At 41.2% G+C, this 144,179-nt stretch overlaps 5 protein-coding genes across 14 annotated transcripts in view; 4 read left to right on the top strand and 1 right to left on the bottom strand.

Moving 5' to 3' along the window:
* Nucleotides 1–25,185, top strand: part of ubn1 (ubinuclein 1) — a 240,863-nt gene extending 215,678 nt beyond the window's left edge. For 7 of the 8 annotated variants that reach the window (XM_061880359.1, XM_061880360.1, XM_061880362.1 and 4 more), the window contains 12 exons: nucleotides 3,289–3,396; nucleotides 4,326–4,418; nucleotides 4,680–4,802; nucleotides 8,783–8,880; nucleotides 8,943–9,510; nucleotides 9,607–9,677; nucleotides 17,686–17,809; nucleotides 17,881–18,005; nucleotides 21,799–21,909; nucleotides 21,983–22,126; nucleotides 24,347–24,397; nucleotides 24,472–25,185. In XM_061880359.1, the coding sequence (XP_061736343.1) occupies nucleotides 3,289–3,396; nucleotides 4,326–4,418; nucleotides 4,680–4,802; nucleotides 8,783–8,880; nucleotides 8,943–9,510; nucleotides 9,607–9,677; nucleotides 17,686–17,809; nucleotides 17,881–18,005; nucleotides 21,799–21,909; nucleotides 21,983–22,126; nucleotides 24,347–24,397; nucleotides 24,472–25,018 (2,163 nt within the window). In that variant the 3' untranslated portion in view covers nucleotides 25,019–25,185. The remainder of the gene's footprint in view (nucleotides 1–3,288; nucleotides 3,397–4,325; nucleotides 4,419–4,679; nucleotides 4,803–8,782; nucleotides 8,881–8,942; nucleotides 9,511–9,606; nucleotides 9,678–17,685; nucleotides 17,810–17,880; nucleotides 18,006–21,798; nucleotides 21,910–21,982; nucleotides 22,127–24,346; nucleotides 24,398–24,471) is intronic. The other variant, XM_061880358.1, reaches the window with a different exon arrangement.
* A 7,072-nt stretch (nucleotides 25,186–32,257) lies between these two features.
* LOC133538669 (intercellular adhesion molecule 3-like) lies at nucleotides 32,258–47,992 on the bottom strand. Its single transcript, XM_061880354.1, has 7 exons — nucleotides 47,794–47,992; nucleotides 45,836–46,019; nucleotides 45,647–45,722; nucleotides 42,585–42,723; nucleotides 39,190–39,522; nucleotides 35,255–35,485; nucleotides 32,258–35,186 (listed from the first exon to the last, which is right to left on the bottom strand). Exons 1-7 carry the CDS (start codon nucleotides 47,849–47,851, stop codon nucleotides 35,119–35,121), a joined length of 1,089 nt encoding a protein of 362 aa, XP_061736338.1. The 5' UTR covers nucleotides 47,852–47,992; the 3' UTR covers nucleotides 32,258–35,118.
* A 2,141-nt stretch (nucleotides 47,993–50,133) lies between these two features.
* On the top strand, nucleotides 50,134–77,501 carry LOC133538667 (protein GPR108-like). The gene is made up of 18 exons (XM_061880353.1): nucleotides 50,134–50,530; nucleotides 58,318–58,437; nucleotides 62,011–62,061; nucleotides 63,786–63,874; nucleotides 63,943–64,022; nucleotides 66,782–66,975; nucleotides 67,051–67,113; nucleotides 67,187–67,288; nucleotides 67,359–67,492; nucleotides 70,585–70,660; nucleotides 71,764–71,837; nucleotides 71,915–72,032; nucleotides 72,104–72,234; nucleotides 72,750–72,793; nucleotides 72,855–72,904; nucleotides 75,085–75,168; nucleotides 75,246–75,367; nucleotides 76,506–77,501. Exons 1-18 carry the CDS (start codon nucleotides 50,435–50,437, stop codon nucleotides 76,591–76,593), a joined length of 1,716 nt encoding a protein of 571 aa, XP_061736337.1. The 5' UTR covers nucleotides 50,134–50,434; the 3' UTR covers nucleotides 76,594–77,501.
* A 2,459-nt stretch (nucleotides 77,502–79,960) lies between these two features.
* Nucleotides 79,961–103,300, top strand: psmd12 (proteasome 26S subunit, non-ATPase 12). The gene is made up of 11 exons (XM_061880352.1): nucleotides 79,961–80,160; nucleotides 80,475–80,534; nucleotides 85,224–85,352; nucleotides 87,658–87,765; nucleotides 88,021–88,125; nucleotides 88,196–88,345; nucleotides 88,436–88,570; nucleotides 88,685–88,797; nucleotides 90,983–91,157; nucleotides 98,340–98,417; nucleotides 102,906–103,300. Exons 1-11 carry the CDS (start codon nucleotides 80,053–80,055, stop codon nucleotides 103,113–103,115), a joined length of 1,371 nt encoding a protein of 456 aa, XP_061736336.1. The 5' UTR covers nucleotides 79,961–80,052; the 3' UTR covers nucleotides 103,116–103,300.
* A 3,627-nt stretch (nucleotides 103,301–106,927) lies between these two features.
* Nucleotides 106,928–144,179, top strand: part of helz (helicase with zinc finger) — a 143,022-nt gene continuing 105,770 nt past the window's right edge. For 2 of the 3 annotated variants that reach the window (XM_061880351.1, XM_061880349.1), the window contains exon 1: nucleotides 106,928–107,037. The gene's annotated coding sequence lies outside the window, so the exon portion shown is untranslated. The remainder of the gene's footprint in view (nucleotides 107,038–144,179) is intronic. The other variant, XM_061880350.1, reaches the window with a different exon arrangement.

The following is a 144,179-nucleotide window of genomic DNA, read 5'->3' as shown; positions in this document are numbered from 1 at the left end:
TGCATTTTAACCCGTCCGTCCTTTTTCTACCGCACCTGTTCAAGAAGTCGCATTAATGGTAAATATTTTATATATTATGGGTTAGCTTCAGAATAACAATGTTATTAACAAGAATAAGAGACTTATACTGTAAACATGTTGGTCTTACTTAAAAATGCACGCATTTAGTTAAAACAGAATGCTGGATGACAGCAAAGACTTAACAGCGGGTGGAGCAGATGGCGTCCACAAAGTACATCCGTACATGACGTGACCATAAATAATGTCCACACGAAGAAGGATAGCGTCCGCGCAACTTAAATAGTCTGGATTGCTAAAACAAAGCAGGTGTGGGGTAAAGCGTCCAAGGAAGACATTAAACTGCTTCAGGAAAATTCCAACAAAAGAGGAAGAGCCACCTAAATAGGAGCACAAGACAAGAACTAAAAGACTACACCCAGGAAAACACCAAAAAAGTCAAAATAAGTCATGGCGTGATGTGACAGGTGGTGACAGTACACCTACTTTGAGACAAGACCTATAGTGATGCATGCTTGGTTATGCTTTAAAGCAGGGGTCACCAACCTTTTTGAAACCAAGAGCTACTTCTTGGGTACTGATTAATGCGAAGGGCTACCAGTTTGATACACACTTGAATAAATTGCCAGAAATAGCCAATTTGCTCAATTTACCTTTAATAAATAAATGTGTATATATATTTTAAAAAAGGGGAATTTCTGTCTGTCATTCCGTCGTACATTTTTTTCCTTTTACGGAAGGTTTTTTGTAGGGAATAAATGATGGAAAAAACACAACTGAACTTTTTAAAAGAGGAGAAAACAAACAAAAAAAAAAGTATTTTTTTTAAAATTAAAATTAATTAAAATCTTCGATTTCAACTCTTTAAAATTCAAAGTTCAACCGAAAAAATTAAGAGGAAAACTAGCTAATTCGAATCTTTTAGAAAAAATTTAACAAAGAATTTATGGAACATCATTAGTAATTTTTCCTGATTAAGATTAATTTTAGAATTTTGATGACATGTTTTAAATAGGTAAAAATCCAATCTGCATTTTGTTAGAATATATAACAAATTGGGCCAAGCTATATTTCTAACAAAGACAAATCATTATTTCTTCTAGATTTTCCAGAACAAAAATTTTAAATGAAATTCAAAAGACTTTGAAATAATATTTAAATTTGATTCTACAGATTTTCTAGATTTGCCAGAATATTTTTTTTTCATTTTAATCATTGTAAGTTTGAAGAAATATTTCACAAATATTCTTCGTCGAAAAAGCAGAAGCTAAAATGAAGAATTATATTTAGCATTTTTTATTATTCTTTACAATAAAAAAATAAATTTGCTTGAACATTGATTTAAATTGTCAGGAAAGAAGAGGAAGGAATTTAAAAGGTAAAAAGGTATATGTGTTTAAAAATCCTAAAATCCTTTTTAAGGTTGTATTTTTTCTCTAAAATTGTCTTTCTGAAAGTCTTAAGAAGCAAAGTAAAAATATAAATTAATGTATTTAAACAAGTGAAGACCAAGTCTTTAAAATATTTTCTTGGATTTTCAAATTCTATTTGAGTTTTGTCTCTCTTAGAATTAAAATTGTCTAGCAAAGCAAGACCAGCTTGCTAGTAAATAAATACATTTAAAAAAATAGAGGCAGCTCACTGGTAAGTGCTGCTATTTGAGCTATTTTTAGAACAGGCCAGCGGGCGACTCATCTGGTCCTTACGGGCGACCTGGTGCCCGCGGGCACCGCGTTGGTGACCCCAGCTCTAAAGTCATATCCAACAAATGCGAGAATGACTTTTTATTGTCAATATCGGCTACTGAGTTTAATTTTTTTCTGTTTTCTGCTGGTGGTGTGCCTCAGAATTTTTTCAATAAAAAAATACGTGCCTTGGCTCAGAAGGTTGAAAACTCAAACATTTGACAACCAAACAATTAAACAAGGCGACTCGGTAGAGAATCTGGGTATTATCTTTGACCCAACTCTCTCCTTTGAGGCACACATTAAAAGCGTTACTAAAACTGCCTTCTTTCATCTCCGTAATATCGCTAAAATTCGCTCCATTCTGTCCACTAAAGACGCTGAGATCATTATCCATGCGTTTGTTACGTCTCGCCTCGACTACTGTAACGTATTATTTTCGGGTCTCCCCATGTCTAGCATTAAAAGATTACAGTTGGTACAAAATGCGGCTGCTAGACTTTTGACAAGAACAAGAAAGTTTGATCACATTACGCCTGTACTGTATATACCTTTATATACATATATACATACATATATACCTGTACTGTATATACCTTTATATACATATATACATACATATATACCTATACTGTATATACCTTTATATACATATATACATACATATACACCTGTACTGTATATACCTTTATATACATATATACATACATATATACCTGTACTGTATATACCTTTATATACATATATACATACATATATACCTGTACTGGCTTCCTGTGCACTTAAGATGTGACTTTAAGGTTTTACTACTTACGTATAAAATACTACACGGTCTAGCTCCATCCTATCTTGCCGATTGTATTGTACCATATGTCCCGGCAAGAAATCTGCGTTCAAAGGACTCCGGCTTATTAGTGATTCCCAAAGCCCAAAAAAAGTCTGCGGGCTATAGAGCTTTTCATTTCGTGCTCCAGTACTCTGGAATGCCCTCCCGGTAACAGTTCGAGATGCCACCTCAGTAGAAGCATTTAAGTCTCACCTTAAAACTCATTTGTATACTCTAGCCTTTAAATAGACTCCCTTTTTAGACCAGTTGATCTGCCGTTTCTTTTCTTTTTCTCCTATGTCCCACTCTCCCTTGTGGAGGGGGTCCGGTCCGATCCGGTGGCCATGTACTGCTTGCCTGTGTATCGGCTGGGGACATATCTGCGCTGCTGATCCGCCTCCGCTTGGGATGGTTTCCTGCTGGCTCCGCTGTGAACGGGACTCTCGCTGCTGTGTTTGATCTGCTTTGGACTGGACTCTCGCGACTGTGTTGGATCCATTATGGATTGAACTTTCACAGTATCATTTTAGACCCGCTCGACATCCATTGCTTTCCTCCTCTCCAAGGTTCTCATAGTCATCATTGTCACCGACGTCCCACTGGGTGTGAGTTTTTCCTTGCCCTTATGTGGGCCTACCGAGGATGTCGTAGTGGTTTGTGCAGCCCTTTGAGACACTAGTGATTTAGGGCTATATAAGTAAACATTGATTGATTGATGATTGAAAAACATTGCCTTAATGTACTGTAACATTTTTTTAGAAGAATCACAACAAAGATGAAGTCCAGTCAAGGTCCACGTTCGAAGAGGAGGAGCAGAGGGAGAAGGACCAGTTGGCTGACATTGCTAGAAAGATGGAAGAAAAATATGTGAGTTTATATTTTGTGTTATGAAATGAACCGTGGTTTGGTGGCCACGGGATTAGGTCTCTGCTTTTTGCAGATGATGTAGTTCTGATAGCTTCATCTGACCGGGATCTTCAGCTCTCACTGGATCGGTTCGCAGCCGAGTGTGAAGCGACCGGAATGAGAATCAGCACCTCCAAGTCCGAGTCCTTGGTTCTCGCCCGGAAAAGGGTGGAGTGCCATCTCCGGGTTGGGGAGGAGACCCTGCCCCAAGTGGAGGAGTTCAAGTACCTAGGAGTCTTGTTCACGAGTGGGGGAAGAGTGGATCGTGAGATCGACAGGCGGATCGGTGCGGCGTCTTCAGTAATGCGGACGTTGTACCGATCCGTTGTGGTGAAGAAGGAGCTGAGCCGGAAGGCAAAGCTCTCAATTTACCAGTCGATCTACGTTCCCATCCTCACCTATGGTCATGAGCTTTAGGTTATGACCGAAAGGATAAGATCACGGGTACAAGCGGCCCAAATGAGTTTCCAGGGCTCTCCCTTAGAGATAGGGTGAGAAGCTCTGCCATCCGGGAGGAACTCAAAGTAAAGCCGCTGCTCCTTCACATCGAGAGGAGCCAGATGAGGTGGTTCGGGCATCTGGTCAGGATGTCACCCGAACGCCTCCCTAGGGAGGTGTTTAGGGCACGTCCAGCTGGTAGGAGGCCACGGGGAAGACCCAGGACACGTTGGAAAGACTATGTCTCCCGGCTGGCCTGGGAACGCCTCGGGATCCCCCGGGAAGAGCTAGACAAAGTGGCTGGAGATAGGGAAGTCTGGGCTTCCCTGCTTAGGCTGCTGCCCCCGCGACCCGACCTCGGATAAGCGGAAGATGATGGATGGATGGAAATGAACAGTTTTTGGGCTAAATGAAACTTTGGTGTGAAATAACTCCTCGCTCTCTCTTTGCAGGCGGTCAAGAAAAAGCAGGATCGCGTTCAAGACTTGATTGATATCGGCTACGGTTATGATGATGAAGACTCCTTCATCGACAACTCTGAGGCTGTGAGTATACTTCCTGATGAGAATTCTCACCGACCACTATATCAGTTACATCTCTTTTCATCATAAGTTCTAAACCACTTGCAATGCATTCTAACACAATTTGTCGTTTCACTACAAAGGATGTACTGTTAGGTTCAAGGCAACCCTTTCAGCTTTTTGGCTTTCCAGTTAAAAAAACATGACATATTATGTCAAGTCTGGTAAATTAAATCAAAGCTAGTAATAATTAAATTAATTGCAACTTTTTTTTTTTTTATGTAGTATGATGAGTTTGTGCCAGCCTCTATCACCACCAAATTTGGGGGCTTCTACGTCAACTCCGGCGTGCTTCATTTCCGCGAAGCTTCTGACACGGACGAGGAGAAAGCCCCTGACACCTCCAAAGTAAGCAACTAAACAATCTTTTTATGACAAGTCATGCACCTTTTTTTCATTGAATTGCCACCGGGCATATAGTTAATTTTCCTGAAGGAACCAAAGTACTATCTTATCTATCTAGTATGCGCCTGCCTTGAATTACTGCCGAGTCAAACTCGCTTCGCAAAATAATTAGCGCTTGCTTAGTATTACCGCCGGGTCAAACTCATGACGTCACGAGTGACACTTCCCCTGTCATCATTTTCAAAATGGAGGAGGCTGATTTCAATACCGGTCATTTTAAATTGCATAAAAGGAAGAAGATTAAGAGCTATTCAGTAGGATTTAAGGTCCAAGCTTACATCACACTCAATTTTTTTTACTATTTTTTAACCTATTTAAAAGATCTCATCAAAATTCTAAAATTAATCTTAATCAGGAAAAATGACTAATGATGTTCCATAAATTATTTTTTAAATTTTTTCTAAAAAGAATCGAATTAGCTAGTTTTTCTCTTAATGTTTTCGATTGAACTTTGAATTTTAAAGAGTCGAAATTGAAAATAAACTGTTTCAAAATTCAATTTTTTGTTTGTTTGTTTTCTCCTCTTTTTAAAAAGTTCAGTTGTGTTTTTTTCATCATTTATTCCCTACAAAAAACCTTCCGTAAAAGGAAAAAAATGAACGACGGAATGACAGACAGAAATTCCCCTTTTTTTTATATATATACACATTTATTTATTAAAGGTAAATTGAGCAAATTGGCTGTTTTTGGCAATTTATTTAAGTGTGTATCAAACTGGTAGCCCTTCGCATTAATCAGTACCCAAGAAGTAGCTCTTGCTTTCAAAAAGGTTGGTGACCCCTGCTTTAAAGCATAACCAAGCATGCATCAATATAGCTCTTGTCTCAAAGTAGGTGTACTGTCACCACGTGTCACATCACGCCATGACTTATTTTGACTTTTTTGGTGTTTTCCTGTGTGTAGTCTTTTAGTTCTTGTCTTGTGCTCCTATTTAGGTGGCTCTTCCTCTTTTGTTGGAATTTTCCTGAAGCAGTTTAATGTCTTCCTTGGACGCTTTACCCCACACCTGCTTTGTTTTAGCAATCCAGACTATTTAAGTTGCGCGGACGCTATCCTTCTTCGTGTGGACATTGTTGATTTGTCACGTCATGTACGGATGTACTTTGTGGACGCCATCTGCTCCACCCGCTGTTAAGTCTTTGCTGTCATCCAGCATTCTGTTTTAACTAAATGCGTGCATTTTTAAGTAAGACCAACATGGGAAGAAGATTAAGAGCTATTCAGTAGGAGTTAAGGTCCAAGCTTACATTACACTCAATTTTTTTACTATTTTTTAACCTATTTAAAACATGTCATCAAAATTCTAAAATTAATCATAATCAGGAAAAATGACTAATGATGTTCCATAAATACTTTTTAAAAAATTTTCTAAAAAGATTCAAATTAGCTAGTTTTTCTCTTAATTTTTTCGGTTGAACTTTGAATTTTAAAGAGTCGAAATTGAAGATAAACTATGTTTCAAAATTCAGGGTTTTTTTTGTTTGTTTTCTCCTCTTTTAAAAAGTTCAGTTGTGTTGTTTTCATCATTTATTCCCTACAAAAACCTTCTGTAAAAGGAAAAAAATGTACGACGGAATGACAGACAGAAATTCCCATTTTTTTTATATATATATATAGATTTATTTATTAAAGGTAAATTGAGCAAATTGGCTATTTCTGGCAATTTATTTAAGTGTGTATCAAACTGGTAGCCCTTCGCATTAATCAGTACCCAAGAAGTAGCTCTTGGTATCTAAAAGGTTGGTGACCCCTGCTTTAAAGCATAACCAAGCATGCATCAATATAGCTCTACATATAAATGGGTTGTACTTGTATAGCGCTTTTCTACCTTCAAGGTACTCAAAGCGCTTTGACACTACTTCCACATTTACCCATTCACACACACATTCACACACTGATGGAGGGAGCTGCCATGCAAGGCGCCAACCAGCACCCATCAGGAGCAAGGGTGAAGTGTCTTGCTCAGGACACAACGGACGTGACGAGGTTGGTACTAGGTGGGAATTGAACCAGGGACCCTCGGGTTGCACACGGCCACTCTACCACTGCGCCACGCCGTCCCCTATGTAAAAAAAATTAAATAAACCACATGTTAGTGCACCAGTCGAGGAAAATAATCAAACTCCATAAAAACGACTTAAAAAAGTTAAAAAACTTATTGGGATGTTACCATTTAGGGGTCAATTGTATGGAATATGTACTTTACTGTGCAATCTACTAGTAAAAGTCTCAATCAAAAAAAGCACTTTATATGTAGAAAGGTTTTGTTAGGAAACCATTTTGAGCCTTATCTTAGTTTTTATTTTATATATGTTGACCACATTAACCCAAATTTGGTAAATTAATAACCAAAAAAATGTATATTTTGTTGTTTTATTAATGTACCAAAAATGAACCGAAACGTGACATCTAAACCGAGGTACGTACCGAACCAAAATTTTTGTGTACCGTTACACCCCTACTGTACATAATTAACCTAGTTTGATGCTGATATACACTGGCTTTTCTATTGACATGCTACTGATTAACATTCGCGATTTGACATTTATTTTCAACACCTTCAAATTCGCAGCGGGCATGTAATAAGTACAATACTTTAACACTTTGTAGAAAGACAGCAAATAATGAAATGACCAACACACTATAAACCAGGGGTGCCCATTACGTCGATCGCGAGCTACCAGTCGACCGCGGGGGGTGTGTCAGTCGATCTCCAGCCAGGCTTTTAAAAAAAATAGACCTAAAAATGAGTGATCATCAATCTTCACCAAGACGTCACTTAAATGACATTCACGGTACCGGAGGGTCTTGTGAGATGACGCTGGCTGCTGCAAGATCATTATTATGAAAATATGACCGAGAGGAAGGCGAGAAACACTTTTTATTTCAACAGACTCTCGCGCCGTACCTTCCGTCAAAACTCTAAAGGCCGACTGCACATTTCCTAGCATGAAGCAGGGCTTTTATTGTGAAGATAGGAAATGTGCAGTCGGCCTTTCGAGTTTTGACGGGAAGGGACGGCGCGAAAGTCTGTTGAAATAAAAAGTGTTTCTCGCCTTCCTCTCTGTCATTTTTTCATAATAATGAACTGGCAGCAGCCAGCGTCATCTCACAAGACCCTCGGGTGCCGTGAATGTCAATCAAGCAAGCTACGGAATTTGCCGCCAATGTTTTTCTTGTAAAGTGTATGGAAGCTGGATGAATTAGATGCCAAAAAGCAACCACTTTCATGTGGTATTGTACAGAAAGGACAACTTTTTTTCTCCTCCATTTGAAAATGTGGGCGTTATCATCATTACTGTCTGATTCCAATCAATGCAAGTCATCAGAATCAGGTAATACACCAACTTATATTCTTTGTGAAAGAAAGACATCTATGTGTGTTACACATGCTTGTATTATCATTAAACACATTTAACTTGTTTACAAAAATGTCTCTTTCATAAATAAATAAATATAAATGATATATATAAATGAAGTAGATCCCCTCGAGTTGGTCAATTGAAAAGTAGCTCGCCTGCAGAAAAATTGTGGGCACCCCTGCCATAAACTATACACTACTGCCATCTGATGTATTGGACTTGCAATTGCAAATGTGACTGCGAAATGTGATCAAAAAACAAGATAACTAGACAGCAGTTATCATAATTAGGTCATTTTAAAAGTTGCAAAAAAACATTTTGTTATGAAAAACAATGTTTATCACATTCAAAAATACAGAAAATTGGTGCTATTGGGTAATGGTATCCATTCCCAGGTACCTTATCGGTTCAAATGTGAACGGTACCCATCCCTTCAAGCAGCATCCTGCCTCTGACAGTGACAGGAAAAGCAGTGGTTAGAAAAGGACACATGGATCAAAATGTGCATGTTCATCCTTTTAAAAGCTATGCCATGTGACACCACTCCTTTTTGACATCCAGAAACGTAAACTTAAAGAGAGACAGGACTTCTCAAGCCCGAAGAAGAAACGCTGTATCAAGGTTTTGGAGAACAAAAAGGATCCAGGTGCAAAGTCCAGGTGAGAATTTATGGTGCTCTTCCTGATGCGAGGCATGTTTAACAATCCTGATGTTCTTTCAGTGTGGCATCTGAGACGGTGGGAGGCGGCGAGACGATGCTGATGGAGAAGAAGAAAAAGAAAAAGGCAGCCAGCACGCTGAGCGTCACCAGCATGCTAAAAAAGTTCCGGCGTGAAAAGGAGCAGGAAAGACAGAAAATGGAGAGAGCTCATCAGCAAATAGCTGCCCTCCCAGACACCTCGGTGATGCCTCTGTGCCCGGCGGACGCGGGTGGTGGTGGCAGAGGTGGCGGAGGTGGTGGCTTAGGCTTGACCGATCCGCTGCTCAGTTTGATCGGATCCACCAGCGAGCACGCCTTTCTCCAGGCCGCCAGCACGGTGGACTTTGACATCGATCTGGACTGTCTGTTGGATGTCGGCGAAGAGATGTCATCGCCAAAATCAACGACTCAGTCTTTGGCAGAAGCACAGCCTCCATCGCAGCCCAACATGGATGATCAAAACCAGCCTGCATGCTCTTTCGATGCGCCTCCGAGCAGGAAGATGAGCCAAACACTGCCTGTACTGTGCGCCCCACTGCCTGAAGGACTCCCGCCCCTCCTGAAGGAAAGCATCAAGAAACTGATGTTGGTAAAGTGCACCTGTGCTATCGACGGCCATGATGATGATGTCATAGCGTGCTCTGCCAACCGCTCCAATATGAATGCACGACATTTGTGTGTGCAGGTGGCCAAGACCTCGGAGGGAGAGTCCAAAGTCAAGTTCTTCACCCCAGAAGTTAACGCTGTCCTGCTGGAGTAAGTCCTACGCGCACACGGCAATGTTTATCAGAATGTTAAAGGTTAGTAATGGTAGTTATTTCGATTTAAAATCAAGCCAAGCTGCTGGATTGTAGTACTTTTTAGTAAGCCTTACTAGGAACACAACATGTGGTATCTCTGTATAGAGTTCATGCTAATGAACTGTTTTTCCACTCCTGTCTCCAACTTTAAAAAGGGCTACTCTTTTCATAATGCTGTAACTTGGCATTTGTAATCGATACATCAATGAGTGGCGCAGGATTGAAGTGTTGGCAATATTAGCATGGCTATGTGAACTATAGCGAACAACATTACAGTCCCATTGTAACAGCAACACTATGCTAGGTTAGTCTAGACCAGGGGTGCCCATTACATCGATCGCGAGCTACCAGTCGACCGCGGGGGGTGTGTCAGTCCATCTCCAGCCAGGCTTTTAAAAAAGATAGACCTAAAAATGAGTGATCATCAATCTTCACCAAGACGTCACTTAAATGACATTCATGGTACCGGAGGGTCTTGTGAGATGACGCTGGCTGCTGCAAGATCATCATTGTGCTGAAAATTGTAATTTTCCTGACGGAATAAATAAAGTACTATCTATCTATCTATCTATCTATCTATTATGAAAATATGACCAAGAGGAAGGCGAGAAACACTTTTTATTTAAACAGACTCTCGTGCCGTACCTTCCGTCAAAACTCTAAAGGCAGACTGCACATTTCCTATCTTCACAATAAAAGCCCTGCTTCATGCTGCCTGCGCTAACTAAATACAAAGCTTCGGAAAACTGGCGTGCACAAGCGATCCCTCAGAAAGCTGGCGTGCACATCACTTGTGCACGCCAGCTTACCGAGACTCTTATTTTGTCAGCGCAGGCAGCATGAAGCAGGGCTTTTATTGTGAAGATAGGAAATGTGCAGTCGGCCTTTAGAGTTTTGACGGAAGGGACGGCGCGAAAGTCTGTTGAAATAAAAAATGTTTCTCGCCTTCCTCTCTGTCATTTTTTCATAATAATGAACTGGCAGCAGCCAGCGTCATCTCACAAGACCCTCGGGTGCCGTGAATGTCAATCAAGCAAGCTACGGAATTTGCCGCCAATGTTTTTCTTGTAAAGTGTATGGAAGCTGGATGAATTAGATGCCAAAAACCAACCACTTTCATGTGGTATTGTACAGAAAGGACAACTTTTTTTTCTCCTCCATTTGAAAATGTGGGCGTTATCATCATTACTGTCTGATTCCAATCAATGCAAGTCATCAGAATCAGGTAATACACCAACTTATATTCTTGTCTTCGTGAAAGAAATACATCTATATGTGTTACACATGCTTGTATTATCATTAAACACATTTAACTTGTTTACAAAAATGTTTCTTTCATAAATAAATAAATATAAATGATATATATAAATGAGGTAGATCCCCTCGAGTTGATTAATTGAAAAGTAGCTCGCCTGCAGAAAAAGTGTGGGCACCCCTGGGTTAGAGTGTCCGCCCTGAGATTGGTAGGTCGTGATTCATACCAAAGACTATAAAATCGGGATCCATTACCTGCCTGCTTGGCACTCAGCATTAAGGGCTGGAATTGGGGGTCAAATCACCATAAATGATTCCCGGGCGCGGCACCGCTGCTGCCCACTGCTCCCCTCACCCCCCAGGGGGTGATCAAGGGTGATGGGTCAAAGGCAGAGAATAATTTCACCACATCTAGTATGTGTGTGACAATCATTGGTACTTTAACTTTAAATAGGGCTCCTTTTTTCATAATGCCTTAACTTGGCATTTGTAATCGATACATCAATGAGTGGTGCAAGTGTTGGCAACATGAGCATTGACTATGTGAACTACAGCGACCAACATTGCAGTCCCATTGTAACAGCAACACTATGTTAGGTTAGTCTGGAAAAAAACCAAGTCACATACATATCCCATGGCTTTAGTTGACTCAGTTGGTGTAGCTCCAGGCTTTATTTTAACATGCTTTTGTTTTTACAAAGCTGAAGAGGTGGGCGTATACGGGGGTGGCTTTTTCTTTCTTAGCTAGGGTCAGGTCAGAAGCGGTACTATTATGTTAGATCCACTATGGACTGGACTTTCACAATATTATGCTAGACCCACTCGACGTCCATTGCATCCGGTGGTGGTAACCCACATCTGCACATTTGCGGTCCTCTCCAAGGTTTCTCATAGTCATTCACATTGACATCACACCGGGTTGTGAGTTTTTCCTTGCCCTTATGTTGGATCTGAACCGAGGATGTCGTTGTGGTCTGTGCGGTTCTTTGAGACATTTGTGATTTAGGGCTATTTAAATAAACATTGATTGATATCCATGGGGAAGGAGGTGTTTCCTTCATTATGTTATAAAAACCCAGTACTTGAGTGTTAAGCAAAACATTTTCTTGCCTATTGGTACCTGCTGTTGTGATTTAGGGATCTTCATAAGTCCCAAAAATGTAAACTCAAACCGTGATGACGTTGCGTAGATATTTATAAAACAATCTTGCCTTACATCATACTTCGGCTAAGCTGTCTGTTTGGAAATTGCCCTGACTTGTGACGTTTTTTGACCTGTGACGTCAGTGGATTATCCATATATGGTAGAAACTTACCCCAACATCCTTGTTCTTGGCAGCCGATTTTAATTTCTGTAGAACCACATCATGTCGGCGATGTAACTCAATAAGTGCACTGTTGCTGGTTGCTTGAACCAGCACAAGTCACTACACAAACTTGCAGCTTCATTTGAAATAAAAAGTGCCTTACTTTTTTTTTTACTTTTATGATTCGTGGCAATGTGCCTTCTACCATGTAGAAGTCTCTTAAAGTGTGTGCAAAGACGAGTCCTGCTTCCCACAAATTTTGGATTTTCCGAAAAACTATTAATGGTGATCTCGGTGCCTACTAGTTATGGCAATGGAGGAGACAATGAAACTAAGTAGTAACATTAGGTTAGTAATGTCTGGATAGTTTAGTTTGCAACGTTAGCTGGATTTGATTGATACAACTCTAACATTTGACAACCAAACAATTAAACAAGGCGACACGGTAAAGAATCTGGGTATTATCTTTGACCCAACTCTCTCCTTTGAGTCACACATTAAAAGCGTTACTAAAACGCCCTTCTTTCATCTCCGTAATATCGCTAAAATTCGCTCCATTCTGTCCACTAAAGACGCTGAGATCATTATCCATGCGTTTGTTACGTCTCGTCTCGATTACTGTAACGTATTATTTTCGGGTCTCCCCATGTCTAGCATTAAAAGATTACAGTTGGTACAAAATGCGGCTGCTAGACTTTTGACAAGAACAAGAACGTTTGATCACATTACACCTGTACTGTATATACCTTTATATACATATATACATACATATATACCTGTACTGGCTCACCTGCACTGGCTTCCTGTGCACTTAAGATGTGACTTTAAGGTTTTACTACTTACGTATAAAATACTACACGGTCTAGCTCCATCCTATCTTGCCGATTGTATTGTACCATATGTCCCGGCAAGAAATCTGCCTTCAAAGGACTCCGGCTTATTAGTGATTCCCAAAGCCCAAAAAAAGTCTGCAGGCTATAGAGCGTTTTCATTTCGGGCTCCAGTACTCTGGAATGCCCTCCCGGTAAAAGTTTGAGATGCCACCTCAGTAGAAGCATTTAAGTCTCACCTTAAAACTCATTTGTATACTCTAGCCTTTAAATAGACTCCCTTTTTAGACCAGTTGATCTGCCGTTTGTTTTCTTTTTCTCCTATGTCCCACTCTCCCTTGTGGAGGGGGTCCGGTCCGATCCGGTGGCCATGTACTGCTCGCCTGTGTATCGGCTGGGGACATCTCTGCGCTGCTGATCCGCCTCCGCTTGGGATGGTTTCCTGCTGGCTCCGCTGTGAACAGGACTCTCGCTGCTGTGTTGGATCCGCTTTGGACTGGACTCTTGCGACTGCGTTGGATCCATTATGGATTGAACTTTCACAGTATCATGTTAGACCCGCTCGACATCCATTGCTTTCCTCCTCTCCAAGGTTCTCATAGTCATCATTGTCACCGACGTCCCACTGGGTGTGAGTTTTCCTTGCCCTTATGTGGGCCTACCGAGGATGTCGTAGTGGTTTGTGCAGCCCTTTGAGACGCTAGTGATTTGGGGCTATATAAGTAAACATTGATTGATTGATTGATTTGTTATGTAGCTACCTTAGCCTTCTACTGTAAGACAATAGTACCAGATTTGCAGCCTGGCTTCGTTCTATTATGGTTTCGCTATGTCATCCTGATAATGTGTTTTGGCTGCGATGAGGTGGCGACTTGTCCAGGGTCTCTTCTACCTGAATAGGCTCCAGCACCCCCCGCGGCCCCAAAAGCGGTAGGAAATGGATGGATAGATAATGTTTTGGTGAAAGTCAAATCAAATGGACTGTAGTGATCACCGGTGTCCATATTTCATACAGACATTTAAAAACCATTCCTTGTGGTCTACATAACATGTAATTGTGGTTGTTAGGTTAAAATGTTGCTTAGATTGTTTTTAAAGACAGTCTTCTAATCGCTTTCTGACTGTCTCTTCAGGACGTCGTTTTGTGGGCATTCTTATATATGTGCCTCTACATTAACTGCGTCTACTAACAGTCATCCATGTTGTAGTTTTTAGCGCTTCCATACAGAGGCTACAGACAGATCTAAATTTGAACTTTACGCTACTTTGTTTTCTAAAGGGCAACAGTGGAGGATGCATGTGCATGTACGAGCCAGTTTGCCCCACAACAAGAGGATGGAGAAAAATGGGAAACTTATTGACTAAAACGGCAGCTCTTTGGGATATGGGTGTAACGGTACACAAAAATCTCGGTTCGGTACGTACTTCGATTTAGAGGTCCCGGTTCGGTTCATTTTCGGTACAGTAAGAAAACAACAAAATATACATTTTCTGGTTATTTATTTACAAAATTTGAAAACAATTGCTTTTTAATTTTAACATTGGGAATTTGATAGGTTGATTGGCAACACTAAATTGGCCCTAGTGTGTGAATGTAGTCTTTCTATCTGTGTTGGCCCTGTGATGAGGTGGCGACCTGTCCAGGGTGTACACCGCCTTCCACCTGATTGTAGCTGAGATAGGCGCCAGCGCCCCCCGCGACCCCAAAAGGGAATAAGCGCTAGGAAATGGATGGATGGATGGAATTCTAAAATAATTCTGCCCAAAAATAGAAATAGCTCTGTGTGTGATGGATGTGAGCCACCACTAGGCTGATCAGTGCAACAGCAGGCAGTCATGAATGCTAAGCATAACAATAACACACACATACACACAGGGTTCATTGCCAGGGTTAAAGTGGTCAACATATATACAATAACAACTAAATAAGATAAAGCTCATAATTGGTTTCTTAACAACACCTTTTATAGATATAAAGTGCAACATTAAACTGTTTCAAGTTGTTGCTCGGATGAAATAAAATGACAAAACCTTTCTTCTACATATTAAAAAAAATGCAACATTAAACTGTTTCAAATCAAGTCAGCCTCAGATTAACTTTTCTTATTTTCCCCCAGCCTTTAACTCTGTAAAGTGTTTTGCCAGAAAAATCAGTTTATCCACATTGTCTGCAGAAAGAGCAGACCTGCTTGCAGTTACATTGTCTCCATCTGTGGAAAATACCCTTTCGCTGGGCACGGAGGTAGCAGGTATGTCGAGGTAGTGCTTGGTTATTTTGGCAGTAAGAGGATATGTGGGCTCATTGTTCTTCCACCATAGAAGTAGGTCAATATCTAGTTTTTAATGCAAAATGGTCTTAAATCTGCTGCTATAAAAACACCAACGGAATTTGTTATTGCTTTGGCCCTGTCTGACTCGCCGAGGAGAGGCTGCTTGAATGCAGTGGAGAGCTGTGTTTGCACCACACTCGTATTTCTCTTAGTTGAAGCGATATTCACTTGGGGGTGCTGCCGCTTCAAATGGGTTAGCATGTTTGACGTGTTGCCGGAAGCATACCCAACTGCTGCTGAACAATGTCGGCAAACCGCTTTCGCTTTGCCCGACTCTAGTCCTTCATTGTTGTATTGCACCGCGAAGCCGAAGTGTTCCCAAACGGGAGATCTTAACGAGGCAGGAGGGTCTTCCAGCTCTGGCTTTTGCATGTTGTCGTAGCCCGAGCGTTGTTAGTGTGCCATGTGTTGTGCCTCAGTGTGCATTGTTTACACAACGTGCGGTACGCTACTTACGTCCGTCCGTGCAGTGCGCTACTTAGTTCTCAACCGAACGCCCGATACCGAAATGGTTCAATACAAATACACGTACTGTTACACCCTTACTTTGGGTACATCAGGGGTGCCCATTACGTCGATCGCGAGCTACCAGTCGACCGCGGGGGGTGTGTCAGTCGATCTCCAGTCAGGCTTTTAAAAAAAATAGACCTAGAAATGAGTGATCATCAATCTTCACCAAGACGTCACTTAAATGACATTCACGGTACCGGAGAGTCTTGTGAGATGACGCTGGCTGCTGCAAGATTATTTCAACAGACTTTCGTCTGTCCCTTTTGTCAAAACTCTAAAGGCCGACTGCACATTTCCTATCTTCACAATAAAAGCCCTGCTTCATGCTGCCTGCGCTAACTAAATACAGAGCTTCGGAAAACTGGCGTGCACAAGCGATCCCTCAGAAAGCTGGCGTGCACATCACTTGTGCACGCCAGCTTTCCGAGACTCTTATTTTGTTAGCGCAGGCAGCATGAAGCAGGGCTTTTATTGTGAAGATAGGAAATGTGCAGTCGGCCTTTAGAGTTTTGACGGAAGGGACGGCGCGAAAGTCTGTTGAAATAAAAAGTGTTTCTCGCCTTCCTCTCTGTCATTTTTTCATAATAATGAACTGGCAGCAGCCAGCGTCATCTCACAAGACCCTCGGGTGCCGTGAATGTCAATCAAGCAAGCTACGGAATTTGCCGCCAATGTTTTTCTTGTAAAGTGTATGGAAGCTGGATGAATTAGATGCCAAAAACCAACCACTTTCATGTGGTATTGTACAGAAAGGACAACTTTTTTTCTCCTCCATTTGAAAATGTGGGCGTTATCATCATTACTGTCTGATTCCATTGATACTTTTATTAGTAGATTGCACAGTTCAGTACATATTCCGTACAATTGACCACTAAATGGTAACACCCGAATAAGTTTTTCAACTTGTTTAAGTCGGGGTCCACGTTAATCAATTCATGGTACAAATATATACTATCAACATAATACAGTCATCACACAAGTTAATCATCATAGTATGTACATTGAATTGTTTACATTATTTACAATCCGGGGGGTGGGTGGGGAGCTTTGGTTGATATCAGAACTTCAGTCATCAACAATTGCATCAACAGAGAAATGTGGACATTGAAACAGTGTAGGTCTTATTTAGTAGGATATGTACAGCCAGCAGAGAACATAGTGAGTTCACATAGCATAAGAACAAGTATATACATTAGAAGTACATTTGCAAGTCAATCAATGCAAGTCATCAGAATCAGGTAATACACCAACTTATATTCTTGTCTTTGTGAAAGAAAGACATCTATATGTGTTACACATGCTTGTATTATCATTAAACACATTTAACTTGTTTACAAAAATGTCTCTTTCATAAATAAATAAATATAAATGATATATATAAATGAGGTAGATCCCCTCGAGTTGGTCAATTGAAAAGTAGCTCGCCTGCAGAAAAAGTGTGGGCACCCCTGGGGTACATCTTCCCCATTATATGGATATATCCTCTGACGTCATTAATGGGAAGAATGTCACAAATTCGGCAAATTCCAAACGGCTTGTTTGTAGCAAGTATGAAGTAAGGCCATTTATTTTTATAAGTATCTCCACTGTGCCTCCATGGTTTGATTTCAAAGTTTTGGGACTAATGCAGATCACAAAAACAGGTACCAATAGGTAAGACAAGTTGGTTTTGTATGACAGGCCTTCTCTTATGTAAATTCTGTATCCTACTTGCCGACGGTCTTCTTCTTCAGTATTGAGTGTCAGTGTCGTGAGCATGGCGGACAACTGCGCTCCAGAGTGTACACGCACCTGTCGTCCTTCCTGCCCTGCAGCAGAGAGACGCTCCTGAAACGTGTCAAGAAACTTAAACTTGCAGTGAGTAGTCTGTACACTATTTTCAAAATCAGTGTGTTAAATGGACAAGTTTTTTTTTTTCCCCCCCCAAGGAGGACATTTCCAATGTGGAAAATCCCGTGCAGAAACTGAAGGATGCTATCGGGCGAGCCATGCTTGAGCAGATTGCTTCTTTCAATCAACATTGTCAGGAATACGAGCAAGTTAAGACTTTAAGGTGAGGTTCAAAATATTGAATTACATCTGACTGGGGTATAACAGGTCCATCCATCCATCCATCCATCCATCATCTTCCGCTTATCCGAGGTCGGGTCGCGGGGGCAACAGCCTAAGCAGGGAAACCCAGACTTCCCTCTCCCCAGCCACTTCGTCTAGCTCTTCCCGGGGGATCCCGAGGCGTTCCCAGGCCAGCCGGGAGACATAGTCTTCCCAACGTGTCCTGGGTCTTCCCCGTGGCCTCCTACCGGTTGGACGTGCCCTAAACACCTCCCTAGGGAGGCGTTCGGGTGGCATCCTGACCAGATGCCCGAACCACCTCATCTGGCTCCTCTCCATGTGAAGGAGCAGCGGCTTTACTTTGAGTTCCTCCCGGATGGCAGAGCTTCTCACCTTATCTCTAAGGGCGGAGGAAACTCATTTCGGCCGCTTGTACCCGTGATCTTGTCCTCGGTCATGACCCAAAGCTCATGACCATAGGTGAGAATGGGAACGTAGATCGACCGGTAAATTGAGAGCTTTGCCTTCCGGCTCAGCTCCTTCTTCACCACAACGGATCGGTACAACGTCCGCATTACTGAAGACGCCGCACCGATCCGCCTGTCGATCTCACGATCCACTCTTCCCTCACTCGTGAACAAGACTCCTAGGTACTTGAACTCCTCCACTTGGGGCAGGGTCTCCTCCCCAACCCGGAGATGGCATTCCACCCTTTTCCGGGCGAGAACCATGGACTCGGACTTGGAGGTGCTGATTCTCATTCCGGTCGCTTCACACTCGGCTGCAAACCGATCCAGCGAGAGCTGAAGATCCCGGTCAGATGAAGCCAACAGGACCACATCATCTGCAAAAAGCAGAGACCTAATCCTGTTGGTTGACAAGACTTTGCAGCATCGCGTGGACATCGGGGGCGGTACCTCTGGATTGGCAGACCGGGGTGGTGGTTCCTCTCTTTAAGAAGGGTGTGTTCCAACTATCGTGGGATCACACTCCTCAGCCTTCCCGGTAAGGTTTATTCAGGTGTACTGGAGAGGAGGCTACACCGGATAGTCGAACCTCGGATTCAGGAGGAACAGTGTGGTTTTCGTCCTGGTCGTGGAACTGTGGACCAGCTCTATACTCTGGGCAGGGTTCTTGAGGGTGCATGGGAGTTTGCCCAACCAGTCTACATGTGCTTTGTGGACTTGGAGAAGGCATTGGACCGTGTCCCTCGGGAAGTCCTGTGGGGAGTGCTCAGAGAGTATGGGGTATCGGACTGTCTTATTGTGGCGGTCCGCTCCCTGTATGATCAGTGTCAGAACTTGGTCCGCATTGCCGGCAGTAAGTCGAACAGGTCAAGTATTTGTAATCAGATTTTTTTGGTATGCCACAGACTTATCAAATTCCTACACAAAACACTTTAAAATGCTTGTTTCTGTTTGAGGAACTTTGATAACTTTGTTTATTGATGGTATTTTTAACATAACATTTACTGTTTACAAAGTCTAAAAATGTGTTCTTGTCTTACATAAGAATTGTTAAAGGCCTACTGAAAGCCACTACTAGCGACCACGCAGTCTGATAGTTTATATATCAATGATGAAATATTAACATTGCAACACATGCCAATACGGCCTTTTTAGTTTACACCAGGGGTGCCCATTACGTCGATCGCGAGCTACCGGTCGACCGCGGGGGGGTGTGTCAGTCGATCTCCAGCCAGGCTTTTAAGAAAAATAGACCTAAAAATTAGTGATCATCAATCTTCACCAAGACGTCACTTAAATGACAATCACGGTACCGGAGGGTCTTGTGAGATGACGCTGGCTGCTGCAAGATCATTATTATGAAAATATGACCGAGAGGAAGGCGAGAAACACTTTTTATTTCAACAGACTCGCGCCGTACCTTCCGTCAAAACTCTAAAGGCCGACTGCACATTTCCTATCTTCACAATAAAAGCCCTGCTTCATGCTGCCTGCACTAACTAAATACAGAGTCTCGGAAAGCTGGCGTGCACAAGTGATGTGCACGCCAGCTTTCCGAGACTCTTATTTTGTTAGCGCAGGCAGCATGAAGCATGGCTTTTATTGTGAAGATAGGAAATGTGCAGTCGGCCTTTAGAGTTTTGACGGAAGGGACGGCGCGAAAGTCTGTTGAAATAAAAAGTCTTTCTCGCCTTCCTCTCTGTCATTTTTTCATAATAATGAACTGGCAGCAGCCAGCGTCATCTCACAAGACCCTCGGGTGCCGTGAATGTCAATCAAGCAAGCTACGGAATTTGCCGCCAATGTTTTTCTTGTAAAGTGTATGGAAGCTGGATGAATTAGATGCCAAAAACCAACCACTTTCATGTGGTATTGTACAGAAAGGACAACTTTTTTTCTCCTCCATTTGAAAATGTGGGCGTTATCATCATTACTGTCTGATTCCAATCAATGCAAGTCATCAGAATCAGGTAATACACCAACTTATATTCTTGTCTTTGTGAAAGAAAGACATCTATATGTGTTACACATGCTTGTATTATCATGAAACACATTTAACTTGTTTACAAAAATGTCTCTTTCATAAATAAATAAATATAAATGATATATATAAATGAGGTAGATCCCCTCGAGTTGGTCAATTGAAAAGTAGCTCGCCTGCAGAAAAAGTGTGGGCACCCCTGGTTTACTAAATTGCAATTTTAAATTTCCCGCAAGTTTCTTGTTGAAAACGTCGTGGAATGATGACGCCTACGCGTGACGTCACGGACTGTCAGGAAATATTAGCGCTGCACCCCTCGCGGCTAAAAGTTCTCTGCTCTAACCGCATAATTACACAGTATTCTGGACATCTGTGTTGCTGAATCTTTTTCAATTTGTTCATTTAATAATGGAGACTATAAAAAACAATGCTGCTGGTGGAAAGCGGTGGATTACAGCTGTCTTTAGCACCGAGACACAGCCGGTGTTTCTTTGTTTGTTGTGAAGCGGAGCGGTCAAGCGAACATGTTTTCTCTACGTCAACCAGCATGTTTTTGGACGGGGAAATTGTGATATATATCTTACCGGAGACATCAGTGGATTATTCGTCGTCCTGCAGCAGCTGTTTAAAAGGCAGCTGTGAGCTTGGCTCCTCGGCTTCTCTCTGAGACACTGCGTGTTCACCGCAGCCATCCGACCTCGAGGTATGTCTTTACAATCTTTTAAAAGCTCACTAAAACACTATTAAAGCAATAAGCAGATAAGGGATCTTCTAGTATTATCCTAGTAAATGTGTCTAATTACATCTGAAACGCTCACTGCCGCCGCCCGGAGCCATTGCTTTTTTTTTTTGCTTTTTTTTTCTAGTCCTTCACTATCAATATCCTAATTCACAAATCTTTCCTCCTCGCTCAAATTAATGGGGAAATTGTAGCTTTCTCTGTCCGAATTGCTCTTACTGCTTGTGGCTCCCATTATAAACAATGTGAATATGTGTGGAGCCTTGCAACTCGTGACGTCACGCACACATACTTCCGGTAAAGGCAGGGCTTTTCTATTAGCCACCAAAAGTTGCAAACTTTATCGTCGATGTTCTCTACTAAATCCTTTTAGCAAAAATATGGCAAGATCGCGAAATGATGAAGTATGACACATAGAATGGACCTGCTATGCCCGTTTAAATAAGAAAATCTCATTTCAGTAGGCCTTAAATGATAGGCAAATTTACCAAAAACTTCAGTTCCCATTTAAAACAAAGGAATGAGCCGCACTGAAATGATGGCGTACTTTTGCTTCCCTACCTTTGACACAAACAGATTTAATCAAATCTGGTTAAATTGTTTTTAGGGCAGCTGTGGAGGGCAACGATGTCAAACTTGGACACGGGAGCAATGAGGAGAAAGTGGCGAAAAGAGGAGGAGGTCCGAAGAAGTTGTTCAAATGGAATGAGGAGATCAGGTGAGAAAGTGAACAATTGTTGCATCTGTTTTGTTTTTTCTATTTACTATTTAGCCTGATACTCTGCCTGCAGGGAGGGCCTGTGTAGTGTGCTGAAGGAAAAACTGAATGTGTTTAGAAGCAAACCTGAAGGCACCCAGCAGCTGGAGGACTACCTCAAGGCCTTTTTAGACATCAACATTAAACCTCTTTGGCCTAAAGGCTGGATGCAGTCCAGGTATGTGTTGTTGCATTCAAGTCCATCCACATTGCTGCGTTGCCTTCAAGTACATCTACATTGCTGCGTTGCCTTCAAGTACATCTACATTGCTGCGTTGCCTTCAAGTACATCTACATTGCCGTGTTGCATTCGAGCACATCCGTTGCCTTCAAGCACACCTACCACCCACATTGCTGCGCTGCATTCAAGTACATCTGTGTTGCATTCAAGCACACCTATACTGCTGTGTTGCCTTCAAGTACACCTACATTGCTGCGTTGCCTTCCAGCGCACCTACATTGCGGCGTTGCCTTCAAGCACACCTACATCTCTGCGTTGCCTTCGAGCACACCTACATTGCTGCGTTGCCTTCGAGCACACCTACATTGCTGCGTTGCCTTCGAGCACACCTACATTGCTGCGTTGCCTTCGAGCACACCTACATTGCTGCGTTGCCTTCGAGCACACCTACATTGCTGAGTTGCCTTCGAGCACACCTACATTGCTGCGTTGCCTTCGAGCACACCTACATTGCTGAGTTGCCTTCGAGCACACCTACATTGCTGCGTTGCCTTCGAGCACACCTACATTGCTGAGTTGCCTTCGAGCACACCTACATTGCTGAGTTGCCTTCGAGCACACCTACATTGCTGCGTTGCCTTCGAGCACACCTACATTGCTGCGTTGCCTTCGAGCACACCTACATCTCTGCGTTGCCTTCAAGCACACCTACTTTGCTGCGTTGCCTTCGAGCACACTTACATCTCTGCGTTGCCTTCGAGCACACCTACATCTCTGCGTTGCCTTCGAGCACACCTACATCTCTGCGTTGCCTTCGAGCACACCTACATCTCTACGTTGCCTTCGAGCACACCTACATCTCTGCGTTGCCTTCGAGCACACCTACATCGCTGCGTTGCCTTCAAGCACACCTACATCTCTGCGTTGCCTTCGAGCACACCTACATCTCTGCGTTGCCTTCGAGCACACCTACATCTCTGCGTTGCCTTCGAGCACACCTACATCTCTACGTTGCCTTCGAGCACACCTACATCTCTGCGTTGCCTTCGAGCACACCTACATCGCTGCGTTGCCTTCAAGCACACCTACATCTCTGCGTTGCCTTCGAGCACACCTACATCTCTGCGTTGCCTTCGAGCACACCTACATCTCTGTGTTGCCTTCGAGCACATCTACATTGCCGTGTTGCATTCAAACACATCTGTGTTACCTTCAAGTCCATCTACATTGCTGTGTTGCATTCAAGCACACCTATAATACTGCGTTGCATTCAAGCACACCTATATTGCTGTGTTGCCTTCAAGCACACCTATATTGCTGTGTTGCCTTCAAGCACAACTATATTGCTGTGTTGCATTCAAGCACACCTATATTGCTGCGTTGCATTCAAGCACACCTATATTGCTGCGGTGCATTCAAGCACACCTATATTGCTGCGGTGCATTCAAGCACACCTATATTGCTGCGGTGCATTCAAGCACACCTATATTGCTGCGGTGCATTCAAGCACACCTATATTGCTGCGGTGCATTCAAGCACACCTATATTGCTGCGGTGCATTCAAGCACACCTATGATGCTGCATTGCCTTCAAGTCCATCTACATCGCTGTGTTGTATTCAAGCACATCTGCGTTGCCTTCAAGCACACCTACATTGCTGCGGTGCATTCAAGCACACCTATATTGCTGCGGTGCATTCAAGCACACCTATATTGCTGCGGTGCATTCAAGCACACCTATATTGCTGCGGTGCATTCAAGCACACCTATATTGCTGCGGTGCATTCAAGCACACCTATATTGCTGCGGTGCATTCAAGCACACCTATGATGCTGCATTGCCTTCAAGTCCATCTACATCGCTGTGTTGTATTCAAGCACATCTGCGTTGCCTTCAAGCACACCTACATTGCTGCGGTGCATTCAAGCACACCTATATTGCTGCGGTGCATTCAAGCACACCTATATTGCTGCGGTGCATTCAAGCACACCTATGATGCTGCATTGCCTTCAAGCCCATCTACATCGCTGTGTTGTATTCAAGCACATCTGCGTTGCCTTCAAGCACACCTACATTGCTGCCTTACCTTCAAGCACACCTATATTGCTGTGTTGCATTCAAGCACACCTATATTGCTGTGTTGCATTCAAGCACATCTGCGTTGCCTTCAAGCACACCTACATTGCTGCGTTGCATTCAAATGCATGTGTGCCTTTAGGGTGTTGATGAGAGAAAGCAGGAAGTTGTTGGGCCTGCAGCCTTTAATCCCGTGAGTACATAAAGAGTTAATTTAACATTGACATTATTTAAACGCTCAGTAAGCATAATTCTGCATGTGGACAGAATGAGGAGGCTGAAATCAGAGAAGAAGCAGCAGCTGTCAATCACCGGTGCTCCATACATTGGACCGTTCTCAGTTAAAGTGGAACCGCAGGACGCTCATGAAGTGGCGGAAACTTCAAGTACGTCCTCCGTGACCTTGGTGGAAGCTTCAAACGTGTCCTACGTGAACATAGAGTCCGATACCGAAGTGATCGTCCTGGATTCAGATTCTTCATCGCCGCCGCAGACTGAAGAACGGCAGCTGAGAGTTTCACCGCTGAATGCACTCACTGACCAGCCGCTGGCTCCCGTGCAGCCCCTGGCGCCCTCACAGGAGCTCATGGCGGCCGCCGTCACCAAGTTCAAACGTTCCCTGCAGCACTGGAGCATCAGCGCGGACAACGGCAGCCCGCCGCTACCTCCGCTGCCTCCTCAGTGCAGCCCTGTCAACTTTCCGGAAAGAGGCCTGTGTCAAGTGGTTCTGCCGCAGATGCTGCAAAACTTCATGGGGCCTACCAGGAGTGTTCGGCCGGCGACGCAGACGGGCTCGGATGATGTCAGTGTCTAACCACTGGCAGGTAAAGGTACATCGAGATACAATAAAATATGTCTGATGAAATGTAAAAACTTCAATTATCTTCAAGGTGTATGTTATTTACATGGGGATGAATGCTCAGTAGCTGGAGTCAAAGAATTGTTACATCAGAGCGGAAATAATAAATATATTGCAAGTTATATTCACTGTTTCTTTTAATAGAACTTCATTTAATTAAACATAAATACGAACAATGTTTACAGTGCATCCAGAAAGTATTCACGGAACTGTACTTTGTCGACATTTTATGTTACAGCCTTATTCCAAAATGGAATTCATTTTTCAATCAATCAATCAATCAATCAATCAATTTTTATTTATATAGCCCCAAATCACAAATGTCTCAAAGGACTGCACAAATCATTACGACTAGAACATCCTCGGAAGAACCCACAAAAGGGCAAGGAAAACTCACACCCAGTGGGCAGGGAGAATTCACATCCAGTGGGACGCCAGTGACAATGCTGACTATGAGAAACCTTGGAGAGGACCTCAGATGTGGGCAACCTCCCCCCCCTCTAGGGGACCGAAAGCAATGGATGTCGAGCAGGTCTAACATGATACTGTGAAAGTTCAATCCATAGTGGCTCCAACACAGCCGCGAGAGTTCAGTTCAAAGCGGATCCAAGACAGCAGCGAGAGTCCCGTCCACAGGAAACCATTCCAAGCGGAGGCGGATCAGCAGCGTAGAGATGTCCCCAATCGATTTTTGCGCTCAAATCTACACAAAATACCCCATAATGACACTGAAAGTATTTTTTTTTTTATTAGACATTTTTGCAAATGTATTAAAAGATAAAAAAACATACATGAGTAGTAAGAGCTTTGCTTAACATTTGTTGATGCACTTTTGGCAGCAATTACAGCATAATTTAAAAACCTCTAAAGGCACTATGGATTGAACTTTCACAGTATCATGTTAGACCCGCTCTACATCCATTGCTTTCGGTCCCCTAGAGGGGGGGGGGGTTGCCCACATCTGAGGTCCTCTCCAAGGTTTCTCATAGTCATCATTGTCACTGGCGTCCCACTGGGTGTGAATTCTCCCTGCCCACTGGGTGTGAGTTTTTCTTGCCCTTATGTGGGTTCTTCCGAAGATGTCGTAATGGTTTGTACAGTCCTTTTGAGACATTTGTGATTTAGGGCTATATAAATAAACATTGATTAGTGGCCACGTGCGTGGACAGCACCTTTTAGCTCTTATTTCCAAAATTGTATACACTACTGAATTGGGGTCCTATGGCTGCTTATGTGGACACCTATACTGCCATCTGGTGGTGTCAGAAGAGTATAAAATACAATGGAATTTGGGGGGGAAAAAAAGTGTAAAAATAATAATTAGCATGTCACTAAACATGAAGTCCATGTTTGTGTACTTATGGACTAGAAGTACATCATATCAAAAGATGATTCTTAGTTTTTTATTCTAATTAGGGTCCAATAAGCCCACACAGCAAAGAAAATTTAAAAAAAAGCATGTAAACAAACAGCTTGGAGCTTAATAGGTTAAGTATTTTTGAATTCGATGCCACAAGCTTGACACAACTATCTTTGGGCAGTTTCAGCCATTCTGCTTTGCAGCACCTCTCAAGCTCCATCAGGTTGGATGGGAAGCACTGGTGCACATCCATTTTTAGATCTCTCCAGATATGTTCAATCGTATGCAAGTCTGGGCTGTGGCTGTGCCACTAAAGGACATTTACAAAGTTGTCCTGAAGCCATTCCTTTGATATCTTGGCTGGGTGCTTAGGGTCGTTGTCCTACTGAAAGATGAACAGTCTCCCCAGTCTTGAGTTCAAGAGCGTTTTGGAGCAGGTTTTTTCATCCAGGATGTCTCTGTACATTGCTGCATCTTTCCCTCTATTCTGACTAGTCTCGCAGTTCCTGTCGCTGAAAACCATCCCCACATCATGATGCTACCACCACCATACTTCACTGTGGGGATAGTATTGGCCTGGTAGTCATGCCAGAGTTCAGTCTTTGTCTCATTAGACCAGATCATTTGATTTCTCATGGTCTGAGAGTCTTTCAGGTGCATGTTGGAAAACTTTTTGTTAAGAAAAGGCTTCCGTCTGGCCTCTCTACCATACAGCTCTGATTAGTGGATTGCTTCAGAGATGGTTGTCCTTCTGGAAAGTTATGCTGTAGTTCTGACAGAGTGACCACCAGGTTCTTGGTCCTCTGCCTGACTTATGCCCTTCCCCCTGAGCACTCAGTTCAGACGACCGGACAGTTCTAGGACGAGTCCTGGTGGTTCTAAACTCCTGGGGGAAACTGTGCTCATTGGGACCTTTTAAAGGCTGGAGGAAACTGTGCTCATTGGGACCTTTTTAAGGCTGGAGGAAACTGTGCTTATTAGGACCTTTTAAAGGCAGCAGCTTTTTTTCAAGCTTTTTTTCTGTACCCTTACCCAGATGTGTGCCTCGAAAGAATCCTGTCCTGTCTCCAAGGTCTACAGGCAATTCCTTCTGTGGTGGAAAACAATGTACATGTTTATTACAAACTGCAGTATAGCTCGGGGCGGCATAGCTCGGTTGGTAGAGCGTCTGTGCCAGCAACTTGAGGGTTGCAGGTTCGATTCCCGCTTCCGCCATCCTAGTCACTGCCGTTGTGTCCTTGGGCAAGACACTTTACCCACCTGCTCCCAGTGCCACCCACACTGGTTTAAATGTAACTTAGATATTGGGTTTCACAATGTAAAGCGCTTTGAGTCACTAGAGAAAAGCGCTATATAAATATGATTCACTTCACTAAACACAGTATTACTGTGAAAGGCACATTATGTGAAAAGTACATTGTGACAAGATAATGTCCTTGTCAGCATGACTCGCTGTGAAAGTATCTTCCTTCTCATTGCTCGACTTCTTCATTCCACTTAACCGTGCACCATTGTCGGTTCAGGTCAGGACTCTGTGCAGGCCAGTCAAGTTCATCCACACCAGACTATGTCATCTATGTTTTTATGGAAATTGCTTTGTGCACTGGTGCACAGTCATGTTGGAAGAGGAAGAGGCCCGCTCCAAACTGTTCCCACAAGGTTGGGAGCATGGAATTGTCCAAAATGGTTTGGTATCCTGGAGCATTCAAAGTCCCTTTTACTGGAACTAAGGGGCCAAAGCCGAACTCCTGAAAAGCAACCCCACACCATAATTCCTCTTCCTCCAAAGTTCACACTCGGCACAATGCAGTCCGAAATGTACCGTTCTTAACAATTAAGAACGGTACTAATACGTAATTATGGAGTCAGCTCTTTTCAAAGTCCAAGGCTTTTTTATTGAAGTGAAGTGAATTATATTTATATAGCGCTTTTCTCTAGTGACTCAAAGCGCTTTACATAGTGAAACCCAATATCTAAGTTACATTTAAACCAGTGTGGGTGGCACTGGGAGCAGGTGGGTAAAGTGTCTTGCCCAAGGACACAACGGCAGTGACTAGGATGGCGGAAGCGGGAATTGAACCTGCAACCCTCAAATTGCTGGCACGGCCACTCTACCAACCGAGCTATACTGTCAGAGACTTTTTGGATAGCTGATCAAAATCACAAGTCAATGGCAAATCTGGTATGCAATGTCACCTTTTATGCAGAACTTTGTTTCAAACTGTTTGTTTTAACATGTTTATTATCTGGGAGACTGACACAGGCATTTAGCTTTTCTACACACCATCCTGTCTTACAGTTTTGATGGGCGCCCATGTTGACTACCTAACTGTAACTTAAAAGGGTTGGCAACATTAGCCACAACCTGCCCTGCCGCCGTATAGTCCTTATAGTTGTTCAGCCAACCCTTTTAAAGGCCTACTGAAAGGAGATGTTCTTATTTAAACGGGGACAGCAGGTCCATTCTATGTCTCATACTTGATCATTTCGCGATATTGCCATATTTTTGCTGAAAGGATTTAGTAGAGAACATCCACGATAAAGTTCGCAACTTTTGGTCGCTAATAAAAAAGCCTTGCCTGTACCGGAAGTAGCAGACGATGTGCGCGTGACGTCACGGGTTGTGGAGCTCCTCACATCCTTACATTGTTTACAATCATGGCCACCAGCAGCGAGAGCGATTCGGACCGAGAAAGCGACGATTCCCCCATTAATTTTAGCGAGGATGAAAGATTCGTGGATGAGGAAAATGAGAGTGAAGGACCAGAAGGAGGGGAAAAAAAAGCGAGGGCAGTGGGAGCGATTCAGATGTTATTACACATTTACTAGGATAATTCTGGAAAATCCCCTCTCTGCTTATTGTGTTACTAGTGTTTTAGTGAGATTTATATGGTCATACCTGTACAACCTGAAAGTCGGAGGGGTGTGGCCACGGGTGTGGTGACCGCCAGTGTCTTCGATGGAAGCCATGTTTCTGGGATTTTTTTTTTTTTTTCCCCCTCCACGGTGTAAGCATCCGACGGTCGGGGGCGGCCGTTGGGAGGAGGCAAGAGAGTCCGCGACGCAAGCTCTCCGCTCATAACTATGGTAATAATACCACCATTTTTCTCACCGAAACCTGTTGGTTGACATGTGGTCGGGAACCATGTTCGCTTGACCGCTCTGTTCCATAGTAAAGCTTCACCATCAGCTTTTGGGAATGTAAACAATGAAACACCGGCTGTGTTTGTGTGGCTAAAGGCGGCCGCAATACACCGCTTCCCACTTACAGCTTTCTTCTTTGACGTCTCCATTATTAATTGAACAAATTGCAAAAGATTCAGCAACACAGATGGCCAGAATACTGTGTAATTATGCGATTTAAAGCAGACAACTTCTAGCTGGGATCGGTGCTGTATCAAAATGTCCGCTACAATCCGTGCCGTAACGCGCACACGTCATCATACCGCAACATTTTTAACAGGATACTTTGAGCGAAATTTAAAATTGTAATTTAGTAAAGTAAAAAGGCCGTATTGGCATGTGTTGCAATGTTAATATTTCATCATTGATATATAAACTATCAGACTGTGTGGTCGGTAGTAGTGGCTTTCAGTAGGCCTTTAAAGTTACAGTTTGGTAGTTAAGGTGGGCGCCGATTGCGCATGAAACCAAGTTATATGACTTTGAGTCATACGTTGGCCTATGTCATGTTATATGAATTTGACGTATTCGGCTGAAAAATTGTCCATCCATCCATTTTCTGCCGCTTATTCCCTTTGGGGTCGCGGGGGGCGCTGGTGCCTATCTCCGCTACATTTGGGTGGAAGGCGGGTACACCCTGGACAAGTCGCCACCTCATTGCAGTATTTGGCTGCAAAATTGTCCAAAAAGAAGTTCACGTGCAAGTTTAACAACAAAACAAACTATTACTATAGAACAGGGGTGCCCACACTTTTTCTGCAAGCGAGCTACTTTTCAATTGACCAACTCGAGGGGATCTACCTCATTTATATATATCATTTATATTTATTTATTTATGAAAGAGACATTTTTGTAAACAAGTTAAATGTGTTTAATGATAATACAAGCATGTGTAACACACATAGATGTCTTTCTTTCACAAAGAATATAAGTTGGTGTATTACCTGATTCTGATGACTTGCATTGATTGGAATCAGACAGTAATGATGATAACGCCCACATTTTCAAATGGAGGAGAAAAAAAGTTGTCCTTTCTGTACAATACCACATGAAAGTGGTTGCTTTTTGGCATCTAATTCATCCAGCTTCCATACACTTTACAAGAAAAACATTGGCGGCAAATTCCGTAGCTTGCTTGATTGACATTCACGGCACCCGAGGGTCTTGTGAGATGACGCTGGCTGCTGCCAGTTCATTATTATGAAAAAATGACAGAGAGGAAGGCGAGAAACACTTTTTATTTCAACAGACTTTCGCGCCGTCCCTTCCGTCAAAACTCTAAAGGCCGACTGCACATTTCCTATCTTCACAATAAAAGCCCTGCTTCATGCTGCCTGCGCTAACAAAATAAGAGTCTCGGAAAGCTGGCGTGCACAAGTGATGTGCACGCCAGCTTTCTGAGGGATCGCTTGTGCACGCCAGTTTTCCGAGACTCTGTATTTAGTTAGCGCAGGCAGCATGAAGCAGGGCTTTTATTGTGAAGATAGGAAATGTGCAGTCGGCCTTTAGAGTTTTGACGGAAGGTACGGCGCGAGAGTCTGTTGAAATAAAAAGTGTTTCTGGCCTTCCTCTCGGTCATATTTTCACAATAATGATCTTGCAGCAGCCAGCGTCATCTCACAAGACCCTCCGGTACCGTGAATGTCATTTAAGTGACGTCTTGGTGAAGATTGATGATCACTCATTTTTAGGTCTATTTTTTTTAAAAGCCTGGCTGGAGATCGACTGACACACCCCCCGCGGTCGACTGGTAGCTCGCGATCGACGTAATGGGCACCCCTGCTATAGCGCTATCTCAAAATTGTCTCCACTCGCTTTACATTAAGAAGTCCAGTCGTTGCAGAAAGTTCAAAGTAATTTAATACACTTTTAAGAACCAAATGTTGAAACCGTGAGTCAGGATGGTGTCGAAAAGCTAAATGCCTGTGTCAGTCTCCCAGTTAATAAACATGTTATGTGAAACTCTAATGCTTGCCATGTCTGACTTGTCTATTGAACAGCTCGAGCCATTCAACAAATCTAAGAACATTTTGTTTGTCTACTTTATCAGAAAAGTTCCAATACACTTAGACTTCATTCCTGGTTTGTGTTCAGCCATGCATTGTCACGTGTAGGTGTGGGCATTTCCAGATCATGTCCAACCAACTTAATTTACAACAGGTGGCTTCACGGTGGCAGAGGGGTTAGTGCGTCTGCCTCACAATACGAAGTTCCTGCAGTCCTGGGTTCAAATCCAGGCTCGGGATCTTTCTGTGTGGAGTTTGCATGTTCTCCCCGTGAATGCGTGGGTTCCCTCCGGGTACTCCGGCTTCCTCCCACTTCCAAAGACATGCACCTGGGGATAGGTTGATTGGCAACACTAAATGGTCCCTAGTGTGTGAATGTTGTCTGTCTATCTGTGTTGGCCCTGTGATGAGGTGGCGACTTGTCCAGGGTGTACCCTGCCTTCCGCCCGATTGTAGCTGAGATAGGCGCCAGCGCCCCCCGCCACCCCGAAAGGGAATAGCGGTAGGAAATGGATGGACAACGTGCCAACTTCACTGGTTTTGGGTTTTGTACCTTTTTGAACATCCGTATTCTGTCATCCGTCAAGTTTCCCCAGATAAAACGTCGGGTAGTTCTTGAAAATATGACATCTCAGTCAATGCAGCTGAGGTCAAAGGACGGACTTTATTGAGTGTGACTATCAGTTGTGAGATAGTTCAGGTTGCTGGGTTCAGAGGTCATGTCAGTACCCAGCTTTACCAAGAACAGGCAAAAGTCTTTATTCCAGTTTGAGTGCAAACCCCTTAATGAACAAATCCTGACCTATTAGCATACTTGCCAACCTTGAGACCTCCGAATTCAGGGGGAAGCGGGGGTCTATATAGTTTCAAGTATTGCTTATATATAAATAATCCCTTCATGAATGAGTATATCCGTTCGGCCGCCGTGTTCAATGGAGAAGTCTGATCTACAACATTTGTAGGACGCATACCTCTCCCCCTTCAAGCTGTCCTGGATGAACTGAAATTATTTTTTCCCAATCATTGGAACTTGCAAGCGTACTTCTTTTTCTTACCCAAAAAAAGTCTGCGGGCTATAGCGCGTTTTCCGTTCGGGCTCCAGTACTCAGGAATGCCCGCCCGGTAACAGTTCCAGATGCTACCTCAGTAGAAGCATTTAAGTCTCACCTTAAAACTCATTTGTATACTCTAGCCTTTAAATAGACCTCCTTTTTAGACCAGTTGATCTGCCGCTTCTTTTCTTTCTCCTATGTCCCCCCCTCCCTTGTGGAGGGGGTCCGGTCCGATGACCATGGATGAAGTACTGGCTGTCCAGAGTCGAGACCCAGGATGGACCGCTCGTCGGGACCCAGGATGGACCGCTCGCCTGTATCGGTTGGGGACATCTCTACGCTGCTGATCCGCCTCCGCTTGAGATGGTTTTCTGTGGACGGGACTCTCGCTGCTGTCTTGGATCCGCTTTGAACTGAACTCTCGCGGCTGTGTTGGAGCCACTATGGATTGAACTTTCACAGTATCATGTTAGACCCGCTCGACATCCATTGCTTTCGGTCCCCTAGAGGGGGGGTTGCCCACATCTGAGGTCCTCTCCAAGGTTTCTCATAGTCAGCATTGTCACTGGCGTCCCACTGGATGTGAATTCTCCCTGCCCACTGGGTGTGAGTTTTCCTTGCCCTTTTGTGGGTTCTTCCGAGGATGTTGTAGTCGTAATGATTTGTGCAGTCCTTTGAGACATTTGTGATTTGGGGCATTATAAATAAACATTGATTGATGGATTGATTGACTCGTCGTTGCCATGTCTCTTCTTCGTTCTTCTGCTTTGTCTCTTATGTTTTTGGACATTACTACTTGCCGTAGTTGTGAACCAGTGCATGATGGGAATCGGGATGTTGTGTGTCAATGTATTAACGTGCCGGCTGGAATAAACACACGCTGAAAAATAGCTCCGTGCCTGCCTACTTTGTGGGTTATAGATAAACCTACGGATAATGGAGACTTATATAATGTCACACCTCGGTGAGGCAAGTCTTGTCTTGGTTTTTCTGTCTTGTGTTTTATTTTGAAAAGCTATCCTCCTGTTTCAGATCACGGGCCCTTCCTCTTGTGTCACCAGTTGATTGTTTCCACCTGTTTCCCATTATCCCCATATCCTATTTAAGCTCACGCCTACTCTTGTCCTGTGGCAGATAGTCTCGTATTACGTGCCTTTCTAGTGACTCTGCCCATGTCCATGATTATCTCCTTGTCTTGCCCTTTTTTCCTGGGTTTCTTTTTTGGATCAAAGAGTCTTATTGCTGTTATTTTGAGTTTGCCTTTTTCCTCCTTCGTTATTCTTCGTCACCCTAATTGGTGAGTTTTTGTGTTTTCCAAATTTCCTGTTATTTGCCTCATTGAGTGATTTTTGTTTATTCCTATTTAGTGTATATATATATATATATAAAGCTCCTTTTGGGTTTTTTCTCCTGTTCGAGCTTTTGTGAAGTGAAGTGAATTATATTTATATAGCGCTTTTCTCAAGTGACTCAAAGCGCTTTACATACTGACACCCAATATCTAAGTTACATTTAAAGCAGTGTGGGTGGCACTGGGAGCAGGTGGGTAAAGTGTCTTGCCCAAGGACACAACGGCAGTGACTAGGATGGCACAAGCGGGAATCGAACCTGCAACCCTCAAGTTGTTGGCACGGCCACTCTACCAACCGAGCTATGCCGCCTTGGTTGTTTCTTACATTTATTCTACTTTTGTTAGTTTTTTCTTAGATTAGATATTCCTCCTATTTGTTGGAGCGCTTTTGATTTACATTTTTCTCTGAATTATTTTCCGCGTATTTGGATTATTCTTGCGAAATACTTTTTGCTCTGGAGGTAGAAAGTCATTTCAAAATAAAAGCTTTATTTTTTTAACTTCCTGTCTGCATCTGGGTCCTCTCTTTATTCCGAGTCGCAACATATAATAGTCTCCTTTTCAGGTGAGAGAGGACGCTAAAGGCAGTGCCCCCCCCAATATTGTTGTCCGGGTGGAAATCGGGAGAATGGGGGATTTTCGGGAGGGGTACTGGAATTCGGGAGCCTCCCAGGAAAATCGGAAGGGTTGGCAAGTATGCCTATTAGTTCTGGACTAGTGGACAGTAAGGAAAGGATTCATATGGCCCACTTCCTGTGAAAGAAACAGGGGTGTTTTATCATGTTGTAATGCAGTCTGCTGGAAATTATGGAAAGTGCCACTCGACACAGCAACTGAGGCTGTGGTCAAAGATGTAATTGCCACGAAACACATTTTGAGATAATCAACACTCAACTGCAGGCTAAAGTGGAGAGTGCACGCCCCAAATTTGTCACATTTCACGTGTCGGGTAAACTGTGACGAATGTGGCCAAATGAATCCCCCTTTCTGTTGGGGGGGTTTGTAAAAGTACCTGCACGGCAGCTCTCAGGAGAAAGCCCTCATTAATGACACCTAATGTCCTAACAGCAGTGAGACTTGAGACTTGATCCTTGGGAAGGTTTTTACAGCCAGTTGAGGGTCAGCAGCATGGCCGCCAACAGGAAGTGCTTTTTGCTGCTCCGTGCCGTGCCTAGCAGGAGAAATCCAAACATTCCACTCTCCCTTTTTGTGCCGGCAACTTGACGAGTGTATACGTACCTCTGCCTGGGATCACCTCCACGTCTACCGTCACGTTCCTCTGCCCCACGGGCCCGCTGGCCAAGACCGTGTACTTCCCGGCGTGCTCCCGCGTGGAGTGGAGGGGTGGCACCACCCGGCGGCCATCTTTCAGCCAGATGACCGACGGTTGGGGGTTTCCTTTGACCTCGCAGCGGAGGCTTTCTCCCATCCTCACCCGCAGCTTGGCAGGACAGAGGAGCTGCGGGCCGACTGAGGGGGGGCACGAGAGCGGTAAATATTAATACAAATAACAGGAAGTAGGAAGTTCAACAGGAAGTAGGCCATTAGGCACGGAGAAAAACCGCAAAAAGTGAAAGTCAACACGTCTTCTGCATGAAACCAGAAGTGTTTACTATTGAGCAGGATGTGTAATAAATCATGTGCGCCGTGGTTTTAGGATCTGTATTGCGGTGCCTCGCCAAATCCTTTAAATACAGGTAGTACCCATATACATGTAAATATGCTGATCTAAGCAACTTTTTTGGCACGTTTTGGAGCCTTTTATAAATTAAAGGCCTACTGAAATGAGATGTTCTTATTTAAACGGGGATAGCAGGTCCATTCTATGTGTCATACTTGATCATTTCGCGATATTGCCATATTTTTGCTGAAAGGATTTAGTAGAGAACATCGATGATAAAGTTCGCAACTTTTGGTCGCTAATAAAAAAGCCTTGCCTGTACCGGAAGTAGCAGACGATGTGCGCGTGACGTCACGGGTTGTAGAGCACCTCACATCTGAACATTGTTTATAATCATGGCCACCAGCAGCGAGAGCGATTCGGACCGAGAAAGCGACGATTTCCCCATTAATTTGAGCGAGGATGAAAGATTTGTGGACGAGGATAGTAAGAGTGAAGGACTAGAAGGGGGAAAAAAAGCGAGGGGAGTGGGAGTGATTCAGATATTAGACACATTTACTAGGATAATTCTGGAAAATCCCCTATCTGCTTATTGTGTTACTAGTGTTTTAGTGAGATTATATGGTCGTACCTGTACAACCTGAAAGTTTTTAAAAAAAGAGGGCAGTGGGAGCAATTCAGATGTTATTAGACACATTTACCAGGATAATCCCTTATCTGTTTATTGTGTTACTAGTGTTTTAGTGAGATTATATAGTCATACCTGAAAGTCGGAGGGGTGTGGCCACGGGTGTGGTGACCGCCAGTGTCTCTGAGGGAAGCCACGTTTCTCGACGAGGCGAAGCGAAGGCAGCCGTTGGGGCCAGGCTGAGCTTTTTTTCCCCCCCTTTGGTGGAAGCATCCCATGTTCGGGGGCGGCTGGTTGAAGGAGGCAAAAGAGTCCGCAGCTGCCTCTTTGACAGGTGCGAGAGGAACGACGCAAGCTCCGCTCATGTCTACGGTAAGAGCCGACTCATTATCACAATTTTGTCACCGAAACCTGCCGGTTGACATGTGGTCATTGACCATGTTCGCTTGACCGCTCTGTTCTATAGTAAAGCTTCACCTTTGGGAATGTAAACAAGGAAACACCGGCTGTGTTTGTGTTGCTAAAGACGGCCGCAATACACCGCTTCCCACCTACAGCTTTCTTCTTTGACGTCTCCATTATTAATTGAACAAATTGCAAAAGATTCAGCAACACAGATGTCCAGAATACTGTGTAATTATGTGATTATTATTATATCACAATTTTGTCACCGAAACCTGCCGGTTGACATGTGGTAAAGAACCATGTTCGCTTGACCGCTCCGTTCCATAGTAAAGCTTCACCTTTGGGAATGTAAACAAGGAAACACCGGCTGTGTTTGTGTTGCTAAAGACGGCTGCAATACACCGCTTCCCACCTACATCTTTCTTCTTTGACGTCTCCATTATTAATTGAACAAATTGCAAAAGATTCAGCAACACAGATGTCCAGAATACTGTGTAATTATGCGATTATTATTATATCACAATTTTGTCACCGAAACCTGCCGGTTGACATGTGGTCGGGAACCATGTTCGCCTGACCGCTCTGTTCTATAGTAAAGCTTCACCTTTGGGAATGTAAACAAGGAAACACCGGCTGTGTTTGTGTTGCTAAAGACGGCCGCAATACACCGCTTCCCACCTTCATCTTTCTTCTTTGACGTCTCCATTATTAATTGAACAAATTGCAAAAGATTCAGCAACACAGATGTCCAGAATACTGTGTAATTATGCGATTATTATTATTATATCACGATTTTGTCACTGAAACCTGCCGGTTGACATGTGGTAGAGAACCATGTTCGCTTGACCGCTCTGTTCTATAGTAAAGCTTCACCTTTGGGAATGTAAACAATGAAACACCGGCTGTGTTTGTGTTGCTAAAGACGGCCGCAATACACCACTTCCCACCTACATCTTTCTTCTTTGACGTCTCCATTATTAATTGAACAAATTGCAAAAGATTCAGCAACACAGATGTTCAGAATACTGTGTAATTATGCGATTATTATTATATCACAATTTTGTCACCGAAACCTGCCGGTTGACATGTGGTAGAAAACCATGTTCGCTTGACCGCTCTGTTCTATAGTAAAGCTTCACCTTTGGGAATGTAAACAAGGAAACACCAACTGTGTTTGTGTTGCTAAAGACGGCCGCAATACACCGCTTCCCACCTACATCTTTCTTCTTTGACGTCTCCATTATTAATTGAAAAAATTACAAAAGATTCAGCAACACAAATGTCCGGAATACTGTGTAATTATGCGATTATTAATACGTCACAATTTTGTCACCGAAACCTGCCGGTTGACATGTGGTAGAAAACCATGTTCGCTTGACCGCTCTGTTCTATAGTAAAGCTTCACCTTTGGGAATGTAAACAAGGAAACACCGACTGTGTTTGTGTTGCTAAAGACGGCCGCAATACACCGCTTCCCACCTACATCTTTCTTCTTTGACGTCTCCATTATTAATTGAAAAAATTACAAAAGATTCAGCAACACAAATGTCCGGAATACTGTGTAATTATGCGATTATTAATATGTCACAATTTTGTCACCGAAACCTGCCGGTTGACATGTGGTAGAAAACCATGTTCGCTTGACCGCTCTGTTCTATAGTAAAGCTTCACCTTTGGGAATGTAAACAAGGAAACACCGACTGTGTTTGTGTTGCTAAAGACGGCCGAAATACACCGCTTCCCACCTACATCTTTCTTCTTTGACGTCTCCATTATTAATTGAACAAATTGCAAAAGATTCAGCAACACAGATGTCCAGAATACTGTGTAATTATGCGATTATTATTATATCACAATTTTGTCACCGAAACCTGCCGGTTGACATGTTCGCTTGACCGCTCTGTTCTATAGTAAAGCTTCACCTTTGGGAATGTAAACAAGGAAACACCGGCTGTGTTTGTGTTGCTAAAGACGGCCGAAATACACCGCTTCCCACCTACATCTTTCTTCTTTGACGTCTCCATTATTAATTGAACAAATTGCAAAAGATTCAGCAACACAGATGTCTAGAATAATGTGTAATTATGCGATTAAAGCAGACTACTTATAGCTTGGATCGGGCTGGAAAAAAATGTCCGCTACAATCGGTGACGTCATACCGCGACGTTTTCAACAGGATACTTCGCGCGAAATTTAAAATTGTAATTTAGTAAACTAAAAAGGCCGTATTGGCATGTGTTGCAATGTTAATATTTCATCATTGATATATAAACTATCAGACTGCGTGGTCGCTAGTAGTGGCTTTCAGTAGGCCTTTAAGTCAAAGTAATGCTAACAGTGTGAGCCAATCAGGGGCCACGATACTGAACAGCACGCTCTGATTAGTTGGGTTTCCTCTCATGACCAATACCACTGCAGTATTGATTTTTTTCTGTTAATCTAGCATTATATTCTGCTTAAATGCTTAATTTAGGGCAAATATGTTGCAGAATAAGCTTAAATGGTGCTTAAGTCACTTACAGAGGACGTCGACGGGGAGTTTTTGCGAGGTGACCACCAGAGGTCTCTGCGGCGAGCCTTCTGGCTGCAGTTGTACCTCGGCCTCACACCAGTAGGGCGCCTCCTGGTCTTCTCTCCCCGGGCGGACATCCAGCCTGAAGACCTCGGTCACGGGCGTCTCCTCCGTCACGTCGGAATGTAGTCGCCCCAGTTTTGTCCGGCCTCTGTAGAAGGTCACGACCAGGTTCCGGGCGGGGGCCACGTCATGGACCGTGCACTGCAGGGTGTACTGGCGCTGCTCCAACAGCGGGCCCGAGTGATTGACGAAGCCGATGGACACGCTGTCTGGAAGCTCTGTACCAGACATAATATTGTGGATTTAGATTAGTGGTTTTTTCTCTCCCATTGTCATAGTCTGTTTGAATTAATGTCCACTATATCCGTGCTTCTTAAGTACACTGCAAAAACTGAAATCTAAGATTAATCCATCCATTTTCTACCGCTTATTCCCTTTTGGGGTCGCGGGGGGCGCTGGCGCCTATCTCAGCTACAATCGGGCGGAAGGCGGGGTACACCCTGGACAAGTCGCCACCTCATCACAGGGCCAACACAGATAGACAGACAACATTCACACACTAGGGACCATTTAGTGTTGCCAATCAACCTATCCCCAGGTGCATGTCTTTGGAAGTGGGAGGAAGCCGGAGTACCCGGAGGGAACCCACGCAGTCACGGGGAGAACATGCACACTCCACACAGAAAGATCCCAAGCCTGGATTTGAACCCAGGACTGCAGGAACTTCGTACTGTGAGGCAGACGCACTAACCCCTCTGCCACCGTGAAGCCCAGATATTTAATCTAAGATTAAATATCTCAAATAAGGCTGATATTTGCTTATTCACCTGCTCAGTGGCCTAGTGGTTAGTGTGTTGTGAGTTCAAACCCCGGCCAAGTCATACCAAAGAAGTCAAGTGAATTATATTTATATAGCGCTTTTCTCTAGTGACTCAAAGTGCTTTACATAGTGAAACCCAATATCTAAGTTACATTTAAAGCAGTGTGGGTGGCACTGGGAGCAGGTGGGTAAAGTGTCTTGCCCAAGGACACAACGGCAGTGACTAGGATGGCGGACGCGGGAATCGAACCTGCAACCCTCAAGTTGCTGGCACGGCCACTCTACCAACCGAGCTATGCCGCCCTATAAAGACTATAAAAATTGGGACCCATTACCTCCCTGCTTGGCACTCAGCATCAAGAGTTGGAATTGGGGGTTGAATCACCAAAAATGATTCCCGGGCGCGGCCATCGCTGCTGCTCACTGCTCCCCTCACCGCCCAGGGGGTGAACAAAGGGATGGGTCGAATGCATAGGACAAATTTAACCACACCTCGTGCGTGTGTGTGACAATCATTGGTACTTTAACTTATTTTCTGTCTGATAAGATCATTCTTCTCACTAAGCAGATTTTATGCATACTTGCCAACTTTGAGACCTCCCATTGGTTGGGGGCGTGTTTAAGAGGGGAGGAGTATGTTTACAGCTACAATTCACCAAGTCAAGTATTTCATATATATATATTTATATATATATATAAAAATAAATACTTGACCTTCAGTGAATTCTACCTATGTATATATATATTTATTTTATTTTATATTTATACATATATATATAATATACCCATCCATCCATTTTCTACCGCTTATTCCCTTTCGGGGTCGCGGGGGGCGCTGGCGCCTATCTCAGCTACAATCGGGCGGAAGGCAGGGTACACCCTGGACAAGTCGCCACCTCATATATATATATAAAAATAAAGCTATATCCATTCATCCATCCATTTCCTACCGCTTATTCCCTTTTGGGCTCGCGGGGGGCGCTGGCGCCTATCTCAGCTACAATCGGGCGGAAGGCAGGGTACACCCTGGACAAGTCGCCATCTCATATATATATAAAAATAAAGCTATATCCATTCATCCATCCATTTCCTACCGCTTATTCCCTTTTGGGCTCGCGGGGGGCGCTGGCGCCTATCTCAGCTACAATCGGGCGGAAGGCAGGGTACACCCTGGACAAGTCGCCACCTCATATATATATAAAAATAAAGCTATATCCATTCATCCATCCATTTCTTACCGCTTATTCCCTTTTGGGCTCGCGGGGGGCGCTGGCGCCTATCTCAGCTACAATCGGGCGGAAAGCAGGGGTACACCCTGGACAAGTCGCCACCTCATCGCAGGGCCAACACACATAGACAACATTCACACGCACATTCACACTGTAGGGCCAATTCAGTTTTGGCCACTAAAATATTACACACTGAAGAGTAACACTGTTTTAATATAGGAAAATAAAACACTGTATAAAATTAATTGCACATACAATATTTAATGAAGTGATTATTTGGTATTCCACTAGATCAGGGGTGTCCAAACTTTTTCGACTGAGGGCCGCACACTGAAAAATCAAAGCAAGCGGGGGCCATTTTCATATTTTTTATTTTAAAAATCAATACAATATTATGTATAAAAAATACACATTTAGGCCTCTACTCAGTTATGATCCCGGGGACCCCACAGGGTTTTGGTAAAAAAAAATATTAAAAATGTGTCATTATTCAGTATTATTATTTTTATTATTATGCAAGTTTTAAATCTCTAGTTTAACATTAGAACAACAAAAATGGAAAAAACACAAAATATGCAATATTTTCACCCTATAATTTTTTTTAGGTGGAATATTTGAGATTATATCCTAATTGGAGCCTTAATTTTGGATTTTGATTCATTATTATTTTTTGAGCAATGATACTTAAAAACAAATCACACTAAAATAATTGGGGATCCAAAAGTGTCCTACTTATTAAAGTGTTAAAAAATAAATTTTACATTTTTTTACTGTTTACTTTTAGCACAATAAACTCGAGATCGACTTCAGATCTATTCGTCAATTTTAAGTTTTATTGTTGTTTGTTTTAGGCCCTTCTTTAAAAAAAACAGCTTAGTTTTTTATATGGCAAAACACAAAATATGCAACATTTTCCCCAAAAAATATCTCTGTGGAATACTTAATGTGACGTCATTGAAGCCTTGAATAGGTCAACAGTTCGAAATGACATTTTTTTTTATTCATTAATATTTTTTAAAGATAAAAACAGCCTGCATGGCAACTTTGTGTTATTAAAGCATTGCAACATTTTCTTGTTACATTTCACCTTTTTGCGGTTTTATACCCCTTTTTATGTTTTTTTAGTTTTTCAGTTGTATTTTTAAAATGTGCTTTGGGGCCGTTAAAGAATGACCTGCGGGCCCCAAATGGCCCCCGGGCCGCACTTTGGACACCACTGCAGTAGATGGAGCCCACGTGCAACAGTTTGAGAATCACTGGCCTACTTTTTTTAAAATCGAAATCCACTTACTGTAAACGACGACAGGCAGGCGAAGGTGACAGGATCCTTCCAGGTTGGACACGGCATAACACACGGGTGAGACGCTCCACTCGGTCATGTTGTCCACACTCCAAACCAGAAAGTGCTCCATGGTGGGCTCGGGAGCCACCTGGGCGGGACGATAACAAAATCCCCTCAAAATCGATGAAACTACAAAAGTACCGATTGCAGGGTTTATAGCAGGGGTGCCCACACTTTTTCTGCAGGCGAGCTACTTTTCAATTGACCAACTCGAGGGGAATCTACCTCATTTATATATATCATTTATATTTATTTATTTATGAAAGAGACATTTTTGTAAACAAGTTAAATGTGTTTAATGATAATACAAGCATGTGTAACACATATAGATGTCTTTCTTTCACAAAGACAAGAATATAAGTTGGTGTATTACCTGATTCTGATGACTTGCATTGATTGGAATCAGACAGTAATGATGATAACGCCCACATTTTCAAATGGAGGAGAAAAAAAGTTGTCCTTTCTGTACAATACCACATGAAAGTGGTTGGTTTTTGGCATCTAATTCATCCAGCTTCCATACACTTTACAAGAAAAACATTGGCGGCAAATTCCGTAGCTTGCTTGATTGACATTCACGGCACCCGAGGGTCTTGTGAGATGACGCTGGCTGCTGCCAGTTCATTATTATGAAAAAATGACAGAGAGGAAGGCGAGAAACACTTTTTATTTCAACAGACTTTCGCGCCGTCCCTTCCGTCGAAACTCTAAAGGCTGACTGCACATTTCCTATCTTCACAATAAAAGCCCTGCTTCATGCTGCCTGCGCTAACAAAATAAGAGTCTCGGAAAGCCGGCGTGCACAAGTGATGTGCACGCCAGTTTTCCGAGACTCTGTATTTAATAAATCATTTAAACTTAACATTGCTGTGTTCTTGTCGACGCATCCACGGAGGGAGAACCCCGGCATTACTATGCCAATCAGTCATTACACCTTCCAAATAAATAGAGGCATCACGTGGGCTGAACTTTAGAGTGTAGTTTGGATCTGTAGATAAGTGTACAGGCCAATACGTATCTCCTCATTGAGCAAAATTTTACTCTGTCTTTGCATGATTCCTTGCTTCTTGTCTGTTTAATGCATGTCATCAGTGTTTGAACCTGAAGCGTCTTAGTTGATATTTTCATGAACAAATTCGGAAGTGTTGAAATCGCCATTTTTCTGGAGATTTGCCCCGACGATGCAGAAACTGCGTGACTCGCAGGGGTTGTTTGAATTTAGAATAGAATAAAATAGAATTTATTGTCATTATATTTGCATATAACGAGATTAAAGACTCCAACTTAAGGTGCGGTTGTGGGAACAAATATGGGGTAAAATAAATAACACAATTTAACTAACAATTGAAATAAACGGACTACTATCCAATAAAAACAACAAGCAATTCTGTACAATATACAAAACACTGTAGAAATACAAAATACTGTACAATATACAGAACAAGACAAGAGTACCGAAGTAATAAATTACAATCAGTGTCGGACGTATTGCACTGGAAGGGTGGTATTGCACAGTAGGGTATTAGGACAGGATATTGTACAGGGGTGAATTAAATATTGTTATAAGTTAGAGTTCAACATGGTGACAGCTCTGGGGGAAAAAAGCTGTCTCTGAGCCTGTTTGTTCTGGCTCTGATGCACCTGTAGCGCCTGCCCGATGGTAGCAGGTGGAACAGGTGGTAGCCAGGGTGTGTGCTGTCTTTGGTGATGGGAGTTATGTAAATCCTTCAGGGAGCGCAGGGGGCAGATTTTTTGTGCAGACTTTATGACCCTCTGAATCGCCTGTTTGTCTGCTTCAGTGCAGCTGGCGTACCACACTGTTATGCAGGACGTCAGCAGGCTCTCGACAGCCGAACGATAGAAGGTCACCGGATGACCATTTGTATGAATTGGCTGGATTGTGTCATTGTCATTAAAAGATTACAGTTGGTACAAAATGCGGCTGCTAGACTTTTGACAAGAACAAGAACGTTTGATCACATTACGCCTGTACTGTATATACCTTTATATACATATATACATACATATATACCTGTACTGGCTCACCTGCACTGGCTTCCTGTGCACTTAAGATGTGACTTTAAGGTTTTACTACTTACGTATAAAATACTACACGGTCTAGCTCCATCCTATCTTGCCGATTGTATTGTACCATATGTCCCGGCAAGAAATCTGCGTTCAAAGGACTCCGGCTTATTAGTGATTCCCAAAGCCCAAAAAAAGTCTGCGGGCTATAGAGCGTTTTCATTTCGGGCTCCAGTACTCTGGAATGCCCTCCCGGTAACAGTTCGAGATGCCACCTCAGTAGAAGCATTTAAGTCTCACCTTAAAACTCATTTGTATACTCTAGCCTTTAAATAGACTCCCTTTTTAGACCAGTTGATCTGCCGTTTCTTTTCTTTTTCTTCTATGTCCCACTCTCCCTTGTGGAGGGGGTCCGGTCCGATCCGGTGGCCATGTACTGCTTGCCTGTGTATCGGCTGGGGACATCTCTGCGCTGCTGATCCGCCTCCGCTTGGGATGGTTTCCTGCTGGCTCCGCTGTGAACGGGACTCTCGCTGCTGTGTTGGATCCGCTTTGGACTGGACTCTTGTGACTGTGTTGGATCCATTATGGATTGAACTTTCACAGTATCATGTTAGACCCGCTCGACATCCATTGCTTTCCTCCTCTCCAAGGTTCTCATAGTCATCATTGTCACCGACGTCCCACTGGGTGTGAGTTTTCCTTGCCCTTATGTGGGCCTACCGAGGATGTGGTAGTGGTTTGTGCAGCCCTTTGAGACACTAGTGATTTAGGGCTATATAAGTAAACATTGATTGATTGATTGATTGTGGATGAGCCTTATTATTGTTTGATGGACTTACTTTTACACTTGAATGAGAGCTAACAACAATAGTGATCATTGACAGCAAGCCTGGACATTTAAAGTGAGAATGTTTGATGTTATTACGGTGAAAATTAATCAATCCTATGGCCGACAGAAAGCGATGAAACGGAGACGTTCTCACCAGTGACACTTCCCATCCCAGCAGAGAGAAGCCTGTCCTAGACAATGAGCAGTTCGCGCTGACCGGATCTCCAAACCTGCGCATGTTAAATACCATTAGTTGTGTTTTTCTTTCATGAAATGATCATGAAGGATCATATCTCCTGATGCGTGTTAGTCAGAATGCAAGCTGAGAGGTGTGTTGTCCTACCTGACCACCAGGGCGGGGGGAGACATGGTGAGAGGACAGCGGGCTCCTCCAGCAGAATCATCCCTGACGGGAGGGATGCTGAGAGAGAGAGACGGTCCAGAAGGGAGGATGGTGGGCAGGGGAGGCCGAATGTGTGAGGGCAGAGGAGGGGCGGGCGTGTGCATGGAAAGAGGGGATGTGATGGCTGAAATCAAGAAGGAGGGGAAATAAATGACCATAATGCAGATTGTTGCTGCTTCGGATCAAGCTGTACTGAGTCATGCTGGCGTCATGCGGACAAAGGCCAATTGAGAGTTGCCATCTGATGAAATCAGACTGTTTTTAGCTGATCTATTGTGCACTATTGTTTTATTGCAGGCTGAATACACCCAGCGTGTTCCTCTGAGGAAGGAAGGACACCCTGCCCAACTCCAAAGAACTCATGGCTCCTCTTTTCTACCACCATTGTTCCACTGGCGCCTTAGCGCCTTCTCCACCCTCCGTGTGTGTGTGTGTGTGTGTGTGTGTGTGTGTGAGTGTGTGTGTGTGTGTGTGTGTTTTGGAAAACACAATCTTGAATATATGGAAATAAGTGATATTATATGGATATATATGTGTGTGTGTGTGTGTATATATATATCTATACATACATATGTATAGATATATATATACATATCTATATGTACATATATATATATACATATCTATATGTACATATATATGTATAAATACATACATATTTATGTATCTATATATATGTGTGTATATATGTCTTAATTAGATTATCAAGAGAATAGTGCTCGATACCGTGGTAGAGCGCAATATATGTACGTGGGGAAAAAAATCACAAAGACTGCATCTCTACAGAACTGTTTCATGAGGGGTTCCCTCAATCATCAGATTTTCTGATGATTGAGGGAACCCCTCATGAAACAGTTCTGTAGAGATGAAGTATTCCTGTGTTTTTTTTCCCCACACATACATATGTGTATATATATATATATATATATATATATACATATATGTGTGTGTATATACATATATGTGTATATATACATATACCTATGTGTATATATGTACATGTGTGTATATATGTAGATATGTGTTTAAATATGTACATATGTATGTATGCATATATACTGTATATGTGTATATACATGTATACATTATAAATATATACAGTACACACACATATATATATATATATATATATATATTCTGCTGGAAAATACAGTAATATTACACTGATGCAACATTATTGTAAATACACCCCAAAAAAAATTCTACCCAAGTAAAAAAATAATTGTATTGCAATATAGTTTATGTAATTATTAAAAACAACCTAGTATCTACACATTTATATATACACTGTATGTGTATGTATGAATAGATGTGATTTGTTTAGCGTTTTTTGTTCTTTCTTTTTTTTCTTCAGCATTTTTTATTTAAAATTTTTTTTTTTAAATGTTTATTTTTCCAATGTCATGTAAAGCAAATGGCAATCAAACCCATTTTCCTCCACCTTAATTCAACAAAACAACGATCGTTATAGTAATTTACACAATAACAAAAAGCATTTTATACAGGACAATCGGGTGTACACACTGTGTTTTTTAGTGTATTTGTATTTGTTGTGGTATTTATTTAATATCAAATATGCTGGCATATAATAAGTCATCACAACATCGCTGCTTAAATAATGAGTATAATGGTCCGTACATTTAGGATGGGTCGGATTTTCTGTATACACTATGTACCTATAAGAGGATGTTTCTTTTTGTTAATTTTCATAGTTAGCTCATTATTTTTCTTCACTTTTTTTTTTAGATACACGACATTTACCATGATTTTTTTTTTATTTAAAAAAAAAAAAATGCGATTTTAAATATTGTAAAATTTTGTAAAAAAAAAAACTGCTGGCATTTCCATGTGGAAGTCCATAGTGCCAGAGTCCCCGCCCACGACCGAATGTCACTCACCTGAGCCAGACAGGTGAAGCAGCAGCAGGGTGATGCTGATCCAGCTTAAAACCAGCATCCTTCGTCAGATATCACCTCTCAACAACTGTAGCCAATGTGTCTGATGCAGGCGGTGTGAGGCCTTTGGAGGAACTCCAGGGTTTTATGTGTGCGTGTGTGTGTGTGTGTGTGTGTGTGTGTGTGTGAAGCTAATGATCAGGCAATTCTTTTGCTTTGGCCTCTCAAAAGCCACCATGGGCGTTCTCTGTTGGTATATCAAGAGAGGAAGGAAGGGAGGGTCAAGAATAATGGTGTGTAGTGCAGCAACACACTGGGCAAGAAGGCATGGAGATCTTTCTATCTATCATTGTGTGTGTGTGTGTCATGTGTGTGTGTGTTCCTGTATTTCTAGCCTTCTTGAGACATCAACAAGGAAAAGTACCTTCCGTATGAGGACCGGTGATCAGGTTAGGACCAAAACCATGGTCCCAATAAGGAAAAGCATTGCATCTAATAGAGAATGTCTCATTTGCACCCCTGGTGGTGAAATTTATCAAAATGAGGGTGGTCCCAAAAAGGAGGGATTTTTCCAATTGACTGTGTGTCGGTTTTATAAGTGCTCCCCCTCTGGTCAACATATGAAATAATAGGTGTGTGTAAACATTTGAAGGGCTCCCCCTCTGGTCAACATATGTAATAACAAGCGTGTGTATGTAGTGAGTCTTATTCTGCGTTGTGTAGTTTTTTTTTTAAATAAGAGACACTCCACCATTCCGTCGTTTCATAATTTATTGGCCACCTGTTTTGGAAAATCGAAACACCTAAACAGGTCTCTACTTTTCTGGCGGAGTGATACCTCATCATCAAAAGTCCGATAGACATCCGGTTCTTCAAAATAAAACCAATACTTCAAAATAAAACATAACACCCTGTCTCGTTCATAATGTAGCGCAACAACATCACACTATTACATGTAAACATTTGAAGTGCTCCCCCTCTGGTCAACATATGTAATAACAAGTGTGTGTAAGAAATTTAAATGCGCCTTCTTTAACCATAATCAGGGGTCGGCAACCCAAAATGTTGAAAGAGCCGTATTGGACCAAAAATCTGTCTGGGGCGGCAAAAAAAATAAAAGCCATACTACATACAGATAATGTGTCATGAGATATACATTTAATTAAGAGGACTTAAAGGAAACTAAATGAGTTCAAATCTAGCTACAAAAGAGGCTTAATGATGCAATATGTACATATAGCTAGCCTAAACAGTATGTTAGCATCGATTAGCTTGCAGTCATGCAGGGACCAAATATGTGTATATTTGTATATATATATATATATATATATGTATATAAAATCTGATGATTGAGGGAACCCCTCATGAAACAGTTCTGTAGAGATCAAGTAGTGTTGTGATTTTTCCCACACCTACATATATGTATATATATATATATATATATATATACATCCATCCATCCATTTTCTACCGCTTATTCCCTTTGGGATCGCGGGGGGCGCTGGTGCCTATCTCAGCTGCATTCGGGCAGAAGGTGGGGTACACCCTGGACAAGTCGCCACCTCATCGCAGGGCCAACACAGATTGACAGACAACATTCACACTCACAGTCACACACTAGGGACCATTTAGTGTTGCCAATCAACCTATCCCCAGGTGCATGTCTTTGGAAGTGGGAGGAAGCCGGAGTACCCAGTGGGAACCCACACATTCACGGGGAGAACATGCAAACTCCACACAGAAAGATCCCAAGCCCGGGATTGAACCCAGGACTACTCAGGACCTTCGTGTTGTGAGGCAGACGCACTAACCCCTCTGCCACCGTGAAGCATATGTATATGTATATGTATATATATATATATATATATATATATATATATATATATATATATATATTATTTTTGACATTTTTATGACTGAGATATTTTCCAAGGATCTATATATAGCAATGGTTTTGAAAAAATAAAATAAAAATAAACATAACATCGGCCCCCGTTTGCTTTAATTTTTCAGTGTGTGGCCCTCAGTGGAAAAAGTTTGGACACCCCTGTTTAAGTCACCCAAATACGTTTATTTTGTCCTTCACATCATTCTAAAACCAGGATGAATAACAACGCAGCGCTCGTTTTTATTACGTAAACGCTTGTCAACGTTAGTCACGTGACATAAAGAAGGTTCCACGTGTCAAACGTTTTGCTTTTCGTTGGACAGGACGCTCGATAGACCACACAAGAGTATCACGGCTTTCGTGTTTTTTTTTAATACATTTTTTTTAAATCCACTTTATACGTTAAAAAAACGCATTATTTTGTACGCTCGAGTTTATTAGTATATTAAAGTTTATATTTCCTAAGCCGGTGACGTCACTACCTGTTCCTTGTTCCTCGTCAGCAACCCGGAAACGAGAGGCGCTAATTGCTACATGCTAGCAGCCCGCTGCCATGAAAACACTGACGATTAGCGGAGAGGGAGGCGACTTGTTCTAGACCCAGGACGCGACGCCGTCGAGCAGCCGCCCGTCAACGCAACTCTCACGGGCTATAATCGCTAAACGTTGCCCCGGGCGTGTCGTCGAGACCCGGGCATCGGGGTCCGTCCATCCTCCGCGTTAGCAGCCGCAGCGTTGCGGCGTTCTCGGTGGGGGATGGCCGCGGCGCACAGAGCCGCTGTGGCGGCGTTATGTCTACTCCTTCTCCTCCTGGATGGCTGCGAGGCGAGGATACACAAACTGGTGCTGAAGGTAAGGTGACGGAGGGAGAAATGTCTGCTTGGAAGACGACGTTTGGTTGGGTCGTTAGCCTGCTAGCTTATGCTCTAAAGCTGGGGTCTCAAACATTCAGGCCGCGGGCCAAATGCGGCCCGCCAGACGTTATTTTGCGGCCCGTGATGTGAAATTTAGTGTTGGTGCGGCCCGCGAGTGTCATTTTTCCGGGAGACTCCCAATCAAAGTGCCCCTCCAGGGGTGATCATTCTCCCGAATTTCACTCAAACATTAAAGCTGCAAGCAGGGTTGGTCGGGTCCGCCTTTGGCTGCTGCCCCCGAGACCCACGGCCGGATAAGCGTTAGAAGACGCCTTGGAGCCACTATTTTGAGAATCTAATGCATTGTGAAAGTAATGCAGTTGTTTATTGAAGTGAAAATATCAAACTTCCTCTTGATTTTTGCCAAAGTATGTTCATTATTAAAATGTAGGTCTAAGTGAGACCTACATAGTGTTTTTTGTTTCATGTCTCTCTGACATTCCTACCGGAAGTTACAAGCAGTTTTGTCTGTGTTTTCTTCCTAGGAGCAGTTTGTCCGTGTTGTATTCCTAGGGGGGCGGTAGAGCGCAGTTTTGAGTTTTGAGGTTAGGTTTTTTCATCAGATCGCAATTTTTGCCAGACCTGATGTGTGTGTCAAGTTTGGTGAGTTTAGAAGCATTTTAAGGGGGTCAAATAACAGCTCAAAGAGGCAAAAATGAAATTTTTTAGGAGACTTTGCACAGGGGTTCTTTGAAGGCGCGTCAAATCAAAACCTGAGAACTTATCAAAACACTTTTCTGTACTTTAATCAGAAGGGTTCAATCTCTCTCCTGTGCGAGTTTGAAGCCAAAACAACAAACGCACTCAGAGGAGATAATGTTTGAAGAAAGGTGACCGGTTTTTACAAAACTTTTGTTTTGAAGGGGGGATTGCAAACTTGCTGTTGATTTTTGTTGGGGGTTGTCAATCTATGAAATGTAGGTCTAAGCGAGACCTACATAGAGGTTTTTGTTTCATGTCTCTCCGACATTCTTACCGGAAGTTACAAGCAATTTTGTCTGTGTTTTCTTCCTAGGAGCAGTTTTTTCAGTGTTTTATTCAAAAATAGCGCTAGAGCGCAATTTTGAGTTTTGGGGTTTGGTTTTTTCATTAGATCGCAATATTCGCCAGTCCTGATGTGTGCGCCAAGTTTGGTGACTTTTGAAGCATTTTAAAGGGATCAAATTACAGCGCAAAGAGGCAAAAATTGCATTTTTTGCGAAAAATTTATTTTGAAGGGGTTTTTGCCAACTTCCCGTAGATTTTTGCTGAAAGAAGTGAGTGTATGAAAATTGGGTCTAAGTCAGACCTACATAGGAGTTTTTGTTTTATGTCGCTATGACATTCCTAACAGAAGTTACATGCAGTTTTGTCTGTAATTTTTTTCCTAGGGGGCGCTAGAGCGCAATTTTCATTTTGGGGGATTGTTTGCTTAAAATGTTGGGAAGGTTTGTTATACCGACGTGTGTGTCAAATTTGGTGAGTTTTGAAGCATGTTAAGGGGGTCAAATTACAGCGCGTAGGTGCGGAATAATAATAAAACACAGCAGTTTCAATAGGGTCCTTGGCCCATGGCAAAGGACTCCTGTCGAGTCCTTTGCCATGGGCCAAGGATACTTAAAAATACTTAAAAAAAATATGAATGTAAGTTCATAAAGTGTGAAAAGAAATGCAACAATGCTATAGTCAGTGTTGTGGACATGTTCCATAAATATTGATGTTAAAGTTTTTTTTTTTGTGAAGAAATGTTTAGAATGAAGTTGATGAATCCAGATGGATCTCTATTACAATCCCCAAAGAGGGCACTTTAAGTTGATGATTACTTCTATGTGAGAAACCTTTATTTATAATTAAATGACTTGTTTATTTTTCAACAAGTTATGTTTATATCTTTTTATCCAAACAGTTGAAGTGAAGTGAATTATATTTATATAGCGCTTTTCTCTAGTGACTCAAAGCGCTTTACATAGTGAAACCCAATATCTAAGTTACATTTTTTTTTTTTTAAACCAGCGTGGGTGGCACTGTGAGCAGGTGGGTAAAGTGTCTTGCCCAAGGACACAACGGCAGTGACTGGGATGGCGGAAGCGGGAATCGAACCTGCAACCCTCAAGTTGCTGGCACGGCCGCTCTACCAACCGAGCTATGCCGCCCAGTTCAAGAAAGACCACTACAAATGAGCAATATTTTGCACTGTTATACAATTTAATAAATCAGAACAAAGTGCTGTATTTTACTTCATCTTTTTTTCAACCAAAAATGCTTTGCTCTGATTAGGGGGTACTTGAATTTAAAACATGCTCACAGGGGGTACATCACTGAAAAAAGGTTGAGAACCACTGCTCTACGACATGTACAAACAGCATACCAGCCCAGCCACGTGTTGTATTTAGATTCTGTAGACACAGTAAGCGACTGCAAGACATACTTGATCAACAGTCACACAGGTCACACTGAGAGTGGCCGTATAAACCACTTTAACACTGTTACAAATATGTGCCACACTGTGAACCCACACCAAACAAAAATGACAAACACATTTTGGAAGAACATCCGCATCGTAACACAATATAAACACAACATAACAAATACCCAGAATCCAATGCAGAACTGATTCTTCCAGGCTACAATATAAACCACCGCCCCCTCAACCTCTCCCCCTATTGTAGCCTGAGTTAGGGCCGCATTGGTTTCTGGGTATTTGTTCTGTTGTGTTTTGGATGTTCTCCCAAAATGTGTTCACGGTGTGGCGCATATTTGTAACAGTGATAAAGTTGTTTATACGGCCACCCTCAGTGTGACCTGTATGGCTGTTGATGAAGTATGTCTTGCAGTCATTTCCGGGGGTCTGCAGAAGCCTCATACAAAATGTGACTGGGCCGGCACACTGTTTGTATGGTGGAAAAGCGGACGAGAAGACAAGTTGCCGAGGACGCTAAAGGCAGTGCCATCACGGCACACCCTTAATATTGTTGTCCGGGTGAAAACCGGGTGAATGATAACCCTGGGAGATTGTCGGGAGGGGCACTGATATTCGGGTGTTTCCTAGGAAGATCGCAAGAGTTTGCAAGTATGTTGCTAGGGCGGGAAAGCCATTGAAAGAAGGTGAATTAATCAAAAAGTGCATGTTAGATTTTTTTTTAAGAAATCTTTTCTTGCGGCCCAGCCTCACCCAGTTTCTGCATCCAGTGGCCCCCAGGTAATTTGAGTTTGAGACCCCTGCTCTAAAGTCTAAGAGGCTTTATTAATGTTATGTGTGGAATGACGGCTTTACATTCTGCAAATGTCAATCAATCAATCAATGTTTATTTATATAGCCCTAAATCACAAGTGTCTCAAAGGGCTCCACAAGCCACAACGACATCCTCGGTAGGGCCCACATAAGGGCAAGGAAAAACTCACCCCAGTGGGCCGTCGACAATGATGACTATGAGAAACCTTGGAGAGGACTGCATATGTGGGCAACCTGACCCCCCCCCCCCAGGGAAGTGGTTCTCAACCTGTTTTCAGTGATGTACCCCCTGTGAACAATTTCTAAATTCAAGTACCCCTAATCAGAGCAAAGCATTTTTGGTTGAAAAAAAGAGATAAAGAAGTAAAATACAGCACTATGTCATCAGTTTCTGATTTATTCAATCAATCAATTAATGTTTACTTATATAGCCCTAAATCACTAGTGTCTCAAAGGGCTGCACAAACCACTACGACATCCTCGGTAGGCCCACATAAGGGCAAGGAAAACTCACACCCAGTGGGACGTCGGTGACAATGATGACTATGAGAACCTTGGAGAGGAGGAAAGCAATGGATGTCGAGCGGGTCTAACATGATACTGTGAAAGTTCAATCCATTAATTGATCCAACACAGTCGCGAGAATCTAAATTGTATAACAGTGCAAAATATTGTTCAGTTGTAGTGGTCTTTCTTGAACTATTTGGAAATAAAGATATAAGAAATAACTAAAAACGTGTTGATAATTAAACAAGTGATTCAATTATAAATAAAGATGTCTACACATAGAAGTAATCAACAACTTAAAGTGCCCTCCTTGGGGATTGTAATAGAGATCCATCTGGATTCATGAACTTAATTCTAAACATTTCTTCATGAAAAAAGTAATCTTCAACATCAATATTTATGGAACATGTCCACAAAAAATCTATCTGTCAACACTGAATATTGCATTGTTGCATTTCTTTTCACAGTTTATGAACTTATATTCATATTTTGTTGATGTATTATTCAATAAATATATTTATAAAGGATTTTTGAATTGCTATTTTAAAATATTTTTGAAAAATGTCACGTACCCCTTGGCATACCTTCAAGTACCCCCAGGGGTACGCGTACCCCCATTTTAAAACCACTGCCCTAGGGGACCGAAAGCAATGGATGACGAGCGGATCTAACATGATATTGTGAAAGTCCAATCCATAGTGGATCTAACGTAACTGAGAATCAAGTCCAAAGTGGATTCAATATAGTAGCGAGAGTCCCGTCCAAAGTGGAGCCAGCAGGAAACCGGATCAGCAGCGCAGAGAAGATCCCAACAGATACACAGGCGAGCGGTCCATCCTGGGTCCTGACTCTGGACAGCCAGTACTTCATCCATGGCCACCGGACTGGACCCCCTCCATAAGAAAGGGGAGGACATAGGAGAAAAAGAAAAGAAACGGCAGATCAACTGGTTCAAAAAGGGGGTCTATTTAAAGGCTAGAGGAGGGGTCACCAAGGCGGTGCCCGCGGGCACCAGGTAGCCCATAAGGACCAGATGAGTCGCCCGCTGGCCTGTACTAAAAATAGCTCAAATAGCAGCACTTACCAGTGAGCTGCCTCTATTTTTTTAATTTTATTCATTTACTAGCAAGCTGGTCTTGCTTTGCTCGACATTTTTAATTCTAAGAGAGACAAACTCAAATATAATTTGAAAATTCAAGAAAATATTTTAAAGACTTGGTCTTCACTTGTTTAAATACATTAATTTATTTTTTTATTTTGCTTCTTATAACTTTCAGAAAGGCAATTTTAAAGAAAAAATACAACCTTAAAAATGATTCTAGGATTTTTAAACACATTTACCTTTTTACCTTTCAAATTCCTTCCTCTTCTTTCCTGACTATTTAAATCAATGTTCAAGTATGTTTTTTTTCCTGTAAAGAATAATAAATACATTTTAATTTAATTTTTCATTTTAGCTTCTGACTTTTTGACAAAGAATATTTGTGAAATATTTCTTCAAACTTATTATGATTAAAATTTAAAAAAATTATTCTGGCAAATTAGAAAATCTTTAGAATCAAATTTAAATCTTATTTCAAAGTCGTTTGAATTTCTTATAAAAATGTTGTTTTTGTTAGAAATACAGCTTTGTCCAATTTGTTATATATTCTAACAAAGTGCAGATTGGATTTTAACCTATTTAAACCATGTCATCAAAATTCTAAAATTAACTTTAATCAGGAAAAATTACTAATGATGATTCTTTTTTAAATTTTAAAAACAATATTCGAATTAGCTAGTTTTTCTCTTCATTTTTTTCGGTTGAATTTTAAAGAGTCGAAATTGAAGATAAACTATGTTTCAAAATTTTTTTATTTATTTTTTGTGCGTTTTCTCTTCTTTTAAACCGTTCAATTAAGTGTTTTTTTCATCATTTATTCTCTACAAAAAAACCTTCCGTAAAGGAAAAAAAATGTACAATGGAATGACAGACAGAACTACCCATTTTTATATATATATATATATATATATATATATATATATATATATATATATATTTGTTTATTAAAGGTAAATTGAGCAAATTGGCTATTTCTGGCTATTTATTTAAGTGTGTATCAAACTGGTAGCCCTTCGCATTAATCAGTACCCAAGACGTAGCTCTTGGTTTCTAAAAGGTTGGTGACCCCTGATCTAACGTAACCGTGGGAATCAAGTCCAAAGTGGATCCAATATAGTAGCGAGAGTCCCGTCCAAAGTGGAGCCAGCAGGAAACCATCCCAAGCGGAGGCGGATCAGCAACGCAGAGATGTCTCCAACCAATACACAGGCCATCCTGGGTCCCGACTCTGGACAGCCAGTATTTCATCCATGGCCACAAGGGAGGGGGGTGGACATTGGAGAAAAAGAAAAGAAACGGCAGATCAACTGGTCTAAATAGGGGGTTTATTTAAAGGCTAAAGCAGTGGTTCTTAACCTGGGTTCGATCGAACCCTAGGGGTTCGGTGAGTCGGCCTCAGGGGTTCGGCGGAGCCTCCGCCACGGAGGTAAAGACACATCCGACTTATAGTGTAAATAAAAAGTTCTCCCTATCAGTGCATAATGGATCCCCCCAAACAATGTTCCCTCTAATTTTCCATCTGATTTGCAGGTTGTTTTAATTGATCAATTTGAAACTTTTACTAGAGACTGCAAAGGAAGAGAATACATTTAATGAAACAGTACAGTTTACACAGTACAGTACATATTCTGTACAATCGACCACTAAATGGTAACACCCAAATAAGTTTTTCAACTTGTTTAAATCGGGGTCTGGGTTAATGAATTCATGGTAATGTGTTTAAGGTGTGTAATTTGTTGTGAGTTCATGCACTGTGTTGGTTTTGTTCTTTGAACAAGGTGATGTTCATGCATGGTTCATCTTGTGCACCAGTAAAAAAACATATAACTTTTTCTTGAATATGAAAAAAATAATAATAATTTTTCACTAAAGAAGGGTTCGGTGAATGCGTATATGAAACTGGTGGGGTTTGGTACCTCCAACAAGGTTAAGAACCACTGTGGTAGAGCAGTGTTTTTCAACCTTTTTTAAGGCAAGGCACATTTTTGTTATAAAAAAAATCCGGAGGCACACCACTGGCAGAAAACGTTAAAAATGTACTTTGTGTTAGTAAGCAAGGCTATCTACTTTGTTGCTGTCCTTCTTTGTGTGGACATTGTGGATTGTCGTGTCACGTACGGATGTACTTTGTGGACGCCGTAAGTTTTTGCTGTCGTCCACAGGATTCTGTCTGTTTACTTTGTAGCCAGTTCAGTTTGACTTTTGTTTTGCGTAGCCTGTTCCTTTCCCTTTGTTCATTTTGGGTTTCAGCATTACATAGCTTTTTACCTGCACACTGCCTCCCACTGTGGTCTGCATATCGGGATTGATTGAGACTTTTATTAGTAGATTGCACAGTACAGTACATATTCCGTACTATTGACCACTAAATGGTAACACCCCAATAAGTTTTACCATTTGTTAAGTCGGGTTCCACGTTCACAACAAACCATCCTTGTCTCACCCGACACATTGCGACTTTTACAAAGCAATGCTGCCACCTCCTGACATGGAGTATTACGTGGTTACCCTGCCGAGGTTTACACGGCACAGACACTAAGCAACGGCACATTATTGGCAGATTATAATTATTGATTTGCAAAAAATATTTTGGGCATAAATTAGGTGAAGTTGCATCATTTCCCACGGCACACCAGACAACATATCACGGCACACTAGTGTGCCGCGGCACAGTGGTTGAAAAACACTGGGCTACAGTATACAAATAAGTTTTAAGATGAGACTTAAATGCTTCTACTGAGGTAGCATTTCGAACTGTTACCGGGAGGGCATTCCAGAGTACTCTAGCCCGAATGGAAAACGCTCTATAGCCTGCAGACTTTTTTTGGGCTCTGGGAATCACTACTAAGCCGGAGTCCTTTGAATGTGTTCGATATAACATTGTGTTTTCTTGTGTGTTCCTCAGAATGAAACTCGCTTTTTCGTCCATCTCAACACGTTTGGCTTTTATGCTAACGGGACATTGGATGTCAACCTGCGGTCTCTGCGCCTCCCTACCCAGCTGGTCAACTACAGCGTCTACCCGGTAAGAGCCTTGCTTTGGTCTACTCATACATGATTTAATACACCCCAGTTCTGGGCCCCCATACACAATTAATTAATTCCATCCATCTATCCATCTTCTTCCGCTTATCCGAGGTCGGGTCGCGGGGGGCAGCAGCCTAAACAGGGAAGCCCAGCAGAAATCATTAAATAACGAGACTCAGTCAATCAATCGTTTACTTATATAGCCCTAAATCACAAGTGTCTCACAGGGCTGCACAAACCACAACGACATCCTCGGTTCAGAGCCCACAGTCGACAGTAAAACGTCGTTGTCGCAATATTTCAAGTTTATTTAGACATTGTCATGCTTAGAAATTATTATTTTTGGAACACAAAAAATGTTTAAACATGCTTTAAAAATGTTTAAATAGTATTGATATTGTCTTGTTTATTTAGATGTTTGTATGCTTGGAAATACTTAAATTAAGACCCCAAAAATTGTAGAATATGCTTAAAAATATGTAAATAGTGTTGATATTTCTTGTTTATTTATAAATTTTAATAAAAAAAAAACAGTATTGATATTTCAAGTTTATTTAGACATTCTCATGTTTAGAAATGCTTATTTTAGGAACCCAATTTTTTTTAAAATATGCTTTAAAAATGTTTAATATTATTGATATTGTCTTGTTTATTTAGACGTTTGTATGCTTGGAAATGCTTAAATTAAGACCCCAAAAATTGTAGAATATGCTTAAAAATATGTAAATAGTATTGATATTTTTTGTTTATTTAGACATTTTAATTTTTAAAAAATAATAGTATTGATATTTCAAGTTTTATTTAGACATTCTCATGTTTAGAAATGCTTATTTTAGGAACCCAATTTTTTTTAAAATATGCTTTAAAAATGTTTAATATTATTGATATTGTCTTGTTTATTTAGACGTTTGTATGCTTGGAAATGCTTAAATTAAACCCCAAAAATTGTAGAATATGCTTAAAAATATGTAAATAGTATTGATATTTTTTGTTTATTTAGACATTTTAATTTAAAAAAAAATAATAGTATTGATATTTCAAGTTTTATTTAGACATTCTCATGTTTAGAAATGCTTATTTTAGGAACCCAATTTTTTTTAAAAATATGCTTTAAAAATGTTTAATATTATTGATATTGTCTTGTTTATTTAGACGTTTGTATGCTTGGAAATGCTTAAATTAAACCCCAAAAATTGTAGAATATGCTTAAAAATATGTAAATAGTATTGATATTTTTTGTTTATTTAGACATTTTAATTTTAAAAAAAATAATAGTATTGATATTTCAAGTTTTATTTAGACATTCTCATGCTTAGAAATGCTTATTTTAGGAACCCAAACATTTTTAAAATATGCATTAAAAATGTTTAAATAGTATTGATATTCCATCCATCCATCCATTTTCTACCGCCTGTCCCGTTTGGGGTCGCTGGAGCCTACCTCAGCTGCATTCGGGCGGAAGGCGGCGTACACCCTGGACAAGTCGCCACCTCATCACCGGGCCAACACAGACAACATTCACACTCACATTCCCACACTAGGGACTATTTAGGTTGCCAATCAACCTATTCCCAGGGGCATGTCTTTGGAAGTGGGAGGAAGCCAGAGTACCCGGAGGGAACCCACGCAGTCACGGGGAGAACATACAAACTCCACACAGAAAGATCCCGAGTGCAGGATCTTTGTGAGCTTTATTTTTAAACTCACATGTAAGCAAATGAGCCACAGCTTCAATTCCGGTCCTTCAACAATCGCTATTTCTTCAGAATCAAAATATATATTACACATAGCCTTTTATTTGTGTATTATTGATAAGTGATGCAACGAAAATTTGGTTGTCTTGAATAAAAACCGAAACCGGGTGTTGTGATGAAATATCCATTTCCGCTGGCTACTGTGTCTTTCCGACGCACACAAGTGACATAACTCGCCCAAAGCTGACTAAAAAATCACATTCAGGTCACATTGCGGTTAGACCATAATTGCCAACCCTCCCGATTTTCCCGGGAGACTCCCGAATTTCAGTGACCGTCCCAAAAAATCTCCTGGGGCAACCATTCTCCCGAATTTCCTAATTTCCACCCAAGCAACAATATTGGGGGCGTGCCTTAAAGCCACTGCCTTGAGCGTCCTCAACAACCTGTCTTCACGTCCGCTTTACCTCCATACAGACAGTGTGCCGGGCCAGCCACATAATATATGTGGCTTTTACACACACACACACACACAAGTGAATGCAAGGCATACTTGATCAACAGCCATACAGGTCACACTGAGGGTGGCCATACAAACAACTTTAACACTGTTACAAATATGCGCCCCACTGTGAACCCACACAAACAAGAATGACAAACACATTTCGGGAGAACATCTACACCGTAACACAACATAAACACAACATAACAAATACCCAGAACCCCTTGCAGCACTAACAGGAGTGTATATTCTACAAAATACACCCCAGCTATCACCAAACCCCGCCCCCCCAACCCTGCCCCCCCAATCAAACAGTACCACAACAATAATAGTTATTGTGCAGCTGGGATAGGCTCCAGCACCACCCGCGACCCCAAGAGGCACAAGCGGTAAATAATGGATGAATGGATGAATTATTTTGGTCACAATATCCATTTTATTTATTATTTTGGTTGTGTATATTTGAAGGTCCTCCGCCAGCTTCTTAACAGAGACAGAGCCTATTTTATGGCTTTTGGTTTGGATGTTTATTCAATCGCAAAAATGCTTGCAGACAGAGTATATTTTATTTTTATAATTTTTTTTGTTATATTTAACGGGGTATTTAAAAGTTTACATTTCAATTGCAATGTTAAAATGTATGAGAAATACAATCTTGCATTATTATTATGTATTATCATTACATTGGTGGTTAAGTTGGTTAAGAAAAAATAACAGCAATACTATTTTTTATCGGCAATAATTAGTAGGTTAATATATCGGCGATCAACATGTGTCATCATCAGCCCAGGCCTAACAGTTTAGATTTTAGGCCATATTGCCCATCCCTCAGCCCTCACACACACCCCCCACGCGTGCACCTGCTCACACACACACACACACACACAATTGGTATGTTTACCTAACAAACTAATTATAGCATGAATTTGGTTAAAAACCGCTTTTTTAAACACATGTAAAAACTTGATTATGTGTTAAACTTTTTAAAGATGGAAATTACATATCTAAACCACCCTAAATAATTTGGATTTTGTTTTTTGTTTTTTGGACAAAATAGTGCCAACAACTTCAATGCAAAGTGGCCATAATGTGAAATTAAGTATATTCACTTAAACATAATTATAAATTCAGGTGGAAACTATTTTTAAGGAGGTTGTCTTAGATATTCTTTGTTTGATTTAAGATAACAATTTATATGTTACATATTACATATTTTTTACACTTTACCAGAGCCTTTGTACAAAAGCCCCACTTTGACACCCCTGACAGGCCCTTCCCGTTTTGCTCAACATATTTGCTTGTCCTGACAAAGGCAGAAAGTGATCACATGAATACCAAGCATGTGGTCTAATATGCATTCTTTTCTTCTTCTCAGGTTGGATTCAGCTTATCCAGGTCCCGTGTGAGTGGAGTTCTGTCATACCCAGTAAGTGCCTCACATTGTATGCCACGGGGGGGTCAATGGTTTAATAATCAATTATCATTCCAGGATACAATCATAACAGGTCTGGCAAACGCTGATGTTTACTACACGACGTGAACATAAACGCAACTCAATTTTGAAGCCTCGCAGCACTCTGACAATGTTTTCCTTGCCATTACCGGTATTTTAGGGGGACAGCAAGCCCTTAAAAACAGAAGAGCACTCCCGTTACATATGGGGTGTCAGATCACTTCGCTTTCACTTCCAACACAGTATAACACAATATAGCAACCTTGACTATTGGCCGATATATAATATCAGCACGAAAAATACACACCTTTTATTTACTATGTAGTGTGGAATAATATATAAGGCTTTATAGTAATATGTTGTTGGGATAACGTGGGCTCTGCATGCTGAATCCTGAGTCAAATTTGCAAGTTTCTATTTATATCAGTTTGTCCTCGGTGTGTTGCTGTACAGGAAGTAGTCTTTGCAATGAAGTTAAATATGCCAGTCCAGTTTTTTGTCAAGCCTACAGAGGCTTTGTACCTTAAATATTGTACATATTGCACACCAGCTGTTTGATTGTAACGTGCATCTTAACTGGAGTTTTCATTACCGAATTTGAAGCTGTTAAAATTGCTGTGTAAAATAGCTAATGCTGGTTAGTAGCGTGCATTTGGCGAATCCAATGTAAGCTAGTGTTGAGTTAGAAAAAAAATTTATGTCGGAATGTCACAGATAAAAGTTGTTTTGTTCCTCTTGGAATTTATACTGACAATTTATATCTGAATGTTCACTTTCACAGTGTGTTACAGTAATGGCTTACAAAAATGGAGTTAACTTGTTATCTGTCTGCTAAACTAGCAAGAAGAGGCGTTAGCATGGAATGCTGTTTGCGTCCGAGTTTTTATATCGCACGTTATAGATCAGGGGTAGGGAACCTATGGCTCGCGACCCAGATGTGGCTCTTTTGATGACTGCATCTGGCTCTCGGATAAATCTGAGCTGACACTACTTAACACAATAAGTAATGAATAATTCCACTTGTAAAAAAATAACGTTAGAAATATAAAAATGCTCATGCATTTGAAGTCATCCATCCTTTTGTCTACCGCACCTGTTCAAGAAGTTGCCTTAAAGGTAAGAAATAATATATTTATTATTGGTTAGTCTAGGGCTAGCCCTCTTGGGGGTTCTTCAACAAGGCCCAGGTGGGCCATTTACACACCTGTCGCTGATTTCGAGGCCGGTCCTGGCAACACCCCGCTTCGCTGCAGACCCGCAGGCCACGCCCCCTCCTAAATTAGCTTCAGAATAACAACGTTATTACAAAGAATAAGAGACCTATAATACTGTAGAAATGTTGGTCTTAATTAAAAATGCACACTTTTAGTTGTGTTCAGTGTTAAAAATATATTATATGGCTCTTACGTAAATACATTTTAAAATATTTGGCTTCTTGGATCTCTCAGCCAAAAAGGTACCCGACCCCTGTTATAGATGCACCCCGATTATATAGAATACTAGTTTTTACTAATATCGGACTGATATCCCATGTCAATATTGGATCAGGACACCCCTAGTTACATAAAACATTTTTGAGTGCAGTATTTCCTTGAAAAAAATACAATGTGGTCCTGTTTGCTTGCTGCAAGCAGAAAGAATGAATGTGGTTGTTTTTAAGGCAGTGACAATTCTGTGACAGTGTTTGACTTCCACAGGCTGAAGAGACCGAGACATGCCCTCTCACGCTCACCAAAGCGACCGAGGAACCCCTCATCCTCTTTCTTGTTGATATCAACAGCCTTAGGTAAGTACAGTCATTTGAGTCTTGACCGTGTGAGAGGCTTCTTAAATGAGTTTGTCTTTGCTGTGTAGTGTCAATGTCCGCGTCCTCGGAGATCAAGACAACGTTTTGACCGCCAAACTGAAGGCTGATATGCAGACCAAAGTAAAAGGCAAGCTTTCCATTTTTCCCCTTCACCCATGCATTTGTGCACGCTAAAATCACGACACAACGGGGTTCCGTTCACTTCAGCATGCTTTGTGTTTTCATGCCAGGTTGTCGAGATGAGAGTGATTGCTGCGTCAGTGTAACAGATGCTAGCTAGCTTAGCTGTGCAAAAAGCATGTTAAGTAGGTCGACAGTAGAGATCGACCGGGCCGATTATCGGTCAGTATGTATGAGCCTTTTTTTTAATCGGTATTGGCCTTTTATTTAGTTTTTTAGTTTTGGGGTTTTTTTACAAGTACAACAGCACATAGAATATTTACACATATAATACCAATACTTAGCATTGAAAAAAAAAGATTAGTGAAGTACATCGTAATAACCACTGCTTAAGCACCAGTCTGTTTGGCCAGCATGAGAAAAGTTCACTTTTTTTAAATTATTTTAAGAATAAAATGTACTCTCAATGTCAATATTTCTCCCCAAATACTGTATGTTCTGAATGTATTTGAGTTCTTGTGAGAATTCTTCCCCGGTCTGCTGAGCTTCGTTCACCATGGCGCCCAGTGCCCGTCATTGGTACAGAATATGTCAAAACTGCTAACTTTTTGCCGGAAAATCCCGTTTTTGTCCTTCCTTACTGGTGTCGCCTAGGTTCTGTTTTTTTTTGTTTTAGCCATTGCCGTGATTGAGTCGCTCGACACGCCTCTGTCCGTAACTCTGCCGGTTTCATGTTCTGTGATTGAATCAAATAACACAAAAGAGATGGATGACAAATAGGAGACGTATTACATACAGGAAGTAAAGAAGAGCAGGCAGCAGCTCACACATTGTGTAAGAAATTTTGTCAGCCAGATTGAAATATGTCTCTCAACTATAAATAACACCAAGAAGCCCAGAATTGTTTTTATTTAAATGTTAGCGATATGTCAGGGTTCCTCACGTGGAAACCTTACAATGCATCAAAATCATAAACAGCTATAAAATTGAGTACACGGTGAGTTAATGTGATGTAGAGAAATCCCATATTTTTACCAATTTTCCCAGCAGATTTCCCATATTTTAAATTGCAAATGTTGATGCTCCTCTGAGACACACGTTTGTGAAATCCTCTGATGTTTTTTGGTGCTAAATTAAGCACAATATGAGTGCTGCATAAAAGATAGTTGGTACTGGTTCGACATTTCCTAGAAAATAATGTTAAAAAAACATTAAAGTCATGTCCAGTTGTTTACTGACATATAGGGCTGGGTGATATGGCCTTTTTTCAATATCTCAATATTTTTAGGCCATGTCACGATACACTATATATAGCTCGATATTTTGCCTCAGCCTTGAATGAACACTTGATGCTTATAATCACAGCAGTATGATGATTCTGTGTGTCTACATTAAAATGTTCTTCTTCATGCTTCATTAATATATGCTCATTTTAAACTTTCATGCAAAGAGGGAAGTCACAACTAAGTCAATTGACCAAAACTGTATTTATAAAAACAGTTATTAAACAGTGGCACAAACATTCACGTCATTTCCAAAACAGAGAGTGAAAGATTGTCAGAGACATTTTAAAACAAGCTAAGAGGGCACTTTTGTGCATGATGTCACTAAGATGACCTATGAAAACAACACTAATTTAAAGTGCACTTTTTTTCACAAAATGCCACTACAATAGTTTAAAACAAATAAAGTGCACTTTTTTGCATGATTGTCACACAAGATATTTCAATAACTGTCAAATAAAATGAGCTGTATAATAGGAAATCAAATCGCTCTGTGGAAGGTTACTGCGTAGGTTATCTCCTTATGTTGTTAACTATTTTTTTCGTACGGTGTTGATGTGGAAATGGTTGCCTCGGCATTTTGTTGGTGTGGCACCGAATGGAGATGTTGACATTTGGAGTAAGCACTCTTCATTCTCTAGTGGATTAATTTTCAAATGATGCTACATATTAGCGGTAATGCTACTTTTTGTAGCAATGCTTTTGCCCCACACTTGACAAATTACGGTTGTCTGTTTGACATATTCCCACTTGAAGCCAAACCACCGCCAGACCATGGACCCCCTGCTTTTTGGGGGGAATTAATTCTTCCTTCATTTGTTACCAGATTTGCACCTTTTTTCTCTCGTATTACTACTCGCACCACAGCTAATCTTACCCATGCTGCTACCTGTCTGCTCGGTGGGGGCTCATACGAGTATGAATGTGACGTATGTAAGAAGGAGAGACAAGAAAGAGTAGGAAACGCATGTAGTGTAATGCCAGCAGCTAAAAGCAACTGCGTGAGAACGTATACTCGAATATCACCATATAGAATTTTTATATATCGCATAGAGACAAACGCGTGATATATGGAGTATATCGATATATCGCCCAGCCCTAATGACGTATACTATTTGTGTTCAAATAACTTTTACTGCTAATGAAAATCATCTCCAAATATTATCATCAACCTCTTTGACTACTAATAATCTGTATCAACCCTGAAAAAGCAATATCGGCCAATTTCTAGTTGACAGCTTGGGCTTTTGGCCTACTGGCTCGCGCTGCTCAGCTCACCATCAGTAGGGACGTGTAGTCGCGGGATCAAACCCATGCATTGACCAGAGCTGGTCTGTGCGTGACCATGTTGCAGAACAGAAATGTGCCATTAATGTTTTTAGCCCTGGCCAGTAAACCCACTGACTTAAAGTATTCCGTACCGTTCATAAGGTCCAGTGATGTCAACACAAAATGACATTAAGTTACATGTTGTGTGCTTCAGGTCAGAGGTCAAGCAGGGAGGCTCCTGCCAACCCTCCTGCTGAGCCTGTGGAGCCGGCGAAAGATGGTGATAAAACATCTGACAAAGTAGCAGAAAAATCCAAGGCTAAAACAAATGACGAGCCTGTGGATCAAACTAAGAAGGATCAAACGACGGGGGATCAGACGGCAGTAAATGCACTTCCCGAATTCCAGGTTCAATTAGTCTCTTCTTGTGGCCATGACGTCATCGCAGACACCCAATTTTCAAATGTATGTTTTTACTTGTAGCTCGACAAGACCAAACAGCTGACGTTAGCTTTGGAGAAAGTTAATGACACCTACAACTTCAGCGTAAGAGCACATTTATCGTGCTTAACCTGTGTGTTCTTCTCTAAAGTAAATATTGTCCCTACTTCCTCCACAGTTCCACCTGCTGGTGGGCTTGATGGCTGAAGGCTTGTACAACTTCAACTTCTACTACTGTCAGAACATGGTGCCTGGCATAGATATTCCCTACTCCTTCACCGTAAGTTCACAGCTGCCCTCTGTTCTCCCCTTGTGCACGCGCTCTTTAAAACTCACTACGTCGTCCACAGCTGGAAGTGACCGAGAAGAATCCAGGAGGCTTCTTGTCGGCAGCAGAAATCCCGCTTTCTCGTCTCTACATTGGCATGGCCGGAATCTTCTTCACCGCCGCCATGGTGTGGGTGTACACGCTCATGAAGCACAGGTAAGTGCATGCGTTAACCAATAACCGCTGTAGATTCCTAAAGTAGCCTTAGCTGGACGCTCCTCTACTTTCACATTCACTCCGCTTGCTGCGGCATAACAAAACAAAACTCCAGATGTTCTTCTTCGTTTCTAAGGTTTACTTGCCAACTTAATAATTCAAATCTTAAAACAGTCATGATGTGGGAACAAATGAATGACAAAATAAAGAGAGTTTGTTGCAGTACGAGTTAGAAAAAGTATGAATGAGAATAAGTATGAGTGAGGTCAAAAAACTGTGTGGCTCGATTCCACCGCACCCGACCTCCATTACCCATGACACCTTGCGTCCAAAAACCCCCTTTCCACACAGATCCTTCCGCCATATATGCAATTAAAACAGTTACGTCATCAAATCATTTTGACAAATGTAATAATTACAAATAAAGTGAGCTTTATATAATTACTCTAAGCATTCAATATATAAATTTTCTTATCATGAAAATAAAGTAAATAGTCCCCTTTTGGCTGAATAAACATAAAACACCCTTCATAAAATGTAAATGAACTTAAACAGCATTTAGGCTCCTACAACCGCTCACTATTGGCACTCGCACTTCAGGCAATGGCAGGGCTGTACGGTGCGAGAAGTTTACTCGCAAATGCGTATCAAAATAGGCCGTGCGACTTTGGAAAAAAAACTGTCATGCATGTGCAAATAGGGGAATTCAACCCTTTCGTCACATTTTGCTCCTAAAATTAATCCGTCCAAATTTGATCAAACTACAGCAACATTTTGGTCCATCTGTATAGCTGTTTGAAATAAACTTAAACAATAACTAAATGGGCAGGTGATTGACGTGGAAGTGTCACCGATCACTCGAGCTAAGAGCTGTTTGTGTCCCTCCCTCCATGCACGGGGGGGCGAACTGGAGGCACGCCCCTTGTTCACATACTCAGTCTTCCAACATGGAAGAACAAGATCTTAGTTGGAAGAACAGGTCCATAAAGACAAGTTTTTTTTATTACCTTAAAACTTGACACAAACTGCGCTGCGCGCTTGTAGCTACGAGTGTCGGAGGGAATATCTATCCATCCATCTTCTTCCGCTTATCCGAGGTCTGGTCGTGGGGGAAGCAGCTTAAGCAGGAAAGCCCAGACTCTCCTCTCCTCTCAGCCACTTCGTCCAGCTCTTCCCGGGGGATCCGAAGGCGTCCCAGGCCAGCCGGGAGACATGGTCTTCCCAACGTGTCCTGGGTCTTCCCCGTGGCCTCCTACCGGTCGGACGTGCCCGAAACACCTCCCTAGGGAGGCGTTCGGGTGGCATCCTGACCAGATGCCCGTACCACCTCATCTGGCTCCTCTCCATGTGGAGGAGCAGCGGCTTTACTTTGAGTTCCTCCCGGATGGCAGAGCTTCTCACCCTATCTCTAAGGGAGAGCCCAGACACCGGGCGGAGGAAACTCATTTCAGCCGCTTATACCTGTGATCTTGTCCTTTCGGTCATAACCCAAAGTTCATGACCATAGGTGAGGATGGGAACGTAGATCGACCGGTAAATTGAGAGCTTTGCCTTCCGGCTCAGCTCCTTCTTCACCACAACGGAATCGATACGGCGTCCGCATTACTGAAGACGCCGCACCGATCCGCCTGTCGATCTCACGATCCACTCTTCCCTCACTCGTGAACAAGACTCCCCAACCCGGAGATGGCACTCCACCCTTTTCCGGGCGAGAACCATGGACTCGGACTTGGAGGTGCTGATTCTCATCCCAGTCGCTTCACACTCGGCTGCGAACCGATCCAGTGAGATCTGAAGATCCCGGCCAGATGAAACCATTAGAACCACATCATCTACAAAAAGCAGAGACCTAATCCTGCGGTCACCAAACCGGAACCCCTCAACGCCTTTACTGCGCCTAGAAATTCTGCCCATAAAAGTTATGAACAGAATCGGTGACAAAGGGCAGCCTTGGTGCAGTCCAACCCTCACTGGAAACGTGTCCGACTTACCGCCGGCAAGCTCTGACACTGATCATACAGGGAGCGGACCGCCACAATAAGACAGTCCGATACCCCATACTCTCTGAGCACTCCCCACAGGACTTCCCGAGGGACACGGTCCAATGCCTTCTCCAAGTCCACAAAGCACATGTAGACTGTTTGGGCAAACTCCCATGCACCCTCTAGAACCCTGCCGAGAGTATAGAGCTGGTCCACAGTTCCACGACCAGGACGAAAACCACACTGTTCCTCCTGAATCCGAGGTTCGACTATCCGGCGTAGTCTCCTCTCCAGTACACCTGAGTAGACCTTCCAAGGAAGGCTGAGGAGTGTGATCCCACGATAGTTGGAACACACCCTCTGGTTCCCATTCTTTAAGAGAGGAACCACCACCCCGGTCTGCCAATCCAGAGGCACCGCCCCCGATGTCCACGCGATGCTGCAGAGTCTTGTCAACCAAGACAGCCCCACAGCATCCAGAGCCTTAAGGAACTATGGGCGGAACTCATCCTGAGGAGCTTGACACAAACTGCACTGCGGGCTTGTAGCTACGAGGGTCGAAGGGAATATTGAACAGCAAATCAATGATTGATGTGACAAACTTAATATCCAAACAATACCCTCTTTGTTGACAAGAACAAGAAAAGGAAGCACATTCAATCTGGTTATTAAGCAGAGGTAACACAAACCAGTAAAAGATTTAAATAAGCTGCTAGCCTGCTCAAGCAAAAACCTGAGGGCTCCTGATCTCACACTTTACTAGGCAACAGGCACCGCCTTTTAAAGGCACACACACTGACTCAAACACTTGTCAATAATGATACACTCGTGTTAACGACATTGCTAGCACAGTTTAGGGATGTTCTCTGTTTAATTGAGCGTTACAGTAGGCCTTTTAATGACATTCTGTTTATATGTATGAGTGCACGTGTACCTTGTGTGTTAATGAAGAAATTGTGGTATTTATACATTTCATATTGCTACTAAATTATGTTCTACAAAAAATGTTCTGTGCTACAAATGTTTTTCATTTAGAAGCACAACTGCTGCTTGTGAAAAAGCGACACATACAGCCCTGCAATTATCGCCGATGTTGCCTCTTCTTTGCAGGTACAGCGTGTTTAAGATCCACTGGCTGATGGCGGCGCTGGCATTTACCAAGTCCATTTCTTTGGTTTTCCACAGCGTAAGTGCACACATCCCAACACTCCATACTTTTTTTCAATTTAAAAAGTATCCTTCATACAGTGGGGCAAACAAGTATTCAGTTAGTCACCGATTGTGCAAGTTCTCCCACTTAAAATGATGACAGAGGTCTGTAATTTTCATCATAGGTACACTTCAACTGTGAGAGACAGAATGCGAAAAAAAAAATCTAGGAATTCACATTGTAGGAATTTTAAATAATTTATTTGTAAATTATGGTGGAAAATAAGTATTTGGTCAACCATTCAAAGCTCTCACTGATGGAAGGAGGTTTTGGCTCAAAATCTCACGATACATGGCCCCATTCATTCTTTCCTTAAACCGGATCAATCGTCCTGTCCCCTTAGCAGAAAAACAGCCCCAAAGCATGATGTTTCCACCCCCATGCTTCACAGTAGGTGTGGTGTTATTGGGATGCAACTCAGTATTCTTCTTCCTCCAAACACGACGAGTTGAGTTTATCCCGAAATGGATACATGGATGATACAGCAGAGGATTGGGAGAATGTCATGTGGTCAGATGAAACCAAAATAGAACTTTTTGACAATTTATTTAAAATCTGTTTCAACTTTAAGGGAATCAATTTGTCCATTTCCTTGCACTTGTTTAATGATTAAGGGTTTGACAGCCTAATTAACAATTGTAAATTATTATGGCATTGATAATTGGTTGATTTTTATTTTTTACAACATGTTAATCTTGTGGTGTTTTCTCTTTTAAGGGTTTTCACCTAAAAAACTGCAAAAAAGACTAAAAAGAAAAAAGAAGTTGTTTCTTCGTTTGGAGAAACTGTTGCAAACTAAAGGAAATGTAAAAGGAAAGAAATAACGATGGTCTGGTCTTTTGAGTGAAATCCAGAAGCCACATGCAGCATTTGTACATCCTTTCAAGTTTAGGATAACCAAGCATAAAAGCAAAACACCTGACAGTGATGTAAATAAAAATGAGACATTTGCCGATATTCGATTAGTCAATCCATCAAATTATCATAATTGTGAGAAGCCATAATCGTCCAGCCCTAATGTATAAAACACAGTGGTTGTTTGGTGATGTCCTCTTTCAATCTCTCTCTTCCTCGTCCAGATCAACTATCACTTCATCAACACAGAAGGTCATCCCATCGAGGGCTGGGCGGTCATGTACTACATCACACACCTGTGAGCTCACCTCCTCGCAGAATGATCACCTTCTCACTGTGAGCGTGTTTCATCTTTTTGCCAACTCCACCTCCCAGGCTCAAGGGGGCGCTCCTGTTCATCACACTGGCGCTGATTGGCACCGGCTGGGCTTTCGTCAAATACATTCTGTCTGACAAGGAGAAGAAGATCTTCATGATTGTCATTCCCCTGCAGGTGCGTGACCGTGGCAGCTACCAGTAGGGTGGTAGTAGTCTCTGTCAACATGCTTGTGTGTTCACCTGCAGGTACTGGCCAATGTGGCCTACATCATCATGGAGTCTACGGAGGAAGGTTCCAGCGAGTACCCTCTGTGGAAAGAAATCCTCTTTCTGGTGGACCTCATCTGCTGCGGCGCCATCTTGTTCCCTGTCGTCTGGTCAGTTTTTAGAAGCATCATTCAGCCAAGATGTACACTGACTGCTCTAAAGTATCACATGTCCAAGTTTGACTTGTAAAGTACTGTTCCTTTTGAAACGATCCATAACATTTGATTGATTGAAGCTTTTATTAGTAGATTGCACAGTTCAGTACATATTCCGTACAATTGACCACTAAATGGTAACACCCGAATAAGTTTTTCAACTTGTTTAAGTCGGGGTCCACGTTAATCAATTCATGGTACAAATATATACTATCAGCATAATACAGTCATCACACAAGTTAATCATCATAGTATGTACTTTGAATTATTTACAATCCGGGGGGTGGGATGAGGAGCTTCGGTGGATGTCAGTACTTCAGTCATCAACAATTGCATCAAGAGAGAAATGTGGACATTGAAACAGTGTAGGTCTTATTTAGTAGGATATGTACAGCCAGCAGAGAACATAGAATGCTGTACTCACCGTTATGAGATACACGCTCATTAAAAAAAGAACAACTATCTTGTAGGTCCATCCGTCATCTCCAAGAGGCTTCCAGCACCGACGGAAAAGGTGAGAACTGTAATTTAGTCGGTTCACCGTCATTTGACTAATTGTGTACTTTGTCCTACAGCTGCCATGAATTTGGAGAAGCTCAAGCTCTTCCGCCACTATTACGTCATGGTGAGCTCACAAGTGGCACCAGGGCCTGCCCTCGGCTTTTGGTGGCCCTAAACAAGATTTACTTTGTGGCCTCATTTGGTTTTTAATGTAACAGACTAGGGGCTATAGGGCTGTCTGCTGCCCAGCGAGTATTGTAATAGTTGTCCCTTGCCACTTTTGGGGCTTGGAAATGTGACAATGTGGTTGTTATTGAGGGCTTTCTTGTTACAAATCATAGTTAGTAAAGGTTCTTAATAGAGATGTCTGATAATACAGACTGCCAATATTATCGGCCGATAAATGCTTTAAAATGTAATATTGGAAAATATCGGTATCGGTTTCATAAAAAGTCAAATGTATTACTTTTTAAAACGTCTCTGTATGGCGCGGTACACGGACGTAGGGAAAAGTACAGAGCAGTTGCGTCTCACAGTCATACTTGCCAAACCTTCTGAGTGACTCCCGAATTTAAGTGCCGCTCCCAATAATCTCACGGGGCAACCAATCTCCCGAATTTCTCCTGATTTCTACCCAGACAACAATATAGGGGGCCTGCCTTAAAGGCACTGCCTTTGCGTTCCGCCCCAATCACATTAATATCTACGGCTTTGCACACACACAAGTGAATGCAATGCATACTTGGTCAACAGCCATACAGGTCACACTGAGGGTGGCCGGATAAACAACTTTAACACTGTTACAAATGTGCACGACACTGTGAACCCACACCAAACAAGAATGACAAACAAATTTCGGGAGAACATCCGCACCGTAACACAACTTAAACACAACAGAACAAATACCCAGAACCTTTTGCAGCACTAACTCTTCTGGGATGCTACAATATTCACCCATCCCCCTCCATCACTACAAACCCATCCCTCCAACCCCGCCCTACCTCAACCTCCTCATGCTCTCTCAGAGAGAGCATGTCCCAAATTCCAAGCTGCTGTTTTGAGGCATGTTAAAAAAAAATAATGCACTTTGTGACTTCAATAATAAATATGGCAGTGCCATGTTGGCATTTTTTTCCATAACTTGAGTTGATTTATTTTGGAAGACCTTGTTACATTGTTTAATGCATCCAGCGGGCATCACAACAAAATTAGGCATAATAATGTGTTAATTCCTCGACTGTATATATCAGTATCGGTTGGTATCGGGATCGGTAATTAAGAGTTAGACAATATCGGCAAAATAGCCATTATCCGACATCTCTAGTTTTTAACAGTGTTTTTTAAGCTTGCTTCATAAAAAAAAAAAAAAAGAAAGAAAACATACTCACATTGACAAACACATGGTATGGAGACACTGGCGGTCACCACACCCGTGGCCACACCCACCGACTTTCAGGTACTATATAATCCAACTAAAACACTAGTAACACATTAGGCAGATAAGGGATTTTCCAGAATGATTCTAGTAAATGTGTCTAATAACATCTGAATCGCTCTCACTGCCCTTGCCTTTTTTTCTTTCTTTTTTTTAAACTTTTTTTGTTCTAGTCCTTCACACTCAATATCCTCACCCACGAATCTTTCATCATCGCTCAAATTAATGGGGAAATTGTCGCTTTCACAATCCGAATCGCTCTAGCTGCTAGTGAAGTGAATTGAATTGAATTAGTGAAGTGAATTATATTTATATAGCGCTTTTCTCTTGTGACTCAAAGCGCTTTACATGATACCCAATATCTAAGTTACATTTAAACCAGTGTGGGTGGCACTGGGAGCAGGTGGGTAAAGTGTCTTGCCCAAGGACACAACGGCAGTGACTAGGATGGCGGAAGCGGGAATCGAACCAGCAACCCTCAAGTTGCTGGCACGGCCACTCTACCAACCGAGCTATACCGCCCCCAAGTGGCCATGACAATGTGAGGATGTGAGGAGCCCTACAACCAGTGACGCAAGGCTTTTTTATTAGCGACCAAAAGTTGCGAATTTTATGGTCGATGTTCTCTACTAAATTCTTTGAGCAAAAATATGGCAATATCGCGAAATGATCAAGTATGACCCAAAAAATGGACCTGCTATCCCCGTTTGAATAAGAAAATCTCATTTTAGTGGGCCTTTAATCACTTATTTTTTGAACAATTTCCCTTGTGGATGAATAAAGTTTGTCTAAGTCTAAGTCAAACACCTGCAGAGTGTTGTATGCATGTTGATGATGAGCTCCACGCACTAATTGTGGTCTTTGTGTAGATCGTGTGTTACATCTACTTCACGAGGATCATCGCCATCCTGCTGAAGGTCACCATGCCGTTCCGCTGGGAATGGTTCTATGAGGTACCGCTCGTCTCTCCTGCGATGGGCCCTTTAAAAATGAAACACGGTCCGTCTTTTACGCTCGTCTTTGTGTTCAGTTCCTGGTGGAAGTTTCCACGCTGATCTTTTTTGTCCTGACGGGATACAAGTTCCGACCCGCTTCCAACAACCCGTACCTCCAGCTGCCGCAGGACGAGGAAGACGAAGAGATGGATGAAATGTAAATATTAGTAAAAGCAGGTTGGGTTGGTTTATGGCAGGGGTGCCCATTACGTCGATCGCGAGCTACCAGTCGACCGCGGGGGGTGTGTCAGTCCATCTCCAGCCAGGCTTTTAAAAAAAATAGACCTAAAAATGAGTGATCATCAATCTTCACCAAGACGTCACTTAAATGACATTCACGGTACCGGAGGGTCTTGTGAGATGACGCTGGCTGCTGCAAGATCATTATTATGAAAATATGACCGAGAGGAAGGCGAGAAACACTTTTTATTTCAACAGACTCTCGCGCCGTACCTTCCGTCAAAACTCTAAAGGCCGACTGCACATTTCCTATCTTCACAATAAAAGCCCTGCTTCATGCTGCCTGCGCTAACTAAATACAGAGTCTCGGAAAACTGGCGTGCACAAGCGATCCCTCTGAAAGCTGGCGTGCACATCACTTGTGCACGCCAGCTTTCTGAGACTCTTATTTTGGTAGCGCAGGCAGCATGAAGCAGGGCTTTTATTGTGAAGATAGGAAATGTGCAGTCGGCCTTTAGAGTTTTGACGGAAGGGACAGCGCGAAAGTCTGTTGAAATAAAAAGTGTTTCTCGCCTTCCTCTCTGTCATTTTTTCATAATAATGAACTGGCAGCAGCCAGCGTCATCTCACAAGACCCTCGGGTGCCGTGAATGTCAATCAAGCAAGCTACGGAATTTGCCGCCAATGTTTTTCTTGTAAAGTGTATGGAAGCTGGATGAATTAGATGCCAAAAACCAACCACTTTCATGTGGTATTGTACAGAAAGGACAACTTTTTTTCTCCTCCATTTGAAAATGTGGGCGTTATCATCATTACTGTCTGATTCCAATCAATGCAAGTCATCAGAATCAGGTAATACACCAACTTATATTCTTGTCTTTGTGAAAGAAAGACATCTATATGTGTTACACATGCTTCTATTATCATTAAACACATTTAACTTGTTTACAAAAATGTCTCTTTCATAAATAAATAAATATAAATGATATATATAAATGAGGTAGATCCCCTCGAGTTGGTCAATTGAAAAGTAGCTCGCCTGCAGAAAAAGTGTGGGCACCCCTGGTTTATGGTCTTCATTTTCTGAACGGGCCCTCTGGTTCTGTGTGTTGCAGAGTGACTGAGTCAGGAGCCCTGGAGGGCATTTCCAAAGTCAAGAAGACGTTGAACGGACGCGAGCGCCAAAAGGAAGCCACCTTGTGAGCGTGGGCGGGGCTTCATTTGGGAGGGACATGGACCCGATATGGCTTCCCACCCACGGACCACTGCTCCCACACCCTCCTACCCCTTTTTTCTTTTTTTTTGAAGAGCTCAGTGGTTCTAGTGGTCCTTCCTCCCCCCACTACCTGCCTATGCAAACTGACTTTGTGTCTTTGGAGAACATCCACAGACGGACGGACTGACGGATGAACGGATCCCCAAAGATCATTTTAGCTTTTTTGGGTGTGTGTTTCTATTCAACACGATACTTGCATTATTCCTTATATATTGCGCGTGCTGAGAGAGGCGTTTCTTCGCTAGAACATGCTCAGGTTCTCCCCACTGGCCAATCAAGATGCAGGCAACATTCAGGGCGCTGCTGATTGGTGGAGGCCACACAGTTCTGATCAGGATGTTTGAGCTTGTAAATTTCACGATCTGTACTTCTTGGTCCATTTCAGTATTGATGTTGGACCGCCCGTCATCGCCGCTGTAGTTTAGCGCTCCTAAACACTTTTTTGGGGGGTGGGGAGGGCGTCACTGCCACTGTTAGCAACGTAACTAATTGCTTTTGTCTGCATTTTTAGTATTCTATTCTGGATATGATGCCTATTTTATTGATGACTTTTGAGAAGTTATTGCTATTGAAAGGTCAGAAGAGTGTAAATAATCTTGGCCCCGCCCCCCTATCAAAAAACAAAACCCACTTTGCGATGATTTAGTTTGAATTTGAATCAAAAGTGAGAATGAGGCTACTGAGATATGACCACACACACAATCCTCTTCACGTGTGTTGCCTTCCTGTGAGGACGCAAATGTAACTTAACTCTATAGCTTCAACTTTACTGAGGGATTATTTTTTTCATGTTGGTGACCTGTCAATAATAAAGCTTGTGTTCTGGTGAACTTAATCGATTTTGTTTGCTTTTCAAGTATTTTGGTCACGTCACTTTGACGTCAAACATGCACAAGCAGATTACATCCCTGCATAAGAGTAGGAATTTAAATATATAGTGACTTGAAAACATTTCAGGTAAGAGTTGCTGTTAAGGCCGAGATCTAGCTTTTACAAAAAAAAATTTATAGGCAAAATTAAAAAATATATATATATTTTTATGTCTTTTAAAAAAGAAATAGTGTCCATTAACACATTTGTCAAATCATGGTAATTGGTTTTAATTGGAAAACAATTCAAACGTGTGTACAAATTTGTGTGTATGTGTATATACATACACATATATATTTTATGTGTGTGTGTATATATGTATATGAATGTATGTATATATACATAATATATACACAATATATACATACACACAAAATTGTCTATATAAATATATATATACACACATGCATATAATATATGTAAAAGTATATATATATATATATATATAAAACATTTATACACCCCAGCTTTTAAATACACCCATTTGTTAGACCAGTTGATCTGCCTTCTCTCTTTTCTGCTCTGTCCCCCTCTCGTATGTGGAGAGACTTTTTAGGTGGCCATGAATCAATTTCCATAGATAGACCACTCCTGTATCAGTTGATGACGTCTCTGTGCTGCTGACTTGTCTTCATGCAGGAGGATCCCCTGCTGGCCGCTCTGTGGTCTGGACTCACACATTTTTAACCATATCCATTCATCCAGTTCACCGATCACCTGCGATCGATCCCTTCAAAGGTTTCACATTGTTTCCATTGGGTTGAGTTTTTATTTTTGCCCTGATGTGGGATCAGATATGAGGATTTCGTGGTTTGTGCACCTCTTTGAGACATTTTTGATTTAAGGCCTATTTAAATCATCTTTGATTGATGATTGATTCATGTATAAATGTACTGTGTATATGCATATGTATATATGTATATGTATGTGTGTGTATAATATATATGTGTGTATATATATCTATGTTGTATATGTGTATATATATGTATATTTGTGTGTGTATATATGTGTATGTATGTATGTGTATATATATATATATATATATATGTGTGTGTATGTGTATGTATGTATGTGTGTGTGATTGGAATAATGATAATTGATATTATGGGTAAATTTAATTCTGTCAAACATTTTACATACGTTAATTGATTACAATGGCTGTATATGTCATATCAGGCAAACATAATATTTTTTTAATCTATTTTTTTTAATGGAACAACACAAACAGCATACATTGACAATATACAAACAATTGGTTTAAACCAAGGCACTTCAAATCCATCTCAATATTACAGATATCCACCAGACTGAGCAGTCAATATATTGAAGTTAAAGAAAGTAAAATAAGAGACAGTACAAAAAGATGAAACTATAAAAGTACTACAAAATAAAAAACACAAAATGAGCAACTTAAATTCCTCAAATAAAGACTATAATATTAAGGGCTTTTAAATGTGCTTTTTAAATTTTCCAAGATTCCAATACACAATGTTACAGTTACAGTGTTAGTCATTTGAAATCATTAATCAAATGGGAGACTTTGTGTTTTTATTATTTTTTTTAAATAGTTTTTAATTGAACAACAGACATACATCTACAGTTAGGTAACAATGCAAAAAAAATATGAAAAATAATAATAATATTATTAAATAAATACGACAAAAAGGGCTACCTAAATCACTTTAAATTCACACTCATTTGTATACTCTAGCCTTTAAATAGACTCCCTTTTTAGACCAGTTGATCTGCCGTTTCTTTTCTTTTTCTCCTATGTCCCACTCTCCCTTGTGGAGGGGGTCCGGTCCGATCCGGTGGCCATGTACTGCTTGCCTGTGTATCGGCTGGGGACATCTCTGCGCTACTGATCCGCCTCCGCTTGGGATGGTTTCCTGCTGGCTCCGCTGTGAACGGGACTCTCGCTGCTGTGTTGGATCCGCTTTGGACTGGACTCTCGCGACTGTGTTGGATCCATTGTGGATTGAACTTTCACAGTATCATGTTAGACCCGCTCGACATCCATTGCTTTCCTCCTCTCCAAGGTTCTCATAGTCATCATCGTCACCGACGTCCCACTGGGTGTGAGTTTTTCCTTGCCCTTATGTGGGCCTACCGAGGATGTCGTAGTGGTTTGTGCAGCCCTTTGAGACACTAGTGATTTAGGGCTATATAAGTAAACATTGATTGATTGATTGAAATGTTTTTAACAAATATCTCAATTTAAGGGATTTTGTACTTCACTTTCCAAGATTTTATCGAAACTTTGTACCCCATTAGGCCGATCAGAAACTGTAAGCCTTACTTTCATAAATCGACATTTATGTTGAAACATTTTTGCCTGTGTAAAAAAAGAATTCGTTTTTCTTGTAGTTTTTTTTTACAGGTCTTTCAGGCGCGTTGGACACCTATCGTCCTCTCGCATCTGATTGGTCACTGCACCCCGACGGTTCATTTGACAAGCAAAATAGTGCTCGGCCGGGTCTGCTATTGTACGTCGTCGTCGACCACACGCCGCTAACATGTCCGAGGAACGCGCTGAAAGGTCCGATGGAAAGATTGTAAAGATGGACGTGGACTACAGCTCGACGGTGGACCAGCGTCTCCCGGAGTGCGAGAAAATGGCGAAAGTAAGCGAGCCGGGAGAGAGAGAGAGAGAGAGAGGCCCGTGGCGGCTGAGTCACGGTGTCAAGTCTTAGTTTGCTAGCTTACATGCTTAAGTTCCACGCCACAAAAAAAAACAAACATGATTTAACTATCTGTGGAAAATACAGCGGCTAATGTTCAAACAAAGCCGAGCTTTTATACACCTTTTTAATATTACTGTTGAGCCTTGAGTAGTATGTAAGTAACCCCGTTAGCATGCTAACACGCTTAGCCGCCCGTGTGTCAGCCTGAAAACCTTCATTGCTGGATATAAAAACTAATACTTTTTTATTTTCAGGATGGCAAACTTCAAGAAGCTGTTGAGAGCTTGTTGTCATTAGAGAAGCAAACTAGAACGGTAAGTTATTGTTTCTATTTTGCCTGTGCGTTACTTTTTACAGTAAGCTACTTGGATATCGCCCTGCGATGAGGTGGCGACTTGTCCAGGGTGTACCCTGCCTTCCGCCCGATTGTAGCTGAGATAAGTGCCAGCGCCCCCCGCGACCCCGAAAGGGAATAAGCGGTAGAAAATGGATGGATGGATACTTGGATATCAATCAATCAATCAATGTTTACTTATATAGCCCTAAATCACTAGTGTCTCAAAGGGCTGCACAAACCACTACGACATCCTCGGTAGGCCCACATAAGGGCAAGGAAAAACTCACACCCAGTGGGACATCGGTGACAATGATGACTATGAGAACCTTGGAGAGGAGGAAAGCAATGGATGTCGAGCGGGTCCAACATGATACTGTGAAAGTTCAATCCATAATGGATCCAACACAGTCGCGAGAGTCCAGTCCAAAGCGGATCCGACACAGCAGCGAGAGTCCCGTTCTCAGCGGAGCCAGCAGGAAACCATCCCAAGCGGAGGCGGATCAGCAGCGCAGAGATATACACAGGCGAGCTGTACATGGCCACCGGATCGGACCGGACCCCCTCCACAAGGGAGAGTGGGACATAGGAGAAAAAGAAAAGAAACGGCAGATCAACTGGTCTAAAAAGGGAGTCTATTTAAAGGCTAGAGTATACAAATGAGTTTTAAGGTGAGACTTAAATGCTTCTACTGAGGTAGCATCTCGAACTGTTACCGGGAGGGCATTCCAGAGTACTGGAGCCCGAAATGAAAAAGCTCTACAGCCCGCAGACTTTTTTGGGGCTTTGGGAATCACTAATAAGCCGGAGTCCTTTGAAGGCAGATTTCTTGCCGGGACATATGGTACAATACAATCGGCAAGATAGGATGGAGCTAGACCGTGTAGTATTTTATACGTAAGTAGTAAAACCTTAAAGTCACATCTTAAGTGCACAGGAAGCCAGTGCAGGTGAGCCAGTACAGGCGTAATATATACAATATGTTGCCAAAAGTATTTGGCCACCCATTCAAGTGATCATAATCAGGTGTCCTAATCTCTTAAAATCAAGCACTTGGGCATGGAGACTGTTTCCACAAACATTCGTGAAAGAATGGGCTCAGGGGCCCAGTGACTGTGCACCAGTGCACAAAGCTGGTGTGGATGAACTTGACTGGCCTGCACAGAGTCCTGACCTGAACCCATGAATTTACCATTAATTCATTTACGTCAGGAGTGTCCAAAGTTTTTCCACTTAGGGCTGCAGACTGAAAAATCAAAGCAAGCGGGGGCCATTTTGACTTTTTTTTTTAATTTTAAAAATCAATACAATGTATGTATAAACAATATACATTTATGCCTCCACTAATGCTTGATACTGAGAACCCCAAAGGGTTTTGGTCAAAAAAAAATTAAAAAATGTGTCATTCTGTATTTTTTTTGTTTTTATTATTATCCATCCATCCATCCATCATCTTCCGCTTATCCCAGGTCGGGTCGCGGGGGCAACAGCCTAAGCAGGGAAACCCAGACTTCCCTCTCCCCAGCCACTTCGTCTAGCTCTTCCCGGGGGGTCCCGAGGCGTTCCCAAGTTTTAAATCTCTAGATCAACATTAGGTCTATCCGTCAGTATAAAGATTTTATATTTATTTATTTTTTGTTTTTATTCAGTCATTGGTGGAGTATAATATTGTTTCTAATATTGTTTTTAACATGGCTGTGCAGCACTTTGGAAACATTATTGTTGTTTAAATCTGCTATATTAATAAAGTGGATTGGATTGATTGGATTTTAAAGATTTAAGTTGTATGCTCTGTTTGTCAAAGAAAACCCTGTTTTTTAATGGGGAAAAACACAAAATATGCAATATTATCACCCAATGTTTTTTTGATGGAATATTAGAGATTATATAATAATTGGAGCCTTAAAAAAGTCAATAACTCATAACACCATTGATTTTAATCCATTATTATTTTTTGAGCAATGACACTTAAAAACAAATTACACCAAAATTATTGGGGATCCAAAAGGGTCCTACTCATTAACGTGTTGAAAAATAAATCATACATTTTTTTTACTGTTTACTTTTAACACAATAATCTCGAGATCAACCTCAGATCTATCCGTCAATTATAAGTTTTATTGTTATTTATGTTTTTTTATTTGTTCATTTTAAGCCCTTCTTAAAAAAACAGCTCAGTTTTTTATATGGCAAACACAAAATATGCAACATTTCCCCCCCCAAAATATCTCAGTGGAAAATTTAACATGACGTAATTGGAGCCTTAAATAGGTCAATAATAATAATAATAATAATGACATTCATTTTGATTCATTATTATTTTTTTAAGAAAGAAATTACAGTATTAGAGTAAAAATTGCAACATTTTCTTGTTACATTTCACCCGTTTGCTCTTTTGTATCACTTTTTACGTTTTAAAAATGTTTCAATTGTATTTTTAAAATCTGCCGTGTGGCCGTTAAAAGATTACCTGCGGGCCGCAAATGGCCCTCGGGCTGCACTTTGGACACCCCTGATTTACGTGGACCCCGACTTAAACAAGTTGAAAAACGTATTCGGATGTCACCATTTAGTGGTCAATTGTACGGAAAATGTACTGTACTGTGCAATCTACTAATAAAAGTTTCAATCAATCAATCAATCAAAAAACCTGATAAAACAGTTGTCCCCAACCTTTTTTGCACCACGGATGGGTTTAATATAGGCATTCTCCCCAGGGACTGGCTTTCAACTTGTGCCAGATAAAAATACAGCAAAAATAATGTATGAAAAATACAACTCACTATAACGCGGAATTAATGGGAGCCCTGGGCTTGTTTCTTTGCAATGAGATGCAGATTGAAATAGAATAGAGTAGAACAGAAGGTACTCTATTGATCCCTGGGGGAAATTCAGCACCACAGTTCGCTCACAATAGACAATAATAATAATAAATAACATATATCATATTACATATATAATATATGAATAATATAAATATATTCTACATTTAAGTGCAGTCAAGAAAGAACATCTGCATTATACAGTCGGATGGCTGTCGGTATGAAGGACCTCCTGTGTCATGCTGTGTTGCATTTTGGGAGTCTGAGCCGTCCACTGAACGTGTTCATTCTCTCCGCAAGGTCCAAGTCTAATGGGTGGGAGGTGTTGTCCATAATGGCTAGGAGTTTTGCTAGACTTCTTCTCTCTGACACCACCGCCAGAGAGTCTAGCTCCACTCCCACCACGTTACTGGCCTTCTTTACCAGCTTTTCCAGTCTGTTTGCGTTCTTCATCTCCAAAATGTCACTTTTATATTTGATATGTTGATTTGGCCCAAGTGTGTGCATGTGAGTGTGAATGTTCTTTTGTCTATCTGTGTTGGCCCTGTGATGAGGTGGCGACTTGTCCAGGGTGTACCCTGCCTTCCGCCAAATGGAGCTGAGATACGCTCCAGTATCCTTCGCGACCCCAAAAGGGACAAGCGGTAGAAAATGGATTGATAGATGTTGATTTATGTGCATTGTTTCATGTTACAAAGCTATAACACATGGCAATTTTCTATGAAGAGTGTTATTGTACATCTATAAACAAGCGTATTGGTGTGTCTAGTGGGACAGGCTAAAGTTCAGTCAGAAAATGCAGTTTATAAATTATTTAATGTTTCTCTGTGGCCCGGTAACAAATGCGTCACAGGGAGGGACCACTGCTTTACAGTACTGATAGGAAGGAAATGTTGTTGCATTAGCTCCTTGTAGTGCAGGATAAAAGAGCAATAATGTGGCAGATATCAAATGTAGACCTGTGGACACGCATGGACCAAAAGCAAATTCAAAATGAAATCAAAAGCAGAAAGTGGGGAGGAATTGGCCATACACTTAGGAAGGATCTGAGAAACATAGCAAGACAAGCCCTGGACTATAACCCTCGAGGCAAGAGGAAGCCTGGGAGACCAAAACTCAACTGGAGGCGGTCCACTCTTGAACTGACCAACATGGGGATGTCCTGGCAAGAAGCGAAAACCATCGCGCAGAAGAGAGTGGGGTGGAGATCCATGGTCGACACCCTATGCTCCCCAGGGGGCCAAGAGGATTAAAGATAAATAATAATGTGCAGATACAAATAAATAGATTACTGTACAGATAAATATATTGCACTTTTTCATATGCATCAAAATGCAGTCCTTTAAAAGTTATTCCATGTTTCTCTGCGGCTCAAAAGCAAATGCCCCACGGACCGGTACCGGTCCCTGGACCGTTGGTTGGGGACCACTGCAATAGAACGTCTTTGGGATGAACTAGAACTGAGATTGAGAGCCAGGAACTGAGATTGAGAGCCAGGCCTTCTCAACCAACATCAGTGTGTGACCTCACCAATGCTCTTCAATGCTATTTTGGAAGAATGGTGGAAAATGTATATAAACATACTTGGCAACCTTGTGGACAGCCTTCCCAGAAGAGTTGAAGCTGTAATAGCTGCAAAAGGTGGACCTACATCATTAAAACCCGATGGGTTAGGAATGGGATGGCACTTCAAGTTCATATGTGAGTCAAAGCAGGTGACCAAATACTTTTGGCAATATATTGTAGTTACTAAAAATGTTTTTTGTGTATTTTTAGTGGTGTTGATGAAATAATGTATTAATTTTATTTATATATATTCTAAATATCTTATCTCGTCCCTGTCGAAGGCATCAGACATGGTGTCCACATCCAGAATCCTTGTGGCTGTGGTACAGATGTGCTATCAAGCAAAAGACTGGGATGCTCTGAATGAAAATATCATGCTTCTTTCCAAGAGGAGGAGTCAGCTGAAACAGGTCACACGTGTCTTTTTTTTCTCCCTTAAGCTTTTGCTAATTATCATGCATTTCCAAGTGAGCCACTGTTAAAGCTTTTTATGCCAAAACAAATTACAGAGTTTTTCGGATTAAAAAATCCTTTCATTTTCTCAAAACTCAACAGTGCGCCTTATAACCAGGTTCGCCTAATGTATGGAATAATTTTGGTAGTACTACCAACCTTGAAGCTATGTTATTTGGTACATGGTGAAATTATAAGTGTGACCAACAGATGACAGTCACACATAAGAGATACATGTAGACTGCAATATGACTCAAGTAAACAACAGAACATTACACACGGCGCTCAAAAATGTATCAAAATGTTTTAGTATGACTTTGGTAAGCTATGAAGCCACACCGCTTGATTGATTGTACTGTGCTTCAACATAAGAGTATTGTTATGGTGTGTGTATAAGTTAAGAAATATGATATGGCATTTTGTTTCGCAATACTATGCAAAAGCAACTTTTCTTATGTTCTGGTACCTGCTGATCTGTATTTGGGATCTGCAGAAGTCCTGAAAATTAGCACACGGCCTCCTTTGTTGTCCGTCCTGACAATGTAGTCGATAAGCTTCTTCTTTTTCTCTATCTTCTTGTTATGGGACATTTATCCTCCGCCGTTGCCATTTCTAATATAAAGTAGTGTAAAGTTCTTACTTTTATCGGTCAGTAAACTCGCCATGAAAGCGCTAAAATATACCGGTATAGTGAGTATACATTATTCACCCAAGGAACTTTAGTTATTACAGAATTCCGGTCAGACAGTTTTTCACGGGACACATTTCCGGAGTTGTTGTTGCACTAGTGAGCCACAGATGAGAAGATGCTGCGTCGTTATTGATTTAAGTAAAGTCTTGGTGTCATTAAAACGGTTAGCTCCATCTTTTGACACTTTTTCCACTCCCGTCCTTGCACGCTACACCGCTACAACAAAGATGACGGAGAAAAAACGCTGCCTAAGGTGAGCCACCTAAATAAGACCGCCCACAAAATGGCGCACCCTGAAGCGACTGTCAGAAAGCGGTTTGAAGATGAATTGTAAAACGTAATATATGCAACATTTTGAGCAAAGAATCACAATTACATGTTATGTACAGCACAATAATTTTAAATTTTAAGAAAAAAAAAAAAATATATATATATATACCATATTTCCTTGAATTGCTGCAAGGCATATAGTATGCGCCTGCCTTGAATTATTGCCGGGTCAGACTCGCTTCGCAAAATATTTAGCGCATGCATAGTATTACCGCCTGGTCAAACTCGTGACATCACGAGTGACACTTCCCCTGTCATCATTTTTAAAATGGACGAGGCTGATTTCAATACCGGTAATTTGAAATCGCATAAAGGGAAGAAGATTAAGAGCTATTCAGTAGGATTTAAGGTCCAAGCTTACATCATACATTTACATTTTTACTGCATGCCTTTGGTAAGTGCTGAAGTGAGAAGAGGTTTTAACATAATTAGCGCATGCTTACTTTTACCGAATGCCTTTGGTAAGCGCAGGAGTGAGAAGAGGTTTTAAATTAATTAGCGCCCCGGCGGCAATTCAAGGAAATACGGTATATATGACCCCTTTAATACGCCCTATAATCCGGTGAGCCTTTTGTATTAAAATAGACCTGACTAGACCCGCTTATCGGCAGTACTGCTACATGATTCTTAGTGTTTCACTAAAGCTGGATATGTTTAGCAGAGCTTCCTAAACTTGTAGCTCATCCTCCTTATATTCAGGATCAACAATATATGTTTTTGGATCATAAGTTTCCCTAAAGTATTCTTTGTTTTCTCTTACAAAGTCTGCAAGATTTGCATTGTTTTCTGTGATGAAGGGATTTGCGTTTCCTATTTCGACGTCACGCGTCATTATCTCTTAGACGTAGTTCTCATCAGATCATGCTCATAGACTTGATTGGCCATGGTCCTAACTATTTATCCTTTAACATGAGAAGGTGCAAATGCACTTGAGTTAATGGTTTTGTTTTTGTGTGGTGTAAAAAAAAAATATGTGTGCATCAACAAATGTTAATCATAGAATCGTTATCCATATTGAATCTTATCCAATTGTTCGTACACCATATCAAATAGTTCTGTTTTTAGAATATAATTCTTTGAATCGTATCTCAACCCATGTATATAGATGTGTAATCAAATCGTCCATCGCAAAGATGTACAATCCTAAGGTGTATATAATCAGTAAACGTTTTACAGTAAGTGTTCACATTTTTTTGTCAAACTTTGATTACTAAACCTCAAATGGGCCATCTCTCTCACAGGCTGTGGCGAAAATGGTGCAAGAATGTTACAAATATGTGGATTCTTTGACTGATTTGACCATCAAGCTGCGGCTCATTGACACTCTACGCACTGTGACTGCAGGAAAGGTTTGTTGCATTTTGCCATTTTTTAAATGTCTCAAAAAAATATTTGAAACCCCATATGTGAGCTATTTTGATTTCTGGTATAGCTTTTTTATTCTTAAAATGTTGTCTAGTAATTTAATGATTAAAAATAACTTTACATACCAGCACACATAAATGGTACAAAATGTACTACCCTAAGGTCCCAGATTTAGCCCATCGATTACCACAAAAACAATAGCATGTACATGATAATGCAAATAATGGTCTTCATTACAGATTTATGTAGAGATTGAACGTGCCAGGCTAACGAAAACCTTGGCTAATATCAAGGAACAAAGTGGAGATGTAAAAGAGGCAGCTGCCATTCTTCAAGAACTGCAGGTAAAAGACAAATAAGGGGATTGGGCTTTTATGACAACCGTTTTTCTAAATATCTGTGTACGCCCAATAGGTTGAGACATATGGCTCCATGGAGAAAAAAGAGAAGGTAGAGTTCATCTTGGAGCAGATGAGGCTTTGCGTTGCTGTCAAGGATTACATTCGCACACAGATCATCAGCAAGAAGATCAACACCAAATTCTTCCAAGAGGAGGGCACTGAGGTAACACATACAATTAGGCATTTGTTTGTTTGAAGCGGAGCTGAATTAGCAATTAGTTTAACTGAAAATTCTTTTCCCTAAAAAATGTAGGAATCAAAGCTGAAGTACTACAACCTGATGATTCAGGTGGACCAGCATGAGGGCTCAAATGTGTCCATATGCAAACACTATAGGGCCATTTATGACACGCCGTGCATCCTTGAGGACAGCAGCAAGTGGCAGCAGGTACTTTTGTGCTACACAGAAAGTACCCAGCTCTTGCACATACAATAGATGTTTATTGTACACGTAAATGTGACTTTCTTGTTGGCAATGCTAATTACTGTTTGTGTGTTTCAGGCCCTGAAGAGTGTTGTGCTGTATGTGATTCTCTCTCCCTATGACAATGAGCAGTCAGACCTAGTCCACAGGATCAGTGAAGATAAGAAATTGGAAGAGATCCCCAAATACAAGTATGTGATGTCTCTTGTATGTCCTCAGTAGTACAAATTAGGTGGAAAAAGTGAAGCCTGTGTAGGGCTGAGCAATCAAACTATATCCATATAAACCACAATAGACACGTAGTCGATATCAATTAAAAAATGTAAGATTTTTTTTTTTTTTACTTCGGGAAAAACGGGAAGTCGCGAAGCAAAGTTGGTTACATGAACAAAAGCACTCACTCTCTGGCAACCGAGCAACGCAGGAAGTGATCACTAGTTGTGACTCAGGGCGGATTCCCACTTCCACCATCCTAGTCACCGCCGTTGTCCTTGGGCATGACACTTTACACACCTGCTCCCAGTACCACCAACACTGGTTTGAATGTAGCTTAAAGATGCAGAGAATGGCTTTCACTATGTAATGCACTTTGATTCTCCTAGAGAAAAAGTGCTGTATAAATATAATTGACCTCAGTAAGAGTGACACGATTACAGCCAATCAGGTAACGGCATCAACTATCAGATTTGGTTGTGCAATCTTGTTGTCTCGCGGTTGATTCTTTGCACAGATTGAGAAGACAAAGTAAAAATGAGTTCTGCAGAGAACGAATACATTTTTGATTAAATCAGGATTAGCTACCTCGACAATATGGCCGTTTTTTCAAAGGGATCGTCGTCACATCTATGTGGTCTGTAAATTATGCTGGGTGCTCGCCCCCATCAAGACTGTTTATACTACCCCACCTTAGCCTAGCAAAGCCCTAACTTCCTCGCATAAACCTGCAAAAAATTGTTGTTGTCAGGCTTCTCTTTTTTCACACTTTGCACTTTATTGTGACACTTTATTATTTTTTCATAGGTTTTTTTTTCATTTTTGTACATTAATTTAAAGAGGTTATCATTAAGTGATGACGTTATTTTCTTTCTGCCTTTACAACTGATGAGATTATAATCAGAGGAAGGTTACATTTGAAATTGATTTTTTATAGATCATAAAAAAATAACAGTACTTATCGATATCGACCGATATAAAACACTAATATCGTGATACAGTTTTCAGCTATATCACCTAGCCCTAAACATATGATTTAGTGGTGGGAATCTTTGGGGACCTCACAATTTCATCACAATTCAAGGGCCACACGTCGATTATAAATCGTTTATGCATCTTTAATTATTACACTGTATGTTGTTATTAAAGTGTGTGATAATATATTTTTATAAATGTTTTTAATCAATAATGATATTTAACATATAGAAATAAATGATATTTGGACATTTGTCCATCAATTCAATCCATCAGGCTTCACGGTGGAAGAGGGGTTAGTGCGTCTGCCTCACAATACGAAGTTCCTGCAGTCCTGGGTTCAAATCCAGGCTCGGGATCTTTCTGTGTGGAGTTTGCATGTTCTCCCCGTGAATGCGTGGGTTCCCTCCGGGTACTCCGGCTTCCTCCCACTTCCAAAGACATGCACCTGGGGATAGGTTGATTGGCAACACTAAATGGTCCCTAGTGTGTGAATGTGAGTGTGAATGTTGTCTGTCTATCTGTGTTGGCCCTGCGATGAGGTGGCGACTTGTCCAGGGTGTACCCCGCCTTCCGCCCGATTGTAGCTGAGATAGGCGCCCGCGACCCCGAACGGGAATAAGCGGCAGAAAATGGATGGATGGGGATGGATATTTAACATATAGAAATAAATGATATTTGGACATTTGTCCATCAATTCAATCCATCAGGCTTCACGGTGGCAGAGGGGTTAGTGCGTCTGCCTCACAATACGAAGTTCCTGCAGTCCTGGGTTCAAATCCAGGCTCGGGATCTTCCTGTGTGGAGTTTGCATTTTCTCCCTGTGAATGCGTGGGTTCCCTCCGGGTACTCCGGCTTCCTCCCACTTCCAAAGACATGCACCTGGGGATAGGTTGATTAACAACACTAAATGGTCCCTAGTGTGTGAATGTGAGTGTGAATGTTGTCTGTCTATCTGTGTTGGCCCTGCGATGAGGTGGCGACTTGTCCAGGGTGTACCCTGCCTTCCGCCCGATTGTAGCTGAGATAGGAGCCAGCGCCCCCCGCAACCCCGAAAGGGAATAAGCGGTAGAAAATGGATGGATGGATGGATGTCCATCAATTCAGAATTGTCCACATTCCATTTGTGATGCATCAAAGAATGTAAAATTTTTCGTACCTAATATGATTATTGCCGTTCATCTTTAGGGACCTTCTGAAGCAGTTCACCACTATGGAGCTTATGCGCTGGGCTGCCTTGGTGGAGGATTATGGGAAGGAGTTAAGGGAGGGCTCAACCGGCAGCCCCGCAACAGAAGTCTTTTCGTATTCTGAGGAGGGGGAGACGCGATGGAAGGATCTGAAGAACAGAGTGGTGGAGCATGTAAGTCTAAAACCCAATTCAATAACCGTGTCTTTCGACAAAAGTATTCTGAGATAATCCAGGTCAAATAAACAGAATGTAATGTTTCATATTTCAATTATTTGCCACTGTTCACAGTGTACATGCAGACTATTTGATGTTCAATAAAGGTAAATACAGTAGTATCTCAATTAACGTGCCACAACCGAGCTCATAACTCAAAACACTCGTATTTCCAATCAGCCCCGTCCACTGAAATCAATTTAGTCTGTGCTTGTCCCACCCAAAACAATTTTAACATGTAACATGCCTTTTAACAAGAAAAAAACTGTTTTTATTATAATAATAATATAGGCACCAGCGCCACCCGCAACCCCACAGGGAATAAGCGGTAGGAAATGGATGGATGGATAAATATAGTTTGAAAAACGTTTTAATAGCCTGTAAAACAAGCAATGAAAGTGGTTTTATGAAATAATGTAATCATTCATAAGCATTTACCTTTGGGAACCAACATTTTTGGGTCTCTCCTATGGACTTCTTCTCTGTTGTGTAACAATAGGAACTAGGAATTTAGTTTGTTGCACACGGCCACATTTGAATGATCGACCGGAGAGACCAGAGTTGAACGCAAACAATATGTAGGGCCGTTGAAATATATTATAATTAATTGTTTTAAAAATGTTTTTACTAATTCCTTTTTTTGCCCTCCAAATTAGATTTTTACATTTGCACGTATTGTCTTGTTTAGTTTAGTTTGTTGAACATACATAGCTCTTTTATCTTCATATTTCGATGTCCAAACAGGAGTATTTTACCACCATAGAGTGGTTTTTGGAATAAATACAGTTTTATGAAATGTCTGTTAATTGATGCAAAAATCCTTACATTTATTGGTGCAGTACATCTTTAGACTATTTTAAACCAATATTTTAAGTTCAAGCATACTACTTTATTATACTTTATTATATGCGTGGCGCAGTGGAAGAGTGGCTGTGCGCAACCCGAGGGTCCCTGGTTCAAATCCCACCTAGTACCAACTTCGTCACGTCCGTTGTGTCCTGAGCAAGACACTTCACCCTTGCTCCTGATGGGTGCTGGTTGGCGCCTTGCATGGCAGCTCCCTCCATCAGTGTGTGAATGGGTAAATGTGGAAGTAATGTCAAAGCGCTTTGAGTACCTTGAAGGTAGAAAAGCGCTATACAAGTACAACCCATTTATTTATTTTATTTATTACACTTTACTATAATACTTTATTCTGTGAGTGCAGTCAGACCGCATGTTGTGCACAGTACGGTCATTGTGAATGACGGAAGTGCGCTGCTCTTTTTCTTTTGACGGCTGCTATGTTTTTAAATGTGGAGATGAGTTGAAGTTGTTTTGAAATGTCCTGCCTAACATTAGTTTCTTATTTTGTTCCCAGACTAAACTGGTGTTTAAATTGTCTGTTTTGACATTGTTTAGTTTGGGAAGGGGGCGATTGAGTGTTTTGGGGATGAACATTCCTTCTCTTCACAATGACAGCTTTTCAGTCATCCATCCATCCATTTCCTACCGCTTGTCCCTTTCAGGCTTGCAGGGGGGCTGGAGCCTAGGGTGGAAGGCAGGGTACACCATGGACAAGTCGTCATATTTGTTGAATTTGATGTAATATTTAGCGTTTAACAGTAGATTCTGTTTTTATTGGCCAATTCTGTATTAAATATTCAAATGTCTTAAAGGGGAACTGCACTCTCTTTGGAATTTTGCCTATCATTCACAATCCTTATGAAAGACAAGAACACACTTTTTTTTTTTTTAATAATCTAAACTTAAAAAAACGCTCCCAAGATGTGGCTTACTTTGCAGCTAATAGTAGTCACATGTTGCTTTCAAACAACTTAAAAAACATCCGTCACCGTTGTGTATATGCTTTAAGTATGTACAGTATATAATGTGGTAACAGACATGTTCATAACATTATATAATACCTACAATATTTACCCTAGTTTGGTCATTTTAAACATTACTGGAACTTATATCCTGGGCACATTCCATCAACAAATGCTTGTAAATGACAAAAAAGACGACTGCTTTGTGTAAATGAGAATCCAGAACCTTATCTTTTTGAACGTGAATATAAAGACGGTGAACTGCTGATTATAGAAACTAAGCGGGCACGAACAGAGGGTAAAACATTAGAGTAGACGGGGTCCAAGAGAGTCTGGACTGGCATGATTTGGTGGTGTATTTGTGGAACGTGCTAGTATTACACTACTGAAACTATGTTCCAAGGTAAAAATATCTCAGTTTACAATAAGTTACATATAAACAGACAACATAAAAAGACTGGAAGAACTTGTCTGAGAGGCGAACTTTACCACCTGTTGTCAGGGCAAGCACAACACACAAAGGATGCTAACCCTCAGCAGGGGTCTCTGGTGAAACTCCTCTTCCCCCTGGTAGAGAATAGCGTTGCTGGGTATAGTGAAACACTTAAGGCATTAGCAACTAGCATCAGCGCCATGCTTTTATTCCACAACAACAAACAATTGCTTACAATGTCCGCTCCCAGGATGCCGACTGATGGGATGGCTGAGTCTTTCAGCAAGACTTGTACTCCGAATTGAGCTAGTAAATTCAGAACAATCCTCAGGTAAAAAATGTTGAGAACAAACGGTCACTTTGCTTAGTCTTTCGAGCGATGGTGCCAGGACCAAGTTGAGAGCCAGTATCCACTGCTTTAGTCTGTCTGCAGTTTTAGTTGGTAACGAGTCATATTTAAAAGTTGACCCAACTTTTTGTTGTCCGACCACAACTTTGTACAATACATGTGTAAGAAATGATTGATAATCTAGCATTAACTGTTCCGAACTGACGCAGGAGTTAGCTTACTTTTTGCTAATGGCTCAGCAGTGTGAGACTGAGTGTCTCTGTGAGTAAAATAGTTCTGTGTTTGCTCTTAAAATAACAATGTAGCTACAGCTTGGTTATTATGCAGGATTATGGAACGTAAATATTATTGTGTTGTATGTATTGTTCACAGTTTTTGGATGCAATTGAAGAGTTATTTAGAGGCAGAATGGATTATTCCCGTTAGCTGTGTTGTTAGCCACCAAGACCGAGCCAATTATTACAAATTAGAATGCTATAAAAAGGATTGGAAATAATTCAAATATTAAAAAAAATGCAGTTCACCTTTTAAATATATTATGTCAATTTAAAACAAATTCAGAGACCCCAGTCAAGTATTTACATTTTTGAGGGCTAACTAAAAAAACGGAACAAAAGTACCTCTGCAGCCTACTCAGAATTTATCAAGCACCTGTGAATGTTGTCTGTCTATCAGTGTTGGCCCAGCGATGAGGTGGCCACAGGTCCAGGGTGTACACCGCCTTCCACCTGAATGCAACTGAAATAGGCTCCAGCCCCCCCGCGACCTCAAATGGGGCAAGGGGTAGAAAATAGATGGATGGACAACCTGCAAGTGTGTGATGCCAACTCTGGTACACCTAAGTTATTAGCGGAAAGAAAGCCCACAGCAGAGCCAAGTTATTTGTGTAAAATAGGTTAAGGCTTTCTAATCAATACTTACCAACATTACTTTTGTGAAAGCCATTTGTTCAAAGGATTAAGGCAAATCATTTACAACCATACATCCATCCATTTTCTACCGCTTGTCCCTTTTGGGGGTAGCGGGGGGTGCTGGAGCCTACCTCAGCTGCATTCGGGTGGAAGGCGGGGTACACCCTGGATAAGTCGCCACCTCATCACATGGCCAACACAGATAGACAGACAACATTCACACTCACATTCACACACTAGGGCCAATTTAGTGTTGCCAATCAACCTATCCTCAGGTGCATGTCTTTACAACCAAGTTAGCCAACATTTTATACTTAAGTACATACTGTATAATAGTGGCCACATTAGGCCTGTTTAAGCTTTTAAAAATTTGCCTGCCAAACATCACCGAAATAGTGAAACCATTCAGTCTCACTAAAGAAGTCTTCATACATACAGTATCTCCTCTGCTTGGCAGGGGGCAACAGCAAGGTGTACGTGTCACAAAGTCGCAACAGTAGCGGCAGGGCTGTACGATTTTGAGAATAAACATAATTGTGATTTTTCTTTCTAATATAAAAAACGAGTGAAGGTGTTACTTATAGACTGCCAATCAACATATTATCGTCTCAAAGTGCCCCACATTAAAACAATATGCAATAATCTACTTTCAAAAATACTTGGCTGTATACAAACATACTCCAGAGCTTTTGTCTACATCATGCTTCTCAACTGTAGAAATAACCGATAAAAGCTACCGTATTTCCTTGAATTGCCGCCGGGGCGCTAATAATTTAAAACCTCTTCTCACTCCAGCGCTTATCAAAGGCATGCAGTAAAAATTTGACTTTGATGTAAGCTTGGACCTTAAATCCTACTAAAAAGCTCTAAATCTTCTTCCCTTTAAGCGATTTCAAATTACCGGTATTGAAATCTGCCTCCTCCATTTTGAAAATGATGACAGGGGAAGCGTCACTCGTGACGTCACGAGTTTGACCCGGCGGTAATACTAAGCATGCGCTAATTATTTTGTGTAGCTAGTTTGACCCGGCAGTAATTCAAGGCAGGCGCATACTATATGCCCTGCGGCAATTCAAGGAAATACGGTATTCAGTGATCGTAATGTAATCAAGATAATGCGAGTAACCATTTAAAAGGACATACACTTTTATACCTCATGAAATTGTTTACCATTTAACTGTAATAGGACTTTGGGAAGGTAAATAACTACTTTAAATAAACACAAAAATAAAGTGGACTCATTTCTGGAAGAATTTTTTTTTTTAAACATGCATTTGAAAGTGCATTTGTTTTCCCGGGTGGAACAAGTAGATCGGGTTGTGTTTTTTGTTGTTGTTATTAGCGCATTCTTGCTCGTTCGTCCATGTTGATGGGCTCATGTTGCCCATCCAGTTTAAAGCTGAAATGTTTCCACAACTGGATATTTGGATTTGTAATCATATTAATTAATTTGTTTTACTTTACTGAGATAGGCAAAGTCCCCCGTGACCCCGAAATGGACTAGCCGTAGAAAATGGATGGATTGATGGACACTTTGCGGAATTTCTCTCTAGCAAGTCACGGGTGGCGAGGCGTGAATCCTGTGTGTGTATGTAAGCTAGCAGTCCTGCTCTCCGAATGACTGTAAAGAAGGCTCACTGCGTTCAGTTAATTCTAATGTTAAGCAAACACGCTCAGGTGCTGAGAGCGATGCACAGAGTGGTACCTCTTTTCCCTGTTTGAAGCGAGAGTTGAAGAAAAGCAACAAACACGGCAATTTATTTTCTAAGAATTTCAACTTCATTTTGCATTCCATTATATGACTAATGACTTCCAACACAGGCCTAGTCAGGATTCAAACGTCTTCCAAGGTGCAAGTGGTGTTTGTTATTAGCATACCGACTGCCTCCACTGCAGCGCTCTCAAACTTGCTGACGGCGGAGAATAGAAAAACTTGCATCTTGCGCTTTGTTTATCGCACTAATTAAAACCTCAGTGTTGGTTCGATGTCAGCCTGACTAGACTGTTCGAATAAATCTGGACTGCTGCTTATAGATTTTGGCATTACAGTTTTTGTGGCAATAATCATCGTAACGCCGCTTCGGAATTCCCCCGCGATACGAGTGAAAAGTGAAAAACAGCAAGTGTTCCTTGCATCATGCTTTAAAGGCCTACTGAAATGAGATGTTCTTATTCAAACGGGGATAACCGGTCCATTCTATGTGTCATACTTGATCATTTCGCGATATTGCCATATTTTTGCTGAAAGGATTTAGTAGAGAACATCGATGATAAAGTTCGCAACTTTTGGTTGCTAATAAAAAAGCCTTGCCTGTACCGGAAGTAGCAGACGATGTGCGCGTGACGTCACGGGTTGTGAAGCTCCTCACATCCTCACATTGTTTACAATCATAGCCAGCAGCAGCTAGAGCTATTCGGACGGAGAAAGCGACAATTTCCCCTTTAATTTGAGCAAGGATGAAAGATTCGTGGATGAGGAAATTTAGAGTGAAGGACTAGAAAGAAAAAAAAAGTTAAAGAAAAAAAAAGGCGATTGCAGGGGGAGCGATTCAGATGTTATTAGAGACATTTACTAGGATAATTCTGGAAAATCCCTTATCTGCCTATTGTGTTGCTAGTGTTTTAGTGAGATTAAATAGTACCTGAAAATCGAAGGGGTGTGGCCACGGGTGTGTTGACGCCAGTGTCTCTGAGGGAAGTCACGGCAGCTGCAGCAGGACGAAAGCTCCGCTGATGTCTCCTGTAAGAGCTGACTTATTACCACAATTTTCTCACCGAAAACTGCCGGTTGACTTGTAGTCGGGATCCATGCTCGCTTGACCGCTCTGATCCATAGTAAAGCTTCACCTTCGGGAATTTTTAAACACCAGCTGTGTTTGTGTGGCTAAAGGCTAAAAGCTTCCCACCTCCATCTTTCTACTTTGACTTCTCCATTATTAATTGAACAAATTGCAAAAGATTCAGCAACACAGATGTCCAGAATACTGTGTAATTATGCGATTAAAGCAGACTACTTACAGCTTGGATCGGGCTGGAAAATAATGTCCACTATAACCCGAGACGTCAAACGCACGCGTCATCATACCGCGACGTTTTCAACAAGAAACTCGCGGGAAATTTCAAATTGCAATTTAGTAAACTAAAAAAGCCGTATTGGCATGTGTTGCAATGTTAATATTTCATCATTGATATATAAACTATCAGACTGCGTGGTCGCTAGTAGTGGCTTTCAGTAGGCCTTTCACACTGTAATTAAATACAAGCGGTCACGACAGGTGACGTTTTTGCTTTGGAGCGGTGACCCAGATATACTTGGCACTGACACAAGCCCAGGGAGTTTGCTTTTCTAAAAATTTTTATTTTAAAAATGTATTATATGGTGTTTTTATGAGCTATACGGCGACCTTGAGTGATTTGAAAGGTCCTGTACAAAATAAATGTATTATTTTTAATATTATTCTTAATATTTTTAACACTTAGGTCAAAGGCGAGGTGTATAAGCGTGCAGAACATCTCCACAAGCATGCAGCGCGGCCTTTGACTGGCGGGAGTCAGTGCCCGCTGGAAACATTTCAGACCCTTGCACAGGCATAGTTGAGAATCTGCTGTAAATTAACACATGTATTTTCTTTTCCACAGAACATCAGAATAATGGCCAAATATTACACCAGAATCACAATGAAGAGGATGGCCGGGCTTCTTGACCTGTCCATCGATGTAAGCAATGTTGTATTTCATTAAGGGAGCAGCTTCCACATGTACACCAGAAACAACTCTTTTGTTAGTGTGTAGCACATACAGGATATGTATTTAGGGTGGGAACATATCTGGGGACATACTCATTGAATTAAAATTATAACATAGATTAACAGTTGAATTGGGGCTGGGCGATATGGACTTTTTTAAATATCTCAATTTTTAGGCCATATATATCTCTATATTTTGCCTTAGACTTGAATGAACACTTGATGCATATTATCACAGCAGTATAAGGATTCTGTGTCTACATTAAAACATTCTTGTTGATATTGAATTAATATATGCTCATTTTAACCTTAATGCAGAAAAGGAAATCACAACAAAGTCAATTGACCAAAACTGTATTTATTAAGCAGTGGCACAAACATTCATGTCATTTCCAAAAACTGTATTTACTAAACAGTTATTAAGCAGGAGCACAAACATTCATGTCATTTCCAAAAACTGTATTTATTAAACAGTTATTAAGCAGGAGCACAAACATTCATGTCATTTCCAAAACAGAAAGTGCAAGATTGTCAGAGACATTTTAAAACAAGCTATTAGTGCACTTTGGTGCATGATGTCACAAAGATGACATATCGAAACACTAAATTAAAGTTCACTTTTTGTACAGAACGCCACTACAATAGCTTAAAACAAATTGCACTTTTGTGCTTGATTTTGTGGGCGTGTGGCACCGAATGGAGATGTTGACATGCGGAGTAATCACTCTTCATTCTCTAGCAGGTGACTTTTCAAATGATGCTACATATTAGCAGTAATACTACTTTTTGTAGCAACGCTTTAGCACCACACTTGACAAGTTACGGTTGTCTGTTCGACAAATTCCCACTTGAAGCCAAACCACTGCCAGACGATGGACCCCCTGCTTTTTTTCTTGGGAATTAATTCTTCCTTCATTTGTTACCAGATTGGCACCTTTTTTCTCTCGTATTACCACTCGCACGGCTCTGCTAGCATCACAGCTAACGTTACCCACGGTGCTACCTCTCTGCTCCGCGAGGGCGTATATGTATGTGACGTATGACGTGACAGTATGTGACGTGTGTAAGAAGGTGCGCTCGCTGTCTGTGAGAAGGAGAGACAAGAGTGATAAAAGCCCGTAGTGTAATGCCCGCAACTAAAAGCAACTGCGTGAAAACTTATACTCGAATATCACGATATAGTCATTTTCTACATCGCACAGAGACAAACGCGTGATATATCGAGTATATCGATATATCGCCCAGCCCTAAGTTAAATAACCTTTTGTTAAACATCAAATGGGAAAAGAAGTGCACTCTCAAAACTTCTGCATTAAATGCTCAGGTTTTTTTTGACTGTGAGTTTATTAATGTACTAGTGTGTGTTAAAGGGGTGACGAACTGCAATGCACCACACTGGATAGGAGAGGAGAGACTTTATTTATCCCACAATGGGGCAACTATTTGGTTGCAGTGCAGATTCAAAAAGTCCACACAAATATAAGGTGAAAACCCTATAATATAATAATTAGGGCTGGGCAACGATTAAAAATTTTAATCGAAGTTAATGGCACTATTTCTCTGATTAATCGCGATTAACTGCATTGTATACGCAAAGCCCAATAATGAATTCAAAAGTAGTGTGTAGTGCACCTTTATTGGAATATTCTCCCACATGAACAAAAGCGCCAAAACATTTGTTGTGCAAACACAATTTAAATCAGTCCTTGTTAAACAGTAGCAGTTAAATAGCATATTTGATGAAAATCAACTCAAAAAATGTAAATACAAACATTTAAGCTTATTGCCACTGCCAGGGTATTTAAGTTATCCTGTTTGTTATGGAAAATAAATATAATCTACATACAAATCTCTGAGCCACAATCATAACATCTGAACAGGCAATTTCTGAGGTAACAGCAGAAACATTTTTTTTATCAGGGATCTTATGTTTAAAAAACCTATATTATAGGTAGTGGGCTGTTTTAGGGAATTTTGGATCAAATTATCCGTAATAGCAATATTAATAATGTTGTGTTTATTCTGCGTAGTGCACTTAAAATAATTATGACCATATCTAGGAATTGATATGATGGGAATTTTCCGATTGTTTGCTTGGTGCTTTGATAAACTGAAGGCATCATATACATGGTACTATTTGTGATGTTATGAGCCAGGGAAAAAAAGAACTACCCTACCCAGCATGCAACAGGAGTGACGAGCATGCGCGGTAGCCCGGTATAGGTTGTGTGTCGCCATGACGGCATCTTGTATGTTGTGATATGCACGCTCTGAAAGCAAACGTTAAGAACTCGGCCAACACTCCTGGTCTGCATTATTCATAAATAGACAGACAACACATATACTCCGCTGCTTCACAGGCCGCTGGATGTAGCCGGCAAAGTATTCCCATGCTAGCTAGCCGCTCTAGCAAGCACGCCTCATTCAGTCCAAAACGGCCCGATCTATCCACATCCAGAATTGTCTGGCGGTCGTAAGTGATCCCGGAGTGACCACGCTGTAAGCCAGCCATGACATTTGCAGAATCGTCCGGTATTTTTGCCAAATGTTCCATCTTTACCAAGAGCCCCTCCACGCCGGGCGACGCCATCTTGTTAAGAAAAGGCGTTAACAAAATAAAAGCATGTAAACAACATACGCAAATGTGCGATAAAATAATTGTAGGCGTTAATAGATTGATGAGTTAACGCGTAATTAACGCATTAATTTGCCCACCCCTAATAATAATATCTTATTATATTATTTTTAGTGGATAGTAATCTGTTTATTTAAATTCTTAGTTTTATGTTTATTACCTCTTGTGTAATTTATTTTTAACCCATATTTGTTCCCACTACCGCACCTTAAGTTGGAGTCTTTAATCTCGTTATATGTAAATATAATGACAATAAAGTTCATTCTATTCTCGTCTATTCTATTCTTAAACATCAGGGAAACATTAAAGAACACAAAGGACACACAGTGCACAGAGCTGATGCAACCAGCCGCAACTTCGGTTGGCGCCATTCCTACATACAGCTACAAAAGTAAAAGACAGCGGAAAACCAAAAAAATTTACGATAAATAATACATACACAAACAAATAAAACCTCATCTTAACAGCCATACACACTGTAGTGGTCGATGCAGTGCTCCACACCTTTGTCTGCTGGGGTAAATAAGGGCCAGCACGGCCAGAGACAGGAACACACCCAACAAAGCAACCAAGACAATGTCCGATCTGCATGGATGAGGGAGAATCCGTCCAGGGAGACCAAAGCCTCCACGTCCAACCACGGCCCTACAAAGCCCGTACAGCCCGTGTCCCCCCTGGTCCCTCCACGCAGACTCAGGTGTGGCAGAGAGCCAGTAGCTGGTGTCCAAGGCAAACATGAACTGATTAACGTGGACCCTGACTTAAACAAGTTTAACATATTCGGGTGTTACCATTTAGTGGTCAATTGTACGGAATATGTACTGTACTGTGCAATCTACTAATACAAGTTTCAATTAATCCATCAAAACTCCCCTGAAGCAGATCTAAAAGTCCACGAAAATCATCCTTTGTTGCTCGAAGGGGCTCGAACCAAAAGGCGAAACACGAGATGGAAACATCAAGAACACAAAGGAGGACACACAAGACACACACAGCTCCTGCAACCAGCAGCCACTGATTTACTAGAGATGTCCGATATTGTCCAACTCTTGATTACAGATTCCGATATCAACCGATACCGATATTTACAGTCGTGAAATTAACACATTATTATGCCTAATTTTGTTGTGATGCCCCGCTGGATGCATTAAACAATGTAACAAGGTTTCCCAAAATAAATCAATTCAAGTTATGGAAAAAAATGCCAACATGGCACTGCCATATTTATTATTGAAGTCACAAAGTGCATTATTTTTTTTAACATGCCTCGAAACAGCAGCTGAGAGAGCATGAGGTGGGCGGGGTGGAGGTAGCGGGGGGTGTATATTGTAGCGTCCCGGAAGAGTTAGTGCTGCAAGAGTTCTGGGTATTTGTTCTGTTGTGTTACAAGACGGATGTTCTCCCGAAATGTGTTTGTCATTCCTGTTTGGTGTGGGTTCACAGTGTGGCGCGTATTTGTAACAGTGTTAAAGTTGTTTTTACGGCCACCCTCAGTGTGACCTGTATAGCTGTTGACCAAGTATGCCTTGCATTCACTTGTGTGTGTGAAAAGCTAGATAATATGTGATTGGGCCGGCACGCAAAGGCAGTGCCTTTTAAGGTTTATTGGCGTTCTTTACCTCTCCCGATGTCCGTGTATCACTCCATATAGGGCGTTTTAGAAAGTCAAATTTTACTTTTTGATACCGATAATTTCCGATATTACATTTTAAAGCATTTATCGGCCGATATTATCAGGACATCTCTTTTAATTGACCTTTTCAAGTTTGAAAACATTGTGCTGGCAAATTGACGATTTGTATCCGTCTCAAATGTAACCTTCAGGAATCCGAGGAGTTTCTCTCCAGGCTGGTGGTCAGCAAGACCATCTACGCCAAGGTGGACCGCCTGGCTGGAATCATCAACTTTCAAAGGCCTAAAGACCCCAACGACCTGCTCAACGACTGGTCGCACAAACTCAACTCGCTCATGTCGCTGGTCAACAAGACCACGCATCTCATCGCCAAGGAGGAAATGATCCACAACCTGCAGTGAAACAAGACCGCGCTCTCTTTTCTATCTTTCGTTTCCCGGGTCTCCTTCCGACGGATTGTTTTGATTGGACAATGAGCCCTGCAGTACAAACTTTGTCCACTACAAACTCAAAACAAGTCCTGAATTGTTATTAATGACCATTAACATGTTGCAACATAAAAAAAAATAAACCCTCAGTTGTGTAACGGTTGTAATGTAAACTTTATTTCGGTTAACAAGGTGAGACAATTATTTTGTTAGACCAAGGAAATGATGGTGAGAACATATATTTGTGAGCCATCCATCCATCCATTTTCTACCGCTTATTCCCTTTTGGGGTCGTGGGGGGCGCTGGCGCCTATCTCAGCTGCATTCGGGCGGAAGGCGGTGTACACCCTGGACAAGTCGCCACCTCATTGCAGGGCAAACACACATAAGATAGACAACATTCACACACTAGGGACAACTTGGGAAGTGGGAGGAAGCCGGAGTACCCGGAAGCAACGCACACAGTCATGGTGAGGACATGCAAACTCCACACGGAAAGATCCTGAGCCCGGGATTGAACCCAGAACTGCTCAGGACCTTCGCATTGTGAGGCAGATGCACTAACCCAGGGGTCACCAACCTTTTTGAAACCAAGAGCTACTTGGGTACTGATTAAATGGTAAGGGCTACCAGTTTGATACACACTTAAATAAATTGCCAGAAATAGCCAATTTGCTCAATTTACCTTTAATAAATAAATATATAAAAAAAATAGGCTATTTCTGTCTAATTCCCTCGTACATTTGTTTTCCTTTTACGGAAGGTTTTTTGTAAAGAATAAACGATGAAAAAAACACTTAATTGAACGGTTTAAAAGAGGAGAAAATACAAAAAAAATGTAAATTAAAATTTGAAACATAGTTTATGTTCAATTTGGACTCTTTAAAATTCAAAATTCAACCCCAAAAAATTAGGAGAAAAAAATAGCGAATTCGAATCTTTTTGAAAAAATCCAAAAAATAACTTATGGAACATCATTAGTATTTTTTCCTGATTAAAATTGATTTTAGAATGTTGATGACATGTTTTAAATAGGTTAAAATCCAATCTTCACTGTTAGAATATAAAACAAATTGGACCAAGCTATATTTCTAACAAAGACAAATCATTATTTCTTCTAAATTTTCCAGAACGAAACATTTTAAAATAAATTCAAAAGACTTTGAAATAAGATTTAAATTTGATTTTACAGATTTTCTACATTTTTGCCAGAATATTTTTTTTTAATTTTAATCATAAGTTTGAAGAAATATTTCACAAATATTCTTTGTCGAAAAAACAGAAGCTAAAATGAAGAATTCTATTAAAATGTATTTATTATTCTTTACAATAAAAAAGATACATTGACTTCAACATTGATTTAAATTGTCAGGAAAGAGGAAGGAATTTAAAAGGTAAAAAGGTATATGTGTTTAAAAATCCTAAAATTTTTAAGGTTGTATTTTTTCTCTAAAATTGTCTTTCTGAAAGTTATAAGAAGCAAAGTAAAAAAAGAAATGAATTTATTTAAACAAGTGAAGACCAAGTCTTTCAAATATTTTCTTGGATTTTCAAATTCTATTTGAGTTTTGTCTCTCTTGGAATTAAAAATGTCCAGCAAAGCGAGACCAGCTTGCTAGTAAATAAATACAATTAGAGGCAGCTCACTGGTAAGTGCTGCTATTTGAGCTACCGTATTTCCTTGAATTGCCGCAGGGCTTATAGTATGCACCTGCCTCAAACTCCATCCATCCCATTCATTTTCTACCGCTTATTCCCTTTCGGGTTCGCGGGGGGCGCTGGCGCCTATCTCAGCCACAATCAGGCGGAAGGCGGTGTACACCCTGGACAAGTCGCCACCTCATCGCAGGGCCAACACAGACAGACAACATTCACACTCAATCATTTTCAAAATGGAGGAGGCTGATTTCCATCCATCCATTTTTTCTACCGCTTATTCCCTTAGGGGTGGCGGGGGGCGCTGGTGCCTATCTCAGCTACAATCGGGCGGAAGGCGGTTTACACCCTGGACAAGTCGCCACCTCATTGCAGGAGGCTGATTTCAATATTAGTCATTTGAAATTGCATAAAGGGAAGATTAAGAGCTATTCAGTAGGATTTAAGGTCCAATCTTACATCACACTCAAATTTTTACTGCATGCCTTTGGTAAGTGCCGGAGTGAGAAGAGGTTTTAAATTAGCCTATCTTGCCGATTGTATTGTACCATATGTCCCGGCAAGAAATCTGCGTTCAAAAGACTCCGGCTTATTAGTGATTCCTAGAGCCCAAAAAAGGTCTGCGGGCTATAGAGGGTTTTCCGTTCGGGCTCCAGTACTCTGGAATGCCCTCCCGGTAACAGTTCGAGATGCCACCTCAGTAGAAGCTTTTAAGTCTCACCTTAAAACTCATCTGTATACTCTAGCCTTTAAATAGACCTCCTTTTTAGACCAGTTGATCTTCCGCTTCTTTTCTTTCTCCTATGTCCCACTCTCCCTTGTTGAGGGGGTCCGGTCCGATGACCATGGATGAAGTACTGGCTGTCCAGAGTCGAGACCCAGGATGGACCGCTCGCCTGTGTATCGGTTGGGGACATCTCCACGCTGCTGATCCGCCTCCGCTTGAGATGGTTTCCTGCGGACGGGACTCTCGCTGATGTCTTGGATCCGCTTTGAACTGAACTCTCGCGGCTGTGTTGGAGCCACTATGGATTGAACTTTCACAGTATCATGTTAGACCCGCTCGACATCCATTGCTTTCGGACTAAACGGGAAATCAATCAATCAATCAATCAATGTTTATTTATATAGCCCCAAATCACAAATGTCTCAAAGGGCTGCACAAATCATTACGACTACAACATCCTCGGAAGAACCCACAAAAGGGCAAGGAAAACTCACACCCAGTGGGCAGGGAGAATTCACACCCAGTGGGACGCCAGTGACAATGCTGACTATGAGAAACCTTGGAGAGGACCTCAGATGTGGGCAACCCCCCCCCTCTAGGGGACCGAAAGCAATGGATGTAGAGCGGGTCTAAGATGATACTGTGAAAGTTCAATCCATAGTGCCTTTAGTGGTTTTTAAATGATGCTGTAATTGCTGCCAAAAGTGCATCAACAAATGTTAAGCAAAGCTCTTACTACTCATGTATGTTTTTTTATCTTTTAATACATTTGCAAAAATGTCTAATAAAAAAAAAATACTTTCAGTGTCATTATGGGGTATTTTGTGTAGATTTGAGCGCAAAAATCGATTGGGGACATCTCTACGCTGCTGATCCGCCTCCGCTTGAGATGGTTTCCTGCGGACGGGACTCTCGCTGATGTCTTGGATCCGCTTTGAACTGAACTCTCGCGGCTGTGTTGGAGCCACTATGGATTGAACTTTCACAGTATCATGTTAGACCCGCTCGACATCCATTGCTTTCGGTCCCCTAGAGGGGGGGGAGGTTGCCCACATCTGAGGTCCTCTCCAAGGTTTCTCATAGTCAGCATTGTCACTGGCGTCCCACTGGATGTGAATTCTCCCTGCCCACTGGGTGTGAGTTTTCCTTGCCCTTTTGTGGGTTCTTCCGAGGATGTTGTAGTCGTAATGATTTGTGCAGTCCTTTGAGACATTTGTGATTTGGGGCTATATAAATAAACATTGATTGATTGATTGATTGATAATTCAAGGAAATACGGTATTTTTAGAACAGGCCACGGGCACCGCGTTGGTGACCCCTGCAACTAACCACTGTACCACCGCGCAACTCCACAAAGTCACTTTGACTCTTTTTTTTTTTTTTTAAACAACTAAATGTCACGCACGCGCGCACGCGTCCACGCGCAGCCTTCAACCTTCAGATAGCCACGTCCCGTGAGCCTTTGCGCGGGTCTGACAAGTGGATCCAAGATGGCGTAGAAAGTACAGCTCGGTAAGTGTTGACTTCCCATTTTCGGAGCTTCCACTTTCCTCCTCCGCCCTCAAGCCGCCGCTGATAATGACCGGGGTTCGTACGTGGAGCGACGTGCCGCGTGGGGAGTTTCCGCGCGGGCGACGGCGCGATGTCACGTCCACTACAGGCGCCGAAATAACCTGGTCCAGAATCGCAGGCCCGAGCCAGTTTTGTTTCGGCGACTGCCGCTAGCAGGCTAGGCTAGGCGGGCTAACAGCGAGCATCAGCCCGCCGCTCTTCTCCGCACTGGCCGACCTTCCTGCTCCGGAGGGACGGAGCGCGGCGGCGTGTTCGCCCGCCACAGCCGTTAGCCGCGGTACCTTTTAGCAAGTGCAGTCTAAAATGTAGGCTATTTTAAATTTTTTTATTTTATTTTAAGCCCACCTTTGAAACGTCACTGTCGTCTCTTTGACTTGTCACAGTCACAACAAGTTTGCAGAAGTAAGACCACCTTTATGTGGGCCACTAAGTCTTCCCTTCATTCACACTTTGGCTGCTTTTAGATCAACGCTGTCACATTTTTACTTGCTGTGGTTGTTTTTTAATCGCCTTGTTTGATGACAACATGATGTAACACAGGGGTGTCAAACTCGTTTTAGATCGGGGGCCACATGGAGAAAAATCTACTCCCAAGTAGGCCGGACTGGTGAAATCCCTGCACGATAACTTAAAAATAAAGACACCTTCAGATTAGGGATGCACCGAAATGAAAATTTGTGGCCGAAGCCGAATAAAACTTAAACGCTTGGCCGAATAATGAATACAGTTTTTCACAATTTTTTTTATATTGCATAACTAGCCTAGACTTCACGGTGGCAGAGGGGTTAGTGCGTCTGCCTCACAATACGAAGATCCTGCAGTCCTGGGTTCAAATCCAGGCTCGGGATCTTTCTGTGTGGAGTTTGCATGTTCTCCCCGTGACTGCGTGGGTTCCCTCCGGGTACTCCGGCTTCCTCCCACTTCCAAAGACATGCACCTGGGGATAGGTTGATTGGCAACACTAAATTGCCCCTAGTGTGTGAATGTTGTCTGTCTGTGTTGGCCCTGTGATGAGGTGGCGACTTGTCCAGGGTGTACCCCGCCTTCCGCCCGATTGTAGCTGAGATAGGCGCCGGCGACCCCGGAAGGGAATAAGCGGTAGAAAATGGATGGATGGATTGATTGTTTTTAATCGCCTTGTTTGATGACAACATGATGTAACACAGGGGTGTCAAACTCGTTTTAGATCGGGGGCCACATGGAGAAAAATCTACTCCCAAGTAGGCCGGACTGGTGAAATCCCTGCACGATAACTTAAAAATAAAGACACCTTCAGATTAGGGATGCACCGAAATAAAAATTTGTGGCCGAAGCCGAATAAAACTTAAACGCTTGGCCGAATAATGAATGCAGTTTTTCACAATTTTTTTTATATTGCATAAATAGCCTAGACTTCACGGTGGCAGAGGGGTTAGTGCGTCTGCCTCACAATACGAAGGTCCTGAATAGTCAGAGTTCAATCCTGGGCTTGGGATCTTTCTGTGTGGAGTTTGCATGTTCTCCCCGTGAATGCGTGGGTTCCCTCCGGGTACTCCGGCTTCCTCCCACTTCCAAAGACATGCACCTGGGGATAGGTTGATTGGCAACACTAAATGGTCCCTAGTGTGTGAATGTGAGTGTGAATGTTGTCTGTCTATCTGTGTTGGCCCTGTGATGAGGTGGCGACTTGTCCAGGGTGTACCCCGCCTTCCGCCCGATTGTAGCTGAGATAGGCTCCGGCGCCCCCCGCGACCCCGAAAGGCAATAAGCGGTAGGAAATGGATGGATTGTTTTTAATCGCCTTGTTTGATGACAACATGATGTAACACAGGGGTGTCAAACTCGTTTTAGATCGGGGGCCACATGGAGAAAAATCTACTCCCAAGTAGGCCGGACTGGTGAAATCCCTGCACGATAACTTAAAAATAAAGACACCTTCAGATTAGGGATGCACCGAAATGAAAATTTGTGGCCGAAGCCGAATAAAACTTAAACGCTTGGCCGAATGCAGTTTTTCACAATTTTTTTAATATTGCATAAATAGCCTAGACTTCACGGTGGAAGAGGGGTTAGTGCGTCTGCCTCACAAAACGAAGATCCTGCAGTCCTGGGTTCAAATCCAGGCTCGGGATCTTTCTGTGTGGAGTTTGCATGTTCTCCCCGTGACTGCGTGGGTTCCCTCCGGGTACTCCGGCTTCCTCCCACTTCCAAAGACATGCACCTGGGGATAGGTTGATTGGCAACACTAAATGGTCCCTAGTGTGTGAATGTTGTCTGTCTGTGTTGGCCCTGTGATGAGGTGGCGACTTGTCCAGGGTGTACCCCGCCTTCCGCCCGATTGTAACTGAGATAGGCGCCGGCGCCCCCCGCGACCCCGAAAGGGAATAAGCGGTAGAAAATGGATGGATGGATTGATTGTTTTTAATCGCCTTGTTTGATGACAACATGATGTAACACAGGGGCGTCAAACTCGTTTTAGATCGGGGGCCACATGGAGAAAAATCTACTCCCAAGTAGGCCGGATTGGTGAAATCCCTGCACGATAACTTAAAAATAAAGACACCTTCAGATTAGGGATGCACCGAAATGAAAATTTGTGGCCGAAGCCGAATAAAACTTAAACGCTTGGCCGAATAATGAATGCAGTTTTTCAAAAAAATTGTTATATTGCATAAATAGCCTAGACTTCACGGTGGCAGAGGGGTTAGTGCGTCTGCCTCACAATACGAAGGTCCTGCAGTCCTGTTTTCAAATCCAGGCTCGGGATCTTTCTGTGTGGAGTTTGCATGTTCTCCCCGTGACTGCGTGGGTTCCCTCCGGGTACTCCGGCTTCCTCCCACTTCCAAAGACATGCACCTGGGGATAGGTTGATTGGCAACACTAAATGGTCCCTAGTGTGTGAATGTTGTCTGTCTATCTGTGTTGGCCCTGCGATGAGGTGGCGACTTGTCCAGGGTGTACCCTGCCTTCCGCCCGATTGTAGCTGAGATAGGCGCCGCCAGCGACCCCGAAAGGGAATAAGCGGTAGAAAATGGATGGATGGATGGATTGTTTTTAATCGCCTTGTTTGATGACAACATGATGTAACACAGGGGTGTCAAACTCGTTTTAGATCGGGGGCCACATGGAGAAAAATCTACTCCCAAGTAGGCCGGACTGGTGAAATCCCTGCACGATAACCTAAAAATAAAGACACCTTCTGATTAGGGATGCACCGAAATGAAAATTGGTGGCCAAAGCTGAATAAAACTTAAACGCTTGGCCGAATGCAGTTTATCACAATTTTTTTAATATTGCATAAATAGCCTAGACTTCTCGGTGGAAGAGGGGTTAGTGCGTCTGCCTCACAAAACAAAGTTCCTGCAGTCCTGGGTTCAAATCCAGGCCCGGGATCTTTCTGTGTGGAGTTTGCATGTTCTCCCCGTGAATGCGTGGGTTCCCTCCGGGTACTCCGGCTTCCTCCAAAGACATGCACCTGGGGATAGGTTGATTGGCAACACTAAATGGTCCCTAGTGTGTGAATGTTGTCTGTCTATCTGTGTTGGCCCTGCGATGAGGTGGCGACTTGTCCAGGGTGTACCCTGCCTTCCGCCCGATTGTAGCTGAGATAGGCACCAGCGCCCCCGCGACCCCAAAAAGGGAATAAGCGGTAGAAAATGGATGGATGGAAATAGCCTAGAATAAATATTTAGACATGTTTTTCAAATAAAGTAATTTTTTATTGAATATTGACATTTTTTTAATATTCCAGTAGCCTTTGCTTTTCATTCATATTAGGCCTTCAAACAAAACATGCATTCCCCCCAAAAAATAAAGTGCATTAAAGTGGATAAACCAACAACAAATGAATTATTGTCCTTTTGGCCAAAGTCTGCTTAGCCACAGTAGATATGCTAATAATGTAAACAGAAGGCTGCAGTTGAGCTACTTTTCAATTGACCAAGTCGAGGAGATCTACCTCATTCCTATTTATAATTTATATTTATTTATTTATGAAAGAGACATTTTTGTTAACAAGTTAATGGTCTTTAATGATAATACAAGCATGTTTAACACACATAGATTCCTTTCTTTCATGAAGACAAGAATATAAGTTGGTGTATTACCTGATTCTGATGACTTGCATTGATTGGAATTAGACAGTGGTGCTGATAACGTCCGCATTTTCAAATGGAGGAAAAAAAAAAGTCCTCCTTTCTGTCCAATACCACATGAAAGTGGTTGGTTTTGGCATCTCATTTGTCCAACTTGCATACTGGTTTTTAAACACTTTGTTATGAGAGTAGCATATGTGTGTGGCCCTTTAATGTCTGGCAGCAGGTGAGTGACGTCAGTGAGTGTGCGGGTGGGCAAGCAAGTGAGAAAGCGGTCGCTGAGGGCGGGGGAGAAATACATTGGCATCAAACTCCGTAGCTTGCTAGCTTTCTGAGACTCTTATTTTGTTAGCACAGGCAGGATGAAACAGGTCTTTTATGGTGAAGACAGGAAGTGTGCAGTCGCTCTTTAGAGTTTTGACAGTAGGTACGGAGTCTCTAGAAATAAAATGTTTTTCTGCGTCCGCTCTGTTAGTGATTTTTTTCTTAAATATGAGCTCGCAGCAGCCAGCGTCATCTCACAAGATCCTCGGGTGCCGAGAATGTCAAACAACTGACGAAAGTGAAGTCTTGGTATGATTGATGATTGCTCATTTTTATGTCTATTTTTTAATGCCTGGCTTGAGATCGACCGACACACCCTCCGAGATCCACCAGTCGATCGCGATCGACGTAATGGGCACCCCTGGCCTAGAATAAATATCTAGACATGTTTTTCAAATAAAGTAATTTTTTATTGAATATTGAAAATTTTTTAATATTCCAGTAGCCTTTGCTTTTAAAAAAAAAGCACAGTTTTTCATTTACATTAGGCCTTCAAACAAAACATGCATTCCAAAAAAAAATAAAAGTGCATTAAAGTGGATAAACCAACAACAAATGAATTATACTGCTTAGCCATAGTAGATATGCTAATAATATAAACAGGAGGCTCAAGTAAATCTCAATTAAGTGTGTGCTTGTAACCTCATACACTTATACAGGTACACAACATATCCCTAACGTCACCACGTCACTGCACGTTGGTTGATTGCGTCACCGCGTCAAAAAATTGCGTCACACGCCACTATTCGGCCTTGTTCTTAACTCATTCCACCGAAGGCCAAATGTGGCTTTTTTTGCCATATTCGGCCGAATATACTCGGTTACCGATTAATCGGTGCATCCCTACTTCAGATTGTTTTCTGTGTTTAAAAATAGAAGAAGCACATTCTGAAAATGTACTAATCAATCAATGTTTACTTATATAGCCCTAAATCACTAGTGTCTCAAAGGGCTGCACAAACCACAACACAAACCACCTCGGTAGGCCCACATAAGGGCAAGGAAAACTCACACCCAGTGGGACGTCGATGACTATGAGAACCTTGGAGAGGACGAAAGTATTCCATGGCCATCGGACCAGACCCCCTCCACAAGGGAGAGTGGAACATAGGAGAAAAAGAAAAGAAACGGCAGATCAACTGGTCTAAAAAGGGAGCCTAATCATAATGTAGTTTTTTTACACTTACATGTTGCGGTTAATAGTATTCTATCTTTATTTGTCGTGGTAGTGGGGGTGTATAATGTAGCCCAGAAGAATTCGGGATACATAATAATAACTCAAAGACACTCACAGAGAAGTGGGAACCCATCATTCATTCACACCTGGTGGTGGTAAGCTACATCTGTAGCCACAGCTGCCCTGGGGTAGACTGACGGAAGCGTGGCTGCCAGTTTGCGCCTACGGCCCCTCCGACCACCACCTATCATTCATTCACCAGTGTGAGTGGCACCGGGGGCAAAGGATGAAGTGTCCTGCCCAAGCGATTTTTTGGGATGTCAGTAGGTGGAAAGCGAACCTACAACCCTAAGGTTCTTGGCCGGCAGCTCTACCCACTACGCCATGCCGCCCCAAATTCGGGATACATGGGATTCTGGTAGGGGTGTAACGGTACACAAAAATTTCGGTTCGGTACGTACCTCGGTTTAGAGGTCATGGTTCGGTTCATTTTTGGTACAGTAAGAAAACAAGAAAATATAAAGTTTTTTGGTTATTTATTTACCAAATTTGTAAAAAATGGCTTGATCCTTTTAACATTGAAAACACTATAACAATTCTGCCCACGTTAATCCACAATAAACTGCCTCAAGTTGTTGCTTAGATTAAATAAAATGACACAACTTATCTTCTACATTTAAAAAGTGTAACATTAAAGGCCTACTGAAAGCCACTACTAGCGACCACGCAGTCTGATAGTTTATATATCAATGATGAAATATTAACATTGCAACACATGCCAATACGGCCTTTTTAGTTTACTAAATTGCAATTTTAAATTTCCCGCAGAGTTTCTTGTTGAAAACGTCGCGGAATGATGAGGCGTGCGCGTGACGTCACGGACTGTCAGGAAATATTAGCACAACATCATTTGCGGCTAAAAGTCGTCTCTTTTCATCGCGCAATTAAACAGTATTCTGGACATCTGTGTTGCTGAATCTTTTGCAGTTTGTTCAATTAAAAATGGAGAAGTCAAAGTAGAAAAATGGAGTTGGGAAGCTTTAGCCACACAAACACACGGTGATTCCTTGTTTAAAATTCTCGGAGGTGAAGCTTTTTTATGGATCAGAGCGGTCAAGCTAACATGGTTCGCGACCACTTGTCAACCGGCAGGTTTCGGTGAGAAAATTGTGTTAAAAAGTCGCCTCTTGCCGGAGATCTGTGGAGTTTGCGCCGTCTTTGTATCTGCCGTGACTTCCCTCAGACACTGGCCTCAATACACCCGTGGACACACCCCTCCGACTATCAGGTACTATTTAATCTCACTAAAACACTAGCAACACAATAGAAAGATAAGGGATTTCCCAGAATTATCCTAGTAAATGTGTCTAAAAACATCTGAATCCGTCCCAATGCAATCGCCTTTTTTTCTTCTAGTCCTTCACTCTAAATTTCCTCATCCGTGAATCTTTCATCTTCGCTCAAATTAATGGGGAAATTGTCGCTTTCTCGGTCCGAATAGCTCTTGCTGCTGGAGGATCCCATTATAAACAATGTGAGGACGTGAGCAGCCCTCACCCTTGTGACGTCATCGTCTGCTACTTCCGGTAAAAAGCGAGGCTTTTTTATCAGCACCAAAAGTTGCGAACTTTATCGTCGATGTTCTCTCCTAAATCCTTTCAGCAAAAATATGGCAATATCGCAAAATGATCAGATATGACACATAGAATGGACCTGCTGTCCCCGTTTAAATAAGGAAATCTAATTTCAGTAGGCCTTCAAAGTTGTTTATATCACAGCCCTCAGTGAAACCTGTATGGCTGTTGAAGAAGTATGCCTTGCAGTCGCTTGCGCATTGAGTCAGCAGCAGCAACACTAGATGTGACCGGCCGGCACTCAGATAGCATAGCATTAAAGCGGACGCGACGACATGGTCGAGAGGACGTTTAAGGCATTGCCATCACAGCATCCATCCATCCATCCATCCATCCATCTTCTTCCGCTTATCCGAGGTCGGGTCGCGGGGGCAGCAGCCTAAGCAGGGAAGCCCAGACTTCCCTCTCCCCAGCCACTTCGTCTAGCTCTTCCCGGGCGATCCCGAGGCGTTCCCAGGCCAGCCGAGAGACATAGTCTTCCCAACGTGTCCTGGGTCTTCCCCGTGGCCTCCTACCGGTTGGACGTGCCCTAAACACCTCCCTAGGGAGGTGTTTAGGGTGGCATCCTGACCAGATGCCCGAACCACCTCATCTGGCTCCTCTCCATGTGGAGGAGCAGCGGCTTTACTTTGAGTTCCTCCCGGATGGCAGAGCTTCTCACCCTATCTCTAAGGGAGAGACCCGCCACACGGCGGAGAAAACTCATTTCGGCCGCTTGTACCCGTGATCTTATCCTTTCGGTCATGACCCAAAGCTCATGACCATAGGTGAGGATGGGAACGTAGATCGACCGGTAAATTGAGGTTTTCGTCCTGGTCGTGGAACTGTGGACCAGCTCTATACTCTGGGCAGGGTTCTTGAGGGTGCATGGGAGTTTGCCCAACCAGTCTACATGTGCTTTGTGGACTTGGAGAAGGCATTGGACCGTGTCCCTCGGGAAGTCCTGTGGGGAGTGCTCAGAGAGTATGGGGTATCGGACTGTCTCTTTGTGGCGGTCTGCTCCCTGTATGATCAGTGTCAGAACTTGGTCCGCATTGCCGGCAGTAAGTCGAACACATTTCCAGTGAGGGTTGGACTCCGCCAAGGCTGTCCTTTGTCACCGATTCTGTTCATAACTTTTATGGACAGAATTTCTAGGCGCAGTCAAGGCGTTGAGGGGTTCCGGTTTTGTGACCGCAGGATTAGGTCTCTGCTTTTTGCAGATGATGTGGTCCTGATGGCTTCATCTGACCGGGATCTTCAGCTCTCACTGGATTGGTTTGCAGGCGAGTGTGAAGCGACCGGAATGAGAATCAGCACCTCCAAGTCCGAGTCCATGGTTCTCGCCCGGAAAAGGGTGGAGTGCCATCTCCGGGTTGGGGAGGAGACCCTGCCCCAAGTGGAGGAGTTCAAGTACCTAGGAGTCTTGTTCACGAGTGAGGGAAGAGTGGATCGTGAGATCGACAGGCGGATCGGTGCGGCGTCTTCTGTAATGCGGACGTTGTACCGATCCGTTGTGGTGAAGAAGGAGCTGAGCCGGAAGGCAAAGCTCTCAATTTACCGGTCGATCTACGTTCCCATCCTCACCTATGGCCATCACAGCATGCCCTCAATATTGTTGTCCGGGGGAAAATCTGAGAATTTTTATCCTGAGGAGATTTCTGGGAGAGGCACTGAAATCCGCAAAACCTACCGGAAAAATGGGGGGGTTGGCAAGTATGCAGCTGAGCCACATCAGAGTGAACCAAGAGCCGCAGGTTGCCGACCCCTGACCTACAGAGATACAAAGAATTGACACCCCTGATGTAACATGTACACTAAATTCGCGTGATGCTATTATTGGTATTTGAATGTTTAATACCTCTGGATTAAGGCTGGGCGATATGGACGAAAAAAGTATATGTTGATATATTTTTACTTAATAAACTCAATATTCGATATATATCTCGATGTATAAAGATATTAATTTCTTAGACCTACTTTTCTTCTTTGGCTTTTAACACTACATAAATTGTGTGGTCCTGTTTTTTTTTTTAATTTTGATTTGTTTGTTTTAATTGGTTTTCCATCCATCCATCCATCCATCCATCCATCCATCTTCTTCCGCTTATTTGAGGTCGGGTCGCGGGGGTAGCAGCCTAAGCAGGGAAGTCCAGACTTCCCTCTCTCCAGCCGCTTCGTCTAGCTCCTCCCGGGGGATCCCGAGGCGTTCCCAGGCCAGCAGGGAGACATAGTCTTCCCAACGTGTCCTGGGTCTTCCCTGTGGCCTCCTACCGGTTGGACGTGCCCTAAACACCTCCCTAGGGAGGCGTTCGGGTGGCATCCTGACCAGATGCCCCAACTACCTCATTTGGCTCCTCTCGATGTGAAGGAGCAGCGGCTTTACTTCGAGTTCCTCCCGGATGGCAGAGCTTCTCACCCTATCTCTAAGGGAGAGCCCCGCCACACGGCGGAGGAAACAAATTTCGGCCGCTTGTACCCGTGATCTTATCCTTTCGGTCATGACCCAAAGCTCATGACCATAGGTGAGGATGGGAACGTAGATCGACCGGTAAATTGAGAGCTTTGCCTTCCAGCTCAGCTCCTTCTTCACCACAACGGATCGGTACAACGTCCGCATTACTGAAGACGCCGCACCGATCCGCCTGTCGATCTCACGATCCACTCTTCCCTCACTCGTGAACAAGACTCCTGGGTACTTGAACTCCTCCACTTGGGGCAGGGTCTCCTCCCCAACCCGGAGATGGCACTCCACCCTTTTCCGGGCGAGAACCATGGACTCGGACTTGGAGGTGCTTAATTGGTTTTACCATTTTAAAATTGTTTTCAATCATATTTATTTTTATATTGGTTTTATATTGGTTTTATTTTTTTATTCAGTCATTGTGTGAATGTTGTCTGTCTATCTGTGTTGGCCCTGCGATGAGATGGCGACTTGTCCAGGGTGTACACCGCCTTCCGTCCGATTGTAGCTGAGATAGGCACCAGAGACCCCAAAGGGAATAAGCGATAGGAAATGGATGGATGGATGATGTAACATGTACACTAAATTCACGTGATGCTATTATTGGTATTTCAGTGTTTAATACTTCTGGATTAAGGCAGGGCGATATGGCGGAAAAAGTATATATCGATATATTTTTACTTAATAAACTCGATATTTGATATATATATCTCGATGTATAAAGATATTAACTTTTTAGAACCACTTTTGTTATTTGACTTTCAACACTCGTGAGTTGTGTGGTCCTCTTGAGTTTTTTATTTAATTTTCATTTCTATTTTTTGTTTTAATTGGTTTTACCCTTTAAAATCGTTTTTAATCATGTTTATTGTTATATTGGTTTTATTTTTTTATTCAATCATTGTGCGAATGTGAGTGTGAATTAGGGCTGGGCGATAATGCCTTTTTTTAATACCGCGATATTTTTAGGCCATATCGCGATATACGATATATATTACGATATTTTGCCTTCGCCTTGAATGAACACTTGATACATATAATCACAGCAGTATGATGATTCTATGTGTCTACATTAAAACATTTTTCTTCATACTGCACTAATATATGCTACTTTTAAACTTTCATGCAAAGAAGGAAATCACAACTAAGTCAATTTACCAAAACTTTATTCATTAAAGTTATTAGCAGGTGACTTTTCAAATGATGCTACATATTAGCAGTAATGCTACTTTTGGTAGCAACGCTTGTGCCCCACACTTGACAAATTAAAGTTGTCTATTCCACCCGCTTGAAGCCGAACCACCGCCAGACGATGGGCCCCGTGCGGTTTTTCTTGGGAATTAATTCTTCCTTCATTTGTTACAAGGTTCACACCTTCTTTCTCTGGCAACAACTCGCTAGCATCACAGCTAACGTTAGCCACGCCGCTACCTCTCCGCTGGGCGAATGACGTGACAATAAGTGACGTATGAATGTGCGCCTGCTTGTCTGTGAGGAGACACAGGAAAGAGCGAGGAGAGTGTAATGCCTGTGGCTGCGTGAGAACGTCTACTCGAATATTACCATATAGTCATTTTCTATATCGCACAGGGACAAACCCGCGATATATATCGTATATATCGATACATCGCCCAGCCCTAGTGTGAATGTTGTCTGTCTGTGTTGGCCCTGCGATGAGGTGGCGAGTTGTCCAGGGTGTACACCTTCTTCCGCCCGATTGTAGCTGAGATAGGCACCGGTGCCCCCCGCGACCTCAAAGGGAATAAGCGGTAGAAGATGGATGGATGGACGATGTAACACAGGGGTCAGGAACCTTTTTGGCTGAGAGAGCCATGAAAGCCAATTAAAACGCATGAGAATGTTTTATATTTTGACCGTTAGATTTTTAACACTGGGATTACCAGCGGTATTATTCATTACTTAGCGTGTTAAGCGATGTCAGCTAAGATTTACCTGAGAGCCAGAGGCAGTCATCAAAAGAGCCACATCTGGCTCTAGAGCCATAGGTTCCCTACCCCTGATGTAACATGTACACTAAAGTCACGTGATGCTATTGTGGGTCTTTTAATGTTTAATACCTCTGGATTAAGGCTGGGCGATATGGCCGAAAAAGTACATATCGATATATTTTTACCTAATAAACTCGATATTCAATATATATATATATATATATATATATATATATATATATATATCTCGATGTTTTAAAGATTTAAATTTTTTAGACCCACTTTTATTCTTTGGCTTTTAACACTACGTGAGTTCTGTGGTCCTCTGTGTTTTTTTTTTTTCCATTTTCATTTTTATTTGTTTTAATTGGTTTTACCCTTTTAAAATCGTTTTTGATCATACTTATTTTTATTTTTTTTATTCAGTCCTTGTGTAAATGGGAGTGTGAATGTTGTCTGTCTGTCTGTGTTGGCCCTGCGATGAGATGGCGACTTGTCCAGGGTGTACGCCGCCTTCCGCCCGAAGGCGGCGTACACCCTTTGGGCACCAGAGACCCCAAAGGGAATAAGTGGTAGAAAATGGATGGCTGGATAATGTAACATGTACACTAAATTTACGTGATGCTGTTATTGGTCTTTCACTGTTTAATACCTCTGGACTAAGGCTGGGGGATATGGACAAAAAAAGTATATATTGATATATTTTTACTTATTAAACTCAATATTCGATGTATAAGGATATTATTTTTTTTTGGACCCACTTCTTTGACTTTTAACACTACGTGAGTTTTGTGGTCATTTTTATTTCTATTTATTGTTTTAATTGGTTTTACGCTTTAAAATAGTTTTCAATATTTATTTTTCCATTGTTTTTATATTGTTTTAATTTCTTTATTCACTCACTGTGTGAATGTGAGTGTGAATTAGGGCTGGACGATATAGGCTTTTATTAATATCGCGATATTCTTTCATGCCATATTGCGATATACGATATATGTTACGATATTTTGCCTTGGCCTTGAATGAACACGATGCATATAATCACAGCAGTATGATGATTCTATGTGTCTACATTAAAACATTCTTCTTCATACTGCATTAATATATGCTACTTTTTAAACTTTCGTGCAGAGAGGGAAATCACAACTAAGTCAATTGACCAAAACTGTATTCATTAAATACTCTTCATTCTCTCACGGGTGACTTTTTAAATGAAACAAACATATTAATAGTGGCGCTACCTTTTTGTAGTAACACTTCTGCTGCATACTTTGCATTGATTGATTGATACTTTTAAGTAGTGTCAAAGCGCTTTGAGTACCTTGAAGGTAGAAAAGCGCTATACAAGTACAACCCATTTATCATTTAGTAGATTGCACAGTTCAGTACATATTCCGTACAATTGACCACTAAATGGTAACACCCCAATACGTTTTTCAACTTGTTTAAGTCGGGGTCCACGTTAATCAATTCATGGTACAAATATATACTATCAGCATAATACAGTCATCACACAGGTTAATCATCAGAGTATATACATGGAACAGAATATTGCTGTTATCTGCTGAATATCTTCCCACTTGAGGCCAAACCACCGCCAGATGATGGACCCCCTGATCTTTATGTCGGGCACTTATTGTTCTTCCTCCATTTGTGATCAGTTTCGCACCTTCTCTCTCTCTCTCTGATCGGCGAGAGCTATGACGCTAGACTCGCGAGAGTATGTGACGTATGTAAGAAGGCGGGCTTGTTTTCCGTATCTGTGAGAATGAGAGACGAGGAGGACTGAGAAACGCCTGTTGTGTAATGCACGCAGCTTAAAGCAACAGTGTGAGAACACATAATCGAATATTACGATATAGTCCTTTTCTATATCGCACACAGACAAACCTGCTATATATCGATATATCGCCCAACCCTAGTGTGAATGTTGTCTATCTGTGAATCTAGTCTATCTGCCATGAATTGATTAACGTGGACCCCGACTTAAACAAGTTGGAAAACTTATTCAGGTGTTACTACTCAGTGGTCAATTGTACGGAAAAAGTACTGTACGGTGCAATCTACTAATGTTTCAATAAATCAATCTGTGTTGGCCCTGCGATGAGGTGGCGACTTGTCCAGGGTGTACGCCGCCTTCGGCTCGATTGTAGCTGAGATAGGGACCAACTCCGAAGGGACAAGCGGTAGAAAATGGATGGATGGTGAAGCTAAGGATAATTTTTTTTTGATATTGTTGTGCAGCACTTTGGAAACATTTATGTTGTTTAAATGTGCGATACAAAAAAAGTGGATTGGACTGAGAGATATTCAGTGAAGAAAAAACATTGAAGCTAAAGGATGGCTACGCAGAACGAAACTAAAACTGAGCTGGCTGCAAAGTAAACTAAAACATGCAAACTCCACATAAAAACATCCCAAGCCCCTGAGGACTTTCATCGTGTGAGGCGCATGCACCGTGCTGCCCTGGTTTAAATTAATATCCAACAATTGCGAGAACGACTTTTTATCGTGAATAACACCTGCTGAGTTAAAAAAAAATGTATGTTTTCTGCCTCAGGATTTTTTTTCAATGAAAAAAAATGTACCTTCGCTCAGAAAAGGTACACAGCTGAGCTAGCCAGACAGGGTATGTACTGTAGTGGTAATAACATGCATGGCCTGCTACAAGGTTGGTTGTATCATGATCGATATTAAAGTGACTCACTCGATGGCCAGTTGGTCGTCTGGCCCAGCTGGCCGGGGACGGTTCCTGTTGATTTTAGTTAAGCAGTCCATTTATGTCGAAACAGCTTGTTTCCAAGTTACATATTTTTATCATTTAAATTGCTTTCATTCCTCTCTAAGGATAATTTTTTTGATATTTTTGTGCAGCACTTTGGAAACATTTATGTTGTTTAAATGTGCTATACAAATAAAGTGGATTGGACTGAGTGATATTCAGTGAAATTTGAATTAAGTGCAGGTCTCAAATTTTAACTTTTTAAGGTCAAGGCAAGTGTTCCCTTTAAGGAGGGCTCATATTTTAGGGCAGCGTTTTTCCAACCTTTTCTGAGCGAAGGCACATTTTTTTTTCATTGAAAAAAATCCGGAGGCAGAAAACATACATTTTTTTTTAAACTCAGCAGCTGTTATTCACGATAAAAAGTCGTTCTCGCAATTGTTGGATGTTAATTTAAACCAGGGCAGCACGGTGCGACAGGGGTTAGTGCATGTGCCTCACAATATGAAAGTCCTGAGGGGCTTGGGATGTTTCTATTTGGAGTTTGCATGTTTTTGTTTACTTTGCAGCCAGCTCAGTTTTAGTTTCGTTCTACATAGCCATTCCTTAGCTTCAATGTTTTTTCTTAGCGTCACTCGTCTTTTATTTGTGGTTTAAGCATTAGATACCTTTTTACCTGCACGCTGTCTCCCGCTGTCGATTGCATATTGTGGTCACGACAAACCATGTTCCCGACATCTACAAAGCAATTAGCGACGTGCTGCCACCTACTGATATGGAAGAGTATTACACGGTTACTCTGCCGATCTCCCGACAGTACAAACACTCAAAAACGGCACATTTGCGGATTATAATTACCGGTTTGCCAAAAATATTTTTTACCCAATTAGGGGAAATTACATAATTTCCCATGACAATATCTCATAGTACACTAGTGTGCCGCGGCACAGTGGTTGAAATACACTGTTTTAGGGCACCAAGACCAGTTGGAAAGGCACCAAGGCAAACATTATTTTCTTTTTCGAGGCAGGGGCTCCAAAGTGCACATATATTTGTGAGCATTTCTTATCACGGTTATTGTGACTAAAATTATCACAGTAATTTTAAATGTGCTCAAAACATTCAAAAAATACTTATACTGAAATCCTTTAACCAAATTAAACACTTAAAAAAAAAAAAAAAACACATTCAAAATGTATATACGTACCTCTAAAAGAAAGCTGAATGTGCATATGAAGGCAACACAAGCATTATAAACAAAGTAATATGGCAGAAACAAAATAATACTATCCATCCATCCATCCATTTTCTACCGCTTATTCCCTATAAATTGAAAAAAATGTAAAAAATATAGGACGTAACCGCAGTTTTTGTCCATATAGATAAAAGTAGTGGATATGAGTTCAAGTCTTATACATACGACTGCACAATTTTGGACAAAATAATAATTAGGATTATTTTTTTATCAATACTGAAATCACGATTAATAATTATGACTATTCAGTATGTTTGGTAAAACAGTGTCGGGGTGTGAATGCGACGCCATCATGTAATTTGTAATATCTAATAAAAATGCTCTACATTCTGGACCTATATATTTAAACACAAATATTTGTGTTTTTGTTCATTAATTGTATCAGTGTGTCAGATTTTTTTATTACATGGTGCCTTTATCTCTAGTTTTACATCCGCTAACATTTGCTGTGGTCTGGAACAACATGGCACACTAACATCTATCAGAAATGCAGCCAGTATTACGTACAGATAACAGGGACAAATAAACTAAATACACAGAGGGCATAAATAAAGGGAATTAAATGAGCTCAAATATACCCGCAAATGAGGCATAATGCAATATGTACATACAGCTAGCCTAGATAGCATGTTAGCATCGATTAGCTTGCAGTCTTACAGTGATCAAATATGCATGATTAGCACTACATAACAAGTCAATAAAAGCAACAAAGTTCACCTTTTGTGCATTCAGGCACAGTGTAAATCGTTTGGTGGACAAAATGAGACAAATAATTGGCAAAAAACACGTCTTTCTGTGGCAGCATTGGAGAAAGTTATACATGTAAACAAAGTGTTCAGTCACATTCCACACAACGATGGGCCGCTGAATGAAATTAGTAGGACAAAACGGCGCTCACCAAATACTCATCAGTGAAGCAGAAATACAAACATTCTAAACAGTGGGCGTTCTAGCAATTAGGAAGGTTTGTGTCGCGTTTGTCTCACAGAAACAATATTAAAACAAAAAATAAATTTTTTACCCCATTTTTTTCCATTTCCATACATTTTTGAAAAAGATTCATGGCGCCACTCAAGAGCCGCATGTGGCTCAAGAGCCGCATGTGGCTCAAGAGCCGCATGTGGCTCAAGAGCCGCATGTGGCTCAAGAGCCGCATGTGGCTCAAGAGCCGCATGTGGCTCAAGAGCCGCATGTGGCTCAAGAGCCGCATGTGGCTCAAGAGCCGCATGCGGCTCAAGAGCTGCGGCTTGCTGACCCCCGGTTTACTTAATAGAGTATTAGTTAGGGTAGATGATGTACAACAATATTATTATGCTGAATATTAATGACTGTAAGAAGATAAATCATTTTAGAATTTAGGGCTCGGCAATATGGCTGAAAACTGTATCACGATATAAGTTTTTTGTATACGTCTGTATCGATAAATGCTGCTATTTTTATGACCTATGGAAAACAAGGACCAGGGGAACAATCTGTTATTAAATGTTATTATTTTTATTTAAAAAACAAATGCCGCTCAGGCTCCGGCACCCCCCGAAAGGGACATGCGGTAGAAAATGGATGAATGGGTACAACCTTCCTCTGATTACAATCCCCTCAGCTATCAAAGCAGAAAGGAAACACAACCAATGTAAACAAAATTCTAAAATCGCACTTAGCAATGAAGGGGCAAAAATAATAAATATGTTAACGCTTAATTAAGGGTAACAAAATCGTGCGGAGTGTGAAAATGTAAACAGAGAAATCTGAGAACAATTTTTGAAGGTTTTCTGCCAGTAAGTTATGTGGTCTGTCTAACATTAACGTGGTCCGTTATGCTTATTTAAGTATGGAAAGGAATTTGTTACGCAGTAATTATTTGTAAAGTGGAACTGCCCTTTTTTGGAATTTTGCCTATTGTTCACAATCATTATGCGAGACAAGAAGACAAAATATATTTTTTTTGTTTCTAAGAAAAATCGGTTTGTTCTGAGAGATAAGAAGACAAAAGTTGTTGTTTTTTTATTTCCAAGAGAAATCGGCTTGTTCTATGTGGCTAGCGATGCAGCTAATGGGAGCAATCGATTCCAACTCCAAATCACTTTAAAAATGCATTAAAAAAACTGTGAATAAACTTCCTGAAGATGTCAGACTTTCCCCAACTCTGACTACTTTTAAAACTAGACTGAAAACTTTTATGTTCACCTTAGTTTTCAGCTAAATCTTTTAACTTTTAACGTCCGCACTAATTGTCTGCATTTTAATTTTGCTTTTATTTTCTTTCGTTTCACTTTATTGTCTTTGAAGCACTTTGAGTTTGCCTTGTGTATGAAAAGTGCTATACAAATAAAGTTGCCTTGAACAATACTTAATTTACGTTTCGTAACTGTAATGGCATTGGTATGATAAGAGCGAACACTGAGGAATTATTTTTCTAGCGCAGTAACAAATGGGCTTGCCTCAGTATTAGCTGTTAAAACTTACTATGGCAAGAGATAAGTTCGTTTCGACAACAATGAAACGCGTTTGAGTTTGTAATGCACAACACAATGCAAAAAGACACCAATCTGTACTGACTGAAAAGCATGAACAATCACATTACAGTATCTGTAAAGTTTTAGCCCACATTTTATGTTTGTACACAGCTGAGCTAGCCAGACAGGGTATGTATTGTAGTGGTAATAACATGCATGGCCTGCTGCAAGGTTGCGTGTATCATGATCGATATTAAAGTGACTCACTCGATGACCAGTTGGTCGTCTGGCCCAGCTGGCCGGGGACGGTTCCTGTTGATTTTAGGTAAGCAATCCATTTATGTCGAAACAGCTTGTTTCCAAGTTACATATTTATATCATTCAAATTGCTTTCCGTCTGCTCCAACGTCCTCAACCCATTGGATTGAATTTTCTTTTGCCCTGATGTGGGATCTGAGCTGAGGATGTCGTTGTGGCTTGTGCAGCCCTTTGAGACACTCGTGATTTAGGGCTATATAAGTAAACATTGATTGATTGATTGAACGTCTCACTCCTCCTTCATGCTTAGCTCCTATAAGTAGCAGTATATTCATCTTCACAAATATAAGGTTGTGAATCCTCGTTTGTCCAAAAATAGTTTGTTTTAGTTTTCCGTCAACAAGTCTGCCATGATTAGAACACACCCTCGTGTTTGATTTCGAAGTAGGAACACAAGTTGTTGCCAGAAGTCAGCTCTGCGTTGCTGAGGAACGATCGATATAGAGTAAATATTGAACATATTACATATTGTTATGGTCGTGTCTATTTCTACTTTATGTATATACTTAAAAGCCATCCATCCATTTTCTACCGCTTGTCCCTTTAGAAGTCGCGGGGTGTGCTGGAGCCTCTCAGCTGCACTCGGGCGGAAGGCGGGGTACACCCTTGAAGTGTGTATATAAAACATAGATGGAGGTTTTTGAAGTTGTTTTAGAGGGCTTTGAAGGCTACAGCGGTGACTTCCATTAGCCACGTCTTTCAAGTGATTTTCATCATCTTTAAAATGCTAAAAAAAAAAAAAGATGTGTGTTCTTGTCTCTCATATTAATTGTGCATGATAGGCAAAAACAAAAAGGTGCAGTTCCACTCTAAATATTGTTGGACCAAAAACATATTTTAAAGTTGCACATTAGTTATGTTACTTATGTCATTTATACAGTCCTTTAGCAGAATGTTTTTTCCATACATTCGAATAGCGAACGGACAAGGGTTGAAAAAAATGAGCGTGGCGAAGGACTATGGTTGGTTTAAAAAAATCCCCCAAAAACGCCATACTGTCGAATTGCATGCATGTTAGGGCTGGGTGATATATCGAATATACTCGATATATCGCAGGTTTGTCTCTGTGCGATATAGAAAATGATATCGTGATATTCGAGTATACGTTCTCACGCAGTTGTTTTTAGCTGCGGGCATTACACTGCATGCATTTCTCCCTCTTTCTTGTCCCTCCTTCTCACAGACACATAAACAAGCGCACCTTCTAACATACGTCACCCGTGCAACGTCACACGCTTTCCCCGAGCAAAGATGTAGCCACATGGGTAATATTAGCTGTGATGCTAACGGTGTGTTGCGAGTGGTAATACGAAAGAGAGAAGGTGCGAATCTGGTATCAAATGGAGGAATAATTATGATACAACAGCCTTTTGTTCAGGAGAGAACACACAGTGGATAATACAAATAATAACAGAAGAAATGAACAAATTAAAAAAATGGTTTGACAAAAACCGACTATCATTGAATCTCAGTAAAACTAAAATAATGCTATTTGGTAACAGTAGAAAAGAAAGTCAAATACAAATAGACGGAATAGAAATTGAAAGAGTAAATGAAACCAAATTTCTAGGTATAATGATTGATGATAAATTGAACTGGAAATCTCATGTAAAAAATATACAACAAAGTTGCAAGAAATACATCAATAATGAATAAAGCCAAATATGTTCTAGACCAAAAATCACTTTATATTCTCTACTGCTCACTAGTGTTACCATATCTGAGTTACTGTGTAGAAATATGGGGAAATAATTACAAAAGTACACTTCATTCACTAACAGTGTTACAAAAAAGATCAGTTAGAATAATACATAATGTTGGGTATAGAAAACATACAAACCCTTTATTTATTGAATCAAAAATACTGAAATTCCACGACATAGTGGAATTGCAAACAGCTAAGATTATACACAAAGCAAACTATAACCTGCTTCCCAAGAATATACAACAATTCTTCTCAACAAAAGAAGAGAAATATAATCTTAGAGAAAAATGTAATTTAAAACATTTGTATGCACGTACAACACTTAAAACCTTCAGTATATCAGTATGTGGAATTAAATTATGGAATGGATTAAGCAAAGCAATCAAACAATGTACTAATATGATCCACTTCAAGAAACTCTTCAAACTGGAAGTGTTTACAAAGTACAAAAATGAAGAACCATGATAAACATTCTGATTTTACTCACTCATTCATTCTCAAAATAATCTGACTTATCTCATCGTATGAATTAAAATTTAAGCAATTATTTATTTATTTATTTATTTGTATTGTGATTACTTATGGAGTATACATTGTGAATACATTGAGAACAGGAAGTGAACAAAAGTTTTAGCAACTGTTATGTAAAGAAAAGGGTTAGGATTAAATAAGCTCTGCTTCTTCCTCCTCCTTTTCGAACATGTTGAAAAGAGAAACTGGAAATTGTGATGTATCATGTTGTATGCTTACATGTTCCAAATAAACTCAAACTCAAAATTAATTCCCAAGAAAAACAGCACGGGATGCATTCAAGCGGGAATATGTTCAACATTTATGCGACAGAAGCGTTGCTACAAAAAGTAGCAGCACTGCTATTCTGTAGCATCTTTTGAAAAGTCACCCGCTAGAGAATGAAGAGTGCTTCAAACTGTGCACGTCAACATCTCCGTTTAGTGCCACACCCACAAAATGCCAAAGCAACTATTTCCAGACCATAGGACATACACTATTTGATATGCAGCTCATTTTTATGTAATATTTATTGAAATATCTTTTGACATCATGCACAAAAGTGCACTTTAATTGTTTTAAACTACCGTAGTGGCCTTTTGTACAAAAAAGTGCACTTTAATTTAGTGTTGTTTTGATATGTCATCTTAGTGACATCATGCACAAAAGTGCACTAATGGCTTTTTTGAAAATCTCTCTGACAATCTTGCACTTTCTGTTTTGGAAATGACACATTTTTGTACCACTGCTTAATAACTGTTTAATAAATACAGTTTGGGTAAATTGACTTAGTTGTGATTTCCCTCTCTACATGAAAGTTTAAAATAAGCATATATTAATGAAGTATGAAGAAGAATGTTGTAATTTCGACACAGTCTCATCATACTGCTGTGATTATATGCATCGAGTGTTCATTCAAGGCTAAGGCTAAATACCGAGATATACAGTGTATCATGACATGGCCTAAAATATCGAGATATAAAAGGCCATATCGCCCAGCCCTATGTTGACTTATTATATCACTTACAGAAGGCTTTAAATTTTTTGTGGCTTCAGACAGATTTTTATTTTTATTTTTGGTCCAATATGGCTCAACATTTTGGGTTGCCGGCTCCTGAGCTAGCAATTAGCACACTAGCTCGCATCTCAAGGAAATGAACAATATTACTAGTCTGTCATTTTATTAAAGTGTGGTTATAAATCAAGGTGTTAGGGTAGTTTTGATTTGGAAACGTTATACTAACCATTTGGACTTCAACCACTGTTTCTCATTATTACCTAAAACGGTGAGGTTCTCAGAGGGGTGTTTTTTGATTGATTGATTGAAACTTTTTATTAGTAGATTGCACAGTGCCGTACATATTCTGTACAATTGACCACTAAATGGTAACACCCAAAAAAGTTTTTCAATTTGTTTAAGTCGGGGTCCACGTTAATCAATACATGGTGTAGTGTGAGATGTCTCCTGAAAATGACTGGTTTATAGCGGCCAAAGGTATAGGGCAGGGGTGCCCACACTTTTTCTGCAGGCGAGCTACTTTTCAATTGACCAACTCGAGGGGATCTACCTCATTTATATATATCATTTATATTTATTTATTTATGAAAGAGACATTTTTGTAAACAAGTTAAATGTGTTTAATGATAATACAAGCATGTGTAACACATATAGATGTCTTTCTTTCACAAAGACAAGAATATAAGTTGGTGTATTACCTGATTCTGATGACTTGCATTGATTGGAATTAGACAGTGGTGTTGATAACGTCCGCATTTTCAAATGGAGGGAAAAAAAGTCCTCCTTTCTGTCCAATACCACATGAAAGTGGTTGGTTTTTGGCATCTCATTCATCCAGCTTCCATACACTTTACAAGAAAAACATTGGCGGCAAATTCCGTAGCTTGCTTGATTGACATTCACGGCACCCGAGGGTCTTGTGAGATGACGCTGGCTGCTGCCAGTTCATTATTATGAAAAATGACAGAGAGGAAGGCGAGAAACACTTTATTTCAACAGACTTTCGCGCCGTCCCTTCCGTCAAAACTCTAAAGGCCGACTGCACATTTCCTATCTTCACAATAAAAGCCCTGCTTCATGCTGCCTGCGCTAACAAAATAAGAGTCTCGGAAAGCTTGTGCACGCCAGCTTTCTGAGGGATCGCTTGTGCACGCCAGTTTTCCGAGACTCTGTATTTAGTTAGCGCAGGCAGCATGAAGCAGGGCTTTTATTGTGAAGATAGGAAATGTGCAGTCGGCCTTTAGAGTTTTGACGGAAGGTACGGCGCGAGAGTCTGTTGAAATAAAAAGTGTTTCTCGCCTTCCTCTCGGTCATATTTTCATAATAATGATCTTGCAGCAGCCAGCGTCATCTCACAAGACCCTCCGGTACCGTGAATGTCATTTAAGTGACGTCTTGGTGAAGATTGATGATCAATAATTTTTAGGTCTATTTTTTTTAAAAGCCTGGCTGGAGATCGACTGACACACCCCCCGCGGTCGACTGGTAGCTCGCGATCGACGTAATGGGCACCCCTTGTGTAGAGATTGTGTACAAGTGTAAGAGTACTGCATGTTGTCTTCTGTTTAGTGGGCTCCTTTACAGTCTTTGGTTAAGCTGTATAAAGCTTGATGTAGCCTGTAACAACAACATGGCACATACAAAATAACCAGCAACATAACCAGTGATAACGTGTTATGAAACGTGCACACAGGAAACATGAAAACCAAAACAAGACGTGCTCATATCACAAGAAGTGATATTAGCTCAAACTTAGCTACAAACGAGACATAAAGATGAAATATATAGAGACATACAGTTAGCCGAAATAGCATGCTCGCATCAATGAGCCCAAAGTTATCCACTGCCCAAATATACCCATATAGCACTGCACACAAGATAATGTTATTAAAGGGGAACATTATCACCAGACCTATGTAAGCGGCAATATATACCTTGATGTTGCAGAAAAAAGACCATATGTTTTTTGACAAATTTCCGAACTCTAACAGGGTGAATTTGGCGATTTAAACGCCTTCCAATTGATAGCCTGTCGGAGCGATGACCTTTCACCTGTGACGTCACAGCATGAAGCAAACCGCCATTTTCTCAATCTTATTACACACACCAAGTCAAATCAGCTCTGTTATCTTCCGTTTTTTCGACTGTTTTCCCGTACCTTGGTGACATCATGCCTTGTCGGTGTGTTGTCGGAGTGTGTAACAACACTAACAGAGACGGATTCAAGTTGCACCAGTGGCCAAAAGATGCGAAAGTCCCTCGTTTGTTCCGCACACTTTACCGACGACAGCTATGCTACGAGGGCGGCATGGCGTAGTGGGTAGAGCGGCCGTGCCAGAAACCTGAGGGTTGCAGGTTCGCTTCCCACCTATTAACATCCAAAATCGCTGCCGTTGTGTCCTTGGGCAGGACACTTCACCCTTGCCCCCGGTGCCGCTCACACCGGTGAATGAATGATGAGTGAATGTTTGGTGGTGGTCGGAGGGGCCGTAGGCGCAAACTGGCAGTCTACCCCAGGGCAGCTGTGGCTACAGATGTAGCTTACCACCACCAGGTGTGAATGAATGATGGGTTCCCACTTCTCTGTGATCGCTTTGAGTATCTAACAATAGGAAAGCGCGATATAAATGTAATCCATTATTATTATTATTATTATTATTACGACAGAGATGGCAATAATGTGTGGATATCCTGCGACACTCAAAGCAGATACACCAAACTTTTAACATTGTGCATGAATGCACAAAGGTGAGCTTTGTTGATGTTATTGACTTATGTGGAGTGTGCTAATCAGACATGTTTGGTCACGGCATGACTGCAAGCTAATTGTCGCTAACATGTTATTTAGGCTAGCTGTATGTACATATTGCATCATTATGCCTCATTTGTAGCTATATTTGCATCCAGCCTTTCCCTCCACCCATATTTAATGCCAAACAAACACATACCAATCGTTGGTTAGAAGGCGATCGCCAAATTCGTCCTCGCCAAATTCGTCGTGATATGGCTCAATAGCTTCAGTTTCTTCTTCAATTTAGTTTTCGCTACCTGCCTCCACATTCCAACCATCCGTTTCAATACATGCGTAATCTGTTGAATCGCTTACTCCGCTGAAATCCGAGTCTGAATCCGAGCTACTATCGCTATACCTTTCTGTGCTATCCGCCATGTTTGTTTATGCTGGTTTTACGCTGTGACTTCACAAGATAATGGACCGGTGGATACACCGATCGTGAAAATCAGGCACTTTGAAGCCGTTTTTTGGGATATTGCGTGATGGGTAAAATTTTGAGAAAAACTTTGAAAAATAAAATAGGTCACTGATTTTTATTGGTTTTAACCCCTTCAGAAATTGTGATAATGTTCCCTTTTAAAGCTCACCCTTGTGAACTCACGCACAGCATACAAACATTAAGTAGGCAAAGGAGTGGTAAAAGCATGTATTTTTTGTAGCAGCAACAGAGAAAGTTAGCACGTAAACCAAACTGCTGCTTAAACACTACACCAAACTATGGTGCGTTCATTCACCGCTGAAAAGAGTAGGACAACACAGTGCCAGCCAAAACACTCTCCATGAAGCATAAAAACACAAAACAGTTGGCTTTCTAACACTGGTTTTCGTAATGTTCTTAAAGGCAAGTTAAAACTATGTCGGACATCTGGAGGACGCGGCCTCCCACTCACCTCGGTAAGATAGTTAGCTACATTTGTCTCCAAAACAGCTTTGATGATTTTAGTCGATGTCTGCCAGCTAAACTGTGTCTATTTATCTATGTGCATCTTTCTAAACTCATCTCAATATGCTCTGCAGCTCTTATCTTTTTTTATAGTTGGGGTTTTGGTTTTTGTAGTTATTTCTGCCAATTTGTTGACATAAAAACTGTTTGTTCATCAGCACTCTGCCTGCCCTTGCTTTTAAATGAACAATAATGTCATTTTCAGGAGTATAAATAGTGCAATAGCCGCAATAGGGACGGCGTGGCGCAGTGGAAGAGTGACCTTGCACAACCCAAGGGTCCCTGGTTCAATCCCCACCTAGTACCAACCTCGTCACGTCCGTTGTGTCCTGAGCAAGACACTTCACCCTTGCTCCTGATGGGTGCTGGTTGGCGCCTTGCATGGCAGCTCCCTCCATCAGTGTGTGAATGTGTGTGTGAATGAGTAAATGTGGAAGTAGTGTCAAAGCGCTTTGAGTACCTTGAAGGTAGAAAAGCACTATACAAGTACAACCCATTTATTTATCATTTAATTCTCGGTTGTGTCAGCAAAGTGTTTACTATTACCAGTTAATGTTTTTGTAAGCGCCAAATAAACAGTTCTGCGACTGTTCAAATACATATTTCTTACTGAAGTAGTCATGTCAATGGTCTTCATTGCATGCATAGCATCCCGCTAAATAAAATATCTCAAGCTGATGGCTATATTAGAGCTACTGGATGTGTATGCTTCATAATCAGATTAGTTGACTAATCACTAAGATGGGCAATGACCTACCGACTATCAAAATAGTTATTTAAGCCCTAATAAAATTGCTCATAGCAGAGTGAGCCATCAAATCAAGTATTTTTATTTCGTATTTAACTTATTAGCCCTGCAAAATACAAAACAACATAAACTATTGACAAATAATGTTTTTGTCTCGTGTGTGTGTGTGCGCGTGTACGTATGTACGCAACAAGTATTTATAGAGATCGATTTTTTTATTTTAGGGCCGATACAGATTATTAGTAATCAAGGAGGCCGATAACTTATATTTGGACCCGATATTAATTTGCAGTAGAACTTTTGTAAACATGGACAGTATATGTCGGTAAACAGCAGGACAAGGCTTTGTTTGTTTTTTTAACATTATTTTTGAGCAACCAGTTTCAACATGTTTTATGCAAATGTTGTCTTTCAGGATCTTTAGTAATACAATAAGATTCTCTCTTTTTCCTATCTCCTCATTTGTTGTGGCATCCTGGCACACAAGACTTTGGTAGATCATAGTTTGAACAACTGAGCTAGACACAGAAATTAACTTATTTGCTCTTTTTCCTGCTAATATGCAATTTTTATTTATTTATTTGAGTTCTTAGCTTATCATTGTCTGAATTAAACTCCTGAAATCAATAGATTTTAGAACTATTGTAATTTATTAACATTCAACTCTTTAAGAAATTATATGAGGAGGCGGTATACAACACAATGCCCTAATCACTTGCTCAAAGGCACCAACCAAGTTGTTTAAACTATATCAACCAACAGTAAAAATGGCCTTTTTTTTTTTCTTAATAGTTTGAAACTTATCCTCCCCTATGTATACTTCCATTAGCGTACATGTTATATGTGAGCAAAAAACGTGTGTGTGTGTGTGTGTGTGTGTGTGTGTGTGTGTGTGTGTATAGGTAGGTAGGTATGTATATATATATATATATATATATATATATATATATATATATATATATATATATATATATATATATATATATATATATATATATATATATATATATATATATATATATATATATATATATATATATATATATATATATATATATATATATGTATATGTATATGTATATGTATATATATATATGTATATGTATATATATGTGTGTGTGTGTGTGTGTGTGTGTGAAAAATCACAAGACTACTTCATCTCTACAGAACTGTTTCATGAGGGGTTCCCTCAATCTTGAGGGAACCCCTCATGAAACAGTTCTGTAGAGATGAAGTAGTCTTGTGATTTTTCCCACACCTACATATTGCGCTCTACCACGGTATCGAGCACTCTTCTCTGGATAATCCAATCAAGATATATATATATATATATATATATGTGTGCTATAAATGTACAGTTGATTTGTTTTGAGCAATAATACTGTAATACTGACATTTACTATTGTATGACATGATCAGTTATCTCACTACTCTAATGGCAGTGATATAATAAAACAACAAATACTTTAGATCCATCCAATTACAGCTATCATAAAACTAACATGACACTGTAGGGCTGCATGCATGATTACAGGAAATTAACAATCCCAATTATTTTCTATTAATATTGAAGTCCCGGTTTTGCATTACAATTATTTAGTATCTTAAATAAAACTTTGGGTTTCCCACAGGGTAGCAATCTGCTTGCATTGGTGGGGTCCCAGAGGTAGGGGGCATCATATTATTTGTAAAGAAGTGATGTAATAAAAAGGCTAATACATAAAGGTTAAACATATACAAATCTTACTGTTTTTTTTTTTCAATTTTAGTATTACAATTTTTCCTTTTTTTTTTATTATCTGATGCTTTTTTCTCAATTTTTGCTGCTTTTTCAGGGCCGTGAAAAAAACCCAGCCATGTTCCACAGGTGGCTCGCGCGTACTTAGTTGGACCCCACATTTGATTGCTTGTAGTGTGAAACATGTGTGTCAAACAACAAATTACAACAATATATTAAATGTAACATGGGAAAGTCATTACATTTCCGCATTCCCTGGATTAATTTGCACGCGCCGAGGCATGGAGTGCATGAAATCCAATGGGTAATGCCAGAACACCGGTAAGAAACTTGACACTCGACAGAAAAGTGTCTCCGCACTTTATTTAGCTCGATGGCTAGCCGGTATTCCTGCTGGTGCCACTCCAAGCAGCTTGTTGGCAGGAGTCCGCACCTGTCGCCGTCTAATAACCGCAGTCTTTAACGCACACCGAGTTACGGACGTCAGGGTAGGGAAATGAGGTGACCGGCTGCATCAACTCGGGAAAAATTTATTGGCATGGTCATGGAACACAGAAATTAACTTATTTGCTCTTTTTCCTGCTAATATGCCATTTTTATTTATTTATTTGGTTCTTAGCTTATAATTGTCTGAATTAAACTCCTGAAATCAATTGATTTTAGCACTGTATTGTAATTTATTAACATTCACCTCTTTAAGAAATTATATGAGGAGGCGGTATACAACACAATGCCCTAATCACTTGCTCAAAGGCACCAACCAACAAGTTGTTTAAACTATATCAACCAACAGTAAAAATGGCCATTTTTTTTTCTTAATAGTTTGAAACGTTTCCTCCCCTATGTGTACCTTCCATTAGCGTACATGTTATGTGAGCAAAAAATGTGTATGTATGTATGTAAATATATATGTATGTATGTGTGTGTGTATATATATGTATATATATATATATATATATATATATATATATATATATATATATATATATATATGTATATGTATGTATATATATATATATATATATATATATATATGTATGTATATATGTATGTATATGTATATATATATATGTATATGTGTGTGTGTGTGCGTATATATGCGATAAATGTACAGTAGATGTGTTTTAAGCAATAATACTGTAATACTGACATTTACTATTGTATGACATGATCAGTTATCTCACTACTCTAATGGCAGTGATATAAAAAAACAACAAATACTTAAGGCTTTAGGACGAGACGATGTTTCTTTCCTGCCACCAAGGGCTGGGAAAGTGCTTGATTTGATATGCACCTCTATTTATTCGTGGCAGCTAAAATCGTGTTTAAAATTGTATTGGTTGTCCAGCTCTATGGCCAATGTGTTTATCTGTTAGCTGAAAACGGTCTGGTGTGAAGTGACACATGTCATTTTGTTTTTCAAGCTGATACAGATAAACTCCTGCTTCTCAAGGCCCAGACATTTGTTTTTACAATTTAGATTTAGTTTGTGCACCCCTTTCTCTGCGGCTGGTTTCGGGGCATCTTTTTTTAGAAGCGCAGGGGTCTTGGTATGCTCTCAAAACCCTGTTGTAACGATGCTGCCGTTTCAGGTGGCTAATAAGCCATGTTTGGTGCAAAGAACCAGCAAAATGTCTTCCTTGTGAAGAAGTCCCACACGGTCGACACGTTTGTTTACAATGAGCTCAAGGAAAGTTCCACAACAGGCTGTTTACAGCACAAGCATGAGAAAAGGAGCGCTTGATTTCTCTCACCCATACCTTTTCTAAAGCACAGTAAGATTGGAGTGTTTTGTATCATATCAGAGCTATTTATTTTGTATGATTTCATCGGCCCAATAATTATCAGACAGATAATCATGTATTTATCTTGCATTCGCACTTTCCACTACTTCCCCCTAACTTTCACTGCACAAGTAAAAGTTACTAGGCTTTGGTTCAAGGTTGAGAATGTGTGGCCACAGTGTTTTTCATCGTGTCATGGTGTACCATCCCTATCTTAGGTGGTGCGAAGAAGGTCACGCTCTTCCTTTTTATCACAACTTGTGGTGTTTCTGGAATAACCGCTTTACTCTGTATCTTATTCCTTGCCTCTAACCAAAAGGGTAAATAGAACATTTATGCAAAATGGAATATAAACCCCAAAGCCGCTTTTTCACTAAATATACCACATTTTCTTGCAATAGGGGCTGTGATTGCTAGTTCAGTTTCAATTAGGGATGTTCTGATACCGATCACCCTTGAGTGGGATTGGCCGATACTAATCACATGTATTACCTGTAGGGCTGGGCGATATATCGATATATAAACGACAACTAAGATTATAGTTAGAATTTTACAGTTTTGTGTAATGGGAAGTATTCTTACAGTATTGGCATTTTGTAGGGCGCAACCTAACAAATTTCCTGAAAAAAAGCTACTTTCTAGTTGGACAACATACCATAAATAGTTATACATTGCTGCCATCTAATGGTCTTGGAAGTGCAACTGCATTGCAAATGAGACTGTCATCAGAAAACAAAATAAAACAACTGGACAGCAGTTCTCATAATCATCGATATGCTCGATATATCGCGGGTTTGTCTCTGTGCGATATAGAAAATGACCATATCGTGATATTCGAGTATACGTTCTCACGCAGTTGCTTTTAGCTGCAGGCGTTTCTCCCTCTTTCTTGTCTCTCCTTCTCACAGAGACTTGAAACAAGCGCACCTTCTTACATACTTCGGACGCGTGTAACATCACACGCCCTCCCCGAGCACAGAAGTAGCGACATGGGTAACATTAGCTGTGATGCTAACGGTGTGTTGTGAGTGGTAATACGAAAGAGAGGTGGTGCGAATCTGGTAACAAATGGAGGAAGAATTAATTCCCAAGAAAAACTGCACAGGGTGCATCGTCAGGCGGTGGTTTGGCTTCAAGCGAGAATATGTTCAACATTTATGCGACAGAAGCGTTGCTACAAAAAGTAGCAGCACTGCTAATTTGTAGCATCCTTTGAAAAGTCACCCGCAAGAGAATGAAGAGTGTTTCTAACTGCATGTCAACGTTTCCGTTCGGTGCCACACCCACAAAATGCCAAAGCAACTATTTCCAGAGCAACACCGTAGGACAGTGGTTCTCAAATGGGGGTACGCGTACCCCTGGAGGTACTTGAAGGTATGCCAAAGGGTACGTGAGATTTTTCAAAAATATTCTAAAAGTAGCAACAATTCAAAAATTATTTATGAATATATTTATTAAATAATACTTCAACAAAATATGTATGTAAGTTCATAAACTGTGAAAAGCAACGCAACAATGAAATATTTAGTGTTGACAGTTAGATTTTTGTGGACATGTTCCATAGATATTGGTGTTAAAGATTTCTTTTTTTGTGAAGAAATGTTTAGAATTAAGTTCAAGAATCCAGATGGATCTCTATTACAATCCCCAAAGAGGGCACTTTAAGTTGATGATTACTTCTATGTGTGGAAATCTTTATTTATAATTGAATCACTTGTTTATTTTTCAAGTTTTTAGTTATTTTTAAATCTTTTTTTTCCAAATTGTTCAAGAAAGACTACTACAAATGAGCAATATTTTGCACTGTTATACAATTTATTAAGTCAGAAACTGATGACATATTGCTGTATTTTACTTCTTTATCTCTTTTTTTCAACCAAAAATGCTTTGCTCTGATTAAGGGGGTACTTGAATTAAAAAAAATGTTCACAGGGGGTACATCTCTGAAAAAAGGTTGAGAACCACTGCCGTAGGACACTTACTATTTGATATGCAGCTCATTTTTATGTGACAGTTATTTAAATATCTTGTGTGACATCATGCACAAAAGTGCACTTAATTTGTTTTGTTGTAGTGGCATTCTGTACAAAAAGTGCACTCTAATTTGGTGTTTTGATATGTCATCTTAGTGACATCATGCACAAAAGTGCACTAATAGCTTGTTTTAAAATGTCTCTGATAATCTTGCACTTTCTGTTTTGAAATGACATGAATGTTTGTGCCACTGCTTAATAACTGTTTAATAAATACACTTATGGTCAATTGACTTAGTTGTGATTTCCCTCGCTGCATGAAAGTTTAAAATGAGCATATATTAATGCAGAATGACCAAGAGTGTTTTAATGTAGACACATAGAATCATCATCCTGCTGTGATTATATGTATCAAGTGTTAATTCAAGGCTAAGGCAAAAATATTGACATATATATTGTGTATCCAAATATGGCCCAAAAATATCTATATATTAAAAAAAGGCCATATCGCCCTGCCCTAATTAACTGTACAATTTTAAAAATGTATTTATGGTATGTTTTGGACAGTTTAACAATATCAACACAGTATTTAAACAAGTTTTTCATTCAGTTTATTACATACAAAACAAAGTCAAAAGTGCATAATAACTAAACAAACTATTTACCACTATTACTACTACTAAAGCAATGTAGGTGCCTCCCCCCGCTGCACTCAGGCGGAAGACCCCGCGTGCTCCCTGGACAAGTCAACACCTCATAAATCGTCACCCAGAAGGGATATTTGAAGCATTCGAAGACACATTACATTGTCACTTTAAAGACAACTGCGGGGGGTTTTTTTTTTTCATATTTGCTTGAAAAAGCGATGCTTCTGCACTATTATTTGCACTTAAAAGTATGTTTGTAGTAATAAATGTGATTAGAACATTTAAGCATTACGTTTGTGTTCAATTACAATAAATGTGTTTATCCTAAAACATTCCTACCACTTTTACACACTATGGCATTTTAAAGTTTTTTTTTTTTTTTGACATACCATAATAATATTGCCTTAATACTGTGACAATATCATACCAAGATATTTTGATACCATTACATCCCTATCTATTACTAGAGGTGTGAATTTTTCGCCACCTCACAATTTGATTCCGATTCAGGAGCTCTGATTAGATTAAAAATTCATTATTGATGCATCTTTAATTGATATATATATATATTAATGGAGTTTTACATTTACGGTATTTCCTTGAATTGCCGCTGGGGCGCTAATTAATTTAAAACCTCTTCTCACTCCAGCGCTTACCTAAGGCATCCAGTAAAAATTTGAGTGTGATGTAAGCTTGGACCTTAAATCCTACTGAACAACTCTTAATCTTCTTCCCTTTATGCGATTTGAAATTACCGGTATTGAAATCAGCTTCTTCCATTTTGAAAATGATGACAGGGGAAGTGTCAGTCGTGAGGTGACGAGTTTGACCAGGCGGTAATACTAAGCATGCGCTAATTATTTTGCGAAGCAAATTTGACCCGGCAGTAATTCAAGGCAGGCGCATACTATATGCCCTGCAGCTATTCAAAGAAATACGGTATTTTTGTTTCACGAGATAAGCGATTATCACTTGCAACTTTTAATAAGAAATTCCCATCACATTTATTACACTCATGGAAATATGTAAAAAAAAACTGGAACTTAAGTTCCCATATTAAATAAGCTGATCGTCTCTCTTGGTAAGGTGGAAGTCAGACAAATTTTAGAACTGTTTGCATTTCTTTGTTTACAATAAATACATTGATTATTGGTCGTGGAACTGTGGACCAGCTCTATACTCTCGGCAGGGTTCTTGAGGGTGCATGGGAGTTTGCCCAACCAGTCTACATGTGCTTTGTGGACTTGGAGAAGGCATTCGACCGTGTCCCTCGGGAAGTCCTGTGGGGAGTGCTCAGAGAGTATGGGGTATCGGACTGTCCAATTGAGGCGGTTCGCTCCCTGTATGATCAGTGCCAGAGCTTGGTCCGGATTGCCGGCAGTAAGTCGGACCCGTTTCCAGTGAAGGTTGGACTCCGCCAAGGCTGCCCTTTGTCACCGATTCTGTTCATAACTTTTTAGGACGGAATTTCTAGGCGCAGTCAGAGCGTTGAGGGTATCTGGTTTGGTGGCTGCAGGATTAGGTCTCTGCTTTTTGCAGATGACGTGGTGACCTGATGGCTTCATCTGTCCAGGATTTTCAGCTCTCACTGGATCAGTTCGCAGCCGAGTGTGAAGCGACTGGGGTGGGACTCAGCAAGTCCAAGTCCATGGTTCTCGCCCGGTAAAGGGTGGAGTGCCATCTCCGGGTTGGGGAGGAGATCTTGCCCCAAGTGGAGGAGTTCAAGTACCTCGGAGTCTTGTTCACGAGTGAGGGAAGAGTGGATCGAGAGTTGACACACTATTATTTGCACTTAAAAACACTTTGTTTTTAGTAGGGTTGTCTCTATACCAGGGGTAGGGAACCTATGGCTCTAGAGCCAGATGTGGCTCTTTTGATGACTGCATCGGGCTCTCGGATAAATCTGAGCTAACATTGCTTAACACAATAAGTAATGACTAATTACACTTGTAATCACAGTGTTAAAAATAACGTTCAAAATATTAAACATGCTCATGCATTTGAATCCATCCATCCTTTTTCCTACCGCACTTTATTTATTATTATTTTTTTTAGGGCTTGCCCTCCTGGGGGTTCTTCAGACCACCAAGCACCGACATGAAAGCCTGTTTCGGGGTTTCGATATTTTTTTATTTTTCAATAAGTCTCTCAGTTGCTTTCCAGCAATTGTTTTTTTTCTCTTTCGTTCTCGCTCGCACTCTGGCTCCAGCCCCAACCCTGTCTCTCCTCCTGGCTGATGCTTATAACAGAGCGACAGGTGATTAGATAACAAGGCCCAGGTGTGTTGTCTACGCACCTGTCGCTGATTTCGAGGCCGGTCCTGGCACACCATGCTTCGCTGCAGGCCCGCAGGCCACGCCCCCTCCACAGTTAGCTTCAGAATATCAATGTTATTACAAAGAATAAGAGACCTATTATACTCTAGTAATGTTGGTCATACTTAAAAATGCATGCGTTTAGGTGTGTTCACTGTTGAAAAAAAACTTATATGGCTCTTACGGAAATACATTTTAAAATATTCGGATTCTTGGCTCTCTTAGCCAAAAAGGTTCCCGACCCCTGCTCTATACCAATATCTTGGTACCGGTACCACTGTTGTTTGGATACTTTACATTAGTTTTGGATGATACCACAAATTTAAGTATCGATCAGATACCAAGTAGTTGCATCATCATACATTGGTCATAATTTAAGTTCTTATGTCCAGTGACGTATTTCCTGAGTTTATGAATATAATATGAATTCAAAAAAATAAAAAAGATTTAGTGATGATAAAAAAAAATTGAGGTATAATTATAGTAGTATCGGCTACATACGCTCTTATACTTGGTATCATGACAGTGGATGTCAGGTGTACATCTACCCATGGCATTTGTTTACATTGTGACGCCGGTGAGCAATTGTATCCTCTTGATTGAAACTTATTAGTAGATTGCACAGTACAGTACATATTCCTTAAAATTGACCACTAAATGGTAACACCCCAATACGTTTTTCAACACGTTAATCAATTCAAGGTGTGTAGTGAAGCATGTTTAGCTATTCCTTGTCCTACTTGGAAGAAACTCCCTCTGTCGCCATGGAAGCGAGGATTAGTGATTTAGAAGTAGCTAAAACAGTGCCGATTGCAGATGGACATTAGCCGCTAACGCTAGCCATGATTTAAAGCACTTCTTCCTGTGGGCGTTTCGGTCTAACTTCACCTTTTATCTTTAGTTTTTAAGTCAAAATGCGTCCGTTCTCCCTTTTCTCTCGACACACCGTGTCTGCTTGTTAGTACATTGTGATTGTGCACTGCCGAACATGCTCCTCTACTCTTAAAACCAGCAATATCATGACGTGACGACGACGTGGCTTCATGCCGGTAAAAAAAAATATGGCGAACCGGTAATTTTTAAACAGTATATAACAAACCACGTTAAACCCAGATTTCGATCTAACAAAGGTCTTAACTCATTCTCTTTCTATGCCACATCAATGTGGAATGCACTCCCAACAGGTGTAAAAGTAAGTGCATCTCTATATTCCTTCAAAAGCGCTCTAAAACAACACCTCCAGGCAACTTCAACACTTTACTAATACCCTCCTCCATTCACACACTTACAATTAGTGCACCAACCCAAAAAAACTCCCTTTTTCATGACAGAAAAACAAAACAAAACAAAAAATCCCCCCTGCTGGGCCGCGGCACAAATTATCAAGCGTTGACCGGTCCGCAGCTACAAAAAGGTTGGGGACCACTGGTAAATAGTACCGTTTTTGATTCATTAGCACCGCGATACTATACTAGTACCGGTATACCGTACAACCCTAGTTTCTAGTAATAGATATGATTAGAACTAGGGCTGGGCGATATTGGTTTTTATTAATATCGCAATATTTTTATGCGATATATATTACGATATTTTGCCTTGGCCTTAAATGAACACTTGATATATATAATCACAGCAGTATGATGATTCTATGTGTCTACATTAAAACATTCTTCTTCATACTGCACTAATATATGCTACTTTTAAACTTTCATACAGAGAAGGAAATCACAACTAAGTCAATTGACCAAAACTGTATTCATTAATTACTCTTCATTCTCTCACGGGTGACTTTTTAAATGAAAGAACAAATTAATAGTGGCGCTACCTTTTTGTAGTAACACTTCTGCTGCATACTTTGCATTGATTGATTGATACTTTTATGAGTAGATTGCACAGTTCAGTACATATTCCGTACAATTGACCACTAAATGGTAACACCCCAATAAGTTTTTCAACTTGTTTAAGTCGGGGTCCACGTTAATCAATTCATGGTACAAATATATACTATCAGCATAATACAGTCATCACACAGGTTAATCATCAGAGTATATACATGGAACAGAATATTGCTGTTATCTGCTGAATATCTTCCCACTTGGAGCCAAACCACTGCCAGATGATGGACCCCCTGATCTTTATGTCGGGCATTTATTGTTCTTCCTCCATTTGTGATCAGTTTCGCACCTTCTCTCTCTCTCTGATCGGCGAGAGCTATGACGCTAGACTCGCGAGAGTATGTGACGTATGTAAGAAGGCGGTCTTATTTTACGTCTTTGTGAGAAGGACAGACGAGAAGGAGTGAGACACACCAGTAATGTAACGCACGCAGCTTAAAGCAACAGTGTGAGAACATATAATCGAATATTACGATATAGTCATTTTCTATATCACACAGAGACAAACCTGCGATATGTCGTATATATCGATATATTGCCCAGCCCTAATTAGAACATTTAAACATTGTTTGTGTTCGATTACAGTAATTGTGTTTATCTTAAACAGTCCTGTGTGGAGTTTGCATGTTCTCCCCGTGAATGCGTGGGTTCCCTCCGGGTACTC

The sequence above is a fragment of the Nerophis ophidion genome, linkage group LG20 (assembly GCF_033978795.1).
Source record: "Nerophis ophidion isolate RoL-2023_Sa linkage group LG20, RoL_Noph_v1.0, whole genome shotgun sequence".
In the NCBI taxonomy this organism is placed as follows: Eukaryota; Metazoa; Chordata; class Actinopteri; order Syngnathiformes; family Syngnathidae; genus Nerophis; species Nerophis ophidion.
Note: the sequence above shows the minus strand (reverse complement) of the source record. Positions and strands in the feature narration are given on the sequence as shown.

What these genes read in the sequence shown, in the direction of transcription:
- LOC133538667 (XM_061880353.1), top strand. Translation starts at nt 50,435, where the DNA reads ATGGCCGCGGCGCACAGAGCCGCTGTGGCGGCGTTATGTCTACTCCTT. An exon ending in TCCGCCACTATTACGTCATG is followed by an intron (nt 72,905 to 75,084) that starts GTGAGCTCACAA and finishes GTCTTTGTGTAG; the next exon opens with ATCGTGTGTTACATCTACTT. An exon ending in GACGAAGAGATGGATGAAAT is followed by an intron (nt 75,368 to 76,505) that starts GTAAATATTAGT and finishes TGTGTGTTGCAG; the next exon opens with AGTGACTGAGTCAGGAGCCC.
- LOC133538669 (XM_061880354.1), bottom strand. Translation starts at nt 47,851, where the DNA reads ATGCTGGTTTTAAGCTGGATCAGCATCACCCTGCTGCTGCTTCACCTG. An exon ending in GCTTCACCTGTCTGGCTCAG is followed by an intron (nt 46,020 to 47,793) that starts GTGAGTGACATT and finishes TCTTGATTTCAG; the next exon opens with CCATCACATCCCCTCTTTCC. An exon ending in CCCCCCGCCCTGGTGGTCAG is followed by an intron (nt 45,723 to 45,835) that starts GTAGGACAACAC and finishes TAACATGCGCAG; the next exon opens with GTTTGGAGATCCGGTCAGCG.
- psmd12 (XM_061880352.1), top strand. Translation starts at nt 80,053, where the DNA reads ATGTCCGAGGAACGCGCTGAAAGGTCCGATGGAAAGATTGTAAAGATG. An exon ending in GCACTGTGACTGCAGGAAAG is followed by an intron (nt 87,766 to 88,020) that starts GTTTGTTGCATT and finishes TCTTCATTACAG; the next exon opens with ATTTATGTAGAGATTGAACG. An exon ending in TTCTTGACCTGTCCATCGAT is followed by an intron (nt 98,418 to 102,905) that starts GTAAGCAATGTT and finishes TGTAACCTTCAG; the next exon opens with GAATCCGAGGAGTTTCTCTC.